Genomic DNA, 135,954 nt, shown 5'->3' on the forward strand with positions numbered 1-135,954 from the left:
ATTTCAGGTTCAGGATTTAGGTTTCACACCCCAGATTGGGGACAGTGGAAACAAAAACACTGTTGGATTTCGGGTCAAAGAGTGAGAAACAAAACTCGTTGGATTTTGGGTCGGGGATGGATTTTACTAAACCCAAACCTTGTGGATGAGTCGGGGTTATAAAATAGGGTAAAGACAGGGTTAGGTTAAAATCCGGTTTATAAATGGGACACCATCTGTACTCTGCAATGGACCGGTTCGGTTGGGAATTGGCGGGACCAAATGTGCTGGTATAAATCGTAACGCTCCAACAGAAGCGGAGTTTAAAACCTAGGGTTCAGCTGAACGCATTCTGCAGAGTCGGCCATGGCGAAATTCAACGTGACTCAAAAACAGAAGCGGGCGTGTATCAGGGAACACAAGCGAGCGACTCATGGCGATCCCGAGACGCGGAAGCTGAAGGTCAAGGAGCAGCCGACGTCTCTTTCCGGAAAGCGGAAGAGGAAGTTGTTCAAGAAATGGTGCAGGGTAAAACATCGAACCTTAGCAACTCTGGCGTTCTTGGTTTGAATGTTAACTGGTCTGTGGATAAATCACATGTAGTGAAAGCTTTCTGATTTAATGTTACTCAGGAACAAAAGGACGCTGTACAAAAGGGTCTTATCAGCATGGAAGATGTTGAGATGGCAGTTGCGGAAGGTTAATAATGCTAGTTCTTACTTGTTATCTTTCGATTTATATTACTGGTATCTTCACTGTAAGAGTCGCCAGTTGTACTGGACTGTTTTTAGGCTTCCAGCTTCCTTTCTTTTGTGTGTAGATTATGTGAAGAAGTGATAGAGTTGTTCCTTGTTTTTATTGATGACTTCCTAATGTTAAAATTTCTCTCGCCTGATTTTAAGTGGTGGAGAATGATATTTCATTTGTTTTAGTGGTGGCAAAAACTTCTCTGATTGGACCATTCGTATTTAGAAAGTGATGTTCATATATTGGACAGGAAGTCATTGTTGCGGTGAATGGTGATTGATTTGACGATTATTTTTGGTAGTTTACCTTCTATGGTCTTCGTTAGGCGCTGTCATAATTCTATTTTTAGTGATTTGCAACTTAAGTAGCATATTTCTTTCTAGTTTATCATCGAGATGTTAGTGGCATCTTTAGGTATGGGCATAAATTTGTGTAAAGCTTTGGATCAGTGTTTTACAGTTATTATAATTGCATAATAGAGTTCCTGCTCTTTTCTTTGTATTTGTTTATATCATGCAGAATAAAAGGTTGATGACCTGCCAATTGTAGTTTTTCACGCAAAGTTTTGACTTCTATCTTTCGTCTTGGTGTGGCCACCACTGCCTCCAACATTGAGATCTTGGAGAATTGTCCTTGGAGGAGATTTTATAAAAAAGTTTGAGTATCGCTATCACCCAATTCATTGAAAAGAAGTATGCCGGCCAAAAATCTTGAGTGTACTAGAGCATAAAGAAATGGCATTGGCTCTATGGTACTTTCATACCCGATGGAACTTCTGCATCAAATTCCAGAAAGAAGTGGGGGTCTTGACAGTACTCTCCTCCAAACTTCTCTCACTTTCTCTTTGGCTAGCAATAGTTAAAGGCAGACATCAGATTTTCCTCCAAGCCCCCATTTATTAGTTCAATCTGGAGCAGTGGTTGATTTTCTTGCTGGATGCTGGATGTGGAAAAAAAACCATTGCCTGAAGCCCATCCTATGCACTCAACTCAGTGTAATCATCCATGTTTACCCAAGTGGCTTTAAAAGTTTGCAACTTTTATTGCCAGCATATGGACAGCAACAAGGCTGGTGGCAAGATTGGAAACATACCGTGTCTATTACACTTGGCCTTGCCGGTTTAGAAAAAGTTGGAAAATTTTCATCTGGAAAAGTTTTCAACTAGAAAGGGAATTCATTAAACCAGCCCAACGATTCCTGATAAAATCATGTAGACCTCCTAAAATTTTGATCATTTGGTGTTTCCCTTGTTTCTCTGAAGAGGTGGGACATTACTTTGTTTGTTAAATCTTCACTGAACCACCACAAGTGCCTTCTTCTGATTCTTTAGTTAAGTAGTTATTCTTTGTCGACAATTCCTTAGCTAGTGCCAATATCTTGTATAAGAAGTTGACATTGGAGTGTTGGAGTAGACAAATCAATGGGTGAAGTGAACTCATAAGAGTGCTACTGTTTCTGCTGCGGGAGTGGTTGGCATTTCTGCTGTCAGATTTAAAACATCAACAAACTGTACATTTTTTAAGGCTATTGCAAAGCCTTGTAGCAATTGTATAAGTTTTGAATTCATATACTGCAGATTGATTGAACTATACTAAATGTACAGATTCATTTTTGGTCCACAGATCCTTAATTTTCTTTTACTTCTCCTAGTAGGTACCTCTCAAGATGCAGGCACGACTTCCCAAGAAACAAGCAAGAAGTCTCCAATGAAATTTCATATGAAAAAGGGTGGAAAGCTTAGGATTAAAAAGTTGAAGCGCAAAGGCAAGTTTATCCCTTGGCTACAGTTTTTTTATATGTTTGAAACATCTAGCTTCTGGTTTAAGTTCAGTTTGTCCCAGAAATACTTATTCTTTGTTCATTTTTGTTTGATCCGGGATATTTCAGCTAACTGCAAGAGAATATCCTCTGAACCAGCACTGGCTGCTCCTGTGGATTCAATGGTAGAATGACAAGAACTTCACTGTCACCTAGTACAACACAACCGTTCATTGCTTGCCTTTAAAATTTTGTTGTTTTGTAGAATAGCTGGGAACTCTTTGTACTTATTTGACTGCAGAAGGCTAAAGAGTTATGAATGAGATTCTTACATTTCAAAAAGAAGAGTTGACTAATGAATGAGGTGAGCGGCAAGATGAGAGGGTGAAGTTCCAGTGTATTTTCCTCAAGAGGATCTCCCCCCCCCCCCCCCAAAAAAAAAAAAAAAAAAAGGTAACTTACTCAGAACTCGAGCCTAACTTGTGGTTCTCCCGATTACACTAGCTACTCGAAACATGACAGGTCTTGTCTCTTGCTTGACATTCACTCTGATTCTCTCTCACAGTAGAATCATGGATTTATTTTATCTTCCCATGTTAGCACCTGCGGGACAAGCCTCACTGGCCCGTCGAAATGCTAATGAACTCCTTTCTGGTACGCGATTTCCCTTTCCTCTCTGAATAAGAAATCAGGTTGGCATTATCTGAAGAAACGACATCCCAAGCAAGAATCAATTTGTTATTGTAGACCAAGTCCATGCTTCATTACACGATACACATTTGTCAAAGTCTTGCAATTGCTCCAGCATAGCGCCATCAATATCAAAGACTAATAAACCCTTATAGAATAATATTTTATGGTTTAACAAAGAATTTAGATCTTCATCTTACACGAAATGTTTGATGTTGATTACTGTTTAAGGGTAGGGTTGACAAAGCCTAGTAGTTTCAGCACTCTCATTGTGTGTGAAGTAACGTTTAAGCAATCATCTGTATGTATTGAAAATTCAAGTGCATCAGACAAAAGAACTTGATTAGGTGACACTTAATTGTTAGTACACTTGGTAGATGGGTTGAAATGACCGGGGAGGATTCAACAGAATTAAATTTTAAATAAAACGAGAATTGGGAATCGTAATATCTGATTTCCTAGGGCGTCAACCTTTTGAGTCGATTAATGGGCAGGATTTGATACCATTAGTCCCGTGCTAACTAAAAAACTTAAATATTAAGAGCAAGTAATTAGGGAAATCCCTGTGAAATTAATCTTAACTTTTTCTTTTTTCCTGACTACAGCTTTCCTGGAGCGAAATAAAAATTAAGGGAGTACACTATCTCGGGAGGACTGCGAACCTTTGATCGATGATTTCCAGTAAAAAGGCAATTACGAAATAAGGAAACCGATGTAAAAAACTCGGGGAAGGCTGTTTCTCTCCCTCATCCCAAAATCCCAAGGGGAAGGAACGATCGAGATCCATCCCCATCAGTTTACATGGTTCCTTAGGCAATCGACCCAGCGGAATTCCTGGAGATAACCTCTCAGATCTGCTGACCCTTTTCACTCTTCCCTTCCCAGCTCGCTCTTTCTATTAAAACACCTCTCTTTGGCCTCTCTCTCCCCTTTGGGTCCTCGCGGACTGTTTAGATTTCGGTCTTTCTTGGAAGATTTCAGCTTGGTCGATCTGGGATTTTCATTTCTTGGCCTGTAGAGCAGCTTCTCTCTTCCAAATCCGAATTTAGGGTCGTTCTCCGTATGTGGGCCCTGGTCATGATTTGAGGACAGCCTAGCTCGAAGTAGGTTGGAGCCATATCCCTCTCGTTGCTGCAATTTTTTCTGTCTGTCCGAAAAGCTGTTTCAAGAACTGAGTTGGAGGAAGATGGAAATGCTGCCGGCGTTTGTGGTGGCCTTGTTCTTGCTTTCGGGTTCGAGAGTTTCAGCAGATGGGTCAGATCACAAATATAAGGAGGGAGATCGCGTTCCCCTGTATGCCAACAAAGTTGGTCCTTTTCACAATCCCAGGTAAATCACGAAGTCTTGAGGAGAAAATTTCCGTCAGTGCTTCTTTGATGCAGATCCACACTTTTTCTGATTTACTTGTGTTAATTATGCTGCTGTTGCGTGTTGTTTGGAGGAAAAGGGCCTGATGCAGGATATCATGCTTATGATTTGAGATTCCCTGTACGATCTTGCTGTGTAGTGTTGGTGTTATATAAGCTTGTCAAAGCACTCTAGAGCTGCAAAGCTCGCATCGAGCGGAAGGCTTAGTAGCTTAGGTGGTAAAACTGGAGATTCGACAAGCAACGAATTTTATATTTGATTTCTTAGTTAGTTTGCCTCTTCCCTTGATTCTGTAATATCTCCGAAAATATGAGTTAAGTTGGTGGCAGTATTAGCAGATCCGAAAGCTAGATTGTTAGATTAGTTTCCCATATAAATTCCGGTAGAATCATGTAATTTCCTCCTGTACTTGTTTTAGATAGCTGTTTCTAGCATTCCTCGTATTCCACTACCTAAAACGTATTAAAAATTCCCACTGCGCACCGTGAATGTTAAAGTTATTCTTTTGTTTGTATTGTTACTTTTATTTATTTTTTGTCATCTTAACAAAAATGTCCTCCATGTATGTGCAGTGAGACGTATCGCTACTATGATCTACCCTTCTGCATGCCAGGTTTGCTTTTTCGCTTATGTCATCTGGTGTGATGAACTGAGAATAAATCTGCCTCTACCCTTATTGCCAAGTTGCATGGTTACATTTTAATCTACATTTATGAATTTCTGCAGAGCATGTGAAGGAGAAAAGAGAGGATCTTGGGGAAGTTCTTAATGGAGATCGTTTAGTTAGCGCACCATACCAATTGAACTTCCGTGTCGACCTGCAATCTGAAACCCCTTGTAAGAAAACACTGTCAAAAGAAGAGGTTGCAAAGCTACGTGATGCAGTCTCAAAGGACTACTACTTTCAAATGTACTATGATGACTTACCCTTTTGGGGGTTTATTGGAAAAGTTGACAAGGAGAACAAATTGGATTCAAACGAGTACAAATACTTGCTCTTTAAGCATATCCATTTTGATATTCTCTACAATAATGACCGGGTTATCGAAATAAATATACAAACTGATCCAAATTTGGCTGCTGACATTACTGAGGACAAGGAAGTTGTAGTGGAGCTCTCTTACTCAGTGAAGTGGAAAGAAACTGATATCCCATTTGAGAGGAGGATGGAAAAGTACTCAAAGTCTTCTTCTATGCCACAGCACCTGGAAATCCACTGGTTCTCAATTATAAATTCATGTGTGACAGTTCTTCTATTGACTGGGTTTCTTGCTACAATTCTCATGCGTGTGCTCAAGAATGATTTCATCAAGTAAGCCACACACCATATATTTTCATTTTACTAAAGCAAAATGTTTCACTTGTCTTATCAACTTTTTTTCCTCTTTTCCCAATGTGTACGACCTTATTAATTGGATTTTTCTATAAAAATTTATTGGAATTTTCTAGGTATTCACATGATGAGGAGTCACTTGATGACCAAGAAGAGACGGGGTGGAAATATATTCATGGAGATGTTTTCCGCTTCCCAAAACACAAGTCCTTGTTTTGTGCTGTTCTTGGATCTGGAACTCAACTGTTGGCTCTGTAAGGATTTTATTCTCTTATCTTTTTATTATAGATCTAATGAATGTTTCTCCGTGAATTCCACTTTTTATATAAATTGCTTATAAGTTAACGTTATTGTGAATAGGGCTATATTCATCTTCCTTCTTGCGCTTGTTGGAGTGTTCTATCCATACAATAGGGGGGCTTTGTTCACAGCTCTCGTTGTTATATATGCTCTTACCTCTGGAATTGCGGGCTATACTGCAACTTCTATGTACTTGCAACTCGAAGGGACTAACTGGGTATGAGTTTGCTTTGTTTACCAAGTTTAAATAATACCCTGCTCAATCTTTATTCTCTTTCTTTCTTACAAAAGAGGAAGTTCAGATATGATGGACCTTATGTTATTTGTTGTTATTTTTTATTATTAATCATCTTAGTACACTCATTTTCAGATGTTTTAGTGTAGTTTGTATTAGCATATATATACAGGGATTTACCTTAGCTCTTATTTCTGACTTGGACATTGCTGATAAGATTTTTTTTTTTCTCTGTTCACTTTTGCCTTCAGTAATATAAAGCTTTATTTATTTCTCAAAAAAAAAAAAAAAAAAAAAAAAAACTATGAAGCTTTGTCTTAGTCAGCCCTGCCATTGTGTTTTGCAGGTTAGGAACTTGTTGCTGACAGGTTTCCTGTTCTGTGGACCTCTCTTCCTGACATTTTGCTTCCTGAACACTGTTGCTATTGCTTATAGTGCAACAGCAGCTTTACCTTTTGGTACTATCTTGGTGATTCTTCTCATTTGTGCCCTTGTAACTTCTCCTTTGCTTGTATTGGGTGGAATTGCGGGTAAGAACAGCAAGGTTGAGTTCCAAGCTCCATGCCGCACAACCAAGTATCCAAGAGAGATACCTCCATTGCCATGGTACAGAGGGACTATTCCCCAAATGGCAATGGCTGGGTTTTTGCCCTTCAGTGCTATCTATATTGAGCTCTACTACATATTTGCAAGTGTTTGGGGTCACAAGATCTATACTATTTACAGCATTCTGTTCATTGTCTTCATCATTCTCATTATCGTCACAGCCTTCATCACAGTAGCTTTGACGTACTTTCAGCTTGCTGTCGAGGACCATGAATGGTGGTGGAGGTAATGCATTGTTGACATGTGCTTGATTTTACATTTGGATGCAGATGATTTTTGTTTATTGTGGTTTTTTAGATCATACTATTCTTGTAAACATTAGTTCATGGAATGGCTGTGTTTTTTTTTTTTTTTTCATTAATTGTGTGGTGCTCAAAATTCATCAAAAAAAAAAAATTGTGTGATGTTCAAAGAATTAGCTTAGAGTTTTTCTTTTAAAGTAGACAGAGCTCAAAGTAGGATTTTGTACTAAAGAAGTTACCCAAGATATGATTTTCTTATTGGTGTATGCAGGACTAGGCAACTGTGACATTTGAATTAGTAATCTTTTTAACATTATGAAAAACCATGTAAAAGAAAATATAGTTTAGACTATTAGAAACATATCAAAGCATTTGATCAAGCCATTTTTCTGAATAATGACGTGCTAAATTGCTGGCCAATGAAAAGAACAAATGCAAAAATCTGAATCTTATGATGTTTATGCAGGTCTGTTTTGTGCGGAGGCTCCACTGGTGTATTTATCTTTGGCTACTGCTTGTATTACTACTATGCAAGATCAGATATGTCAGGTTTCATGCAAACTTCTTTCTTCTTTGGGTACATGGCTTGCATTTGTTATGGATTCTTCCTCATGCTTGGAATAGTTGGATTCCGAGCTTCCTTGCTGTTTGTGCGTCACATATACCGATCGATTAAGTGCGAGTAGGTGGAGCCACAATCAAAGACCGATCGATCAAGTGCAAGTGGGTGGAGTCACTAGCTAAGATGGATCGATTGAATGCGAGTAGTAGGAGCCACAAGCTATTCCTTGCTCTATTATCAAAATCTCAGTTGTAGTATTATATTAGTGCCAGGATTAGCCAGAGCCAATTCTTCTGTCAATTACCTATATTTTCTCTTATTAGCAAAGGAACTGCCTATATTGTCATCTAGGGAAAGAAGTCTCCAGTTAGTCTCTAATCTGTAATCTCCTACTTTTAAGTCTTTTTTGGGTTTTTTCCTTTTCTGGGTTTTGTTTGTTTTTCTTGAACATACAGTTATACATCACTCTTGAGTGGTGCAATCAGAAGCATGCTTTAAAGTAGAGAAATTTGTTATTGACATTGTCCCTGATATTCTTGTCCAAAGTGGTTCTAGCGTAGCATGGACTTTGTCAAATGTTTTACCAAAGTATTTCATATGATTCAAGTTGACCAAGCTGATGCTGATGACTCCACATGGTATTCGTTTCAAACGTAGGTCCCTTGTGCTACAGGTGGGTATTGTTTGCTCTTTCTGATGGTCAAAGGAAAGAACAGCTTGGATTGATTTTTGGAAGTTAATTTTATTATTTTCCGATCTTTTTCCAAGAAATTTCAGGTTTCTTCTTTTTCTGCTCTGCAGTCGGTGTGAAGACGAGGTAGAAATTGGATTATTAACAATATGATACACTTTGGATCTTAACAAGCTGCTCGTTCTGGAATTGAAAGCAAAATCTCTTTGGCATATGACAGTTTTTATTCTAATCAGCGAGCTTTCACATAAAAAAAAACCTAGAAGCACCGGAAGGTTACAAAGTAAGACAAGATTTATATCTTATCAAAAACACGTCTAAAATTTAAAGCAGTAGTTTCAATGTAAAGGTAAGGAGTAGCAGTTGTTTAGATTTTTGTAACTTCAACACTAATGAGGCAACATAACAGCTAACATAAATATATTGATGGATACAGCAAATAGGCTTTGCTATCGCCTGAACTGCCCTGAACCCTGTAATGTTCTGCTATACTCAGCAATGACTGGAGACTTTTTCACCATTTCCCAAATCCGAGCTGAATTCTTCAACCAATCACGTTCTGAGATCGACTTTGTGAAGGAGTGACAGTTCATTGATAATATCTGAGATACCATGAAGAAAAGTCGCTCAATAAGAACAAAGTATGGTGGTTTATGAACTAGGTTTGGAGAACAATCAAGTACTACGATTGCACTTGATTGATTCTTCTAATTTGTTCTCATCTCCTATATGCTCTTTCTAATTTCCTTGGTTGCAACTGGTCTAATTATGGCCATTCAGGTACTTTCTGTTCTTTTCTCCTTTTTCTGGAAACGGCTTGCCTATCCCAGTCGGCCAAAAATATTTGAGTAACTCTCTTAACATATGGTAGATGACATAAATAACCTACAAACTTAACCATGTACTATGATCAATATGAAAACTTTCTCTCCACAAAGTCAAGCACGTAATCCATACAGAAGGCAATAGGTCGGTTCGTCCACAAGGAACAGATTTTAAGAACAGAGGCAAAAGCAAAAGGAATACCTGATCGCAAAGTTGCCCTAACATGGACGTGTAACTTTGGTACTGAGCTCTTTGTGAATCATCCTGAACTTTAAAAGGGAGCAAAAATAGATTCTGACTTATTCCTGTATTATTTGTGTTCAATTGACTATGAGATGACTCCTCTTTTGCTGTACTTCCATATTTGAATCCACAGAATGAAGAAGAACTGAAATACTGTGATAGAGCTGTTTTTAACTGAGTAATCTTCTGAGGATGAAGATCTGACTCCCGCAATCTGTACCCTCCAACAAAATAAAAACATGTTCTCATAAGAATATTCACAAAGTGTTATTTAATGTTTCAAGAACTCTTCAAGAGATGCATTCACACATCCAACAACAAAGAGGCATGGATGAAGGAACTCACTTCGTATGTACAAAAACTGGAGTAGCCAAAAACTCTTCTTTGTTCTCCAAAAAATTATCTTTATTTTCTTTGTCTGGGCCCAGATTTGAACCCTGGTTATGAGGTGATAATAAGGATGGATCAGGTATGCCATGCTTCAGTAAGTCAACCTGCAAAGACCATAAACATGGAGCCAAGCATCAACATGACTACCTTATATTAGACAGCTTTTTAAGTCAAGACTTTCCTTGAGAGAAAAAAAATCCAGATTTACGGGATGGAGAAGTGCAATGAAAAAAGCAAAATATTTGCACATGCAAACACAAGAAAAGCATAAGTTCAAAGCCATGAGCATACTTACAGTACAATAACATCTAACTTGCTCAACAGCATGATATGTGAGGCTTAACCAGCATGTGCATCACTAAATTGATCTCATTAAGTTACAGCAAGCTATACTTCGTATTAGGACTCTAGTTTTCAATTCTAACTTGTATTTATGAAGTTATAAGTGTGTTTGTAATGAAGGGCAGAATTGTCCTTTTATTATAATTTTCACTTAGTTGAAATCATTGAAGGAGAGGGCTCGATTTCTGAGCCCTCATTCAATGCAGACTCAAGTGCTGCTTCTCCCACTCTCGTCTCCTTTTCTCCTATTTTTCTCCTTTAGCCATTCAATATTATTACTTTACACTGTATCAGAGCAATAGAAGTTGATTTTGGAAGGTTCTACACTTTCTTTGGTTCTCTCTACGGTTTTGTGATCCCTGCGGAAGGTTCTTCAAACAATCTCTCTACCGGAAGCGTAAAAGTCAGACTTTTGCATCTTTTTCCCCTGCCATAACTATTTGTTGATGGCTTCTGCCACTATTAAAGCAGTTATTATATCTTACTGTCCCTGAAGGGTCCTCAATTGGATTTTATGCTCCATCCATGCCTGCATCACCTTCATTGTGCTTGCATCACCTATAGACTGCCTGCACCAGCCCTTGTTGTTACTGTTTTGACTGAAATTTGTGATGACTGATAGTAAACTTGGAACTTGTGATTGTTCTTGCTCATTATGACTGTTGTGGTTGTGCTCCAATTTGGAAGCGGAAGCGTGGAGGCCACTTAACATACAAGGTGGAGTTTGTTCTCATTGGCCATTTGGATTAAGTATAACACCTTAGATACATTTGTAGTGTATTTAGAAGGACAAAATGGCTGAATCAATTAAACATGTAGTTGTAATTAAATGCTATCAGAGTTCAGACAGTAAAGACTCTCATTCCATTCAGATTACTTCAGTAAAGTTGAATGGGTCAAATTATGTGAACTGGTCCAGATCTGTTCTCATGTTTTTAAAGGTAAAAAGGAAGACCAAATATATAAGGGATGGTTCTCCAAATCTCATAAGTGAAGATTGGGAGACCAAAGACAATTAAGTAATGACTTAGTTAATAAATAGCATGGAGTCAAGATTTTAGTGATCAGATGTAGAATTGTGGAACTTTCAAAGAAATGTGGACTACACTGGCTTCGATCTTGTCTCGGGAGGGCAATTTAGCTAGAATAAATGAGTTCTATGTGTAAGACAGCTAGCTAGCCAATGCGACCCGAAAAGGTTAACCAATTAAGTGGGACCAAGGACCCACACTTACACACACCCTGCCAAATGCAAAGTCCCCGCACCAAACCAAATGCAAACGAACTCACAAAGATCCGAACGCAGGATGGCGTGCCAAATGCAGAGTACCAAACCATCCGCACCCAACAGGTTAACCGATTAAGCGGGGCCAAGGACCCACACTTACACCCACCCCTCCAAATGCAAACAAACCAAACCAAATACAAACGAACTCACGGGATTCGAACGCGGGATGGCGTGCCAAATGCAGAGTACCAAACCATCCGCACCCAACAAGTTAACCGATTAAGTGGGACCAAGGACCCACACTTACACCCACCCCACCAAACCAAATACAAACGAACTCACGGGGATTCGAACGCGGGATGGCGTGCCAAATGCAGAGTACCAAACCATCCGCCCCCAACAGGTTAACTGATTAAGTGGGACCAAGGACCCACAATTGCACTATGTCCACCATTTTAACATGCAAAGGGCGATAGACCAATCATTGACTATTTTATAGAAATGAGGGGTGTTTTCAAGAAATCAATACTTTCATCCTTTTACTATGAATGCAAATGATATTTATAAGGACATAAACCAAATTCAGGTGGCAAGAATTCTAGATGTATGACGCGATTCAGGTACAGTTGTTAGCTAACGATGATGTGACTGCCCTGGAATATGCATTTAATCATATACTTCAAATAGAAAGAGCAGTGGCAGGTAAAAGTGAGAAGGATACAAGAATCACTTCTGCAATTACTCTCAACCTCATTGTTTAGTAAGTCTAAGATCCAAGGTTGTGGGGGCAGAGGTAGAGGTTGTGGTAGAGAATTCTCTACTTGAGGCCATGAACATAGTGATAGAGGGGAGAGAAACTACATTCATTGTGGCCAAGCAAACAATTTTTCTGATAAATACTAGGAGAAGTTCAGAAAGCCAGTGTGCACAAACTCCACTATAACAAGCAAAGACAATATTTCATATACTAGCCAATAAGAAAAAATTCAGCAACTACTCCAAAGGTTTGGTCAATTGACTTCCACATCATCCACTACTATCACTTAGCTGAATTCTTCTTCCTCAACAAGTGCTACAATGGCGACCACAGGTATGCCAACACTAAATGTGTCCCATTTTCCTTGATCATTGATTCAGAGGCGTCCACACATATGTCAAGTATGGCTTGTTTATTTCAGTGTATCACTCCTCAGTCCTATCATCATATTACTTTATTTGATGGGTCTACCTCCCCGACTCAAGGGGAGGGTATTGTGCACACTAACCTCAGATATCTTTGAATTTTATTTTATTTTTAAAACTTTCCTATCAATCCTTTGGTCATATCACTAAATCTCTAAATTGTTTTGTAACTTTTTCTCCTAATTCTTGTGTTTTTCAAGAATTACAAACGAAGAGGACGATTGGTTCCAAACATGAGAAAGGAGGGCTCTATTTGTTGAATGAGGTATCAATTCCGTAGCCAATGGCATTTACAACTAAAGATTCTTCATACGTTTGGGACATCCATCACCAGCTAAGCTTCCTTAGTCTTTCCATCTTTGCCAATTGATCTTACCTTTGATTGTGAGTCGTGTCAACTCGGGAAACATTGTCAGGTTAATTCCCTACCAATTCTACTCATAGCTTTCAAGTTTTTGAATTAATCTACTCAGACCTAAGGGGCCCATGTCGAGTCCCTAATCCTTTTGGTTTTAAGTATTTTGTTTCTTTTATTGATGATTTTAGCAAAGTTATTTGGGTGTATCTCCTTTGGGAGAAATCTGAAGTCTTTTGATGTGTTTGTGAATCAGTTTAATGCTAATGTTCATATTTTGCGTATTGATAATAGCCTTGAGTTTCTCAATCACAAGTTTATTTCATTTTGTGTTTTACATGGTCTTACTCATCAAACTTTTTGCATATATTCTCCCCAACAAAATGGAGTTATTGAACGCAAAAACATTCATTTTCTTGAAGTTACTCAAACTTTGCTATTCCACATGAATGTTCTCACATCCTTTTGGGGGGATGTAATGTCAACATAATTTTTCTTAATCAATTGTACACCATCAATTTTACAAGGATAAGTCCCTATGCAGGTTTTAGAACCACAGTGTAAACATTTTTATGTTCTTCCTCATATCTTCAGGTCTACATGATTTGTTCATTTGTTCATTAACTCTGCAAATAAATTGTCTCCTCCCTCTGCTAAATATATTTTTTTGGGTTATTCCTGTCATAAAAAATGATATATAAGTATTATGATCATGTTAAGCGTAAGACATATTTCTACTTATCTTACATTTTTTTAGAACACTCCATATTTTGAGTCCTCTACTGATTCTTAATCGTCATCTTATCCTTCTTTGGATAACCCAGTGCCTATTGCTATTATGGATGCACCGATTGCAAGTTCTTCTCTGCCACTTCAAGTGTACAACCAGCATTCTCATCATCTATTACCAGCACCAACAACTCAAGATAGCTCATGAGCCCTCTCCTTAGTCAATCATCTTCCTCTTCGGTTAGAAGTCCAATTTCTAATTTGGATTTGCCCATTGGTCTCCAAAAAGGTAAAAAGTTATGTTCTCTCATCCTATATCCAAATATGTCCCTTGATTTTTTGTCACTCTCCTACAAGTCATCATCTATGTCTCCTATACCTCATTTAGCGCAAGATGCTATGGCTTCACCTGAGTAAAAACAAGACATAGATGAGCTCAAGATATTCTAGCTCATGAGCCCCCTCCTTAGGACCAATCATCTTCCTCTTCGGGTACAAGTCCAATTCCTTCTAATTTGAATTTGCCCATTGGTCTCCAAAAAGGTAAAAAGTCATGTACTTCTCATCTTAGATCCAAATATGTGTCCCTTAATTTTTTTTCACTCTCCTACAAGTCATCATCTATGTCACCTATACCTTATTTAGAGCAAGATGTTATGGCTTCACCTGAGTGAAAACGAGATATGGATGAGGAGATGGATGTTTTGTTGTCTAAGGGGTCGTGGAGTCTTTGTGATCCACCTATGGGGCTATTGTCGCGAGATATCGTTTGGTGTACACAATTAAGTACAAAGCATATGGGACCATTGATCAATACAAGGCTAGATTGGTGACAAAGGGATATACCCAAACCTTTGGTGTTAATGTGTTTGAAACATTCTCTCCAGTTGCTTGACTCACCTGGGTTAGTAACTATGGTGGGTCCAAGATGGATAGGAGATCCATCATTGGGTATTATTGTTCTATTGGGAGTAATTTAGTAAATTGGAAGAGTAAGAAACAAGCTGCAATGGCTATATCTAGCACGTAAGGCGATGGTCACACAGTTAAGTGAGCTTATATGGGTAAAATCAATTCTCGTTGAGGTTGGATTTCACATCCAAAGCCTAAGGTTATGGAGTATGACAATTAAGCTGCAATATTCATAGCCAATAATCCAATATTGCACAAGAGGATAAAACACATAGAGGTCAATTATCATTTCATTAGAGATGTTGTCATTCAAGGGAAGGTTGTTACTCCATATGTGAAGTCCTTTGAACAACTTCGTGATGTGTTTAAAAAACCCCTTTGAAAGTGTGAACATTTGGTGTTTTTGGATAACTTGGGTCTAATTGACATTTACTCTTTGGCTTGAGGAGTGTTATTTTGGTCATTTCACATACTCATATGGATCTTATTAAGTTACAGCAAGCTAGATTTTGTATTAGGACTAGTTTTCAAACTTCATCAAATTGTGACTTGTAGTTATGAAGTTATAAGTGTGTTTGTAATGAAGAGCAGAATTGTCCTTTCCTTGTAATTTTCACTTGAGTGAGATCATTAAATGAGAGGTCTTGATTTTCTGAAACCTCATTCAATGCAGCCTCAAGTGCTGCTTCTCCCACTCTCGGCTCCTTCTTTTCTCCCTTTATTCTCCTTTAATCCATTCAATATTACTGTTTTACATAAATATATGAAAGCTCAAACATGAGTACTATAAACGAAACATAGTATGTTTTTAATTTGGCTAAAACAATTACCACGTTATTTGTATCCAGAAAGCAATCAAATACACCACCTGATTAAATATAATGTTGCCAACAACAACAACATCAAGTTAAAAAATTTCAAAAGGGAAGGCATACCGTTAACATAAAATGCCACATATTTATATCATGGACATCTTCTGATATCACCAGAAGAACGTGACAAATGGATGCCAGGAAAACACCAAGCTAGAATGGTTCCTTGCACCACCAGAAAACAATGAAACCAGATCAGGCATGATAACAAAATTGTCAAATCATCTTTACAATTTCAAATGCATGTGCAAGTGCACGTTTTTGTGTGTGTTCTGATGTGTGGTGATACGGGTGGAAAAGAGGAAAAGTGTACGTAATATGTAATATTGCTTACAATTGATCTGGTAGAGAAAAAGGTGACTTCCATGGGAAACTTTTTCACTAAAAAGCACAACATACTGGATGCAAGATGTTAATATTACCTGAATACCCATCAGTTCATGAGCCAGATCAGCTGAGAGGGATTCACCATTCAGTACAGATATTGCAGAGGAGCCATCAGGCCTCATCATCTCAGCTAAAACAGAAGGACTGAATATTGGCTGCATAGAAACAAAGCAGTAATGGTTGAAAAAGAAAACACGTGAAGATGTACAAAATGCTAACATTGCAATAAATTCTGACTAGAGGTACAGGGAAGCACATTGCTTTCTGCTAGAGCTGAATAGAAAGGAAAAAAAAAAAGAATTAGATAATAATAGCACCAACCTGGGTGTCAAGAAGTATAAGCCGCTCAGTAGAAATTCTTAGTTCAATACCCATGGTACAGTGCCTTGCCATTGCCCTAGTTTCTTCCAACTGTGTTACAAAAGGTGGTAACATTCCTGCCAGCGGAAGTAACCCATAATTATCAATCTCCAGCTTTACTTAAAGGAAAAAGAGAATACAGACTCAAGTTAACGAAACTAAGGGGTTTTAGGGTGAACAGGTGCGCCAATCTTGCATTTTGTGAATGATAGAGTATGCTTTGGCAATGAAAATCTTGACCAGATTACCAATGCTAAAGCCCTTGTCACTCACAAAAAAAAAAAAAAAAAAAAGAAGCTAAAACCCTTGTCTTGTTTACATATCCTATTCTGAGTAGTGTGTAAGATCGAACCAATCAGTTTTTGGAGTTAATCTGACTTTTGTCAGTACTATTAATATGATCCTACCCTTGGTGCCAACTAGTTTTCCTCTCACCATCCTATCTTGGTCTACCCCTTTTAGTTGGTTGTCCCTCTAAGGCTCTTCGGTATCTTTTCCAAGTAAAAGGATAAAAACACTTTTTATAACTTTCTGAACATGAGAATCCCCACAAAACAGCATACTGAATACACCTAAGTGAAAATCTAATCTGTAGACAGACCCAGATGATGAACAAAACAAAATTTACAGAAACACACAAGGAGCGAGAGGAAATAGAAATAAATGATGCTTTAATACTTGAATGGGAATTTCACCAGACAGTAATCAATATTGCACCTCTCTAAATCCTTTTCAGAACTCTCCTTTGAAATAAAACGGTTTAAACAACATCAAGTTAGTGTTGATTTTGGCCACCCTAGTCCATTACGGAATGAAAGCACAAGAAGTTTGATGCAAAATACTATCAAGTGAAGACAGATCATCACATCTCTTACTAATAGACTCAAAAGGCATTATCAGATTGAAGCGTGCATATGTTCATGTCAAACTGAACTTTTATTTAGTGACAATTTTTTTAATATATTCAATGACGTTTTATCTGTCCTTCAATTGAGTAGATCCAAGTGGCTCAACTAAAATCATCAACTAAGGAAATAAAATATCGAAAAACAAACCAACTCTGCACCTGACATGGGACCCAAACATTTGAATGAAATAAGCAAATGGAGTGGAACTCCTGTTATTGACACCTTGTCTAAATACACAGTTTGATATTATATAGTATTTTTTAAATCATTGTCAAAGACAAAATCCACCTTTTTCTGTATATTTATCGTCTGGAACTCTCTCAAGTCACTCATCAAAAATTTTCAAATGCAAAACAAGGCCTTTAATGGTAAAACCCTAGTACCAGTTCAAGACTTCAAGTACTTGCTTAACAGGAAATAAACATTGACAAGAACTAAGCACACGCGTATTGTCAGTCACAAGAAACTGCTAACTATGTCAGGTAGCGAACAACTTACAGATTTTTCATCTGTATATTAAGGCTTAATATTGGCTCTAAGTAGTACGATGGAACAGAATGAGAGTTTCTATACTTCGTCTACAAAACTTCGCAAGCCTACTGGCTTCAGAGACGCAAGATTGCCCTAAAATTTTAGATCATTAAATTAGAAATCGTTTCCCATTTTTTTACAGAAATAAACTAATCCTGTTCAACTACAAAGCACGCGAAGAAATATACAAAGCAACACAAAAATTCCATATGACAGAAAATGAAACGGCAAATGAGAGGATTACCTGGTGAGCTACCATCAAAACCATAAAGCTCATTCAGAATAGTCGACTTGCCCACTCCAGGAGGTCCAATCACACCGATGACGGTGAAGTCGGTATTATCCGTCAAAAACTGTCTCAAAAAACAAAACCCAACCATTCCAGTGAGGTCTACAAGGGACTTTCTGAGATTCTGACTACTCTGAAACAAAGAGGGAAAGTAGAAAGATTGCATTTACCGGAAGAATGCGATCAGTGTGAAAATCCCACGAATCCGAGAGGAGATTGACAGGCGGTAGACGAGATCGAAGAAGAACTGACTCATCTTCACTGCGAGCGAATTTGGCGACGCTTGACCCAGCCGGCACTGACGCGGGCTTCGCTAGCAGGATCTTTGGAGCCGCGGCCGAAGAACCAGAAGCCATCGAAACGAAATTTTAGAGATCAAAGCGCGAACTTAAAAATAGCTGCGCTCTTATTAGCGTCAGTTAATAAAAACACTATACGCTTAATTACCTACATACCCCTGTAATATATCATTAACAGCCCAAAGTACACTTACTTTTTAGATAAATGCCTATATACTCCCCATCAGAAGGGGGTGTTATTGCGTCCCTGACTCAAGTGAAAGTGAATTAGATTACACTCTCATTGACTTGTATACTTTAGGGTGGTTAGTCCAACACGAAGTGAGATAAATTACTCTCACATTATGTAGTTTATTAGATTAAGGGGTTAGTGTAGAATGAATTATACTTCAAGTGAATCATGTCAATTCATTCTCTTAGGCAAGAGTCGGGAAATTTGGATTCATGTTAATTCAAGTGGATGAACATGTTTAGGTTCAATCAATTTTGGATTAAATGAGTGGAGTTGTACAAAAGGAGCTATTTTATTTAAGCCAAATTCCTTCCAACTCGCAGTGAGTCCAGTCATCATACCACAAGTTCTTATTTAACTCGATCTATTCAATTCAAATTTTTGTAAGTCCAAGTTAAAAATTCCTTATTCTTGTTTTTATAAAGGGGGGTTAGTCCAACATGAAGTAGATAAATTACTCCCACATTATGTAGTTCATTAGATTAAGGGGTTAGTGTAGAATGAATTATACTTCAAGTGAATCATGTCAATTCATTCTCTCAGGCAACAATCGGGAAATTTGGATTCATGTTAATTCAAGTGGATGAACATGTTTAGGTTCAATCAATTTTGGATTGAATGAGTTGAGTTGTACAAAAGGAGCTATTTTATTTAAGCCAAATTCCTTCCAACTCGCAGTGAGTCCAATCATCATACCACAAGTTCCTATTTAACTCGATCGATTCAATTCAAATTTTTGTAAGTCCAAGTTAAAAACTCCTTATTCTAGTTTTTATAAAGGTATATAAGCCTTTCAATCGAATTGAGTTGGGTTGGGATCAGGTTCAAAGCATATAAAGCATTTGGATTGAATTTTATTTAACTATGGGAAAACTATCTTCACTCTAAACCAGGTTGGAGGTTACCAAAAAAATTTTACCCTGGTTTTTTTTTTATTTTTTGAGTTGGCTTGGGTCTAAAATTTTTATTGAGCCACTCCTATGCCACCCTGATACCTGCTAGGTGGATGGTAGGCTCGGTCCTAGGTCGGTTCAACTCAACCAGTCCCGATCTTTAACCGAATTTGAGATTAGGATTTCTTCATTTAGTAAAACAAGCCAATCTTGATTGAGCCTTGATTCGGTTCACAAGCTCACGAGCCGGCTTAGTAACTTAAATGTCTTCGACTTCAGGGATGACTAGGAGTCTTTAGAAAAGGTTAGAGCTTATCCACTCTCCTCTAGACTCAAGTCTTCCTCTTCCTCTTTGAGTCTCCCATTCACTTATCCCATATTCTCTAACAAATCGACAGTCGAAAAACTCTTGGACTCTATCATAGGATTCCTTATTTCAATAGCGTCATCACCATGTTCTTCGCCACCATTGAACGTCTTCTCGTTTTTACCCTATTCCTTAGCCTCTTCATCAACTAGTTTTCATCGAGATTTTCTATTGCCGACAGAACAATATAGACATTAAAGGTAATCTTTGTCCATATTTATTTCCACTAAGCCTTGGATGAGGTTGACTGCAAATGAGAATTCCCCTATGATGTCTTGAATGAATTCACTTTATCCTTATCCCACACAATTGTCATTCTCTTTACTGCATTTTGTGTTTCTTTTATACTATAAGTCCTTAAACTTTGACATACACTGGTCTTTCTTATACTAATACGGTTGTTTTCCTTTTTTGCATTTTTATGTACAATTTTTTGTACATTAATTTTATATAAAATTTTAAATATAAGTTGGAACTTGAACCAGACTCGATCTTGATATAAAACTCTAGGTTAAAATTTTTGGACTCATTCAATTCCAATTTTAGGTTTAAGGCTGAAATTGAGTTTGAGCTCAAACTCGAATTTGAAGTAATTTGATCAAGTCCACTTCGTATATGCACAGAGTCTTAAGATTTCCCAACAAAATGGATGTGAACGAAAGTAGATCCCGCCATGCATGTGTTCCATTGAAGGCAACCTATTGGTTCTTTCTTTTTCGTTTTCTCTTTCTTCCTCCATTGAAATGGTGAGCTGGGTTTGAAAATTGAGTCGTCCAAATGAAAGAGACTAGCAGGAACAGGAACCTTCATGATGGTCCCATCCCAGGTCACAGGTTGATTTATAGGAAGGACTAATCTTCATGATGGTCCCATTTCCTCCGCAGGAGAAAGCCAGGGATGAAAATGATTCTCCTACTTTGACATTTGATAAGCAAAGATTTAGCTTCAAAACTCTGCACATGCACGGAGGCTCCAGAGGACCAAAGAAGGATTATGATCCGACGAGGGGATCGTCAGCTTTTTCAACTTTCTTTAAAATTATAATTTCTACGAGTCGAACCCAGCGACAGTAGTCAATGATCAGCAAAAAGGCTTCCTTTCCGGAGGATAATCAGAAAAACTATACCGTAGACGAACCAGGCAGGAAAACGAAGCAGATTGTCTTATTCCTTCCTTTCTATTCTCGCATTGGATCTTCTTTTCCGTTATCTTTCTTCGTGGGTGTGATGATTCCAAGCGTGCCTCCCGGAGGTTCTTTTCCTCCTCCTCTCTTCTTTTTTCTTTATTTACTGAAAGTGATCCACAACTCGTTTCACAGCTGTCAGATTCTCCCCTAAAAAACCCCAACGGGAAAAGTTCTAAAATCTTCCCAGTAAGTTTTTACAGAAAGCGGGGCACAAATACGCAAAAAATGACAAACAAGCATTCTGGATCGACACAGACCACAAAATCGCTCATGGGTTTTGGTTGGCCATCGAAAAGAATCAGTAATTTTATCGCAGCTTAACGTGTTTTCTACAGGAAGCAGAGCACAAAGAAATCACGAATAAGATACAAACCTCGAAATGGCTTCTCAGTTCAGGTTAGTAATTTTCGCAGACCTCGAAAAGAACCAGTAATTTAATCGTAGTTTGAAGTTTTTAAAGTGGTTTCTGACCTTTACACGCCGAAAGCAAATGACATTTTCGTTCTTTTCTGTACGCATCGTCACCCACTACGCATCGTTCGAAAATCCTGTTATGATTGGATGTGGATCACGGGATGGATCACAGTAGCCGACGAATAACCAAATCGCGGCGCTGAAATGGCGACTCCAACAATTGATCACCATCGAACCTTGAAGTGGATAATAGTAACAGCTTCACTCAGACTCCGGGAAGACGATCAGACCAGCGCTCAGACCAGATGAACACGCCGGCCAGTCAGATTATCAAGTTTTTTAATATCCAATTAATTAGCTGAATTCGCTCCGTGCAAGAAAGCCACCATTATTGCCGTTTTTTATCAATATTATCCGTCTCCGGTAATCATGGCGGATTTTGGAGTCATTACAGTGTAAGTTTTCCCATTGACTACAATGACCAGATTTTATTTTGTAATTACCTTTAGGTCCCTGATGGTATTTATCAAATTATACAAATATATTAAAATACTACAAGTTCAAAATCAGGTTTACTAAAACCCACTAAACCTGACCTTGACCCTGACCCTGACCCTGACCCATCACCCTCCTTATAACCAAACCCAATTCAAACCCAACCTATCCCTGCCGTAAATCTAATTTTTATCGATCTCGTTTTATATATTTGTCTCATCTATAAGTTCACGTTAGATTTGAGAAAACCTGCGCCCGACCTTCACCCTATCCCCGACCTATGTGGTGAAATTAGACATCCAAACCCAGGTTTTTCGAGTCGGTGTTAGACCAACTCAATGCCCGCCTTTACCATAATTCATTATTCATAATTAGTTTTTGTAGTTAAAATTTTAAAATTTTATTTATAAATTTATTATTTATTCATACATAATCGAAACCACTTGTATTTAGCTCAAGGGCTATAATTGTAATACGGTAACAGCTCGCCGTCTTGACGACAAAACCTTCAACTCTGGAAGCACATGGGTGGCAGTACGCCAGAGGGATAGATTGGTAATTTTAATTTTTAGTTTTCTCTCATGTGTCCTTCCCTGATTCATTACAGGCTGCTCTCCACTTCGCAATTTGCATGTTTTTTTCCCCTCAGAGTAACAGTTCTGAAGTGCCAATTTTTTACGAGAAATCTGTGAAGTTATTAACTATTGCTTTGTATTCCGATGCTCTCTGAAGTCTGAACAGCTGCGGAGAAGGAATCAAACAGCAGATAATTTCTTGTTGCCAACAAGCAACTTCTCTTTACAAAAGTGCGCACCACTAGTTCTCCCCTCTTCTGGAATAGAAAAAGGAAGGGAAAAAAGAAATGGCATATCCTACCCACTAACTCTCCTTCTTCTCTTTTTAAGTTTCTTTTGTTTGCTCGGGGCGCATATATCTCTTTCTTTCGAAACCCATCTCTCCTTTCTTCTCTTTAGTTCATCTGTTGTCCCCCCCCCCCCCAGCTGCTTTCTCTCTGTGTTCATGGCTTCTCTTCAAGACATTGGAGTCTCTGCATTGATCAACATACTCACTGCTTTCGCGTTCTTACTAGCATTTGCGGCGCTCAGGATTCAACCCGTGAATGACAGAGTTTACTTTCCAAAATGGTATATCAGTGGGTCGAGAAGGAGCCCGAGAAGATCTGGAAACGTTGTTGGGAAGTTTGTAAATCTAAATTTTAAAACTTACTTCACTTTTTTGAATTGGATGCCGGCGGCACTGAGGATGACAGAAAGCGAAATCATTGAGCATGCTGGTCTCGATTCAGCTGTTTATCTTCGAATTTATATACTAGGGTACGGAGTAATATCATTCGCCTTTTTTTAGTTCATCTTGGTTGCCTCATTCTAGCTTACTCGTTACTGTCGGCGGGTTGGTTTTTTAATTTGGAAGGAGCTCCAAAATCGAATTAATGAGGCAATGGGTACTCTTTGAAAGTTGACGGAACTTTCTTATGCGGAAATTTGTTTTTTTAATAGTTTGTTAACTGTTTAATTATGTTTTAAAAAATGGAGTCTAATTTTTTACTTCGGTTCATGTTTTCTGTTTCGGAACTTACGTCCTTCCAAGTATATTTCCCCATACTTTTTAATTTAATTTTGATTTTAGACCTGCCTAGTATTGATTTTTTAGTTTCGAGCAGAAGTATACATGAACATTATTAGAATTATTTTCTGGTTAAGCAACAATGCAGTTGTCTGCAACCAGCTGTTTTGGCCCCTGAATATTTTACTGGTGGAAAGAGGGTTCGGTTTTTAACAGAGGTAGAAGATTTCAATAGTTGTGGTTTTCTCGGTCGTGTTTCTGTTGTTCTAAGAAATGGATTTCTTGCCTGTTGAGAATATAAATGTCAATAGATTCTGGTTTAGGAGTTTGCTCTGGTCAATGAAATGTTGCCAAAGTTGGACTTTCTGAGAATATTAATTCTTGGATAGTAATTTTTGCCACAAATCTTCTGATAGGAATTTTTCATCGCTGCAGACTGATTTTTGCCCCAAACAGGCTTCTGTTACATCTGCTGAAAGGAAGTGGTTTCCTTTCCATGTTTACAATGGTACAAAGTGACCTGTTTTTTAAAAAATATGGAAGAGTTTTGGACTCTTCAAGTATTTATTTAGTTTAGTTATGCTCTCGTCTTTATAGTCTAAATGCTCTTCAGTACTGTTGCTTGTCAACTTCGACTATTTGATGATAACAAAGAACGCATATGGAGAGTGGTATGTCGGTTTTTCAAGTTTTGGTTGTTGAGCATTGAACTTCAGTTTGAAACCAAAAAGTTGATTGGAACAGTTAAGCGACTTCAAACTTCAATTATTGGGTGGATTGCTGACAGAGAATGTCTATATTCAACTAGTTGGATTTTCTCATATGATTAGGAATTCCCAGTGGAACTCAAGAAGCTTGACTGAGACAATAAAACTGACTTCAATTGAGTGCATGTCACCCTTTTAAGAAGATAGCCCATGGCGTGTTGTGGTATTTTTCAAGGATGAGTGCAAGTGGTTTCTTTTTTCAATACAAAGTACCAAAATTAGTGCAAGCGGGATTCAGCCATTGTCAGTGGAAAGCCTTGCAAAGTAGAAAAAAATCCTAATCGAAGACTAATGTTGATCATGATAGTTATGGTTGGTTTCCTGTCTCTAAACGTTTCTTGTTTGCCTTGACAGCTTGAAGATATTTCTGCCGTTAACAATCCTAGCAATCTTGGTCTTGATTCCTGTCAATGCATCTGGTGGAACATTATTCTTCTTGAGAAGAGATGTGATTTCCAATGACATTGATAAGCTTTCGATTTCAAATGTTGGTACCAAATCCAAAAGGTAGCCTCAGCCTCTGTCAGGGAAAATTGTCTTTGGCAAATGAGAACAAGATCTTTGTTCCAAGATATTCTTCAATTTGATAAGCAAATTATAAGTTACTTATCATGATTGTGGGTAACCTTATAGTTCTAGTTATATTTCTTCATTTTTTATGGTCTTCCTATTTTCAGTTATGCTTGGTCTATATGTGAATTTTATTAGATTTTTTTTTTGTCATTTCCACTAACTGCATAAAAATAAAGATGACTTCATCTCTCTCTCTCTCCCCTCTTTTCTCACTTTTGTTGAGTAACTGTTGTTTTTTGAAAAGTATAAATAGAAGCAAAATAATAGTGCAAGGGTCTGCCACTTGTTGTTGTTTAGAAGACACATGCTTTTTGAAAGTTAAGTGGCCTTTTCAAGTCTTTTATTTAGCTCAAAGGAATTCTCTGTGCCCCAGAACCAAGGGGAGATTGTCTTGTGAAACATTTGAAGGATCTTGTTATGATAACAAGTCTTGAAACTCGGAAAATTTCACCCAATAGCTTGTCATGCTCAAAAGAGCTGTGGCATTCATTAGATCCAAGCATCTGAATTTTTTTAAGGCTGTGTTAGATCAAAGATCAATGACAGAAGTTCTGCCTACCACAGATCTTTAGTTTCTAATTAAGAAGGACTACTAGTTCAGAAATTGTCATATGTTTCATATTTTTGTATTTGATACTCCAGTTTCTGGTCTACTGATTCAGTGGACTCGCTGGCATTAAAATCTCTATGTATCTTTTGCATTTTAGGTATTTGATTTAAGATTGTGTTTAAGGTTGTTTATGATCAATTGTACCTTAATATATTTTTCACTTAGTACTAAATGTGACATTTCCTGACTGTATCAGATCTTAACCACTAGCATGAATGCATCGATATGTTACCCTATTTAACTCTGTTTTTCTAGCTATTTTATGGGAGGTCCATAGGCCTTATTTTAATATAAAAATTATCTATGGTGTAATCCAGGTTTTTTGCCCACATATCAATGGCATATCTCTTTACTGCATGGATTTGCTATGTGTTGTACAAGGAGTATGATAGAGTAGCATTTATGCGATTGCATTTTCTGGCGTCACAGAATCGTCGTGTAGATCAATACACAGTAAGCACCGCTTGTTACCTCTGGGTTGATTCATTCATTCTATTTTCTTAAGTATTATAATCTTTTATTTTTTGTCATTTTCTGTAGGTGGTAGTGAGAAATGTGCCTCGTGTGCCTGGCCATTCAATATCAGACACTGTTGATCACTTCTTCCAACGGAACCACCCCAACACCTATCTTAGTCATCAGGTTGTGATTTTGCTTGTAATTTAATCTTGTTTGCTTATGTTGAGGTCTTTTTGATAATGTGTCAGTAAAGCATTTTGCAGTTGAACCCTCTTAATCCTTACAAACTAATGTATATGTTGCTGGTATAGGGGTATGAGTGGGAAGTCAAGCATTCCCATAGAAAAATTCAATAGACCAGCACTAGCTTGTTTGTCAGTTTTAAGAGTAACATTTTGAAAGAACACATGATCAGCATAATTTATGTTTCATCTTTACGTAGATTATTTTCACTCCACATAGCTTTACACAACAAGTTTAGAAATAGGAGTGATTGTTATCTCAAATTGTAATTTGTGACAGGCTGTCTACAATGCAAACAAGTTTGGTAAACTTGTCAAGAAGAGGAACAAGCTCCAAAATTGGTTGGACTATAATCAGCTTAAGTTTGAACGAAATCCACACAAAAAGCCGACTAGAAGGGTAGCTCAACTTGTAATCCTATATTTAGCTTCAATTTGTTCTAGTTTGGTTGGAGTATCAACATTTTGCACTCTTGATGTTTCAGAGTGGCTTTCTAGGCCTTTTCGGTAAGAAGGTGGACTCCATTGAGTTCTATAAACAACAGCTACATGAGCTTGAAAATAGCGTAAGTTCTAAAATTTTGAAAATTATCGTAACGTTGATCATGAGATCAACTCACTGACACTATTTATGCATTTTTTGGTACATCACATTTTGCAGATGGTAGAAGAGCACCAGAAGGTTCTTAAAGATCCTAAAGCTATTTTACCTGTAGCTTTTGTTTCATTTAACTCAAGGTGGGGAGCTGCTGTATGTGCACAGACCCAACAGAGCAGAGATCCGACCCTGTGGCTAACAAACTGGGCCCCTGAACCCCAGGATGTGTACTGGAAGAATCTCTCTATTCCATTTTTATCACTTACGATTCGAAGGCTTATCATATCAGTTACAGTATTTTTGTTAATATTTTTTTACATGATACCCATTGCTTTTGTGCAATCACTGGCAAATCTTGAGGGTCTTGAGAAAGTTGCTCCCTTCCTTGGACCTGTGATTGAAGTGTAAGTATCAAAGAAAGAATCCTTTCTTTGGCTTATTTTACTGCTAGTAACATGCTCAATTAGTTTGTTTTTGTTGATAGAAGTTACTGATTTGAAATCTTTATGCTTACCTAGTTGATCTCATTGTGACATTTTACGCAGGAAAGTAATCAAATCATTCCTTCAGGGTTTCCTTCCTGGCCTGGCCTTGAAGATCTTCCTGTACATTCTTCCTGCTGTACTGATGATTATGTCGAAAGTTGAAGGCTACATCTCACTATCATCTCTTGAAAGAAAGACGGCAACTAAATATTATTACTTCATGCTAGTCAATGTCTTTTTGGGGAGTATTGTGGCTGGAACAGCTTTTGAACAGCTCGATTCTTTTCTTCATCAATCACCAACCCAGTAATTTCCTACAAACTTTTTTTTTTCAAGAGCAAAAAAAACAAAACTTCCTTTCTGAAACTGGGAATGATCTAAGTTAACAGTTTGCATGTTCCTGGAAAAACTTAACCTCAACTTGCATTCAGCACCCAATAGATGTCCATGGCCCAAATTTTGTTTTGGCCAAACAATCATGTGAATTGTTTTAGTCTCAAAAGGGAGAAATGTATACCACTGCAAGTACCACCTCTAATGTAAACCAGTAATAGTTTTGCAAGATTTGCAGAGTGATTCATCCATGAGTAGGCACAATTAGGTGACTAATCTAGCACCCATGTTTGCAGGACTACATTGTCTGAACTACAAAACAATGCTTAATTTTTCCAGTAGGACCATTCCCAGTTTCTAAAAATACACATTGTATTATTAGATCAAGTTGTCGTTTTAACCTTCTCTTCTTGTGTGGAATATTTTATGCAGAATTCCAAGAACCATTGGAGTATCGATACCCATGAAAGCAACCTTTTTCATTACATTTATAATGGTTGATGGGTGGGCTGGCATTGCTAGTGAGATTCTTCGACTGAAGCCCCTAGTAATATTTCATCTGAAAAACATGTTTTTGGTCAAAACAGAAAGAGACAGAGAGAGGGCAATGGACCCCAAGAGTATTGACTTCCCAGAGAACCTCCCGACACTTCAACTCTACTTTCTTTTGGGGATTGTCTATGCTGTGGTTACTCCAATTCTTCTTCCTTTCATACTTGTTTTCTTTGGGTTTGCATATCTTGTTTACCGTCACCAGGTTAGCACAGACTCTGCAATCGATCTTGAATTTTCTATTAGAAGTTCTTGAAAACAGGAGACCTTCGATATTTCAAAGACTAGTCTGTCATTTTGATCTAATCTTATCATGTTCATGTTTTGTTTAGAACTTTGTCTTATGAGCATCTTCTCTTTGTTTCTTCCAGATTATCAATGTGTACAATCAAGAATATGAAAGTGTCGGAGCATTTTGGCCTCATGTGCATGGCCGAATAATTGGGAGCTTATTGATATCTCAATTTCTTCTTCTTGGCTTGCTTAGTACAAAGAAAGCTGCCAATTCCACTCCCCTGCTACTTATTCTGCCCATTCTGACAATATGGTTCTACAAGTACTGCAAGCATCGTTTTGAGCCTGCATTTGAGAAGTATCCTTTAGAGGTAAGTTTCATGAAATGTCCAAATTCAGACACAGTTCACTGGATAAAATGTTTCCATAAATTTGGTTTGCTAGTCTTGATCAAATATGAGGAGCTTCAGTTACTTACATCTGCAATTTCTTTTTTGTTTCAGGAAGCAATGGAAAAGGATGCGATGGAAAGTACATCGGAACCGAATCTCAACCTGAAAGCCTACCTGGCTGATGCATACTTGCATCCAATCTTCAGATCTTTGGAAGACATTGAAACAGGAGAGGTTAGAGTAGACAAGAATGAATCCCATTTTGTGTCACCTCCAATAAGCGAACTGAGCTCACCTTCTCCACCACACACTGTGTACCATTATGAGGTGGAGCCTTGAACCTCAGCTCCTTTCCCTTGAATCTCAACACTAATTCCCATTTAACGTCTCAGCTCCCTCGCCTTGTATCAGTCTTCCTGCTGAATATGTATATTACTGATCAGGGAACTTCAGAGTCCTCGCATGGCCCAGATGAAAAGCCCCAGTTGTAATTTTTTGACTAAAATTTTCTCCTTTAATGAAATATAAGTTAATATCAAAATGAGACGAGAATTTCGATTTGCAATCTCAGTTACCCGGTTATTGAGGATGAGCCATAACAGCAGTAGGATTGTCTTCATCTCTGCTATTTTTTTCTATTTCCACAGGCTGTACGTGTCAGAATTTGTTCTGGAGTTTAATTTTGAACTTTCCTTCAATTCAAAGATTCAATAGTAACATCAACCTTCACTGCGAAGTGCAAACCATGCCACACCGTCTCAGAATCCAGAAGGCAAGGACAGAATAAAAAGGAAAAAATTGCTGAGATATACCCATTGCCCGCAAAGCAAAAACAATGCAAAATCGAAGACATTCCTGCTGCTATTGGTTTTGGGTCATCATCAACTGGGTAAAAAATCGAAATTCTCCTCTCGTTTTGATACAACTAATGTGCATTGTTGATTACAGGAGAAAACTGCTGTAAAAAAATTAAAGTTGAAACTTTCAACCTGGAAGAGCCCCTCCATCGCTACTCGCTCTTCGATCCGTTACTAGTGCTCCGCTAAAAGAGCCCATCCGATCCTCGTCACCGGATGTCTTCGTCCAAATTCCGGTCAGGGCTTCCAGAAAGTGAATTGCAGGCTTGCAGCCTTAACGAAAGGATTAATACAACAAAATTAGAGCAAAACGGGAGACTAGTGACAATTCAGATTATTGTAGTCTTACTTATTTTCTACAATTTTGACACGATATTGGATCTCCCTCTCACCTCTTAGATTCTCAGCTATTAAAAAAAATGTTTTTAGTGTTCGTTTTATAGAGAACTGGACTTGACATTGTTAGAGTGGTTCAGTCCCCTTTGTAGGCGGTAGTTTACCATCTTAACAGATCAATCTTTTGGGTGTATTGGCTAGCTGCTGTCATGGTATCAAAGTTGGGCACGCCACGTTCCGCGTTTAAATCCCGTGAGAGGCGGTAAAGAATGGGCGGGGGTGGGTGTCAGAGTGGTTTCGTCGACTATTGTAGGCGGTAGTTTTCTACACCTAACAGATCGGTCTTTTGGGTATATTAACTAGCCGCTGTTAGACCCAACCTGAAAACTTTGGGATCGAAACCAAATTTTTTATGTGAATAACCAAATAAAAATTTTAATTTTATAACCACATAAAATTATAATAAAAAACCAGTAATATAATTAAAAATAAAAAATATAAAAATATTACTTCTTATAATATTAGACATTTTCAAATAAATCATAATTTATATAAAGATAATTTTTTTAGACATACGTAAGAGAATTAAAAATAATATAAATATTCCTATTTTTCCAATAATTAAATAAAAATAAGTTTTTCTATTTAAATTCTCACACAAATTTTATTTTATAACCATTTAAAAACTAAAAGGATGGTGTTTAATAGTTCAAAGCAATACTAAAAACAAATACTAATTCTTCTATCTTAAGGGGGCATATTCAAAATAACAATCTTCCGGTGGTTCTCTGTAAATACCAGTAAGTAAGCTGTAAGGTCCTGGAAGTACGGAATCCTATCTTCGGACGACGGTTATTTGACGAGGTTCGGCACTTCTATAATTAAGGTACTATTAACATTCACATGGGTCCCACACGCCCTCTGTTCTTCCACTAAAAGGCTTTCTACTTTTCCTTATTCACGAATATTCGTCCCCTTTAGTCTCCAGCCAAATGAGGGTATTTTCGTAAACTCATACCTCCTGAACAGATGGTTCAGCCTCTGGTCGCTTTCCTCGTGACAATATCAGTTAATAGTAGCTAATAATTTGCGAGAGGGGAATGGGGCCCACATAACTGAACGTATTTTTCGTGCAGAGGGTCTGGCGTTTAATGAATTGTAAACGAGTACACATTCTTAAACTATTAAGGAAATAGGATAAAAATAGGGGTTTTTTTGTGATTATTATTTTTCAAATTTGAGTAGTAAAAGATATTAAGTAAATTTATTATGATATTATAGTAAAGTCGATTATTTTATTTTTATAATATTTTTTCTTTTAATTTTTATTATGGTTATAAAAAAGCTTTTGCAAGTGAATAAAAATGTAAAATTGTAAATAATATGTTGTCGATTTCTTTCTTGACATTGAAACTCTGTAATTTAAAGAAAACAAGATCGAATTTGAATAAACTCTTTTTTCCCTTTTATTTGAATGATGCCACATGAGAGTAGTAACTTGTAAATTGAGTCATTTTGTGCTTTCAAATGAGATTTTTATCGCATATTCGTTAATGGTCAGTGACCGACACTATGGTATGTGTAATTGACGTTTGATATGTCTTGGCTTTTAAACGAAAGGTTATATATGACACTTAATATATAATAGTTACGATTTACTCAAAATTCGATTCAAATTTGAGTTGGATTAGGATTCATTGGTGTGGTGATCGGATTAAAAAGGATTAAACCAAAAAAGAAGAGTCAAGTCCATGGTCCAAAACATAGATGTTACAATATTATGTTATATGGGAAACTCCTATCTCCATGTGAGCTTTGTGAAATATAGAGTTTAACTTTTTTACAAATAACTCAACTTTATAACCTTTTTTGAAATTGTTTGAGCTTAAAGCCTCGTTTAGAAAACCTTGAAAGAGTATAAGCCTGACATATTGAACCGACAAACTGATTCGGCTTTCTGTCTCCAATTGCGAGGACAGTTTCGTAAATTCGACGAAATCAATATAAATAGCCAATGCCTCCGTTCGTAGACAACGGAGAAAGACCAATCGACGATCTCCGATTTTCTTCTCTCAGAAGAGGAGAGAGATTTTCGCTCAATTCTCGCCGCGAAATTCCCTCTCTTCTCCCTTTACCGATCTCTCCTTTCGAGCGGCAGCGATTAATCCCGTGCAGAATTATCAGTCTCCCATCCGATCTGAGACGTTATAACCAGATCGGACAGTGGATGTTTGATGGCTCGAAAACGACAGAATTTGCCCAAGCACGGCGAGACTGAGTCGCCGGGATCGCCTACGGTTCGCTTCCAGCCTCATCCGTCGCCGGTGGACGACTCTGATGACGTTTTGCTATCGCCGGAGAAGCCCGTACGTGTTTACGCGGATGGAATTTACGATTTGTTCCACTTTGGCCACGCTCGGTCGCTCGAGCAGGCCAAGAAATCGTAAGTGCGATATGATATTTCCGCAATGTTTGTGTTATACAACATTATTATCCGCCGTTTATTTATTCTTTTGGACAACGCTTGGTCTCTCGAGCAGGCCAAGAAACTGTAAGTGCTATATTACATTTCAGCAATGTTTATGTTATACAGCATTAACCGTTTATTTATTTATTCGTTTGGATATGCGATCTCCTCTACCATGGCCACGCTCGGTCTCTCGAGCTCAGCCATTATGTTAGATATTTTTATAGTGCTGTTATCCTCTGTGACTTAATTTATTTGGTGACTTGCTGGTAATATTTATAATAACGATGGCGGATCCGTTGAATTGGAAGCTGATGAGGTAGTATTCTGTATTGCTCAAATTTTTTTGGTTGTCATCATCTTGTTTCTGTCTATTTCTTATGATTCGTGTCATTGTTATTGAACAACATTGCTTGAATCGTCATCTGTTCTAATTTGGAAGTGGAAGCTGATATGTGAAAATTGAAACAGTCGAGCCAGGGTTACGTGAATTACTACTTTTTCGGCTTACGGCTTGTTTCTGTATAGTAAAATAAAATAAAATAAAATTATGCTGTTATAACTGAACAATGATATCGAACTGTAAGTCAATAAAATAATTGAGATGCATTGAAGAAGTTGAATGAACTAAATGATAAATACCGTGAAACAGAGGTTTTGGCTATGCAGTAACAAAGAAGATGGACGTTATTTATATGCTTTGTTGAATTTTTTGAACTTTATGGAAAAAGCTGAATCTCTGCTCTATGATTCATCTGGTGTAAAAAGCTCAGTTATCTTTTTAAATAAATGGTTTGTGAGGTTGGCATTACTTGTGTTTTTCCATTAATTAATGGTTAATCTAGTATGGTGCATTTCTGAACTCTTCTTTCAAAAAGGTGTACCCGAACTATGTCTTGACTTGGTGTTCATCTAATTTAGGTTCCCCAACACGTATCTTCTGGTTGGCTGCTGCAACGATGAGGAAACACATCTGTACAAGGGGAAAACTGTTATGACAGAAACTGAGCGCTATGAATCCCTTCGCCACTGCAGGTATACATCTGTTTCTACTGTTTAGCAGATATTACTGTTCTTATGGGATCATTTCTATTATTGATTGCTTCCCTCAATGTGCTTGAAGGCATATCATTATGTTTTGCTGGTTTCTATTGAAGGCAAATGATTGAAATGTGGACTCTGAGGGGATGAAGTCATTAGTTCAAGTCATAGCTTTACACATTCAGTAGTAGCAAAGACATCTTTATTTTATTTTTGAGAATTATACATGCTATTGTTACTGTTATTTTTTATTAATATTATTATTGTTATTCTTATCATTATAATTGAAGTATCCATTTTTGAAATTTTTAGTTATACATTATCATTGCCACCATTTTTTATTGCTAATAAGGCAACAATTCTTTTTGTAGCTCCAAAGTAGATTAAAGAGCTCTAAACATCTTTAATACGATGTTGAGAATTAATTTATCCATCAATTAGCAGTTCTATGCTACAAGTACATGCTGCAATTTATTCTAGTTTTCTTATTCTGCTTTTTAATCAAATTCAGCAGTGAAGAAACCTCCCAGCTCTACTAGTTGGCAAGTTGGTTTAGGAGTGTTTTCACGGATTAACCCAGATTTTGTGAATGTTTATCTAAACTTTGAGGCCCAGATATTGACTATGTTGTGTCCCTTGCATTGGGAATTTATAGCATTAATTGTTGACCATAAAAGGCTTCAGAGTCACTAAAGATATAAGTTTGCTATTCCACTGTATGATGGTTCTGAGACCTTTATTTGTCTTTTGTACTTTCCAAATTGTTTGAAATAAAATAAGAGAGACGGAAAGTGACTTTGATTGAAAGCAACTCTGTAATTTATAGTAATGTCAAATTGAGAAAGAATATGCAGTTGTATAGTTAGGTACATTCCCCTAATTTAGTTTTAGACTGGACTACTTCATTGACATTAATGGTTGATATCATATAATTTTTTTAATATCAAGTCCCAATTTGATGTGTTAATGTGCTTTAAACAGTCCCTGCTTCTCTTTCTCTCTCTCTCTCTCTCTCTCTCCTTTTCTTTAAAACCACAAAGTTTTATAGTATTAACTGTTGTTTGTTTGTTGTCATAGGTGGGTGGATGAAGTTATTCCTGATGCTCCATGGGTCATGACACCAGAGTTCATTGAGAAGCACCAAATAGACTTTGTAGCACATGATTCACTTCCGTAAGATCAACACATATGTATTAACTGTTATTTGCTTATCTATTTTTCAAAGTCTATTAGTCTGGTCAAAGAGGACCTGACCTGTATGTTCATGATAATGCTTCTCAAGGTTGGAAGATAACATCTAGAGTTGTTTAAAAGACAAACACTTTCACTAGGTCCAACAGGACCTGGTTTTTGTGATGGAAGTTCTAATCTTTCAACATTTATTTCAATCCTCTGTAGATATGCAGATGCAACTGGAGCTGGCAAAGATGTCTATGAATTTGTTAGTTCTCTTGCTTGGACTGATATTTTGTTTATGCCTCAGATTTGGTTGAGCCCTTGAGGTTAAATACGAACTAACCAGAATAATCTTTTGACGTAGGTCAAAGCCATTGGGAAATTCAAAGAAACAAAGCGCACAGAAGGTATTTCTACATCAGATGTCATTATGCGGATTCTCAAGGATTACAACCGATATGTTATGCGTAACTTGGCTCGTGGTTACTCAAGGAAGGACCTGGGTGTGAGCTATGTAAAGGTACAAACTATTTGCATGTGATGTTTCTTTTATGTCTTTTTAAAATATTTGAAAATTGTGTGCGAAGTGGTATTCATTCTAACTACTCTGTCTCCACAATTTTGGCAAAGCTTATCTCTGACAGCCATTTTTTGTTATCAGGAAAAGCAGTTGAGAGTTAACATGGGTATAACCAAACTGCGGGAGAAGGTAAAGGAGCACCAGGAAAAGGTTGGCCAGAAGGTTTGTTTTTCCAACCCTCCATGTGATGCAGCAACATATGCAATGAAGCTTTCTTTGTCAATATGCTGCCTTTTCTAGGGTGGGAATTAAGGATATGATTTTGTAGTTGGGAAGGGCTGCTTAACAATGCTTTGGATTTTTTAAGCAATGACAGATGGTAAACCAGTTTTTGGCATCCTGTGCAAAATGACGCTGTTCTTGCAAATACTAATAATTAGGTTGCATCAATTGATTTGTGTTTCTTGGACCCGACAAAGCAAATCTACCATGCTTTATGGGCTTCTCCATGCACAGCTTGTTAGTCTCGTTCTTATTCCATTTAAGATGAAACATGGAAAATGTGCATAGATAAAAAGCCACTCTGAAGTTGTAAATCTTTTTCCTGTGATCATCTACTTTTTAAGAGAAAATAGGATTTATTTACACATCATAGATATATTATGTTGTTGGCTTCAATATTTTGTTTTTCCCACACGGAGCATGTACATAGTGACACACATATTGACATTCAATTTGCAGTTACATACTGTAGCAAGAACAGCCGGAATGCACCATGGAGAGTGGGTGGAGAATGCAGATCGTTGGGTGGTAGGCTTTCTTGAGAAGTTTGAGGAAGGCTGCCATATAATGGTGAGTCGAAGTAGCGAATCACGCAAAAGCATGCCGTCACACTCCAAGAAATGGAGAAACATGACCATCCCGTTGCTCATTTCCCTATTTGTGCTGTTTTTGGGCCTTTATTTTGCCTTGAAATGATGATGAAGAAACTTGGTGAGCACCATTTTTTCGGTTCAAGACTTTTATTGCAATGACGGACAAGCTTGCAGAGTTCAATTGCAATTTTTTTCTGCAGTTTGAACCGTTGTTATCGTTTGAGAAGAAACGGCTACTAAAGACAATTCAAGAAGGCCTGAAGAGCAACAACAGTCCCAAGTAATGACTGAGCTTCTTCAGGTTGAGGAAGTGGGATTTCAGAGGTTTTTTTTTTTTTGTCCATCTTTTTCTTTTTAAAATGGAGTTCTCTATGGTTATTTGAAGCTGATTTGCTGCAATAACTAAGGTCTGAGGTTAAAAAATTGTTTGTGCAATTATCTTCCCTCTTATACCCTTTATACGCATTTTCCTACAACACTCACTTCATCAACCAGCAGCACGGGGTGACAGCACCAGATCAGAGGAGAAGTTCTCTCCTCAGTTCTGATATGGTTTTTGTTGTTTAAATGAAGGTGACGCTGTGGTGAATTCTGGTTTTTCATGTTTATTGCATTTGATGATATTAGTTATTTTGAATAGAGGGGTCAGGAAGAGGTGGCTTCTATCCAACCCTCGTGTTTCGTTTGCAAGAGGATGTGGAGGTCCCATCCGCCCTTTGGCATACAAAAGTTCGTCTATTTCCACTTGACAGAACGAAAGGGAGAGGGTCGGGTGGAACCCCCCGACCATTAGGTTTTTGAGGGGCTCTGCTTCTTTTTGCAAGCTAAGGGAGTGATTAACCGCCCTTCGTGTCTACTTGCAAAGAAAGAAAAGACGAGAGACCGGTGTGGTTGGCATTGTTTGTTGGTCAAAGCTGGCCAGGTCATCTAGTTCTCTTCCATCCTTGGTATCCTAAAATTAACAAAAGCTGGACGAGATGTTGAATTGTGGAGTAATTCATTACTGTTGTGGCACCAGTCGTAGACAAATTTTCCAGTTGTCCAAAAAATTTTCAGCAGATAATTTTTCATTTGATTCGAAATGTTAAATAGGATTAGAAAACGAGTTTCTTATTTTCCCGAAATGAAAATGAGTTTCCTATTAATCTATTAGAAAAATAAATCGAGAAAATGATAAAATTGTTTTTTATCACTTCTTATTTTTTATTTTATTTTTATTATTTATAAAAATTAATTTATTTCTAGTATAAATACAAACTCCGAAACTAATTTTCTAGAAAATAGTCAAAAAGGCTTTTTTGAATAGAAGATTTTTAAATGAGAAAATTTATTTTTCCATCGTTTTGTTTTTTATGGTAGCACAAATGGTCCCTAAATAACAAGTGTATGTGTTTAACCGATATGGTTTTTAATATCGTAAACTCGGCCTAAAACCAGTATTACCTCCAAATTTTATTTCATATGTTTAAATAAATCTTATATTTTCTTAACCCAACTCTGGTTGAACTCTCGCTACCTACTGTAGCTCGTAGAAACATTTCGTCTGGTATCGGAAACAGTTAAGCCCAATACCAAATACTTCATAGAAACAAGTTTTGGGCCCAGTTTGCGCGTTGGCCTTTGACAACGAGGTTCGAGCATAATTCCATAACCATAAAAAACAAATTCAACGCTTACCCGATTTCAGAAGCCAACTGACGAGGAGACGGGAGTCTCCCAGTCTCAGCGGCCATGCTTCGAGTTCGTAAAAGCTGCAAAGCAAGATGATTGCTTTCGGCAACTACTCAGGGGTGACGTTCATTTTCAGTTTCCGTCTTCAGCTAGAGAACGAATCTTTGTGCATTTTGTAGTTATCTCTAGAGAGGGCAGTTGGTGTCGTAGAAATTTTCCTCTGTTCTCGTGGAGAATGACGACGCCATTGCAACTCAAAATTGCTTGCTTCTAGGGTTCTCCTCGGATTGAAGGACGCTGATGAAAATTCAGGGAAGAGAATGATGCAGCAGGAAATGTGTACAGAAGTGTTACGAGTGATGATGATGACGAAGCAAATTAAAAAAAAAATGGAAAGCTTCTGCCTGCCCTTTCATTCTTTGGGTGGGAGTATAAGAAATTGAATTGCAACTGGGAGTCTGATTTTATCGAGGAAAAACTCGGCTGCACTGGATAAATAGACCCATGAGAATGGAACAGATAAATGGTTGACACGATTCGAAGTTTCCAGATCTTAATTCGTTGAAATTTTACATCATTTAACTCTTTTGATCCTATCTTACAAATGTCAACAGGATTACAAAGAAATACATAAGAATGCTCTCTGTCGGAGGAGCTAATGTCCAGCAAGAAATAAAAATGGAAACTGGATTGCCAAGAGTAAAGAGACTAAAGCAAGTCTACCCACAAAAAGAGTAAGATCAGGCTTTTGTTGCTTCTACAGGAACTGCAGCTTTGTTTGCATCAATCTGCTCATACAGGTCTCTTATTTTCAACCCAACTATGGTTTGGAAAAGCCCAGTGCCATTGTTGCTACCAGGGAAGTCAGAATGCTTCAACATTTGCTGAGTGACTTCTCCATAGAACTTTGTGGACAGGTTGCTCAGATGACTCTCCACATAAATAAGCTCATCCAGTCTGTCAAACTGTCCATCCATCTCCAGCACAGATACCTGATAATGCAGAAAATTCATTAGAATTTCTGTTTCCAGCTACAAGTTCTTGAATGATTATGCAGACCATTAATGATCTTTAGATAAGAACAGAAGAGGAGAGGAATGTGTAGAAGTTCTGTATCAGGTACCTCATGGGTGAAGTAAGCATCAGGCCCATAGGCGAACTTGATGCCAGGGTACGAGCATGTTAGCTTTCTACCACAAGGAATCCATGAAATGGTTGACCCCTCATCAAACAGGTAAACAGGGCTGAAATACTTGACACCTTCTTTCATCACCAACTTAACCCGAAGAACTTTTCCTTCATTGTCATCAGGTATCAGTTGTGTTGGTAGAACTTCAATAACTGCATCAGCATACTGCTTTTGTGGATCTGCAAAAGAATATTACACAATTGAAACTGAGGAACGGATTCAATACTCTCTGGAAGTAACAGATGATCTTCTTGAGTTTTTAACCAAGAATGCAAAACAGAGCCATTTAATGCAGATGGTTCACCAAATCTGATGTTGTGTAGAGGGTAATTTCCACCTTCTACTACATATCTCTACATCAGCTCACATCCCACTATCAGTTTGAAAAGGGTCTTCAAATTTGCCACCATTGTAGCTCAAAATCCCTTGGTTTTTGCAGATGAACAGTGAGAAGTAAAATCTTACCAATAAAAGCATCAAAGTCCGGCTTCCGGGCCTCAATACTAGCTTTAATGCTTTCAAGGCTGTGCCCACGTTCTGCCATGTCCCTCTGCAATTTTCATATTAATGTCTAACTCGAAGAAGGAGAAAAGCAGAAGAAAGTTTCAAACTTGTAAACTTGCGCACTGACCTGAATTTTCCAGGCAAACTTCACCTCATTGCTGATGTCCAAGTAAATACTGAAGTCCAGGAGTTCTCGTACTCGGGCATCAAACCTAAAAACAATAATAAAAGCCATTGTTAACTGCCATGAACTATAATCAGCAAGACCCTGGGTAATGCAATGTTGTAAAATGATCAAAACTGCATCATGCCTGGATAATGAATAAGGTGGACACAAATTGGATTTAGAAGATACTGTAAACACAGAGCATTTTGATACTAGAAAAAAGTCAAAACTTGGAACATTAAGGAGATTCATGCTGTTTCCAGAAACAAATTATGAAATTTCTGAATCCATGGGTATTGCCAGAGAAGACTGGTGCTGCTGTATATTTATCCCAATAAACAATTTCTTTAAGTGAATGAACATAAGAAGAACAATTTCTATTATCTGGTGATAGGAAGATCGAGCCTACATGACTATCCCAAGAAAGATTTCAGTTCCATAGAAACGAAAAAAGGAAAATCGTTTTGAATCCGACCTCTTAAAAGTAGAAGAAAAGTCAACTTGGAAAGCAAATGAAGTTTTTCTAAGTGAAAATACAAATATTACAGCAATCGAAACTTTCAACCCCTGAAATCAATAGAAAGACGTCCAAGCAGACTCTACTAACAAGCATTTACAACCAGTCACAGCAGTATTTTCCATGGAAAACAAACACTAATGAACCAGAAAATAACGGAACTGAAAGATAAAAGCTGTTAAAATCAAAGAGAATCCAAAACTTACATTGGGTGCAAGCCTTCAATCACAAGAATCTTGGGCGGCTGAATGAGCTCAGGAGGATCCAGCAAGCCAGTAACATGGTTATAAATGGGTTTTTCAACCGCTTTTCCCTCCTTGAGAGCCTTCACTTGCTCATACATGAGATCGAAGTTGTTAGCTCTAGGGTCAAGAGCAGTCACTCCTTTCTCTTTCCTCCCATACCTGTCCAAAGAGTGGTAATCATCCAGGCAAATAACAGTTGTCGTGTCACTGATCAGAGTGTTGGAATCAGGATTACCCCCCTTTGGAGGTTCTGCTGCCCCACCAAAAACACTGGTCAGCCTCCTCATGAAAGTACTCTTCCCACAACCAGAATCAGCTGCCAAGCCAATGACAACAGTGTCAGCAGAGAATGAAATCACAGAAACGTTTCTCCCCCTGCTGCTTCTCCCTCTGCTGCTTTTGTAGAAAACAACCTGTCTCTGATGAGAACCCAACTGGGTCCTCGTAGGGGAAGAGATTGAACAGGTTGAGTTCAAGGATTGGGTGGTGTAGACCGTGCAGGCCGCCATTTTTCTGGGCTCTCAGACGGAGGGGAGATCCGAAATGGGATTTCTTTCTCTTCTTCAGTAGAGGAAGGCTGACATGGGGAGCTCCAGCCACTATTGAAAAAAAATATCAAATGGGCATTTCTGGTTTTTCGTTAAATTCCAGAAAGGGAAAAGCTGATAACAAAGGTGAGGAAGGAGAGAACCGAAGTTGGTTTTTTCAGTTTTATTTTCTTTTTTTATTTTCTTGGGGAAACAAATAAGTAGGATTGATTGGATGAGTACCCAGTAACGTCTGTTCTTTCATGGGAAACCTTCTCTACCTCTTGTTTTAGACGAAGGTTTTGCTGGGGTGGTAAAGAGAGAAAATTCAGTAGGAGTAAACTCATGGCGCTCTCAGTAAGATAAAATATTTTTGTATTTTGCATTTTGGCTTTCTCTGTGCTGACTCTTGCTGACAACAGGAATGAGGGAGAAGAAAGAAGTATGGTGGTGATTGTCTAGAATTCGGATATGGGCATGAAACGTGGCGGTCAGAACGTGGTGGTGTGAAGATGAGGCAATGAAGGGTGTGGAGATGAGGGGATCGAGTTTCAGATCATTTAATAGCTTGGATTTAATTACACAGAAGTACGATCCAAAAAAACTGAAGCATCAAGCAGTAATGGTATTTACTAGTAACTGAGATAAAATTTGGGAGTTATAAGCCTAAATATGAATTTTTATAATATTATAAAATTCATTAAAAATAAAATTAAAAAGAATAAAAAAACTTTTACCATCAATCAAATTTACGAAACAAAAGATTGTCTCGTCTATTCAAAGACTCTTCGATAGAAGAATTACAAACACTTTGCTAAACCAGATCCGATGTTCTTCCATCAAAAGATAGAAATTCTTAAATTTGGGAGTTAAAGATTACTTAGGTTACCAGTTAAGATTATTGGTAGATTTAAGCATTTACTCTTTCTAATTCAGAATAAATCAAGGGTGTTTCATTACCAAACAGTGTCATTACAATCTGGGTCCAATGGATTAACCTCTTGCACGATTTAGTCTTGAATAAGAATGCAAAAATGCTTCTCAACTAGGCCCTGTTTTCTGATTGACCGACTCGATGACCTTACATGCAGAAGCTATCCAGACTCAGCAATGGAAAAGGGGAGGGGACCCCTCTGTTCGATTACCAGTGGCATGGGAGGGGATCCCTCATCAACATCGATTGAGGTCTGGAAAAAAGAGGGGTAGTGGGTATTGGGTAGTTCCCTACCCTAGGGATGGTGATCTCTCCTCCATTGGCGTCATACTCTCGACCTCTCTCTTCCGTATCCATTGCATTTATTTTATGTCTTGGAATATCTCACTCTCATCTCCTTGGCCATGCTTCCCCTTATCTCCGTCTCACTGCTGCAAACAGACAAATTATGTCACTATGCAACGGAGTTCAACTGCCCCTCACTCTTTCGTTATAAGCATGGTTACACAACTCACATGGTTAAGAAGAGGTGGGTCAGACTCACCCCTTAGTATTTTCAATGAGCTTCTCTCTCTCTCTCTCTCTCTCTCTCTCTCTCTCTCTCTCTCTCTCTCTCTCTCTCTCTCTCCTTGTAATTTTTAGACTCAAGAAAACTTATCTAACTCGCATATTTTAGTTTTATTAGAAGGGGTCATTCCTTATACCCAATTAGGTGATGAATCTGATACCACTAAAATGCGGTACTCATATTACTAAGATTGGTATTTCTAGTAGAAATACGTTTTTAGGATCATTAGTGCCTCATGTTTTCTTGAATATTTTTTACTACAAAAATTATATAAATTTTCAGGTAATATTTTCTAGCCAAGATGGGTAGGAAAATCGTATAAATTTTTTTTAATAAGTATTTGACAATTGATATTGTAATACTTTTAAAATAAAACATTTTTTATGGAAATTTTGTATTTGACATTTTATTTATCTAAAAATTTATTGAATAAATATGGTAAGATACGAGATTGATTATTAATTTCTATTTATTTTCTTGGAAAAGGCAATAACAGGTCCATTTAATTTTCTTTAAAAATTTATAAAATTTTCCATATAATTTCCTAATAAGATATTAATAAGATTTCATCTAAAGATTTTTTGAAAATATGTATCCTAAAAAAGATATTATAACTTTTCATAAGATATAAATTTTCAACCAAAAGCACTAATGGGGCACCTAAATGATTTGTTGGTAACCTTATGAGTTCCAAATAAGTTCTATCTTTAGTGACTTTCATTGTCTATTAATGTATATGATAAGAATTTGTCAATTAATTAGCAATTTAAGTATAATAACAACACCATATTCAATGGCTTCTTTTAAATACTTGAGATAAAAAAAACTAGCAAGGAAAAATAGTTCCAGCCTTGGTGGAGATGAATGGACAAAGGGTGGGCTTGTCAAAATGTTTCTCTTTGTTACTAAAGACACAAGTGCATCTATATAATTATTCCAACTTCCCATGTAAAGAAGACTCGAGTGAGCAAAAATTGGCTCAGAGACGAACATCAAATCCACATACTACTAAAGGCTTCTTCAAATGCTCTCCTCCGGCTAAGCTCAACCGTCCAACCTCCTGCTCTTCCACCTCTCTCTGCCTTCAGTTTCTGTGTTTCTTCATCCTCAGGTACATCAGGTCCACCTCCCACAGGAACTGGTTGCATTTGTGGGACCATGCCAGTTGGTCGGGGTTGCGCAAATGCCCCCCCAATCGTGGCAGGTGCATATTGTCCAGCACCACCAACTCCCACTTGAGAACCTGAAGCCTGCAATCCAGGGCTTTGCAGCTGTTAATTATATTCATGATAGATTTCTGAATATAAAGAGTTGTGAGATTTTCTTTGGCGAATAAGCAGAAAAAAAAGACACATTAAAAAACGGGAGGAAAAATTAATGGGTTATAAAGTTGAGTAATAAGCCTCCTAATGGCTAATTATTTTGGGATGGAACAGAGCTCAACCCAAATCCCAACAAGGAGATTTCAGTCATGCCCAATTAAAGAAAATTATATCAAAGTGCCCTATCTGGGATAGCAAAATGATGTTTTACATATGAGAGAGAATTTTCAACTAATATCTCTATGATCAGTCAGTCTAAAAGCACTAGATGTGCTACTGAGTGAAATCTGTACACAGATTAGAAAGCCAGAAACCATTTTCTATTCAAATAATACTAAAAAAAAGAAAACATATACAAAAATAATTTTACTAAGAAATTAACTAGTTCATTTAAAGTAAAAAGAAAGGTGTCTTTGTCTGCTGAGTCTTAGCCACCCAAAATTTTGAAAATAAAAGAATGTAGTAACAAAATGATACTCTTAACTTCAAAACTCAACTTAGAGATAAAAACCTTTAAATTTTTGATATTTTTTAGAGGTGGGGGTGGGGGAAGTGCAAATGCACAAGAACAAGACAGTTGTAGTATTTTCTTGGCCTTTGCTCCTTATCAGTTATCAAATTTTCTCAAACTTGTCTCTTTTTTCAGGTTGCGATACCTCCTAAGAAAAAAATACATTTAAGAATTTTTTAGAAACGTTCAGAAAAGAAAAGTTTGTTCTTTAGTGCTTCTAATTGTTTGAGGATCCTGGGCTCCCAATTTCTTCACCTACATGTCATGCACTGGTAATTGCAAAAACAAGAAAGTTACTCCCTTTGATCAAACAATGAAAGCTATTTGAGGGTGGGGAGAAAAGAGAAAATTTGACATGCGCATATAAGTGGGAGCAGAACACTGATATCAAATTCAGTAAACCCCAACATTGAGATTTTTCACCTGAATTTACTATCAAGCTAGTCAGTTTTAAGGTTGATTTTCATGGACATGGCACAGGATTGATCACTAGGGGCAACAAATACATAATCTAAATCCATAAGAAAAGGTTATGGACTTGTAACTTAGCTTTGTAAATATCAAATGCATTCAGTAGCAGCATAAGAAAAGGCATATATCATGACCAGCCAAAGAAATAAATGAAATTCAAAACTAACAAATAAACCTACCGCATCAGTAGCATCAGCTTGTGCATGATTGCCAACCTTGCTTGCCCTTAGAGCTGCCGCTAGTTCTTCAGCCTGTGAGCATATACAATCAGAACTTAGAAGGTGAACGAGAAAGCACTACAATTTGATAGTAATTTGAAATAAAATACTTATGTTCGCAACAGATTAAATAGCCACAGTGACAATCAAAGAGAGGCCACAAGATGAAACTTCCAGTGCACATAATAAATAAACTCAAACAGAAGGGTCTAGTGACTCAGCACCTTGCGAGCTCGAGCATTAATTATTTGCTCAGCATTTTCCTCTTGGTACTTTGCAATTTTTGCTTCAATTACAGCAACATCTATTCCTTCTATTAAGCTGCATGCTGGAAGAACAAAAGCAATTAAAAAATAACTCATTGAGGGCCTGTCCTTCCCAGGGAAAGTAGTTTGCTCCAGCCTTTTGCTGTGGAAACAAAAACCAACTTCTACCAGCAATTACTTTGTTCATTCACTTAGGAGAAATATGAGCAATTCGGTAGAGTTAATATTCCCAAACAGGAGGAGCAAGGTAATCACTCTGGTAAAATTCTACTATTGGAACTCATTTGCCATGTCCATAACAAATCACAACAGTAAAATAAAACACATTCTAGAATGGAAAATCAAACAGTCTTCAAGTAAAGCATAATTATTAGACTTACTCATATCCTCAACTTCTTCCAAGTAATCATTGTAGTCTTTCAAGGATGGAAAATCCTCATCTCTTTTATTGAATCTGCACTCGACACAAGAATGTAAGCTGAATACAAAGTAGGAGCCACAATATGCTGCTTAAGTAAAGCTTGCCAGAATTTTGGAAGTCCCATAGAATGCTGAACATGGTTAGTTCATGAAACCCCTAAAATGGTCTCACCTAGTATTAACTCAAGAACACCAAAGAAGGAACATAAAAAACACAATCCCTAAATTACAGGCATCTTTCATACATAAAGATGCAAGCTGCAAGAATCAGGAACAAACCTAACAACTTGATCAGGCTGGTTCTTTAAATAAAATTCAAATTAAACTGCAACACTTGACAACTTTGCTTTCAACAGCAATCAATTAGCTGGTTGAAGAGAAAACCTTTTGGCACAGATCTACAGCCAAAATTTCAAATTAAAAAAATAAAAAAAAAACTTCTCGGAATCTGGTACCCAGGCAGGCTCAGTAACTAAAGAATTTTGTGAGAGTCTCTTTTTTCTCCAACTACCTCATTTTCTCCCAGTTCTGAACTGTCTGTTGTTTTGACTTCATTACAATCCCTCCAGTTAATATCTTCTAAGAGTAAGTACCTTCCACCTATCTATTCCTAATCTGAGGTTATACCACTAGCTTAGCGGTCACAGTATGGTTGGACAACAACTTCCTAAAATATTTATGAGATTCACTTGCATAGTTCCAGATAAAGTATTTGAAACGCAAAAAATAAAGGTCATTGTTGTGTTTCAAAAAATATATAAGTGACATTATCAATTGATTAGTCACCCCTCACGTTCAATTATGGGATAGTCCTCACTTTTTCTTCTGATTTATTGTCTATTTTTTAAGGGTGATAGATTTATTGAAAAGAAGCAAAGCGGACTAACAAGGCCGGCAGATCAAAGAAGAAAATAGAAGATAAAAGTGAGGCTTCTGATTCATCAGCAGGAAATAGGTTAAACATAAACCAAGATTCAAACTCATGATATGGATCTGATATGTTTAGAGTTCCATTCAGATGCAACTGCAAAGATACATGAGGTGTATGATCAAGCTGTTAACTAGCTAAAGCAGCTGAGGTGGTCCCAATGCACAGCCAACAGAAGCCCAGGTGTCAGACTTGGGAATTTTAGCATGGTCACCATAAGGGGTCCAGTTATTTCTTTTTCATTTATTGGCATATTATCTGGCCCTATGGTGCGCATATCAGCAATACATAACGTGAATCACCTAATACATCTCAGTTTTCAAATGGGGTGTTAAGGTACAGTAGTACTATATCACTCCCCTAAGTTGTTTCATGCTAAAAAACATAGATGTCAGCAACACAAGGTAGATCGCATATATTATATGCATAATGTCACACATTACAAACATTATGTATCACTTGAAGGACATTACAGGCCCATGGATATAGGCTTGTTATAGGACGTCAGATATCAGATTCACCAACCTAATATCTTATGCAAAAACTAAATGCCCAACCCCGATCTGGCAAGTCATTTAAAGTATTGCTAAATGAAGAAGATCTTAGTCCAAGAGTCACATAACCCTTGGGTTTTATGATGAGCTCTTGTCTCTCACTGCTAGTTTCTTCTTAAGGCTTCAATCTTCTGATTTGAACTCTCTGACAAAGGAGTTATTCTGAGTCTCCATTTACCTTGAACAGAGACCGTACTATATCCTTTCTATCCTGATTCTCACTTTTCTTTCATTAATTTTCTCTTCAATTTGTCAAAAGCAACATCAAGGTGGTAACTACATTATTGGTATTAGATCTCCATGTATCTCTAAACATGGGTTCAGTACCATTCTTTTGTCTGGTCCTCAAAATCTGGATTCTTATGATGTTTAACTGTCACTATTAGTAGTCTTCTCTTAAGTAAATATCAACTCAAAATGACATAGAAGCAGATATGGTCACCTTCTGAGATATTACCTTGGCTCTTAAATCAGACTACTGCTACTCTTATAAGTGAAAGGTTTCTCATAAGAGCGAGGTTACCACATTTTTCAATTTCTTTCATCCAGGACAGGACTTATCCCACTTTACTTGCCACTGAAGAATCAAGGATAACTAGCCCATCCTCCCTTCGGAGCTGTCCCCTTTTATCCCATTTGAGACCACAGTTTAGCATGTGTCAGACGTAAATTTGAGTTAGAGGTAATCCAGCTCAATAGCATATAATTTTTAAATATCTTCCTAAATCCGTTCTTCAAAATTTTGCATTCGCATATAAATAGTTCTTTCATAAATTCCTTTTCCAATCTTCACATTTGCCAGCTCAGAGCAAGGGGGTATTTTTCTTATCATGCTGGGTTTCTCGCTGCCTCCACACAGACTAATTAGTAGCAACCAGAAAAGAGAACGAAACATTCCAAATAGATGATTTTAGAACTGACTTATGCGTGAAAAAGATAAAATAGAATTGGCGCGGTTTTTCAAATAAAATCATCCAAAAAAAAAAAAGAAACTAAAGCAGGTTTGCACCTTTAAGAGAAACCTGGTCACTGATAAAGGTAAATGAAAGCATTGCAGGGATCAAAAAAGTAGAAGATTGAACACATACATGCTACCGATTCTCTTTCTGATGGCCATCTCCTTGGCAAAGGGATTGGTACCTGAAGACACCACCATCGTCTTCTTTCCTTACCTCTGCTGCACATTTCCGCCAGTCAAACGCAAGAGAAACTTATAAAAAATGAAAACGATGCCAGAAGCATCCGAGTGTGCAGTGACATGTCATTAAATCCCGACCCGACCAGACCCGAAAAGAGACCGGGTCCGGTTAAACCCGCTTCAACAAGATTTTTAACATGTTAAAAAACAAAACACAAAAAAGTCTGGGGAGTTTCCTCCCCTGACCTGGGGCACTGAGGAGGGGCATCACCTCCCTCCCCGTCACCGAGGTTCAGCGTTTAATCATGGATCCCAAACCAAACCAGAGGCGGCGAAGGATTGGTGCCGGCAATGGTGGCGGCAGATGCTTCTATTGCGGTGTTCCATCACAGACAAAGAATCGTCAAAACTCGAAAACTGGAAAAAAATTAACTTCTTCACCGCTTTGCTGATCGCCTTGTTCCTCCAATTCGAATATTTGTAGTGGTCGTGAACAAGGAATCAAATGGACGAAAGATGGCTTCTGAGCCAGTGTTTACAGCTTCGAGTGTAAAAAAAAAAAAAAAAGGTAGAAGGGCAAAAGAACTAAACCGAGGGAGGAAAACTGCAAAAACCAATCAAACCGAGGGCATTTCTCTTTTAGCCATCATAAACTTACCGGAATCACAGACACGGAGAAAATGAAAAGTTCTCGAGGACCTTTCCTCTTTTTTGCTACTATTTTGCTTTCGTATAACCGCTGCCTTTAAATACTCGCAAAAGGCACTAGAGTCTGCACCGAACCTGGCCTCCTAACCATCATATTCTTTACCCATATACGCTCCATTTCTCCTCCTCCTTCCCCACTTCTTCTTCTTCGATCCACCACCGTTCACATTGCTGCTAACAATGCAACTACTTCCTCTACCTGAAGCTAGCAGAGATTCTTCTTCACAGGGTCTTCATGTTTCTAAAGTGAGTCCATGCTCAGGTGATCTGATGTGCAAAGAGAAATCCGACTGAGGAAGAGAAGACTTATGGATAAGACGCACCACTCTCATGGTTGATTGAAGATATCCTCCATGAAGAGCTCTTTAGAGATCAGGTCAATTGCACTACGTTCCTAATGGATTTGGTGCGTTTGAGTTTCAGTATAATCTTTCTGGATTTTTGGTTTCTGCGTACTGGTGTTCAAGAATCCTTGAATTGTTTCTTTTTAATCAATGTGAAATGTAAATATCAATACGAAAATATTAGTTTTCCAAACCAGACAAAAAAAATACACTGTTCGAATCGTAGGTTATCACAATCACTACGTCCGATCATCATTATAGCCTCGATTATAATGGCTAAAGGTTCTAATGATTCGAAGATATTACAAGTTCGCTAAAACCTGAATTGCGTCTTTCTTTTTATACCGATCCGAAGACTCTACGATCCCCACACGTATTGTGACCGATCGATCTCACAGGAAGATTAGAGCAGCGAGAACGCTCAGTTTGTGCCGAAAGTGGACACCAAGGTGCTCCTATCGGAGCTTATTCCGTTTGGGAAATATGAAGGGAGTAATTGATGAGATAGAACCCCACTCTTATTTCTCCCTTGCATGCTAAGGAGAAGAGGAGGTATAGTTTTATATGTTAATAACTACAAAAATTTAAAAGGGAATTACCATGTTCTAACGGTTTTAAGTTAATTATTCTATAGAATTAAATCTCAAACTCATATTCAGAATTATATTATCTAGCTTGTCATGTCAGAAATACGATGGCTGTATCTGAAAATTACCCAATTTTAAAACATATGCTTATCGTAATGTGCCCAATTAACTCAATTGATCTAGAGATCTGCGTCTAAAGCTCACTCTTGATAAGCTAAAGGGATTTCACCGACATGATCCGCTTCCCCTGGTTAAGTTTTATCCTGAACCAAGCAGGTATTATCATCTTTAGCCACTAGAAAGAGATAAAGCGCAAATGTTTTTTTAATTATTTGGTAGGAGATCGATTGCCCGTTATATGCCCTTTGTTCCCTCAGATTTTTCTGATTTTTTTGAACATTTTATTAAACACCTATAACATTCTTGGAACATTTTCATAATGCCCACCCTTGGATTGCTCCACTCCACCGCTCAGCAATGGTTCAGCCTTTAAGAAGAAAAAGAGGATGGAACAATGTTCTCCTCCCAATAAAAAAAGAACGAAAGAAAAAGAAAACAACAATATTCAACTCCACTGCCTACGTACAAGAATACGCTATAACTGAAAACCCGTTCCTTTCATTCACCAAGTACCAACTTAATGAAGCCTCACAGAATCTACTGAGTTGCATCCGCATAGGTGTGTATAGTCAAGTCCAGATTTAGCCAAAACATCTTAGCTGATTGAACATCCAACTCAGAAAGTTTCTTGTTATACTGTAATTAGAGCACCGCATAATAATATTTGAGCGGATGAATTAAGCAAATAACATGCCCTTTCCTAGTCTTACTGTAGAAAACCACTAGTTTAAACAATCATTTGTTACTTCGGAATGTTCAGCCTTGGACCAAGTTAACTCCTACGCAGCTCGAATTCAAGGTATCCCAAACTATGGTTTGAATATCAGGCCAAATGGAACTTTATTCTACATGGACAATAAATTATACTACAAACACATAATCCTATTGAAAGCTCTTCTCGTTTTGCATCATCGACTCACTAAACAGTGCACAAAGGATACAAAGAAACAAAACAGATATCAGGAACAATCAAAATTAATAATAAAAAATGATAATAATAAATAAAACAGTGCCAAGGCACCTCAATCAGCAATTAAAAATTAAAAATTTCAGATCAGAAGACTGGCAGCAGCATCAAGCTTTGTTTATATGTTTACCTATTAGTTCTTCGATCCCCTGAAATACATGTATATTTTCTGCAAGGTCCAGAAAATACAAGAAGTTACCAGATGGCACAGCGCTTTTTCTTTTTCCGACAATGAGCAAATTAAAGTGGCCCACAAGGCAAGCAAACGAACTACATACAAATGTTACATCAAAATATGCTACCAAAATGTAGTTAACTCTAAAGCATGGAAGCGTGTGAACCATTCCTCAAACCAACTCGGATTTTGGACACATTTATGTTACATACTCTAACATGGCATTCAATAACATGCAAAGAAGGACAGACATTCTCTAAAGAAAAAAACATTTCACAATTTTAACAAAAATTTAGGAGTTTTTGTGTTTAGAGATAGCATTTCATTTCCACTTCATTTTTAACTTCAAGAACTTACGAAAAAGACATGTAAATTGAACCATCATTTTAAAAAGCTTAGAAAATTACACAACAAAAATAAATAAATACAGAAAAACTAACCTGCAGTACCCAAAAGCTTAGCAACGCCTCCAAACAGAAGAGCCCAAACCCAATCAAGTAGAATATCTGCCAACAGATTACACTTATTATTGAATAACGACAAATATCACCAAAACTATTAAGAATATGAAAAGAGCAGCATTACTCCAGAGGTATAACAAATCAAACCTTTCCTTAAAAAGAAGTTGGAATCAAACCTAATTTACTGTGTGAATAATCTTATTTCTATTTTTTTCCTGAATAGTCCCATAACTTTTATGTTGATAACAGAAGATGCAAAAACAACAGTTCACATAATAAATAATGCTCAATTGACAACAATTACATGCGTGGAGGGCTTGGTGTATTCAGAATTTTATTATAAAACCAAGCATGTTGGAATTCTATTATGGGAACATACATCTTTGGCATAAAGAATTCAAGAATATAAAATTTGAGAATTCAGTATCTTGCTTGTCATAAGAAAGACGGAGAAAATAGAGGTTACCAAAGATCTCCAGCTGCAGTGTTCAAATTTGGTCATTTATTAACAATGAGAGAAAGGAGAGGCAAGGAGAAGAGAAGAGGAATACTCTGGGAAGAAATAACAGTTCCAGTTTTTGTATGATACAGTACTTTCTATACTTCAACAAACATCCAAGCATCCCCAGAGCCACTGAAGCTCAGCCAAATGTTGCATCTTATAGCCAAAATAGATAACTGTATGATGTGCTTTAAAATCATATAAAACTTACCCCAACTAACACATGATCTGAGAAAACATCAATGGCAGCAAGGATACCCCTGAAAATGAAATACCATAAGAATTCCATAGCTGCATATGTAAATAATTTAAATTTTTCAAGAACTAACATCATAGAACTTCCAACAGTTTCTAACCAATAAAGAAGGTATTTCAACAGATTCAGTCACAGTAAATGCACTCCTTCAGAAAATAATGGTCACTGTATTCCAGAAGTTTTTTTTTGAGAAGTACTGTATTCCAGAAGTTAATAACTGATTATGTCCCAAAAAACTATTTCTTAGATAATCAACTTGACAGAAAATGTATAGATCCAGAGGTAGAAAACTTCAGCTGGAAGAACAGTCTATGCATGTTTTCAGGAAAAAATAAGACTTCAAAAAGAACTCACGTTAATGACTTCCCATGAAAAACAATTGGAGGAGCAATTGCGGCAAATATACAAAAGCCGATGTGGATCTGCGCCCAACATATAAAAAAAATAAGAAGAGGTTCCTTAAGAATGCTAAAAATCAGAAGCAATAAGCCAAAACATCACCAGATATAACAGGAAAAACCAGCCAAACTTCAAGGCACTGTTCGTCCTGTAAACCACAACCATTATGATAAGTCAATACCAGACTTTAGGAATGACATGAATGTATAGGAAATATAAAAACCTAAATTAGTACAAGTAAAAGTTCTACCAAAAAAAAAAATTCCAAGTCGAAAAGATTCATGATATACATACACTAGTAGTAGCTAAGAACATATCAACAGGACATGTAACTTCATGGTGGCAAAAGGTGCATATGTCGTGCAGACAAAAAACGAAACACCACATGGTTGCAAGCAATGAACAAAGGCACTGGAATTCTACCTCATGGCACGATAGAGAGGCCTATACCACAGCACATAGGAAAGAGGACACCCAAGTAAAGCATAGATAGTGGCAAGGAAAAAGATTTTAACACCTGCATTTATGGAACTTTTGAAAGTAAGAATGTTTCTAATGAATTGACAGTTAAAGCATCAATTCTGGATCAATATCATAAAACATGAAACCTACCTCCACCTCTAATCCAACAGACTGTGATGGCAACTACATTCCAAACAAGGCAAAGCACTATACCTGTACAGATCCAGAAATTAATGTTTTAATTTTTTCTTTATTTGACAACATTTTTTAAAATTTTAAAGCACAAAAATGCTTTTACACAGAAACCATAACAGCAAACAGGTCAAAATCTACCAATAAAATTATCAATTTTTCAGGACAGAAAATGAACAGCTTGGAAAACAAAGGCCACTGAACAAACCAACTTCAGCTTTGAGGGAACTGGGTTAGGCCAACAAAACCTCAACCAGATATAAACATAACGCTTTTCAGCTGAAAGGCAGGAATGGGCACAAATCCCAAACTCACAGTTAACAAAATAAGTTAATAGCGGAAGCAAATCATCCTTCAAGTGACCACCTGATTATGCTTGAGCTCTATACCATTTGAAAACAATTCAAGCTGAATTGACCACAATGTAAAGACATTCTAGGTTCCTTTCTTCCACGGCATATCAGTGCTCTAATTTACAGAGGAGTGGTTTTAAGGTCTGTTTACTGCCAAATGCAAGTATCCTAGACATCTCAGAACTGCGATCAGTAATAACTCAGGCAGGAAACTGTGAACCCTGCAAGGAAGCAGACAACTGCATTTTCATCTAATCCGTGTCCATACAGATTATAAAACTGCTTTTTTCAGTTATAATCGTAAATCTCTATCGAGAGCCGTCAGACGCACTAATTTCTATACAACTAAAAAAGCCTGTACGAAAAAAGGTAAACCAAGATAGTAACAAGGGTATTGAAGACTGATGGTGACAAGCACATTAAAGACTGACAATAACAAGCATGTTGAAAATTGACATACAGTTCTCATGAGAAAAAACAAAAAGGTCGCATACACCTCAACATATGCTACCAGAACAGAATGTGCTACATAAAATTGCATGCAAGTGAAAACATAGTATAGAAGGGTAGGAAAAAAAGGGAAGATTTTGCAAATGAACATGAGTAAGGACATAAGAAGACTATCAACTGCTCTTCCAACAAAAAATAAATAAAAATAAAAATAAAGAGGACAACTACATACCCAACCAACTTGCAAATGCCAAATACTGCAACCTCTGAGCATGAATTGGAATTTCATTCACTATATCATGATGAATAATTGGAAAGAAAGGAGGCCAATTCTTGTCATCTGCTGGCACACCAGCTGTAATTGCAAGGTATATATTAGTTGTGTTAAACAAGTAATTACCATAAGGACATTAGGGAACCACTGATTTTACCTCTGGTTACAGCTTCTTCCCTTCGTTTTATGTCCTGTAATTAACAATTTGGTAACAAATGTCTCAGATGAAGTTCACTGGCAAGAACTAGAAGCTTTAAAGAATTCAGTCCTACACAACCAGAAGGGGGAAGATGTAGTTCTCCTTGCAGAAAAGGAACTCAAGTTGTTTCCATTCATTTAGCAAGACAAAAAAAAAAAAAAATACTTAATAAATACATAAGCAATCACTTGACCTTTTCTCTTCTTTTCAAGTCAGCTTCCCAAGCTGCAAGTTCCTTCCCTCTTTTCTTCGAATCCTACAAAAATTCAATATCAGCCTTATAGAGTAATCAGCAGCAGGGAAATACTTAGTAAGTGATGTCACATACATTCATAGTATCCAGTGGTATGTCAACAGTTGCATCATGCCTCTGCCCAAAACCCAAAGGTTCAGATCCCACTGGTGGAAGCCTCGACTTTGAAGCAGGACCAGACGAATTCTGCAAAGGAGGATATTGGTGACAAAATAAAATTGGCATAAAAAAATAACACATTTGTGGCTCAGAAAACATCCTTTGGTTTTTGTAACACATGAAAAACCTTTCAGCTAAGAAAATAAAACTTGTCTGCCTAGGCATATTTTTTCTGTCTTAGAGAAGTTGAAAACAAGGGAGAACACTTCAACTCTTCATTCATGAAGCATGTTTGCTGTCATAGGAAGTACTCCTTATCCTATACTCAAATAATTACTAGTCCACGACTTAATCAGCTCAAAGTAGAGCACAATCCATTGCACACCACTGTGTTTTTATGGGGTTTCAAACTAAATCTCACATGTCTTGAACAGATTATAAGTTGAATAATCAATTGATCGAATGATTTGATTAATATCTCAGTCTTGGCAACAAAAAAAATTGATCTCAACAGTGCTTCTTGTGTTTATTGAGCAGTAAGGGGCTTCATGGTCTACACAGCAACCCCAAGACCATATATGAATAACTAATTTACTTCAAAACTTAGGGCACTCAATGAGAATTTTTACAGATTCTTCAGTTTTAGTTATATTCACATGAGATGGCCTTTTAGCATTCCAATTTCTCTCAAAGTTGCAGTGTATCCAAATGATCAAACTGTGATCTAGACCTCAAATTTTGCCAAAGTTCCTCTTTTATCTGTGATCTTCCAAACTTTTTATCTGACATGTCCAAACGCACCAACCTTCAACTAAAAGAACCAAAATGCAATTACAAAATTATTAAAGTCTGATGGATGGTACTAAACATAGAAATTTAGAGAAAAAAGGATAACAAGAAAACATTCCATGTCCTCCATACGTTTCAAAAGATACAAAACCACATAATTCTGTAATGGCAAAGAACCATAACCAACACCATTTTATACATCGTTTATATCTGCTGAAATATGTAGGTATCAGATTAGCATGCAGAATATACAATTATTGTGTAATATGCAAAGGCGAAGCCACAGAAATGGGGGAGAACTAACACATGTTTTCAAGTTTATTATGTAGCAACAAAATCACAATTACATGAACTGCTGCTTGAAGCTACATCCAATTTCTCTCAGCCAATGTTTCCGTGAACATGTTTCCTTTCCTATGAAGAGTTTCAATCACCATTGCTGAGATCATTTCGTTAGCTTCAAACTTAAAATCGTGAACGAACAATCAAATTTTACGGAAGAAGTACCTCTTCGGTATCGTCGGACATATTCCTCCCTTCTGAAAGTAAATTAGTACTTACGAAAAAACAACCACGGAAAGAGGTTGAAAATATCCATGAAGAGAATAGGATACTATAAATGAATTAGAAATAAAAAAGAAAAAACATAGAGGACTTTAATAATTTCATCTCTTGAAAGCAAATACTAGTATATATCCAAACTGATAGCAAAATGAATTCAAATTCTTTCAACTGAGATTAGTGACTTGAACAGGTCAACAAGCTCCGACAATTGTTGAGCTGACACAGACCAAATACCTAGGGTTCTCTACTTTTCCTAACTCAATCACAAACCATAGATCTCTAGTGGATCTCTAGTGGCACTCCCAAAACCCGACCAGAAATTTCAAAATTGTGCAACATATAAAAGAAAACGGCAATTCCGTTTAAATCTGACGCAGAAAGCAAGACGAGTGAAATCAAAGGGGAACAGCTCTAAAATGCAGCAGAGATATTCAAGGACGGTTACCGCAAAAGGATTCACTTCGTCTTCTTCGAACGGATTAGGATCGTTGTGACGATGCATCTCTTTACCCGATTGAGGCAAAGCAACCGAAACAAAAGCCGGGAGGACGCAACAGTTTCGACGCACCGACGGAAAGTGCGAGACTGCAAATGCTGGACGCTGGAGAGAGCTTTTCTCCGCATATATACGACGCGCTCATCGAAGAATCAAAACAAGTTATCGGTTTAAGACATAAAACGCTCGTAATTTACATGAATGCCACTTAAACTGTGTGTACTTTTGGCTGTTCTGTTGGCGTATCCAGCACGTCGCGCCAAACTGTTAAAAAGGGCTTTTCGTCACTTCATATGCAACTTCTTTTCGAGTTTTGAATTAGTTTCGAGATTCGATTTTTCGGCTGTTTTCTGTTTGAAAATTATATGGCGGAAAATGCGGTGCAGCATTACATAGACATGCCAGCTGGAGAAAGTGATTTGTTCTGCCACGCCCGCTGCCACATCATACGTAAATTTTTGTTTGCCAGGGCCAATAGGAGGAACACGCAAATAATTCTTAAAAATTTAAGAAAATAAACTACTAGCTGGGTGGCATCTAGCCAAGTGAGTGACTCTGAGCTCGGCTTCGTTCCTGCTCGGTTCAATTCGATTTATTTGGAGTTCGAGATCCAGATAAGGCTCGTTTGAGTTTACAAGCTGAGCTCGACCAAACCATAATTCGATTCAAAAGCTCGCGAGCCGATTCGTTAACGGGCTCGAGAGTCGGGAGCGGGAACGAGAGTGAGAGCAAGGGGAAGGAAAAATTCTTCCTCCCCTCATCACCGCCAAACCCCTCCCATCCGTTGTTGTGGCCGCCTCTGTCATCGTTGACAGTTGCTCGCCAATCGCTAGACCCCCTTCCCTTCCATTTCTTCCAATTTTAAGTAGAGGTCATGCACAATTTTATATAAAAGGTATGCACAGTTTTATGTAAATTGTATGCATAATTTTATATACAATATTTTACATGTAATTCTTGAAAAGTTTTAAATGTATATCGGAGCTCGAACTCAAGACATGTATTTTTTTTTAAGGTTTAAATGAATATTGAAATTCGAGATCGGTTCAAACTTGGTTAAAATTATCGGGCTTGAGTTTGATAACAATTTTAGGTTTGAGGTTAGGTTTAACTCGAGCTTGAGTTTGAAATATTTAAATCAAACTCGGCTCAAACATAGACAGGTTCGGGTTCAGGTCGGCTCGATGCCACCCCTACCACCCAATACTAGCGATAGCTCCAAATTTATGTTGCTTCGTGTGACACCAAGCATCAACCCGATACACGATTAAGCAAGTTTGGTGTCACATTACCTTAATAGGTTTGATTATTTAAATAATCACAAATAAGCATACACATAACTAGTTTACATATTAGAGCACACTGTGCATATTTTATAATTTATTAAATATTAAAATTTTAACTACCAACGGTTTTTTTTATTTTATAAATTATATTACATTATTATATAAATTATAAAATTATAAATTTTTTATTACATGATTATTACACTATTCCTTTAGAAGTGGCAGTAAAACCTAATCAAATCGAGTTTTTATCATAATAAAATAATTTATTATAGCTAATAACTATATTTTTTGTATTATTAAATTTAATATTTTGTCATGTTCCTTTTTTTCATTTTTAAATGAAATAATAATAAAGCCTGTGATTATTCTAAGGCAAGTCAAACTCATTGAGTAAAAAAACCAAGATTTAAACATCAAGACATGGGACCATTGGGACCATTCCTCACTTGAATACAAAGGGAAAGGCATGGAACTCCCTCTCCTTTCAAGTATGAAATTGATGAAAATGTTCATCTCTAAAGTTATTTAGGGGGGGGGGTGTAACAATTCGATGATCTAGGAATATGAGACCAGGAACAAACTAATTTACAAAAATCTTGAATTTGAAATAAACATGGCCAATGACACCAAGAAGTTTCCTTCTTCCCCGAGTTCGGGTTAATAAAAAATCAACAAACCATGTCTCAATCCATGAAGCTTAGTAGTAAAATAGTAGTTTGAAGCGGCTAGCAAATAAGATAAATATAACACTAAAAGAGTAGTAAAAGACCCCTCAAGCCCTGATTCCCGAGCAAAGAGCCATCAAAGTTAAAATGGTGATCAAGGTATTTGACTTAATTGATTAACCTGCCGGATTGGTGATTAAATGGATTTGTATTACTTTGTTACCTTGTCTTGTCTTATTTTTAATTTTTTAATTTATGTATCATTGAAAGAGTGATTAAGTCCTATAATTGTTTTGTATTTAAGAAATGATAATGAATAATTATCATATTCAAAATGACACGAGTGCCCTTTTCCTCGTTTTGGCCTTTTTTGGATACTGCCATTTTGATAGATAACGAAGGGCAGACGGCCACGCTACATTTTTCTGTGGAAGTATATAATACATATTCCAAGCTCTCCTCTTCCTGTCGTCAGGCCGAGAAACCCATTTCTCACGAGTTCCGACGCATTCGAAGGGTTCGATGAATGGGACGAGAAGTTTTTGGACCAGGCGATTCGCCTGGAAGAAGTAGTCATCGCCACCAGAAATGCCACTCAGGCGTTGGCTTCTGTTCCCCCGTCCACTCGCCAGACTGTCGACTGGAACGTCAGCTTCTCGCCGCCACGAGAGCTTTCTCAAAGACCCAACTCGTCTTCTTTGCCTGAAAGGGAATGGGAAGCTGTCATGACTTGGAATGCTTCTCTGCCGCTGGTTGGATGGTCCGGGAAGGATAATGAGATCGAAAGATTGAAGGTGTGATACTTGTTCTCGGATGATTACTCCAGTTTTTCACTATAGGTGTTCCTATCCAATTAAAATATCTTTATGTTTCAATGGAGTGGTCAGAACATGCGTTTGGACATCTTCCACTACAGTTTATAGTAATCGAAATTACGCTGGTTGAATAAACTGTCATAGAAGGCGTATATTGATTTTGATTAAAAAAAGAAAAGAAAACAAAGAAGGAACATATATCAAGAAGGGAGGCAGCATAGTTTTCATGTGTAAAGAATCTTAATGTTTTGGCGTATCAACATTGTCTTTCATTATCTGAAGGTTATCTTTGATTGCAGAAAAAGTTGAGTCGCGTTTCCAAGCAACTGAATCACCTGGTATGTTTCTGTATAACTTCATAGATTATCCATGCGATTTAATAGCTTTTTTTTTGGGTTGGGCACACTGTACTGAGTGTCTCGGTTATTTTACTGGGCTAATTTTTTTATAAAATTTAAGTTGATACTCATTCCCATTATCTTAGCAGCAGTGGTCTAGATCTCATATGAATAGTATAAACTGAATCAGGGAGAAGGAATTTCATAGAAACACAAATTTTACCAAACTAATACATTGACATCATATGAAGCAAAGCAGTGTAGTAATAATTATCAAGGTGAAGTCGAATACAATTTTTAAATCTCCTTTTTGTAGCTCCGAATTGGTTATGTAGTTGAATCTTGTCCAAACATTGGATTTTGCCTCACCAATTATTATTGTAATCTTTACCTCAGTACTTTTATTATGGATTTGGAACTGAGTAGATGACAATGACTTGATGCATCAATTCAAAACATGATTCCATTAATTATGTCTTCACAGATATAGGAACTCTGGAGTAAAAAGTACAGTAGTACTAACAGCATGGGTCACAATTGTAATTGATACTTTAAATGTTTGTAGATCATTAACCAGTTAATGAGTTCAGTTTTATGAAAATCTTGAATTTTTTTACTTCTATCACTGTTATGTCTAATAAAAATTTTTAACGTCATTTTTATTTTTTCCCCTCTGCTGTTGTTATTCTTATTCTTTTTATAGTTACTGTTAGATTGAGGAGATTATGAGTTTTTTTTTTTTTTTTTTTCAGGTTTTCTGCAGGGTTTAAATCTTAGATTTTTATCACTTTCATGGAGAGCCTCTGAATTGTGCTGAAATAAATTAAATGAAAATAACAAGATTGAGATGAGAAGTTTCTTAACATTTAAAATCTCCCCAACTCTTTCTCTTATTAAGAAACCTTGCTATTACTAGTATGTGAGTATACTCTGGAAAATATAAAAGCAATCGGGCTTTTTCCACTATAAGTTCAATGAACAACCGTGTGTCCATGATGGACATTGGCATGCAAAGTCTGTCCATAAGCGTGAAGCATTGATGCTTTTGTGCCTTTTTCTACCTTCATGCACAGATGCAGGAAGGTTCTCTCACACTAATGACTAGCTATATTGCCTCATTTCTGATAGTATAATAGACAGCTTTTCCCACTAAAATTATGTTTTTTTTTCCTTTTTCACCCAAAGAAAAACGTTTTCTGTAAAAACACCAGAGTTGTAGGACTTAAACTGATAAAATGCCTGTATTGTTGCAGCAACATGAGTGTTTGGTGCTTAAAAAGGAGAGAGACAGGAAAGATGAACAACTTAAGAATGCTTTTTCACAAATAGAGGCAAAAAATGTTGAGATAGATTGTTTGAGGATAGCTCATACGTGAGTAGAACTGTTTTTCGGTACATGGTGCTAAGCCAGCATGCTATTTTCTTTTATAATATGAGCCGCTCTTGAGAAAGAACCTTTTGCCATACAGGGATTATGAAGCTACTATTCAAGATCATGCCAGCTTGCAGCCCCCTGGTACAAGCACTGCTCTTGGTCGGATTGGCACTGGTGATTATAGTTCTCAAGTGGAAGGTGCTTCAAGTATCACCAGTGTCAGAGAAGGCATTCCAAAATATTATAATGCCAAGAACTTGTATGAAGATGGCAATATCAGAAAAGATCTTCAAGATAATGAGGCTCCTGCAGCATCTGAACTAAAGCTCAGAGTCATTGCTGATACTGGTAAATTTATTTTCACTGGTGAAGATTTGATTATTAAAGACAACTCAGCTTTCTAACATATCAATCTCTATCTTTCTTTTGATTTTTCTCAAGCGAAAGATGCTTCTAGTATCCCCAGTGTCAGAGAAGGTGTTCCAAAATATTATAATGCCAAGAACTTGTATGAAGATGGCAATATCAGAAAAGATTTTCAAGATAATGCAACTCCTGTAGCATCTGAACTAAAGCACAGAGTCATTACTGATTCTGGTAAATTTATTTTCACTGGTGAAGTTTTGATTCTTAAAGATATCTCAGCTTTCTACATTCTCTTTCTTATGATTTTTTCTCACTTGTTTATTATTCTTAGTAGCAGTGACAAGCTGCAATGGCCATCCCATTCAGGTAGTTTTACAACCACGAGTGTTTGCATATTTTCATTTCACAAGGTGTTGCATTTTAACTTTGAAAGTTTCTCGGAACAGGTACTGGTCTCACCTGTGACAACTGCACTGTCTAAGTCTACGAAAGCCAGAGGAATCCAAACAGACTTCTTGAAGAATCATGGTTACATCCCTGCAAAGGACGAGTCATCTTTGCCCAACAGTATTTTAAAGAAATTGCATGAAATCTGGAAAGCTCCAAGTGGCAAAAGACCTAGAAAATATCTGCTCTCCAAGATATTTGTAGCTTGTGCATCAGAGTTTTATGAACTTTTAAGGTGCAAGAGTAGCTCCTCCAGAACAAATATGGATTCTCTGAGAGATCAAAGGTTTAATGTGACATTGCATGAAGAAATACTCTCTGTGGAATCAGCTGAAGCTGCAAAACTGACTCGACTCTTCACCCTTCTAACAGAGGTTTAAATAACATAATTAAATACTTTGTCTCAACTAGTCTTTCTCGTTTGTGGTAATCATCTTCAGTTCTTTTATTTCTCTTTATTCAGTTTCTTCACGTTTAGCCTATTATTTCAACCTTTAGGGTATATTTTATGCTGTCAGATTTGAGTTGCATGAGACCAAGGTCGCCCAGTGACATGTAGGTAGCTTACTGGCACTCAACTACCTACTAGCAAGCTTTTAGCAAACTGAACCAGTTGGACTGGCTTGAGCATCTCTATACCCTGCATGTCTGTACTCTTGTGTTAGTCTTTTTATGGCTTTGGTTTTAGTTCTTCCTACTATGTACTCTTTTGTTGATCCTGCATGTGTACGACATTTTATTTTCTATATATTCTTTTGTTGTTTTTAATGGGAAGCAAAACTTAGCTGAAAAAGAGGGAAGAGGATTCAAGAGCTACCTTTTGGTAATCGAACTATGGAAGTATAACCAGCAAGTGAACATTCGTGGCTTTTATGTAAACCTTATTATATGTTTATGGAATTTAGGAGGTTAACCTAGAATATCTGTATCAATATTTTCATAGCTTTATGAGGTTTTCCATGTGATCAATGTGGTGTACTGTCATTGTCTCCCTTGTAAATGATATGTCTTATATATCTGCAGTTAAGTAATGGGATGACGCCACTGGATAATTTGCTTGAAGCACTTCTTAACCTCTGTTTTACTGAAAAAGTGAGTGCTAAAATATCAGTATTTTCGATTTGCTTGACTGAATTAAGAATTATCATAATATACATTTATTCTCTTTAATTAATCTGATATGGTTTATTGGGATGGTCAACTAAGTCTAACAAAAGCAAGAATTATCATAATATACATTTATTCTCTTTAATTAATCTGATATGGTTATACACACTCTCTTAAAAAAAAAAGTCTAACAAAAGCAACGATCACTGTGATAAAATGTTTGGCAGACAATGAAAGGATAAACATGTTTGATGAATATCAAGTAAACTAACACACCCTAGTTTATCTTGCTTGTGACACAGCTGATTTACCTGATTTACCTGATTGTCACTTTTCAGATAACTTACGTATTCCTGTGCCTTCTGAATTGCATATAACATCAACTAAGAACTAGCCTTTTTTGGTTACTAAGTATTGCTAAAATACACATCAAAACTTCTTGCTTTATCCTTCTCAAAAAAAATTTCTTTGGTTCAGAACTGAAAAAACTATGTTCCATTTGTGTTTCTTTTTTTTGGTCCTGCACATTCGTGGCTTAGCTTATGTCAGTTGGTGGCTAAGGAGTAGTTTCCACAAGAGTTTAGAATCGGAAAGATGATTTTATTATTTAATTGATACAACTTCAAGCATTTTAATCACCTCATTGTTTTTTTTAAACCTGATATTTCATCCCAGAAACAAGAAAGAAGAGTGCACAACCAACAGAACCAGACACACCTGAACTAAAGAAATGACCAAAATAAGAAAGAATATTCCTAAGACAGGCTCTAAAAGAGTTCATCTCTCTTTCCAGATCAACAACGCAACCAGACATTGGACTAAGCCAAATAAAGCCTTTAAACTCTCCATCTATAGGCTGCTAAATAATGCAAAGTTGGACATGATATCAGTCATTTGCTTCACAGTATATATCACTTGCAGACAGGCTCTGAAATGTGGACAGCAAGCTAACATGTCGTTGATCCTCCTGCAAACTGTCCATGGAGGCTGACATTTTCCATTGATAGTATTAACAAATAGCTTGGAGTTGTTAATAACCCCCCTGGCCTATCATCCCTGCATGCAGCTCCATTAGCTAATGCAATGCATCATCCCCAGTTTGGTTTCTCTGACTTAGCCTTTTATCTTCTCCTATTTATCCTTACATCTGCCACAAAAGTCCAGCTATCCAGCATTTGCTTCTCCACTTCTCTGGAGGCCAAACATTTGAAATTATCAGGACATGAACTCTCCAGCAAGTGCAAAGATGGATGAGACGGCAGAACTTACTGATGAGAAAGAAGTCAGAATACCCTAGAGTTTCTATGCCTCCCTACTACTCATACCGAGAAACCACATGCTGCTTTCCAGAACTTCTTTAAATATTTCTAAGATGCAACCAGACATTGTGACTTACAGATCGTCTCTCTAAAAGTTGTGCTATCATGTATGCACAATGAAAACACCCCAGCCAGATGAAGTATCGCAAAAACAGTACTTTTGGAAAAACATGATCCAATATTTCACCTTGAGATGAACAAAACACACATAAATGATCATGCAAGAATCCCCATTTTTTCAACCCTAGCTCTGTAAGAATTCTATATTGTCCATATGGCGATAAAACATCCTGATTATTGGCAAGACTGGCCACATCCAGATATTGTTCCACAGCACATCATGAGGCTCCCTCATACACCAGTTGTTCAAAGTCTCATCATTTTTAATCACTTTAACAGCACTGTGGCCAGGGAAATTACCTGAGGGAGAGCATCTCCAAACAATTTTATCTTGTTCTGATCTTGGTAGTTCCATTACTAAAATCTCTTCAGCTATCTGACCATCCCAATAGGTTCTGACCAGTTCCTTGTTTCACCTTCTTGGGTTTTTGAGGACCAAATTAGCTACCACAGTAGTGGTGTCTATCCTATTCACCCTTCTTCCCCTGTTTATGAAAGGAGTCTCATCTAGCAAGTTTCAAGGCAGAGATGATATTTCTAAAGTTTTTTATAGCCTCTGACATTTTTTCTTGTTCAATATGACTAACTTAAGGATTACCTCTCGTGAAGTACCTAGTTTTCATCACTCTCATCCAATCGCTGTTCCTATCTGTTTGGAAGCTCCAGATTGAATTGCGATGTAAAGCTAACTGCATCCATCTGAAGGGTCTAACACTCAAACACTGCTTCCTCCCCCCTGCCTGCACACCTCTCCCACCTGGCTAACTGAACTTTTTACTTACAAATTTATATTAGACCACAAATTTGCTTGACATCTCTCAATCTGGCTCAAAATGCAATAAGAGATCGGGCAGGCAGACATTACTTGACTTGAGAGTAGTTGAATCACTGATTTAATAAATATTAATCTTCCAGCTATGGTAAAAGTGTGAGTGTTCCATCCTTTCAAAACATTCCTTGCTTAACCTCTTGTGGAACATTGACTTACCTAAATATTTTTTAACACCATCCACACACACACCCACACAAAAAAAAAGCCCTTTATTTGTGTCTAACTCTTTAATTTGAACCCTCAATTGCTGCACCTAACTCAGCACAAGAATAAATAAATAAGGGGATAAGAGGGACAAAAGCTCTGTGATTGGCACCTTTTACAATGATGAAACATGGTGGAGACCTATCACAAGCCATTACCAGCTTTACCACTACGCTGCAAAACCATATTTTAATCACCACATGTATATGATTTAATAATTTAACGGTATAGTCTTTGAAATGTGTATTTTCCAGCTTCTCGTCTTATTAAAAGCTCTGTTTGTGCAGTCAGATGTTGTCCAGAGATCTCTTCATATTCTGCATTTGCTATTGCAGCATACACTGAACATTGGCACACAATTGAGCAAAAGGTAGAAACTGCAAACTTTTTTCATCTTTTTTTTTTTTTTTTGGAAGGGGGGTTAGGATAGGGATGAGGGTTGGTTTTATAAAGGATGCTGGTGCCAGCAACCTGGTTTAAAAGCCCTGGTCTGCACTACATCTTGAGCCTGCTTTCACAGTCTCATTGACGGTTTAGTTGGATATCGAAGGAAACACATTCTTCTACCCCTAGTCAATGCTCAGATAAGGATACCCAAACCTTCTGATATTTAACCAAGCAGTGTTGCGCCAAACTTGATGGCAATCTCTTGGGGTTTTTGAGACTAGTTAATCTCCACAGCCATATGATCATACAAGGCAATCTTCATCTGACTAAGCTGGCCTTTAGTCTCATGAGCATGCAGATGACCAGTGATGATGATTTGTTGATTAATAAGCTTCTTCTTCTTCTTCATTGTTGGCTGTGCTTTTTACTTGCTTATGAAGTCAAGTATGATTTTTTTCAGTGTAATTTGGCCAGGGATAATGTTGTGATCACACATCCTTACAAACCAATCTCCTCTGAAGATAAAATCAATAATTCTCTGTTGAACGAAATTAAGCGATTTCGTGATATAGAGAAAGTGATTACTGGGGTCCAATCTGTTGTGAACCAAGACCAGGAGTTATCTCAAAATTTATTTTCATCACGAGCCTTTGACATGGAAAACATAGTGCATGAGGGTTCTAGCTGTGAAGGACTATTTTCACCGGTCTATTTGCTTTCAGTTTTTGAGATGATGCATCGAATCACAACTCGAAATAATGAAGTGAACATAAGGGTAGAAGCAATAATTATTATGAATTTGATACTGATGAGAACAAACCCCAATTCAGAAAGAGAAAGGTGAGTTTTCTTCAACCTCTTCTCTTTTTTTGAACTTCTTTGCTCTTACTTATGGTGCTCATGCACTCCGTCAAAATACAGGTTCGGATCAGTGCCAATATTTGAGAGCCTGACTTGGCTACTGAGGAAGGAAGTTGGCTTCTTGGTGCAGATGCAAGCATTGCGTCTTCTGTTCTTGTTGTTGAATTGTAAGCCCATTTCTCTGCTGTACTTTTTGCCATCTATTCTTGCAGTAATCTTGTTTTAAAGTATTTATACAATTGCTACTTTTTGTGTGTATAACTAGCATGATTAACATTTAAATTTCTGCAATTTTTTGTTTAAAGGCGTTCTTCCTTTAAAGACTTGGTGTGTCACCTCTGCATACTCTTCTTCACATTTCTGTAGTAGTCTTAATTGTTTAAAATGCTGTGCCATTGATTTTGTTCAAGCAATGAACTCTAAAATTTGTGTCTCTGTATTGATATGAAGGCCCAAGGCTATTGATGATGTTCTGTGATGAGCATAAAGATGTTCACCTTGTAGAAGGGTCTGTTGGTGGTAAAAGTTCTGCCGTGTTACAAGGAACAACTGTTCGGATTTTGGAGGGCTTAACAGAGTGCCTAGCTTGCAAAGGAAGTGGCCCACAGGTTAAATGTTGTTTCTTGTGCAATCCCCATCCCAACCCTGTTGAAGTGATATTTTGAGTTTTTTGCAACTAATAAAAGTTCACCCTCACAGGAGATCAAATTACGACGGCATGCGATTACTGTTTTGGCATTTATTGCATCCTCTGGAAAATGTGGCTTTGAGATTCTGCTGAATTTAAGTTCATCAAAAGGTAGAATGAACTTTCTGGAGTTGATTGTGCGAGTCTTGACCTCCGAGATTGGTGCTCAAGCCGTAGAGATGGTGGAAACACAAGAAGCCTCTAGGGAAAGGTAAAAGATAGACAGGCTATTTCCTGCATATTTAATACAAGCTATGAAGAAGAAGAAGAGCTCTTCTAGATTATCTTATTTCTTTCTCATCGTTTATTATGAGCTTGATCTCCATAAAATTACCTAGTTTTCAGTTGTTTCTTTGTCAGAGCTAATTCTTTTCATTCTTTTTCCCCATTATGTTTACATGCAGATTTTTACTGGTGAGGGAAGCACTAATTCTTTTGAACCGATTAGCATCAAATCCTGTTTATTCCACTTCTGTCTTGGGAGTGCTAACTAGCAGCAGATCCATGGCAAATTTGACCATTGATGTTGTGGATAATATATCTAGGAAAAACAGAGGCTTCCTCAAGTATGATGGATCAAAGAAAATGCGGACCAAGGAGTCGGAGCTTGTGGAATTGACTAACTCATTCAGAACTCGGATCCTCACCTTCCTTTGTGATAATATCCCCTGAGCCATTATCAGTGTAGACTTTTATGTACTTTACATTGTTTGGTTGACATGGTTAATCAGCATTGAACCCCCACGATTTCTTGTAAAAGCAAAATGCCATGAGAAGTATCGGTAGGATTTTTGGGTGCTCGATTCATGTGAAACCATAACATCATCTATGAGTCTGAAGTAGCTTTAACCAGTATCAAGTATGTTCTCAAAGGACAGGATGGGGATTGTAACAGAATTTTGAAGCTTGAACAATTTCATGAAGCCCTGTCTGGTTGGAGGCAGCTCAAGTTGAAAAAGAAAAGCACAACTTGTGAAGAAAATTAACACAAATTATCTTATTCTCATTTCCCTCTGTCACTGGGCATTTGAAGATACCAGGCAGAAGATGGCTCTCCCAATGAGAGAATTCTATTCATCCAGAACTTTAGGATGGCTCCCCAGTAGACATAAATAGTGAGGAAGACTGATGACGTTCAAGGTTAGTTAAAATCTTAGGTACACAAGTCTTATTTCGCCAAAAGCAAAGAACTTGTTTGTTTCGCTCATTCATAAATGTAGTCTGAAAATTTTAATTGAAATACAGTAAGCAAGCTTGGTTGCATTATAGAAAGCTCCTCGATCCCTAATTAGTGATGATGGTTCTGAACAAAGCGAAGGCCACAATACTTGCAAATAGCAGGTTTATCCAAGTCAAGGCAGATGAATTCAATTGGATGGCCTAGGGCAGGGTCGGTATCTGCAATTGAAAGTGTGAGGAAAACATTGAGTGCAAACATACATAAATTCAAAAAGTAAACAATGTATGGAGAGCATGGAGCACAGATAAATAACAACTTGATAATTTTACCTCCTTCGCAGGCAGCAATTCTTCCATCAACTTTAATGGGTGGAACTTCATTGATCAGCTCCATTGGAGACTTTTTGGTAATGTCCTGTATGACCATGGAGTTATTTTAGAGATAAAGTGGATGCAATTCAAGGTAAATTGAGCCCAATTGTATATGGATGTAACACCGAAGAAAGTAATTCAACAGTTCATGAATGTAACTGTAACTTTCCACTTATTTTTGGTATTTAACTGTAATGGGCTAGTCCAAATACCAAATCAGAACTGGATACATTCAACAAAATCTGTTTCTCCGATAACTCAAAAAAGCTTTTTAAAAAATGAAGTAGAGAAAAGCAAAGTCATCGAGACAAATAATAGGTAATTATACCCAGCAACCAATCTTGAATTTGCTTCAAGACAGGTAGTACAGATTGTCATCTCATAAAAGCTTTACATCAACTTTGTTGGGCTTGGCAACATAAATACCTCCTTTTATGCTTCTCTACAATTTCCTACTCCAGCAGAAAATCCCTTCCTTGAGTTTTCTCCAATTACTTTCATTTATATCCTTTTTTGTCTTTGATAGCGTTCAGGGGTATTTTAATATATATAGTATGATGTATTGTGTTCCAATGTTCTAGTTAGAAAGATGTCAATTAGACAAAGACTAATGATGTAATTTTTATCTTTTTGTTGTTGTTGTTTTATGGCTGTAAGTGGTATAAGGGTAATATGAACTTTTTGCTTGCAAGACACCCCAACGTGACTGCTCTCCCATGCAGTCTTTTCCCCCTTCATTCTCTTCTTCCTCTCCACTTTCTTACTCTTGCATCTTATGTTTCTCTTAGTTTGCAGTCTTCCTCTATTTTCCATTGGCCCAGATCACTAGCCACAAAATTCTCCTCAGCCCTCACTGGTGCACTATCAAGCCTTTATTAAACAAGCCAAATCATCTAAGACAACTCCTCTTTATATTCCGGTCTACTAGTGCTACCAAGGATTTACCAATAATTCTTTTAACAACCATATAATGTTCTCATCTCCACCCTCATTTTCCAATAGCAGTTACTTCTTTCACTGTCCACTCCTTAAACATGGTGGTTTAATAACTGTCTCATGAAATTCAGCTTCAATCCTAATTTGGTGAGAAACACAACAAAACTGACAAGTTCTCTGATATATAATTCTTAAGCCACAATCTTCCTATAATATTTCACTTGTGATCTGTAATGGGAGGAGATATATCACTCATGTATAGCATGTTTCACATATTAATTAGAAGTCTTCTTAATAATATGACCCAGTAAGAGGGGGCAGAGAGGAATCATGCTCTTGAAAGGATCATCGTGCAATACAATGGTCATAAATTATAACTATCTTATAGATGCATGCATAATTCCTTATCTGGATGTTTAGCCATAACTTAGTATTCTAGCTTAAGGATACTTGATATAGAATTTGATCCTTTTTTTGTGGTCGTGTGGTTGGGGAGAAGGGCAGTTTGCACTACAGATGAAGAGCTTGAAATTATACACTTAAAACGAAAACCACAGTGTTCACAGATCAGATATATATCCTAAAAAGATCTAGATGTCAAAACAAGGCACAAGCCACCAATTCCCTTCCATCCCTATAATGCTAAGTCCACACAAGAAGATAAATTCCAATGATGGCAAAGAGGAGGTTGATAACCAACCAGCATATATACCCTCGATGGTTTATATTCAAATTTCATCATTCCATCTGAAAATTGAAATCATTTCTCAAAAAAATGTACTGACTTCAGAACCTGATAAAAAATAAAATTTGTGATATAAATTCAGTAACCAAACGATTAAGTCTAGGATATCAGACTCTTCTAAGATAATATCCACGCGATATTCATCCATTAATTGGGAGGAAAATCTAAACCAAAAGTTAGAAATAGGGAAAGAAAAACAACTAACTCGGAGACCCTCCAGTGCAGCCGGACTTAATTCACAAAAAAAAAAAAAAAAAAGTCACGTTATAACCCCAAACAGAAACTTTCAAGCGAAAATTAGACTTGCCCATAAAATTCAGTCCGTTATTCTGATAGTGCAGCCTAGCTAAATGAAATCGAATACGAAGAATGAAAATTACAACCATAGTTGAGTGGACAAAAGGAAAAGAAAATGAGTACAACCACACAAGAGTTACAAATTTTGGCAACAAAAGCGAATCATACGGAAAACCCAAAAGAAATTGTTAAAACAACAACAACGGATCTACGCAGTAGAAAAGAAAAAACCTGCATCCATTTGGCAGTGTGCTGGCTGACGAGAGAGAGCTGTCTGCAATTAGAAGGGCGAGCATAGGTACCAACGTTTTTCAGGAGATTCGACAGAAGTTGAATCCCTGGCTTCCCCATAGTTTCTTTCAGATGGAAACTATTCAAGAGCTCTTCTTGTCTGTCGTTGGTTTTAAGTGTCTCTGAGCATAAAGATTTTACGAAATTCGGAAATTTATATTATCCTGGCCTACGGGTCCGCGCTTTTGAGACTACACCGACCCGGCCGGTGAAACAAGACGCCGCCCAACCCTTGGCCCGGAGGGCCAAATAATTAAATGATTTTACAAGTTAAAACTTCTGGCGTATTTCATCACTTCGTTTCCTCTGCACTTGATGATTGCAACAATTGCAGCATGTTCTTGGTTGGATGCGAGGGAAGCACGAAGGGTCCCCGTTAATCAACCACCAATTAACAATGGATGCCTCCAAGGATCCAACAGCACTCAAGGGAGAGAGAGAAAGTCGCTGACATCCAGTGGACATCTGAGCTACTTCCATTCATGCGTTGAATTTTGCAAATTAAACTTCTTTATGAGCGTTCAGACCTTTTAATCATCGTTTTAGAATCTCGTCATTTGACTATTTTAATCTGCAGAAAGCAATGCCAAAACGAGTATATTTTGAATCAGAACAGGGGAGTCGGCAGAAAATGAAGTGGATTTGGATTTCGTGAACGGCGTTAAACTAGGATTCAGATGGGTAGTTGCAGAAAATCAAAGTGGTTGACTTCCGTGAATGGGTTTTTTCATATCCACTGTTCCGTCTTTACTTTAATGGGAATTAGGTGGCTGAATAGACTACAGGGAGATACATATCCAGTTTTTGACATTTGACTGATAAACTCATTAGAAAAATATGGAAGGAGATTAAAAGCCACGAAACGAATGGATGAAAGAGAGTGGTTGTTTGGTCGGTATTATTCTTTCTGTTCACGGCTTCTCTTCACCTTCTTTATCATTTACTGGTTGCTTATATAATATTGGGTTTCAGACAGTCCCAACGGAAACCAATCAAAATAAACTACCTTGTGTTCGTCACTCCGTCGAAGCTAAGAGCCTAGGATAGTATTTTCTGGTTGGAAGAAAGGAAAGGTCAATTTACAGATACCTTTAGTAGCTTTTGTTTGTCAAGAAAATTTGATCCTTTCTGTTCCTGGAGGAGATATGGTGAGTCTGTTCTCAAGATTTTCCGGGAGCAGAACTAGTCATCGACGATCACAAAGTGCCATTGTAAGGAAATTTAGATTCTTTGATTCGCTATTTTAATTAGATTCTTTTAGATTAATTATTGTTGATTGCTGGACGGTTCTATATATGTGGATATAGGGTAATCTGGTTCTTTACATCTCTTGAGTTTTTCTTACTCTGCTAGGGCAAGGTTCTTGGCCTCCTTCCTCGTCATTGATTTGGTATTCTGCGAATTTGCCTTATCTCTTTGTTTCTATTTTGTCATCGTCAAGTTGCTTGCTGTTTTTTCCTAGTGTTTTGGTTGACTTATATAATATTGGGTTTCAGACAGTCCCAACGGAAACCAATCAAAATAAACTACCTTGTGTTCGTCACTCCGTCGAAGCTAAGAGCCTAGGATAGTATTTTCTGGTTGGAAGAAAGGAAAGGTCAATTTACAGATACCTTTAGTAGCTTTTGTTTGTCAAGAAAATTTGATCCTTTCTGTTCCTGGAGGAGATATGGTGAGTCTGTTCTCAAGATTTTCCGGGAGCAGAACTAGTCATCGACGATCACAAAGTGCCATTGTAAGGAAATTTAGATTCTTTGATTCGCTATTTTAATTAGATTCTTTTAGATTAATTATTGTTGATTGCTGGACGGTTCTATATATGTGGATATAGGGTAATCTGGTTCTTTACATCTCTTGAGTTTTTCTTACTCTGCTAGGGCAAGGTTCTTGGCCTCCTTCCTCGTCATTGATTTGGTATTCTGCGAATTTGCCTTATCTCTTTGTTTCTATTTTGTCATCGTCAAGTTGCTTGCTGTTTTTTCCTAGTGTTTTGGTTGACTTTCATCTGTTTTAGTTACTCTTCATTACTAGTTTGGGTTTCATTTTGATTAAATCTGTACCGAGATTGTTGAATCGAAGATATTGATCATTATGGATCACCCCCTTCGGCTATCCTTCTATTGAGATTTTCCTTCAGTTGTGAAAACTCATCTCCGTGTTTGTTTTTAGATGGGTCTTTTCTTCTTGTTTTTAGATGATTCGTTTTACCAGTAAATTTAATATTGAACTTCCACAGAAACTATGATGCGGACTTTGTAAACACAATTTGATATTTTTGCTGAAACTTGGTTCTTCATTTCTTACATTAGACAGCTCCAGAGATCGATTTTTACCTCTGGCATCTATTTTTCCTGAGTCCTGTTCCTACTAGAAAGCATAAGATTCTGTGGCGGTGAGAATTGATTAAAACATTCAAAGTTTCTGATTTCTTTAATCAAATTCAGCTTTCTTTTGCGCATTAGAAGACAGCATTCCTTTTACTTTTCTCTGATTTTCTCAGTTGGTTTTATCTCAGTTACAAATTATTTTTATCCTTTTTCTTTGGAGTGAAATGTTTCTTTGTTGTAGTAGTGCATTCGCTAAATAAAATCTATTACACAGAATGAGAGGGAAGCAGGGGCAGTTCCATCAAATACAGAAGCAGAAGGTTCTGCCAGGATCATTACCGCCCACGGAATTGAAGGTGCGGTAGAATTTAAACCGATAGAACGACCTATGGAGCCTCTTGACAATGATCAGCCAGTGCGATGTCCACTTCCAGATCCTTCTATTTTGAATGTGAGCATGACTTGAAACTCACTCTGTGTTGTGAACTGTTATTTTTCTGCCTTTTTGTTTTGATTTAGTGCTGTAAGTCAGTTTTCTATGCTTTATATTTTATTGTTTGGCTTGATTAGTGATTAGAAGAGATTAATGGTTAGGGATTTGCTCCCTATGTCTTTGTGATTTTTCGCCTTTTTAATGAATTACATCTTTATCCAAAAAAAAAAAAAGAAGAGATTAATGGTTTCTCAGTGAAGCAGTTTCACATCCTAAAAATCTAGACTAGAACAGTTTCAGCAATGCCTTTCAATAAGCGCATGATTTTAAAATCAGAGACTCTATTCTAGCAAAATACCCTTCTGGTGGAAAGCTTGTCTGATCAAGTTTTATAACAAACATTGTGCAATAGTTAAGAATCTTCAACACAAAAGTCCTAATTTATGCAGCCCTTGGCTATGAAAAGTTTTTCAAACATTGTTTGGTCATTTATCCTTTCTCATGCTTGTGATTGATCTCTTTGCAGTTCCCTTGACATTATTATGAGATCTACAGCTCCACACACAAAGAAGTGCCAAAAAATTTCATTGATTGCTTGGTTGAGAAAGAAGTTTCCCTTTATCTTGTTTTGGGGAAGAATTTTATCCTTTTGTCCTCTTCACCTGCTTCTTGTGAGTTGTGTATTCTTCATACTTGATGCAATTGTCTCAGTTCCCAAAAAAAGGAAAAACTTTTGGCACTTTTATAGTCTTCTTATTTAGAATTACTACACTTTAGATGAGAGGTTAAGAGGGTTGGAATAAGAGCAAAGGGAAGAAGAGAGAGGTAAAGTAGAGAAAGAGAGGGAGATAGAGAGTGATCTTGAAGAACAAGAGAGAAGAAGAGAGGAGAAAAATGGGAGAGGTGCTAGGCACGAATTTGAGAGGGGAAAGAGAGATTTGGAAAAGACTTGACTGATTCTTCCTTCAACCAACACCTATTTATATTTTTTCCTACGCATTATTTGGGAAACTCCTCAATCAATTAGGGTTCCCTAATTACATAATTTAAGGAGAGATCCTAGGAGAGTGAGATATTACATCAATCTAAGAGAGATTTTAGGAATTTAAAAGATTATATCAATCAAAGAAAAAACTATTTCTCTTCTAACAAGATTCCATCTTCTTCAAGAGAGACAAATTTGACTCCAGCTTTGACCAGCCCCTTGAGGGGTAAAATTACCTTTTTACCCTTGATCTCCTATTTTTATAGGATGTGGTACCACTTTCTAACTTTTGGATGGTGCCACTTTCTATTTTTCTTCTTCTTCTTTCCTCTTCTTCTTCGTTGGGCGTAATTTTGGGTCTCTATCATTCTACCCTTCTTGAGTATCAACCTTGTCCTCAAGGTTGAAAGTTGAGGAATCATAGAAGGAATTCATCTTCACATGTCTAAAGTAGCGCACCCTAGATTTTCTGGAAAACAAAATCTAATTGCCACTTTTACCCTTAAGGTAGCATCCTTAGACTTTGTAAAAATAAATGTCCCCCAAATTACAATTTTTACCCATCCCCTAGCTGGGGTACATGCGTCTTTTTACATAAATTTGAGTTTTATCAGAGGATGCTCAAAGTTATGTGCTTGAAATCCATGCTTTTTTGTTTCATATCTTCATGACTGTGATTTAGGTGGAACTGCAACTACGCCACTTGCCATGAACTGGCCTCTATATTCTACTCACAAAATTCTCATTATTAGCATTCATCCAACTTGGTACCCAACTAATTTGTTCAATAACTAGTCATCTTGGCCTGAATCTCAAAGTCTTGTAGTGTTGATCCTCCTCACTGCATCAGAGATCTAACTAAGCTTCTGGCTTTCTAATACCTGTCATTACTCTTAGGGGAACATCCCTCTTATCCTTTGCCTGAGATTCATTTCTTGATTTTGTACACTAACAAGTCTAAAAGAGCACAAGAATGTGTCCTTTAGTTTAGAAATTTGTGTGTTGAATGTATACCTGAGTTATTGTGGTTACAAATCAAAGATTTCCACATCTAGTTATTACTATGTTCAAAGTTCAGATGGATAATCCATAAAATTACTGTCGGAATTGAGTTTCTGCCAATCCTAGAAGTTCATAAAATGCGCTGATAAAAGTACAAAAATATTCTAAGCTATAAACCAAATGTCTGAGGACATTTATGCTGACATAGATAAAAGTATAATGTCCCAGATTACCATATGCTGAACTAGATATATGTGTACTGGGATAGAAATTTTCTGGGCTGGATAAAAATTGTTAAAAGTTGAGACATCAAATATAGTTCAGAGTGCTAGTTAAACCTCCCATCAAATGAAAGCTTTAACAGATCAATCAAATGCATATCAGAATTCTAGTTATTTCACAAGCCACACAATTCTGTTAAACTCTTTCTTGGCAACTGAATTTGTTTGGCTCATCCAATAAGAAGCTCAGATACATTTAATTTTTTTCTTAGCATGAGCCTGTGCCTATCCTCTGATGCCAAGGTTTCTTTTGATTCTTGATTTTATATTTTTTTTAAATAAGTAACATGCAAGGTTCAAATACGTACTCGCGACAAGATAGTTGTGTGCGCTGCGTTTACAAATAACTTCGCAGACTGTGTATTGATGAACTTCTTGTGATTCAAAATTCAGGATGGAAGGATATGGAAGGAGCGTCTTTCGGCAAATGTAAGGAGGACAGCTGATTTGCCTGTAGTGAAAGCTGACTCCCACCTTGACTCAGTCAGAAGAAGTAGGGCAAAGCCCAAAAGTAATCGTTTAGTCTTACCGTCATCTGTCAGTGCTCCTGAGCATAATATCTTAGCTCTCCTTGAAGAATGTAATGCATCTGTAAATTAGAGTTTGCGGTACTGAATTTTTGGGCATCAAAAGTTATGCGCTGTTCTTCTTTCCACATGTACGTAATACTCACAAGCTCCCTTTTACCTTTTTATCGATGTCCTCAATGTTTATCATGCATCACCCAATCTAAGAGACATTACTATGCATTCATATCATGTTCTTCTCTCTTGTAATTTGCTTGTTGCCTGTGGAGGCTCAACTCATTCCCTCTTTGCTTAACTTTTGTTACATCAGCTTGCAATGGTTCTTTGCCATGGTAACAGGAGAGTTATGCTTTAGCAAACCAGCTCTTTAACTTACAAAAGATTACCTGTGGCTTGAAATCAAATGAGCTTCATATCTAACAATATTCTATCAGTTGCATCATAATTGCTGTTTCTACTGGAAAAAAAGCTCTGGAACAATGGTTGACACAGAGAATAGTTAACTGCTGACATTCATTACCCTTGTCTTTGATTTAAATTTTTTTTCTAGCAGAGAACAATATGCTCCTCTGTAATAAAATTGAAAGAGCACAAACAGAAAGTCTAAGCACCAAACTCCATTGAACACTTCCATTTATCTCACAGCTTATAAGCAAGAATGAAAGGTATCATTCATTTAATCAACAGATATGAAGTTAATGTTTTCTCTGCTCTGCTCTGTTTAGAATCGAGTCTCTGAAAACTCTTTCCTTACAGTAGTGTCTTACAGTCTTACTCTAGGATCAAATGAAAGAGACGCGGATGGATCAATTGAACCGTTACATTGACTACATCAAATTGCTTCAGAATCACTTCTAGGCCGAAACATGGTCTGTACCTTGACAACAATTCAGAAACCAACATCGACATTCTAAGCCCTAGGTCATCCACACCCACTTAGACCTTCATGTTCCCATCTTCATTTTATCCTCGACCTGGTTCACGATATGCGTCCCTCTTGAACTTCCATGATTCATCCATGGCTTGTTATGCCATACAAAACTACTCTTTGCCGCAACAGACCCACCAGCCGCTACTTCTGCTCCTCTCCCTCTCTGTACCGAAACGAGAAGGACGATGACAGACATAAAAAACAGGACTTTGATCACTCTGAGCTTCTGCATTCTCCCTTGATTCTTTCTTCGTTTCAGATGGGACTTCAGCCCAGTTATAAGAAAGTGAAAGCTTACCATCTGGACTGTTCATGAATTGGTTGAGAGTCGTTTTCTCACCAAATGATGCTAATGCTTCGTCCTCGCGTCGAAATCATTCAGAACAATTGAGACGAGCATGCGGTTGGGTTTGGTTGGTTGTCTGTGGTTGTAATGATTCCGAGCCTTCCCACTGAGAGTTCGACATCGCCACGTTGCGTGTATCTGTTTCAGCGATTATCTCTTTTGCTGACAACAGATAAATGACATGAGATAGTTAATGGCGGCTGAGATATGTTATTTAATGGTCTCCTCGGCTGTCTTTGCTACAGAAAGGAAAGAGACGATTAATCAAAATTAAAAACAGAGCGGGTGATTAGATCTTGCATTATAACCATTGAAGTCCTGCGAAGGGTTCAATGTCACCAGTACTCCGTCTCCAACTTATTTTGTTGGAATTCAAAATTTCTCTATCGCTTGTCAAAGAATGACAATCAATAATAACAAAACCCCCCATACATATGTGAAGAAAATTATAAACTCTACAGTGGTGAGGCAAAAAAAATAAGGGGTGCGGGGAAGAAACGCAATGATTTTCAGCTGTTCACCTGAAGCTTCAATTACCGAATAATGGTGAAAAGAGTGTTGCAGTTCAGCCAGACTGAACACGGTCAGCAGGGTACCTGCTTCCTACTTTTGATGTTGAGCAGCCTCTTGACATTACTGCTATAGAGGAGCAGAGCAACTTGAACACGAAGTGTCATGCTACAGACTGACAAATATCTCAAACAGACCCACCCTCTGCAAATTTTTGCCTTTGCTGATGTTCTGCAACCTTGAAATCCACCACCTCACGGAACATGTTAGCATCAAGAATGCAGTCCTTGGTCCCATAAACAGCAGCCTGAACACTAGCCATCAGTTTTGCTATCTCTCTGCCTGAGAATCCCTCGGTCTTCGCTGCAGCTTCTCTAATAACATCATCCGACAAACCCTTGATTTCAATCTTGTGCTGTTCCTTTTGGAAAATTGGGAGCCAGCCAGATTTGTTCTCACCCACCTGAGCTATATACTTGTTCAAGTAGAGTTTGAGCAGTTTGAACCTTTCATCTTCCCCAGGAAGAGGAAATTCAAGACATTCATCAACACGGTCAATTACTGCAGAATCAAGATCCCCAGGTCGATTGGTGGCAAGGGCTATAACTACATTCTTGGATTGGTCACCTGTACGAGCTAAAAGGGCATTGAGGGCACTTCTTTGGGCTTCACTCATATAGGTTTTATTACGCCTGCGACAAATAGCACAAGGTCAATTTTCAAAAAAGAATCACCAGTGATGTCTCCTTACATAAATGACGTATCAGGTAGCATGAAGGAGAAGGACTACAATCTCAGATAAGTAGAAAAAACTTACTCGCACAGAAAAGCATCTGCTTCGTCAATGAAAAGCAGTAAACCCTTCCGAGACTTCTCAGCCCAAGCAAAAAGCTCATGGATCTTGGTGACAGCCTGAGGCCCCAAAGGAACCACATCTCCCCCAGTCATCAAGGCATAATCCAGCCCCTGTGGAAACTTATTGTTTATGAGTACTGCTGATGGAATAAAAGAGAAACGTTCAAATGATGCAAAGAACAAGACTACTAGACAACAAATACTAAATTAAGCCAAAAGGTGGGCCAATGCATCATAACATCACAATCTTCTTGTTTGCTACCCATTCAATATTATTTTAAAAAAATTAACAGGAAAATGCTGTGACTTACTGACTTCCGTGCAAGCTCCTTAGCAGCCATTGTTTTACCGGTTCCCGGTGGACCATAGAAGAGCATGTTACGAAATTGAGCTCCATGAGATCTTGTATTTGCAGTAGCACCAGCTAGCTGTTGGATTCTCTTCTGGAGAGAAGGATGAAGAACTACTTCCCCAAACATCCCATCATTTTTGCCTGAACCAGCTCCTTCACCACTACTCCGGAATACATTTTTCCCACGAGAAAACAAACCAGACCAAGGGTACTTTCCTCTTGAAGACTCTCTGATAAGGGAAGGTTGTCCCAATTTTCTATTAATATATGCCCAATACACTTTAGCACCTTCCCTGCAAGGAAGTATGAGAAGTCATCAGTCCATGTTCATCACAAACTTCAGAATCATACGGAATATAGATGCCATGAAGAACTTCATGTTTTCCCTGGTAGATAAAAAGGGGGTGATCCCAACAAAAAATTTCCTTTTTTATCCCAATTTCCAAAAACATTTGTTAGGAAGACTGCATGCGACAGGAAGTAAGAGATTATGTGGAATGGAATTTCTTTTCAATGTTCTAAGAGATTTGGTGGCTTGACTAATTACACACAACCTGGTTCAGTGACCTGTTAGACCATTATGAGTATTATAATCAATAATACATAAAGAATTAGGCATATCGGTTAATGTTCCACAATTATCATCAAAACACTTTCATTGGGCTTTTTACATATCCATGGGACTCCCTTCCCTCTGGTCCTTCTCACAAAGGGATTCAGGGGATTGGATACTGGTATTATTTGTATCAACTTTTGTTTACAGGATTCATAAGTGGAATTCTTATTTTTCAAATTTGAAATAAAATTTCAAGAACAAAAAGTACGAGGGATTTGAACTAGGCCAATTTGACTAGACCACTTTATTGGTGGAATAGGCCCCTTTAACCAGCTCAGCAGGTTCATATCAAATGGTAATTCAGTATAAGAATGGTACTTCCACAAGAGAGAGGTTGTAACCCATTAGTTAAAATAAGATTCAAGAAAATAAGTTCAGGTTCTTTCTTGATTAAGTATAAAAATAGATGATTGCCTAATGTAATGATGTGGTAACTTTTTATATCATCTTGGCATTTGCTAAGCTTAAGCCTAGATAGATGTGACACACATCTTCATCAAAGTATCATGGACTCCAGTTTTTCTTCCCAAAATAATAACTAGCAAGAATTGCAGAAAATTTCCAAAACCATAGAAACTGAAGTTTAAGCCTAGATAAATGGAAGACACTTCTTCATCAAAAGATTCAAGTTTCTAAACTTCCAAAATAATAACCAGCAGGCATTGCAGCAAATTTCCAAGTCCACCGAAACTGAATAGTACCTGGTCAAATAAATCCCAGCTGCAAGAGCTGTTACTCCACCAACAGCTATCATCAGCGTATCTGGATTTGTTAGAGCCCGCAAGCCAGCTGCAGAAAGACGATTGAATTCAGTCAAGCTTTGACATAGAGAAAAGAGATATGGCCACCAGCACTGAAAACAAGAAGGTCAATTACTACTTGGACATAAAACAATCCCTTTCTATTGAAATTTGAAATATTATTTTTAAGGCCCACAGTTAAAAGGTCTGCCCAAATTAGACTTGACAACATCTAATGTGCACTACTCGAAATCCATAGGCAATCAAGAAATAGATGACCATTACACAATTCAAATGCTATTCACTCGCTTAAAAAGAAACCTAACATTTCCAACCATTACATCATCAACTTAACATGCTACCCATTATAGGCATATCAATGCTGCCCATTTCATGCCTATCTCATGAGAGCAGAAGCCTTTTATTGTAGCATGCTTTGGCCACTCCAGGTATGACAAGATGTTATCCATAATTGGTGGTGGAATAATTAAGAAAAGACATAAATTGCTATTCTATGGTAATTGAGTATACAGAAGGTATTTAAAAAAAAAAAAGTATACAGAAGGTGTGAACTTTAACAGTGTTGGAAAACATTGATCTACAATTAGAAATGAATACTACAGTTAGAAAACAATGAAGTTCTAGAAGATAGCCAAATGGCTAATGTAGTGTGGTTAACTCATAAAAAAAACACTTTTTTCATGAAAGGAAAACCAAACAGGTTAATCAGTGAGACTTCGATTGTTGAGAAAAAATATTTAAACAAAACTTGTTCAACATAAAGGCTTAAACTCAAATGCTTTATGCTATTAGAATCTATTTTTCACCTCCTATGTGCTCAAAGGTAGTGTTAATAGCTTCAATCAGCTTCTCCTTCTCCCCTTTGAGCCTCTCTGTTAGCATCCGTTTGTTTACATCCTCAGCTAATTTTGCTTCACGGGCCCTCCCTTCTGCTTCTGCAATGATCCTATCTCTGATTGTTTCACGCTCTATCTCTGCTTTTTGCTGCTCTGTTTTTTGACGTTGAGCCTGAATATGTTCTTCTGTGGCACGCTTAGTTTGCTCTAACTGCTTATTTGATTCCTCTTGCAATTGCACAAGCTCCCGATTTCTTCTTCTCTGGTGTTCATGCTCATCCTACATGAGAAACAGAATTAACCATTAACAGGCTACATCCATGAACAGGTCACCGAACAAAGTTTTTACAAGCATACCCGCATCCTATTCCTTGCCAATTCATGATCATAACGACTGAGTTGAGCCTTTGCCTGTACTTGTTGCTGGTTAAACTTTTTCTGCTCTTCATAAATTACCTTTTGTGCTTCCTGAAATCAAAAGATTTTACTTAAAATGCAAGTAAAGTACCAGTCTAACAACAAGGTCCAAGCTCAAGGTGAAGCTGACCAAAAAAACATTATATAACATAGTAATTCACCGAACAGCCCAAAATAAATCAGCTTAAGCTCAAAAGAGAGCTAGTCAGCTAGACAAAAAACACCACAGCATAATTAAACAAGTCTCAGATGTTACTAAAATAGAGGTTCTGACCCTATCTTTGGGCCTGTCAAGAATCATAACAAAGTGATGAATCAATCAATTCTTTATCAATTACAATGTTTAAAACTTGATCAAACAACAATATCTTAGGTTGCTAGTCAATACACTAAAAGCTCCAAAGCTGATGGAACGAAAATGCTAGAACCTTAAACTTATTCGATACTAAGCTGACCCTCCCAGTGTCCATACCCCAAGTTGGGCCCCACATTACCATAACAATGCACCACGCTTCTGTAATGACATCCATGACGGCCCACTCTATGACAGCTCTCACTTCAGATCAGGCAGTGCTTCTTATTTTGTGACGACTCTCACTCTAACACCGGTAGCTCTTTTCTTGAGTTGCCAACTCCAGGATTCGAATGTGTGATGTAATGTCTAACTTCTTAGGAACTTAGCGAATATGTTCTTTTTTTTTAAAAAAAGGTACTTAGTGAATATGCTAAAACTCCAGAAATGATGAAACGCAGAAAGATAAACCCTTAACTTATCTCATACTAGGTTGACCCAATCCAGCACCCATATCCTTGTTGGATCCCACAACACCATAACAATATTGTACATATGGTCAGAATTTTCTCACAAATTAGAAATCAGCTCAGCAAAACATTTTTGAGACTCAAATCATAAAATTTTCTAAAGAACTTGCTGTTTTTCTTTTTTCATAAAATATTTGCAGTGAGACTAATCAATTATACTTGAAAATTTTAAGGAATTACGGACCTTCGAAGCACACATATGACAACACCATTCCTTGACAAATGACAGCCTGAAATCATTTCTTCCAAAAACATAATTGGAAAAAAGGTGAAATAAAGGCAATGCTCTCCATAGGAACATACGTGTCATGGCTCAGAACATGGGAATAGTATTAAAAGCTTCATTGGAAAACACAACCTTAGCAAAGAATAATGTGCTTCATGGCTCATGCAGCAATTTAATTACCTTATAATGGACTATATATTTTCAAGTTTGTACATAAATTTCGTAGTCTAAATAATGATATATGACAAGTAACGAGAAATAAGAAGCTGCATCAGCCTTAAACTTACTGTTTGATGCTGAGCTCCCAATGCCTTGTACTCCTGCAGCCTAGCGGCCATTTCCGCCTGCCTCGTCTTTTCTTGCTCCATCATGATCCGGTAGACCTAGCAAACCACCAGAAGTACAGAACGTAAAAGATCCACGCCAAACTAACTAACTACAACAGATAACTAGGAAAAGTAAAAAACTCCTCACCTTATCAGGATTAGGAGACGCATCGATCTCTTTCAAAAGCTCAACTCCTCTCTCGAGTGCCTCAGGATCAAAACCCGCTGCTGTTGTCCGAGGAAGAGGATTGTCATTCCAGGACTTCCTCTCCTGTTTGGCCCCCGTCTGAGGAGCCTGAGGAGAAGGCTGAGTAGGCTGGTTAGGAAGAGGAAAAGGCTGACCAGGAAGAGGAGAAGTCTTTCCAGGATCCGGAGAAGTAGAACTGGAAGGGGAAGTCGAGGATGGGAAGAATTTGAAAGGACCATCAGCGTAAGCCCGGTCTGCAGCTAAAGTGGCCGAAGCCATCGCAGATACCAGCCCCACGGCACGCAGCTTCCCCATCTCTTAAACTAGCACTAGAAACAAATTTCAGTTCGTTTTCCCTTCGACGAAGAGAAATTTGGGTCACAGTTACAGGCAAAATAAATAAAGTTTCTTAAATATGGAGTATAAATCAATCTCTAACGCTAGAAACAACCAAACAGGAGCAGTAAGGACCTTCCCTCAGGAATTCGCAGAGGGTTAGGGACGGCGGGTCGAATAAAAAGGAGGGGCAGCACTGCAGCAGCCCCGGCGGAGTTTGCCCGGGGTTTTGCTAGGGTTTAAGCCCTCGTGGAAACAAGCTGTTTTAACTTCTACGGTTCGACTTGGTAGGAGTACTCGCATGTTCCCCAAGAAACAATAGCCCACACGAGTTCGGAACTCCTGGACCAACTGGTTCAGGATGACCGTTGACCAGCCAATGAAAAGTGAACACGTGGGTTACCACTGCCCCATCACTTTGGTATAACGAGGGAGACGGAAGTGAGGAGACGACGTTTTCGTCTCCCTCCTCTCTTGTTATATTTTCAAAACAAACAGGAAGAAGAGAAGAAACGAGCAAAACAACCATCTGAGGAAAAATCGATCTTCCGTGAGAAGGATCCATTTCTTTCCCTTCCTCTTGCAGAGAATATCCAACCTTCCATTTCTCCTGCTCGCATAACGAATATCTTTGGTAAGTTTTTTCTCTCTTGTTTTCGTCTCTTCCCGACTCAGTCTTCACTCTTCAGTGCGTTCACCCATAAATTCCTCCGCCTCCCGCCGTTCATAGCTAAACTAGAATTCACAATTTGAAGATGAAACTCACCATAAACACATCTCCAACAACAGAACGCATTCAGGACGTAAAAAAGGAAAAACACAAACACAAACAAAAAATGGGATGGAACCAAGAGTAAAGAGTTACCTCAAAAATAGCACAGAAACTTAGACGAATCATCGATATCTTCTACGAAAAAAAAGGAGGAATTTAGCTAGGAAAACAGTAAGGGCCATTTTCGTTTTTGGTTTTGGGACTTCAGAGAAGAAATGGAAGGAGACGGAAAGGAAACGTCGTCTTCTCACTTCCGTCTCCCTAATTTTACCAATGAGGGAGCGCAGTGATAAATCCACGTGTTCTATCTTTATTCGCTAGTTCAAGGTCACTCTGAACCAGTTGGTTCAGGAGTCCGAACTCAGCCCACTCGGCCGACCCAGTGTATCACTTGCGCTTTCTCTTTGCAGTGGACGAGTTACTTGGTTCGGTTTTGGTGTTCCTTCTCTCTCAACTCTCAAGCCATTACAAGGGTCAAGGATTATAAATCAAGGGCTAGTTGACTCATAAAATAATTAAGAAATAAATTAATATATTAAATAATAAATATGGAACAGTCTTACATGACTCTCATGGAAAAAAGTATCGTGAAATAAAGGTTCGACCAACAAGGAAGTTTTGTGGTTTGGATAATTTATATGGGTGCACATTAACTCTAAAATATACTTTGGTATTTTTTAATATTTAAATTAGGACCTTTTGATTAAATTTAGGAAATATTATGAGATATAATAAAATTAAAATATTAATTCTTAAAATAAATAATATTCATAATATAATAAAAATAAATATTATAAGATTTTACGTACTAAATATTTTAATTTTAAAAAAGATTAATAAACAAAGGAGATACATGGAAGATGAAAAGAATAGACGGTAGATACCGAAAACGTCAATAAGATCCACAACCCAGATTGGGCCTTTCAATGTAGTTGGCTAACGGCCCATGTAAAGAGTCCACATTTTTCAGCCTTGTAGATTTGTAGTCCGAGGTACACTTGTAGTCCGCCAGATCACGTTCACGCCAATCCAGGCAATAAAAATCCGCAACTCGCCGATGTGCGTAACACGCACCAGCCGCACATTAGTCGAAGGTTACAGCAACAAGAAATGTAAATAGAGTGAAGAGTAAACAATAGGAAAAAGGAAAAGAAAAACCTCTGCGCCCCTTAGCTTTATCGGCCATTGAAAGAAAGAGAAGAGAGGGGAGGGAGGCCGGTCTGTCGAACCAGGAGGTGAAGACCAGGAGAGTAAACCCGAGGGTTTTTTGTTGGTTTTTTCGTCAGACGGAGAAGACCTCGTCGAAGGCCGTAGTTTCTCCGAGAATCGAATCCGATCGTTCTTCTTCTCGCCGGCGTCTGTTTTTTTTTCTTCAGTTTCAGTCATGTCGGCTCTGCAGTACCTAGAGGCGCAGCGTAACAAGCAACCGGAGCTCGCGGATTGGTACAATTCGTTCGAGGATTTGTATCAGAGGAAGCTCTGGCACCAGCTCACTCTCAAGCTTGAGCAATTCGTTGCCCTAGCCGTTTTTCAGGTCGGTTGGTTGTTTGTTTGTTTCCAGATGTCGTATAATGTGTTTGTGTTGGATTGAAATCGAGATGTTGGCGGGATTCTTTTATGATGATTTGGGACTTGTCTCATTTGTTTTGTATGCTTGTGTGGTAGTTGAATCTCTTGGGTTCTTATGTCCAAGTTGGCTTCATTGAGTTTGTACTTGGAGATCCTGGGAGATGTTTTGATTTAGCCTTGTGTTGAGTTATTTCCTAGAGTTAGATGCTTTGACTTACGCCGTTGAAGATATTGGCTTAGGGGTATCTGGTCCACTGAAGTTACTCTCCTGCTGCTTTTTCTGTTGGCGGTATCCTCAAACTTCCGAGGTATTTGGATTGGTGTTTGGGGAGTAGGTTTGACTTAATGGTTGAATCAGTTAATGTATTTGAAATGGCTATTGCACCAGGAAGTAGTTTCACAATTTGAATTGACAACGGAAGTGAGAGCGAGAGTGCTTGTTTGTTACTGAATATAACTTTTAGGGACTTTTACATTGTTGGGGAGGAATGTACTTTGTGTTTGACCCAGTTGATTACCCCAAATAATTTTGAAAATGGAAATATAATTATTTGCGAATTGTATTATTTGAAATGACAACGGAAATGTCAGAAAGACATGGTGCTTGTTTGTTTCTAAATAGAACTTTCAGGGACGTCTATAGTGGCTGGGAGGGATCCAGTTCGTGTTTTACCCAGTCGGTTACTCCAAAAAAATTTAAAAGTGAAATATGATAATCTGTGAATTTCATTTGGAGCTTCTATATGATTCAGTTATTTTTTCAGGATAAATGATGTTGTAACGGGGCAGTCCTTGAACTAGCAGTGGATCAGAGGAACAGAGTTTTGTATTTTATCCAGTTGATTACTCCAAAAATATTTGAAAGTGAAATATTATTCTGTGAATTTCATTTGGAGAGCCTCTGCATTCAATTATTTTTTGTGAGGAAAATGATTTTATAAAATGGCAGTCCTTGCAGTTGCAGTGGATCTGAGGATCATAATTCTGTGGGTTTAATTTGGGATTAGTAGTTAGATAACCTGATACCATTTGGTTTAGTTATAAGTTTCTTCTTATAGAAATGTTTTTTGGCCCTCTACTCTGGCATTGGCTTGCTTCTATTATGCTCACTGTTGTTTCTTTCCCTTTTATTTTGCGGGTATAAATTGACATTTGCATGTGTAGAAAATTCAGCGTCGAGTTTTAGCTTTTCTTTTGATTTTGCCTTTTACAACTCTGTCTCAACCCCCTTTATCTCTCAGTACTATGTATGCACTTGTCTCTGTATATGCGGTTATATGTTTCATTGGATCTAATGCTATCTTGATGGGTAAAAAAAGACAAAGTATCTGCTCATGTTGCCACATGTGTGCCACTGCATGGTATCTGCACTGTCAGGATGGTATTTGGTTTGAAAAAAGTTCTTGATGTCTTAAATGAGATGGACCAAAGTTTGGTCTACTCTGTCAGTTATCCTTTTGGCGGAGCGTGTTTGTATTATGCAACTTACTGCTGCATTTACTTACATACTGCATGATGTCCGCACTTCTCTACTGATGATACTGAGAAATATTGTCATATATGATGCTATTACTTCTTGAGGCTTACATTACTAGTGTTGTTTTCAGGCGGGTGATGCTCTCATACAATTATATCATAATTTCATCACCGACTTTGAGACAAAAATCAATCTCCTTAAGCTTGCACATTTTGCTGTAATAGTTTCTCGTCAGTATTCAGAAAAAGATGCTGCTATCAGCTATCTTGAAGGAGTAGTTGAAAAGCTTCGTGCAACTAGGGAGATGCGGATAGAGGAACCGATTCTCTATGTGAAGATGCAAATAGCAGCATTTAACCTTGAGAAAGGAGAGCAGAAAGAGTGCAAGAAACTTTTAGAAGAAGGCAAGACTACATTGGATAGCATGACAGATATTGATCCTTCTGTTTATGCAAGTTATCACTGGGTTTCATCACAGTACCATAAATCTCGTCAAGAATTTGCTGAGTTCTATAAAAGTGCTCTCCTCTATTTGGCATACACAACAGTCGAGTCTCTGTCTGACTCTTTCAAGCTGGTATGATCTTTGCTATCCTCTCCTTTGTACTAGTTGAAGCTGATTCACATTTGATTCTTGTGAAATTGTAAATTTCATGCAACAAAACAGCGAGAAACAATTAAGAAGTTATTTGTGGATAGAGTTCATACTTTCTCTGAGACGAGGTGTCTTTTTTCTTGCATCCGTTTAATGACCCTTCTAGTGTGCCATGTAAATCTTATTTCTTTTTAAGTAGTAATTTATACCTTCCACTTCTGGAGGAAGATTTGGTGATCTTTTGTTATTTTGTTGGGTTTTTCTTGGCATTATACTTTAAATATTTTGAAAATATGTTTGTGTGACAAAAACTTGGGCTGTTCATGGGTCCCATATGGGACTTAAAGTAACTCAGATATTCTCTATGTCCCCTATGCTGAGAGCAGTGATAGAAAATGCTGGAACATTACAAAAACTTATGGTGTGGAGTTGTTTGATAATAACATGTGGCATGTGGTTCTGATTTGCTGTTATGTTTATTTTGTTAGAATTTGTATTTGAAATTTCAGCTGTATGACCTTAGTGAAAGTAAATAATGATCTAGCACTCTGATAAGAGTGAAAAAGTTAATAATTTGAATCATATGATTCCAACTTGCAAATCATATAAAGTAATGTGGCTAATTGAATGTTGATGTAAGAAGTATCAAATACAGTACTGCCTCCAGCAAAACTCATCTGATAACAGTTGTTGTTGACGAGGTTATGGTAGAGTTTTAATTCCTACCAGGTTTATGCCGGACAAATTCAGTTATAGTTTGATATATGTCTAGGCATGATTACTCTCTGCAAAAAACCATCTATCCATCTGGGAGTGATTGTAGATGTGTTTATGGCATGGTTGTAATTCCTACGAGTTTATGCTGGACAAACTTGATTGATTATAGGTTGACACGGTTGTTTCCATTATAAAGTCTGATCAAAGAAGTAAAATAATCAATCAGAACTAGAGTTCTTTGCTATGGTTAAGTTATTTTATGCTATACTTGATTGTCGGAAATGAAATATACTACTGGACTATTAATTTCAGTCAGTTTGTAGGTGCAAATGTAGTTTTTTTAATAATTTTTTTGCTTTACAGATTAGTATACTTATATTGTGCTTGGATTGTTTGTCTTTTTGTCCTATCACCATTAACAAGTTGTTATTGCTTTCAAATCAAGTGCATCCCTAACCTTAAATCAATCTATAAGATTGTGCTTCAAAGTTCTTTTGCATAAAAAGCACTCACTAATATTTATTTTTGTTAAAAAGCTTTCCTTAATTCTATCTACAGGCTCTGTATATACTGATTCAGTTACTGTTTAAAGCGCTTTAAATCTTAATGGTAAAAAGCTAATATTAAGATCATTGTGCTTAGTCAGCTTAATTTATTTGTAATTAAGGTTTTTTTGGTTACTAATTTGCATGCAGGATTTGGCGTTTGATTTGTCCCTTTCTGCATTGCTTGGTGATAACATCTACAACTTTGGTGAACTACTAGCACACCCAATCGTAAGTGATTGCTTATTCTACTTGACAGTACTTAGATTGATTGGTTTTTCTGTCTTCAAGTGTTGTGGTACTTCTGCTTGAAGTGGAAAGTATTGGTTGGAATCAGGATAGTTTTATACTTATTTTGTGCACCTATTGCTGTTCCTTGAAAAATTGTAGACCTGCAAAAGTGATTCTCTTATATTTTATTTGTGTCAGGAAATTTACTTTCCCCTATTCAGAAAGCTTATTGTCCTTGATGGTGATATTTAACTCTCATCATTCTCAAAATAATTTTCCTGGATGGCGATATTCAATTTTCTATCTTATAGTTATATTGTTTATGATGTCATTTACAAATTACAAATTAAATTCTTGATACAGTTTTACATAAGCATGTTTTAGTGTTTAACTACCATAGCATTGAATTATTTGTTTCCCCGTTTGCAAAAGCATATGTCAGTTGCACCCTCTGAGCTGATGCATACAAGTGTTTGCTGAAGTACTTCAAATGCTGTTTTCTGTTCTCTAAAACTTTACTTTTTTTTGAATAATTATTCTCTAAAACTTGGGCTGTGTGTTTCTGTTGTTTGCTAACGTGCTCGGTTTTGAATCTTCCTGATCTATTTGTCAGATAAAAAGCCTATTGGGGACGCCAGTTGAGTGGCTTTATTACATACTTCAAGCATTCAATTCTGGTGATCTTGTTCGTTACCAAGAACTTTGTCATGTTCATCAAGCTGCACTGACTGCACAACCTGCACTGGTGCAAAATGAGAAAAAATTGCTCGAGAAGATCAACATCCTCTGTTTGATGGAGATCATTTTCAGGTGAGAATATATGAAAGTTTGGTTGGTCAAAGTCAAATCTGAATTGAACCAGAATTGGTTGGTTGATGCATTTGTGTACTGTTATTTTCAGCAATAAATCTATTTATTAATTGATTCCTTCGCAGTCGTCCCTCTGAAGATCGAACTATTCCATTGAGCGTCATTGCAGAGCGTACAAAACTTTCTATAGAGGATGTGGAGTATCTGCTCATGAAAAGTTTATCTGTGAGTCTTACTACTATGCATATATTCTGGTCTGGATGCCAAGTTGTATGCAGAGTTCCTTTAGTCATGATTCTCTATAGGGTTGCTGTGTCTTTTTCATAGTAATTGATGTTTATGAATGAAAATCAGATCTTAATACATCATTCATATAGTTCTATGAGTTTGTGCTTCTCTCGTTGGTCCCTCTGGAAGTGGAGGGCACTTTGGGTTAGAGACTATGGTGCTCCAAGCCTACCCCCACTGTCTTCCAGTTCCTGCCAGAAGCAGCATGGCACCCACCAAGTGTGGAACTTATACTTCAAAATGGATATTTAGGAAATAGTTAGATAGTGCTCCTTTATCCTTTATTTTGCCAATAATTCTAATATTTAATGTTTTATATCTAATGGTTTCTATCTAGAATGGGGGTGAAGCCTCCTTCGGTCTTCTCTAAAGTTTGCTGGTTCCTTTACTGGTTAATTTTCAAGTCCATCTCCACCAAGCTTGTATTTCACTCTTCTGCTCTATCTTGGTGGTCTCTTAACGGGCATTGATAAGGACTTTGTCTTGTTCACAAATTAGTGACCTCAGACATGCCAAAATCATCTTAAATGACTATCTATTATTTTTGGACTATTCTTAACAGCCCGGATATCTTTGTTGTGAATACTGTCATTTATATGTAGGATTTTCTAAATGCTAGGTCTTCTCATCTTGTATTTTCCATTGCTATTTGTATGCTTTTTATGATTGTTCAGTTAGTGCTTGTGTTTTGGACTCTCTTCATCTTTCCGAATATAATTGTGGAATGCGTCTTTTTCCATTGCATTATCTAAACATATGAAGTATTTTGATGAAATTATTTTGAGATGGCATGCTTGTAAATGTTTGTTGTTGTCAATTGAAGCATGGTCAATCCTTCCATCTTTTACATGAATTAAAGGATGGAAGAATAGTGAAAATGTGTACACATTGGTAACACAATATATCTGTTTGTAAAAATGTAGTTGGGGAATTTTTTTAATAAGATTGATTGAGAAGAGGGGGATTGTGAACTGCCACCCCAACAACTAGGGGTGCAGATTATATAACATGAAGAAAGAAAATTGGAAGGATCAGGTCTAACAAACAGAACTGTAAATGAATGTCTAAGCTTCGAAGAGCAATCCTTTCTCTTGCAAGGTTCACTAACTTGGCTGAAAGCGTTGTGCGTATATCCAAGTAACAGAGAGCTGGTGAACCAAGTCAAACAGTTCCTCCATTTGCACTGGTAATCAGTAAAGGCACTAGCACAATTCTCACACCAAGAGGAATCCACAGCATAATTGCCTTCGACAAATGAACGGGAGATTGATATGTTCTTTCACAAGTCGAATACCATTTAAAAGAGCATGGGTCTCTACAGCTAAAGCTCATAAATACCAGGTGGGCTGGCATAAAAAGGTAGTTCCGTACCCTCAATAGTCACGAAACATGCCACTTAACCCAGCAGGCCCCAAGTTACCTACGCCCAGCAAGGTTTGGTCTAACCACATCTATAGAGAGGAGGTATCCAAGCTGAAATGATCAGAGGTCTAGTGGGTTCAGAGAGCAGCAGTTGAAGCCCAAATCCCTCTGCTGTATGTGTGCAGAGTTGAGAAAGCATTACATGTAAGAAGCCAAAAATGGTTGTTCCAAATAGTCCCTTCCAAAACCCATGAAGCCGGTTGCTGAAAACATGAATGTATGTTCAGTATCCTACGACTTTTAGGCTCAGTTCCAATGCACCATGTTATCACAGCAAGAGTAGTTTTCCATAGAAAATATAATTGAGCAGAGTGCTAGAAAGTTTATCTGAATAATTAATTTTACAAAATTTACCACTTTAAACAATCTGGACTCTTGAATCTGGGTACAGGTGATTACAAATGGTCAGGGGCTGTTTGTGTAAATATAATTTGTTTGATTAATTGTCTTTGAATATTGTTAGTAGTTTTTTGTAAATACAATTTGTCCGATTAATTGCAGTTGACAACATGATCTAGTGTGAGAGGTACTACTGTTCTTTGTTCTTTGGCTTCTTGTTGGTATTGATGAATTCCAGCACAGTAGCTATAGTGGTGTGTTTACAATGGATTAATAATGATTTTTATAAAGAACAATATTCTACTCATAGGGTTGTTAGCTATTTATTTACCCTTTGCGATTGGTTTCACCAATAGGTTCTGTCAACTATGCGTGGTCTCTTTTGTTGTAATGGTCGAGTGCAATCTTCTGTACTGAGGCACAGCTTTACTGTTTTGTAGACAAAATTATGACTTGTTTCTTTGTAGGTCCATCTCATTGAGGGGATCATTGATCAAGTAGAAGGTACAGTCCATGTATCATGGGTTCAACCAAGAGTTCTGGGGATTCCTCAAATCAAATCCTTGAGAAGTCGGCTGGACAATTGGCTTGACAAGGTGCACACAGCTTTGTTGTCCGTCGAGTCTGAGATCCCAGACCTCGTAACCTCATGATCCATGATTCTTGGCATCCTTCATTAGTCTGTCTCTGTAACAATGTAAGGTGCCATACAAAAGCGGCGGGGAAAGAAGAACATGTATACCCTCCTGGGTCTCGTCCTAATGGTTTCCTTTATTTTTCCTTGAAATTTTGGAAGGGGCAGCTTTTCGTTAGATTTGAGGCCTGTATTTTTTAATTCATCAGTTGTCAGAACCCGGAGGAGGATACTCTCAGCAAACGTTATGCTATGGGGCTTTTAGAACGGCTGTTTCTTTTATTATTCATGGAAAATTCAGCTTTCTTATACTTCCAGTTTAATTGCTGCAAATATTTGTGAGACATCATCCACACTCGAAAACCAACTTCTAGACATCCTTATTTTTTATTCGTTGCCAATCTCGAATGTTACTTGCTTCACAGAACTTTGATATTGGAACTACTGTAAGTGGTGTTTGGTTACAGTAGTAAAGCTTTGTTACGTTCCTGAAGGTCCTTCTACTGGTGGCCAATGAAAAAGTGCTACTTTTGAGCTTTAAAGGGTGAGTCGTCACTAAAAGGTGAAGTGAAGTATAAAATCCAGAATAGAAATCATCATAGAGTGAACAATCTAAGCATTTAATGTTTGAGTAGTTTGTGCTTTAGACCCGAAGCATTTACATCTAAGCAACAAAGCCTGGAGTCGAGATTCAATCACTATCTGCCCAAGGTAGATGTAGAAATACTAGAAATTGTAATTTCATTTGTAAACAACCAATTTTCCTTCTTTTCTTGCCCACTCTTTATCATATTTTATTTTTGTACAAACGACAATTTTCATCCTTAAAGCTTGTGTATTCAGGAACGCCATGTTATGATTATATCCATCGGAAATGACTCCAATGATATCTGAACTACTTGACAAATAGCGGCACACCAGTGCAACCCAGAACCTATCCTTCCTGTCTGACAAATGGGGAAAAGCTCCCTTCGGTGCTGTAAAATGAGTCCTCAACTCCAAAGTAAGGTTTGTCCTTCTCATCATCCCATTTGAGCACTTCACGTATATACTTAAAAGCATCATCGACAGAACTCCGTTCCCTGGCTCGGGCTTGCCACACAAATAGCTTCTGCCCCGTGATGGATGCATACAAATCCTTGAACTTCACTGCTATATAGAAGTAAGCTTGATGAGCCAGTGACTGGTTATTGTGGTGGGGCCTCACAGGGGAGAAGTCACTGAACCATTCACATGCACTTAAAGGGACGTGGTTTATCTTCTCCTCAAAGAGGTCATACTTGTTGAGTATGAGAATAAATGATGTATAGCGGAAGCATGTTTGCCGTATTGTTGTCTCAAATAGCTCCTTGCTGAGCAGCATTTTGTTCTTGAGAGAGTTCCCATTTTCAGAAATGCCCATCTGATCGTAGTCACTGAGACCAGTGCAGAAGATGACAGCACGGACATCTTCAAACATTTGCACCCATTTGCACCCCTCATTCATCCCCTTGGCGCTAACTCGGGTCAATTGGTACCTGGGGGGGGGGAAGAGGATGAGAACTTACAAGAAAATCACAAAACTAAACGATACATCTCTCAGGCAAATAACAACAAAAGTAGAGGGAAATGGACATATTATGGATGTTAGATAAAAACTCTTAAAACATAAATGTGGATTAATAAATGCTGTTTCCCACTAGACTCCATTTTATATTTGCAATCTGACTGAAGAGAAATCTTAATCCATTTGAAAATTTTGAAAAGAGGAAACCAGGTCAAGGTCTAGGTCTAGGTTTTGGATCCTTGATTAGGTGAGTGTTCAACATTCCCTTGTTTTGGTAAAGGAAACATACAATTGGAATCTTAATCCAAACATTCTATCCAGATCTTTCTCAGGATCTGCATCCTCAGACTTGCCTACATGCTGTAATAGGCACAGCTGAGCCAAATGAATAGACATACATGAGGAGGACATGATTTCAAATCAATAGATTTAGCTCATAATGATCATGCACAGCAGAGCAAAACATATACTTTTCACAGTTCATCACATCATGAAATAATTTAATTTTGGAACAGGTGGTTAGCCTGTCCCAGCATAGTATAAAACTCAAGAAACGAAGAAGAGTTCCAGAATATCTACAATCCATTCCGACTTTTTGGTTAACAAATTCGATTCCAACCAATCACCTGGATAAAGATCAATACTAATTGAACATTAAATAAAATGTCACTGTACAGAGAAGAAATAAACATGGGACGAGATCAGAATGTTTACTTTGTAGGAGGTTGTGGTGGAGTAGCAGGATTCTCATTGTAAGGTTCTGACATGGGACTCCGGTCATCAAGAGTGAAGTCAATGCAGGCGACCCCGTTCCCTTGGGTGATTCCTTCTGCATATAATATGTCTCTTTCTGAAGGTTCATACTCATTGCTTGAAACCTCAACTGCCTGTGAGGTAAGAAACAAAGAAGAGTGTAAATTGCAAGAAAAAAATTTACAATTTCTCTGTAACTTGCTCCAAAAGGCTCAGGAGTACCTGATTTAAGAAATATTCAGCAACATCTGGAAGTGAATGAAGCTCATTTCTTCTCTTATATGTTGCCTGTATGGCAGGATGTTTCCACATCTCTTCAACAATTGGAGCATACTCACGTGTTGCAGCAGGGAAAAAAGCATCCAAGTTTCCCATGGCTATGATCTCCAGAAGCCAGTCAGAGAAGTTCTTTAACCTTGGGTTAATGGAGTAGATACACTGATTAGTTGCATCAGCTTCATCCTCACCCATAGCTTCATCTTCGGCTTCACCTGCTCAACCCAACATCAGATGCAAAGGAATTATTCAAATACAACACCTTTCTTGTTTTCCTTACAGGCATGCCACACGTATGTAACAAAATAGGCTGTTTATTAGTAGAAACAAGTAAGAACAATATTGGGTATCAGGAGTCAGAAGATGATAGATACATCAAATAAACATGGTTCTTTCAGCCAAAGAAGGTGGCATCTGTTGAAAATTATCCATGTATATACTCGACAACCCAAAATCAAGAATTTCATCATAGAACATAGAGATTTTGGCTCATTAGCCGTAAATTTAAATAAGACAAACACTTCATATCAAAGAGAATACTACCTACTCCAAGGGATTTGTCATGCGCACCTCTCCTGGACAACATTTCCTCTTCAAGACGCTCTCGTGCCTCCAGTAAGATGCTTAGATATTTGTACATATTGCTTTGGACCATTAACTTAATGTTCTGAAGCTCTTCTAAGGTGAATGGGCTTCCATATGAGAATTTGGCCTGTTCAAAGGGATGAAATTACTATCAAGTATGTGTACGCCCCTTAATAAATAAAGAACAGCAGTAAAAAAGATAAAAAGGATGCAATTATCTACACGATTATGGGAATTGAGAAAGAAACATGACTCCAATCAATGAAAAGACAAAGGCAGAAATAAGAAAACTACCCATTCAGAAGAAATTTAAGGACATTGCAGCACAAAGGTAAGATAAGATTTAATATCAAGTAGAAGAAGCCCAGGCATATCATGGAGAGAGTATGAACCAACCTGCTTAAAAATAGTACTTGTCCCAGAACCACAGTGTCCAAGTAATAGAAGTTTCTGGGTCCTCATGGGTTCAAGATACTCAGGAACAGTTCCAGGAGACCAATGTGTACCCTCATTCTTTTCAGAGTGATGATTATGCATGTTTGCATGGGGAACAGGAAGCGAGAACAAGTGACAAACTATTCGGGTTAATGTCTGTCCAGCAAATGGATCACAAATGTTACGAGGACTGGCTTCACAATGAAATTAAAAAAAAAAAAAGAAGATTATTAGTAGACCACTTGCACCTTTTCCCAGATGTTCCCCTTTATATTCTTCTGACCTTCCTCCTCATAGCGTCCATCATCATAGACCCAAAAGTGTGTACCACGGGGACATTGCACATTTGCTAGCTGAAGAAACATCAAAACACTCAATATTCTTAAAAATCTAAACCAGAGAAGACATAGAGAGTTCAGCTTCCAATTGTACCAATTAAAAACAAAAAGTAAAGCTGAAACATAATTGAAGCACATCTTAATAAGGTTAAACCAAGGATAATACAGCAAGGGTAATGACAACTGGCTCAAGTCCATGAAAACAGTCTACCTTTAGGATTTTCAGTTCAATCCTTGTAATTTCTCTGCCATTTATGTAAACTTCAGTGTTGCCATTACTTGCTTTAGTACTGAGCTTTCCGGAAAATTTCAAGTTTGAACTGATGATTTTATCTGGCTGTTCTCTCTCCTACCAAATATGTGAGAAATAAAATCTTGATCACCAACCACGACCAACAGCAAAGAAGACCAGGAAAAAAAAAACTGGGAACCGCTAAACAAATTGCATTATTGCAAAAAAAATAACAAGCCTTGCAACTGCTCACCTTTCCCCAGAGACCTAATTCCTTGTCATACCAATATCTACCTGGCTTTAACTTCCTTGGAGGCATTGAACAACCATGTAACTCTGCCATTTCTTCTTGATTCAGTTGAAGATTATTCACAATAATTTGCTCTGGCCGAAGCTGATTAGCTGAACATTCCTTCTCTGCCTTCATGATTTGCTGTACTTCCAAAGGACTGAGGAGGTAATTTAACATCCTGGATGGTTTACCCAACTTTGACCTCTTTGACTCATCTATAGGCTTACTTATGCAAGTAACACACTTACGGCCTTCGGGCATGGAGCCCATGGCCCTAAGCACACAGCTACTGCAATACCTCGCATCACAAACTACGCAAGATTCTTTGCTTTCCCACTTCACTTTCCCACACCTATAACATACTTTCCTCTTCTTCTTCTCCTTCATCACCCCAACATATTCTGTGTAAATTGGCTCTTCCACTATGTCTTTGCTTCTGGATGATTTCTCATTCCTGGTACCAAAGGCAACAACAGTAGCTCTCCTCACTTCTGTTGGTGCCGGCTTAGGTGGACTATTGGGTATGCTGAGGGCAGAGTTAGGCGAACCAGAACACGAAAATTCAGCATTTTGCAGGACTGACACAACAGATTCCGAGCTCATGGAGACTCTGGGGCTTTGAGGAGGAGAATCTGTCAAACCAGTAATTTGAGAAATTGGGAGCCGTATTGGCTCAATTACAGGAGTGGTGGAATTCACAGCAGATCTTTGTGAATCAGGTAACGGTTCCACCACTGCAGCAGTTGGAATTTTAGGGTACTTCACATTGACAGGAACAACTCTAGGAAGTTCATAGGATACTGGTGGACCATCATACTCGATTGCGATAGAGTAATCGAGATTGAGTTGGGCAGCAGAAAGAGAAGCCCCTGGAGGAAGCATCTCTCTCAGTGTTTCCGCCCACTCCTTTTCTCGAAGCGCTTCCGCCATCTTAGCTTTCAATTATTGAACAAACTCTCCTCCGAACGAAAGCAGTTTCTGGACGAACTTTATAACGTAGTTTCTCAACCCAAAGAAAATACTACCCACGTCCCGGATACCAGAAGAGCAACAAATTACATTAAAAAAAAAAAAAGTGCAACTTTAAATCCGTATTGACTTGGAACAAGAACCAGAAATCAGCCTTTGCTGCCGCTTCTTTCAACAAGGGAGCTTTCGCAATCAAAACCAGGAAACTTCATTTGAGACTTACCTATAATCCCCATAATCAAATATCAAGCTCTCTGACCATAACTTACTCTTCGAAGGCCAAACGAATTCACAAGACCCAACAAAAACGAAGACTTTCCACGATAACTAGTCACCACCATCCATTTACTAACAAAAAAAGCTCCAGCTACGTTCCCAGAAAGAGTTCAACATATAAAAACGAACTTTACTGTCAAACCCTAGAAAGGAGACAAATTCAATAATATCAAACCAAATAAAGCAGACGTTTACAGTTTACCCCACCTCCGAAGCTTCTTCCACCAATACACCTGCGCAATCTGAAATTCAAAATAACTTGCACGATCGTCTCCTCCACGGTCAAAAGACCTCTACAACGACGACGAATTAAACAAAAAACAATCCAAGCCTCTCCTAACGGCCAATCACTAAAATAATAGTAACAACAAATCAGAGTCAAAGACAACAAGCTGCGACGAGTTCAAACCTGTTACAAGCTTGAACTGGTTGAACAACTTGATATTTATCTCCAATATTAATTCATCAAAAACAGAAATTTCGTCAGAGGAGAAGCGAGGGAGGTAAAACCAGAGAAGAAAGATATAAGTGGGGAAATCCGGACTGTTTGGCGAGTCGCGGGAAGAAGGATATGACGAACAATTTTGTCAGCCGAGGTCGTGATGACTTCAGGTTTGCGTACAGTCGCTTAGTCTTGTGCGGGGCACACGCGCTACGCAACGTCGACGCTGCCTCGTCAGAAAATCTCTAGCTGACTTTGACTTTGACATTCTGAAAATCTAAGAATTCTAAAAAAGCAATTATCTTTAAATCCGTAAAAGTTGGAACATGAAAATAACATAATTTTCCGAAAATACCCCGCCCTGCCACCTCACCCGGTTGTTCGGCTCCCCACCCCGTTTCGCCCCCAAAAAGCTTGTTTGATTTTAACCTCGTTTGAATGTACAAATATAAATTATAATTTAATAAAATATAAATAAATAATTTATATCATTTTATTTTATAAATATTAATAATTTATATGAATTTATAAATATTTAATTATAATTTAATGGTGTATATTAAAAAATCCACAAATGTCAAAAGTCATCCAAATCCTTAATAATTTATTGTCATTCTTAGTTGAGAGACTAAGTGGTCGTTATTAGTACCTTTGGTTGAAAATTTATATAAAAAAATTCCTATGATATATATTTTTAATAAATATTTTAAAAAATTATTAATAATTTACTAGGAAATCACGTGAAATTTTTTAAAATTTATAAGAAAAATTAAATAGACCTATTAGTGCCCTTTTTAAGGATACAAATGATAATTAATAATTAATCTTATCATACTTATTTGATAAATTTTCAGTAAAATAAAATATCAAATACAAAATTGCTTAGTACTGATTACAACACTAATTATCAAATACTTATTCAAAAAATAATTATACAGATTTTCGGCCAATCTTGGCTGAAAAATCTCACCTGAAAAATTATATGACTTTAATGATAAAAAATTTTAACTAGAAAAGTGTTTACATGAAATATGAGGTACTCATGGTTTATAGAAACGTATTTCTACTAGAAATAACTTTTCTGTATTTTCTGTAAAAAAAGGCACTAACAGGGCCTAAGAAATTTTAAGATTTAAAGAGAAATTAATCTAATTATTTTGCAATATATTTATTACATTTATTTTTAATTAATTCTAAAATAAATCATTATTTCGTCTGGTTCCCTATTTTAGGCTTAAACCGTACGCCCTCCTGACTGACCTGGTGGTTAGTAAAGCCGAGGAGCATCCTTCGAGAGTCCCGACTCCCGAGCCCTCTCTCGCTCGACGATCATACAACCTTTGCCGGCTCACAGGTTACCTCTCTCGTTCTCTCTATCTCTAACCTCTCCCGACTTTGTCTTCTGTGGAGTCTCTCTCCATTTCTCTTTTATGCATTCGAAGCTACATTCGTTGGGTGTGAGTTGATTAACGCTCCGTTTGTAACTTTCAATATCAGTGCTAGTTGTTTATTTTTCTTGTACGTTTTTTTTCGAGTTCCACTGTACGTATTACGAAGTTTATAGGCGGAAATGTGAATCTGAATACATGTATGGAGTGGATAGATTGAGTGAAGGGAGAAAAGTGTCGCTGCTTATTTAGATAGGATATCGGAGTTGCCTCAGGAAGGCAAAAGATCATACCTAACAAAATAGTGGTTGTTGTCAAACTAAATCAGGTGGCTCTTTCTAATTTGATGTGAGGCCATGCGCCACTTCCAGTAATTGCGGTCTTCACAATGAGAATTTGACATATCTGGTTTGCTGGCCCTAATGAGGCGAAATATCGAAGCAGCAAGGACTGCAGCTAGGGGAGAGAATGAGAGTTGGACTTGAGTTCAGTTCAATCCTGGCTATTGTCAATTGCAACATTTTGTTTTTGGGTTTCACTCTGCTTCGACATTTTAGAACATGCAAGCTGGGCATTCTTGAGAAAATTCTTAAGATTTCCTTAACGGTGACACTAGTCACGCTCAATTTTCATACCATAAAGGTCTACTTGAATTCTCTGATTTTTGGCTCTTCTAGCCGCCATGTTTGCGTGAAGAAAGAATGAAACTTTTCTTTTCTTTTGATAAAAGATAGAAGATAAAAGATAGAAGGAAACTGTTAACTTCCCATTTTGAGCTTTTTGCTGTTTCTCCTAAATGGGATGTGGTTCTACATGGCTGGGGCGGTGATGAGGGACTGCAATTTTTTTTGTTTCTTTTGGGACATTTACAGTTCTATGTGCTCAATAAATTTTCTGTGGTATTTAAAAAGAAAAAGAAAAATAAAAATCGGCAGTGGTTCATGAAGTATTTAAAAGAAGTAGAAAAGGAATGGAACACACTCCAGTTGTTGTCCCATTTCTTTTTCTTTCCTGTGTATGTTCACAAGTAGCCACAGAGAATTAGTTTTCCAAACTAATAGAGTCATTTTCTATGGCCTACAATTTTTACTTATCCTAATTGTGATTATGACACTGATTTCTGTGTTTGTCAGCTAAAAATCAGTTGTTGGAAGCATTGGTCTAAAGAATGGTTGATTTTCTATTTGAGGATATATTCACTTTGACCAAGCTGGATCCTGATGGGAAGAAATTCGACAAAGGTAACAATAAATCCCTCTGATCTTAAGTAGGGAAAAGTGTAGAGGACTGACTCTCACCAGTTACCACTTGTGTTTCGATCCAATTCAGCCAATCAAAGTACAAATCTGACAGATCCTTCTCCAATATATGATAAAAGTCAATAAGTTTTAGTATTTTGTTCAGGCTTATTGTTCATAACTAATATGCTCCACTAATACTCATCATACCCAGCAGCTAATCAGGTTCTTAGAATTCAGTTAATTAATTTTGGATGTTTCACATAGTTGATATTTCACATTTGTTCTCAGTTCTGGCTTTAATAGGCTGGCAACCTTAATAACCCGAATATGTAAATAAATAAAAAACACTGGTCCCGTGTCTATTATTGCATGGGAAAGGTTAGATGAAATCTATTTGTCCAGAGAAAGTACCTAAAACTTTTTAATGTGAATTAAAAGTTTGCATGGAATCTTCACAGATCACCTTGTTTATGCATAAAATGAGAGAGTTAATTTCCAAGCAAGTGAAATTTACTCCTCTAAATAATGCTTAAGTGAGAGGAAGTTAGATGATGTTATTTTCCATTACAAGCTTAGATTTGAAATAAAAGATTGATTGTCCCCATACTGCACTTTCCGTTGCATATTCTACCATAAACAACTATCCTTTAGAGAAATTGGACCATCCTTTTTTCTTTCCTCAAGTTATCTACTTTCTCTATGTATTAAAATGTAGTTCTGGTGTTCAGACCTTGTAGAATTTGTTCATACTAATAGAATTACTTTATTCTTTACTGTCTGTGCTAGTGGAAACAGGAAAAATTTATTCAGGGTCAAAGATGGTATTTTATAACATTGAGAATGTCTATGCAACACTTATCATGTAATTAATAAACTTGTTTGTGCAATTGTTAGTTGCCTTTTCTTGACTTTTATAATTTAACAAACACGTTTGGGCAATTGTTTTTATCTGTTCTTTATTTTTGCATCTTATTTCTAGTAGTGATAATCCATGTTGAGCCTTTTTTCCTGGATGCTCTTCCGAATAGTTTAATTATCTTTCTCTCCCTGAAGGGACCTTGCTGTCTGTTATTTTAAATTTCTGAGGTAGCATATACTTGTTTCTGATCCAATCTCCCAATTATTACTTTTCCAAATTTCTCCTATGTTTCTTGTTGCTTCAACTTTAGAGATTTCAGTTGATTTTAACCTTTCATAACAAAACCCTGTAGTATCTAAAAATTCTTTACCAAACAAATCTTCACATTCAAGGGGCACTAACTACCCATTACCACAGCTTGACTTGTGACTGTAGCTAGCCTTTTTACTTTGTTATCTCCCTTATATTGTTTCTGTTATTTTTACAAAATCCTGATATACAAAATAATGGCAGAGCTAGATGAAGAATATACACTTATTATTATATTTGTTTGCTTTCCTTTTTTACCCACATTATGAATCCTTTCAATCTGACACTTACTTTGTGTCAAGTTTCTCGAATTGAAGCACGGAGTGAGCAGTTTGATATGTATATGCAACTTGATGTGAACACAGAGATTTATCCTCTTCATCCAGGGGATAAATTCACAATGGTATTAGCTCCCACTTTAAGTTTGGATGGCACTCCAGATAGTGGATACTTCAGTCAGGTATATTTCCTCAGTGCCCTCCTTTATTGATTATCGGGTTGTCCAGATCCATGTGTTGAGCCCCGCATATGGAAGACTAGAACCACAATATGTTTCCAACTGCTAGTTCAATTAATAATTAGATCTGAACTTGTATGTTTACTTCTTCCTTGACAGCATGATATGGTTACTTGACATTTGTGAAAGACTGAATTTTAGTTTTTGGATAAATATATTTTTCTATTCAGGGTGGAAGAAAGTCACTTGCTGACAAATTTGAGTACGTCATGCATGGGAAGTTGTTTAAGATCTCAGAAGAAGGTTCTGGACCCAATGTCAAAGTGTAGGTTATATTTAAGCTCCTTGCTTGTTTTTCTTTCTTTATTCACCTCATTGGATCGCTTTGTACATTTAGTGGGGACAATATTTCAACCAGGATCTATGCAAACTTGCAACGGTAGTGGTTATGCAATTGAAAATTACCAGTGAAAGTAGAGCTCTCTTTGCTGAGATATGTGGATAGTCACAAGTCTATTTGCTAACACTGTGGCCTCTGTGCTCCTTTCCTGCAATGAGAGCATGAACTCTCATTATGTTGAAAGACATTGAGGGAGTGCTGGAGGCCTAAACAACACTCAAATCTTTTCATTCCAGTCTTCACATAGTTTTTTTATTTATTTTTTCTCATGCAATTTTGGCTTTCTTTGCTCTTAACAGGGAAATCTATGTTTCCTTTGGTGGCCTTCTGATGATGCTAAAGGGAGATCCCTCAAATGCAGCCAACTTTGAGTTGGACCAGAGGTTGTTTCTTCTTATGAGGAAAGTCTGAAATGCTTAGGAGTTTTCACTTCAAAACAACCGTTTTCTCACTCTAGGGGGAATGTATAAAAAACATTTATAGTTTTTTTCAACTACATCACTGGAACATGAAAAAGTTGGATGTGATCATTTGCAGTAACTGGAAGTGGGAAGACCTAATTACGAATCTGACTTCTTTCAGCTAAGAAGAAACTTCAATGTAAGCACTAGCTGTTTTATGGAACTAGAGGCTCTTCTTCTTGCCTATTTATTCGTGATAACGAGAAACCAGAATAGCTTTGCCATCAATGGAATGGTGAACTAATGACCAACTTGGTTTATGCATTCTATTAGTGTAGGTCTCTTGAATTTATTGTAAAATCATGACATTGCGACGAATCATAATACCATAATATAGTGAGTGAGCAAGTATCATTTAACGTCTCAAGCTTTTAAGTTAATAGCTCCTTTTCAGTACCCTTAAAATAGACCCCTCTCTACGTAAACGAGTATTATTCCCCGCCTAAGCAAAAATCTCCCGCCCTCCGGCGGAAATTATCTAACGGAGATGACAGATGGTGAAGATAATCCGAGATCTTGCTGCATCTCTCACTCCTCCGAAGCAGCTTCTAAACATACTGGCAGATTCGCTGTAATTGACGCCTTTGCTGGAGCTCGAGTATCTCGAGAATCGCGCGCAAGAATCAAAGACACTGGTTTCAATGAGGCAGAGTTGTTCGATCGCTTTCGTGTGTCTTCTTCTCCGTCAGTTTATGAAGGAGATGAATGTATCAAGTTTTCAGATATTTTGGCGGCAGTGGAGACGTTGAGTTTTAAGACTTCGTCGCGCTCTCGATCGTTGTGATGATCCGGATTTTATCAGATCCCGAGGTGACTGCTCTTTAGTATGTGTCTTCTCGTGTCTACCTAGGTTTGTTAGTTGATTATTCCTATGATGCTGTGAAGGCCACATTTAGTCGTCTTCTTCTTATTCATTATGCCTTTCCGCTATTTTGTTTGCTCGAGTCCTGGTATTGTGGCTGGAGTGCCTGGACAACGCCTTTGCCGTATGGTTTTGGTCAGTTCTCTTCTCATGCTTCTTTTGTTTTTTCATGTTTCCTGTTAAATAATTTTAAAGAGTGGTAAATAAAGAGTTACGTTTATAATAAAGGTTGATATCTATCTGAGTTTGTGTGCTTGTTTATCAGTAAAACTACCGAGGTTCGAGTGGACTGGCTATTTGATTCTTCTTTTCCTCGTGTTCTGTTTCTCTTGTCTTGTTTTGCTTCTACTACTCTCTTCCTTTATTTTTTCCTTTTACTGCCTCTTTTCCTTCGTTTCTCTACTATGATCAGCCTAAGTCATAGTTGGATTTACTTAACTTATCATTGACATTTTCATTCGTATTATCCATCATAACATATTGCTCTGGGAGACTTTACTCCATCTGAGTGTGTTCTCTATATTCCTTTAAGGTTAAATCACATATTGCTCTGGGAGACTTTACTCCATCTGAGTGTGTTCTCCATCTGAATGGTCACGCTTGATGACTTGTCCTAATATAACCTAACACTGGACTCTGCTACTTATCTAGTGACAGCTTTTACTTGCAGGATGTTTCACTTTATGTAATTTATGCTTCTTAATATTCCCAAAAGGAGTGGACTGGGCTTTTGGTTCAATGAACACATGGGCAGGTTTCTAGTTTGAGGCCTTGGGTTCAACTTTTTTGTCACCTTGACAACATATTCTTGTTTGGAGAGTTAAATACTCGTATCCAAAGCTGACACATTCTCAGACATTGAATTGAGCCAGATATAAATCAATTAGGGCAGGTTTTATCTTGAATTTGAGTCACTGGATGTTGGCACAAAATAACCAGCATAGGAGGAATTAGATTTGGCAAGGGCTTTGCATCAGAGAATGGCTGAAAAACTCCTAGAAACAGAACTGAGTTAAGATACAAAACCATCCATACTAAAAACAGCTCTTTCAATAAGAGCTTAATTACACGTATACCCCTACCTTCACTCTAGACCTAAATGTAACTTGAGGTGTCTCATGAGTTGTAATTATAACTTAAAGCATCTTAATACTGTAGGGGTTGGATGGAATAGTTAGCAGTGTGGCGGCATGAATAGACACAGAAGTAAGCAATTTCAGCAGTTAACATTGTTTGCACTAACGGAGGAAGAATGTCTCTACCTCATGAGTTCATCAGTAGCAAAATGAGGACTGAGTTAAGCTGAATTAAAAGATGTTCCACATCTGTTCAAGTCCAGACAGCTAATGTATTGACACCCCTTACTGCTCATTGGAGTGAACATAGAATGCAAGATACACAATACAAAAGCAGGTAATTTTGGAGGCTCTAAATCTCCCTATAGTGGAAGTTGTGTCCGTGAGGAAAGTGAAGACCTCTCATCATAAGTCAAACTAGTAGCTTAGGGTAGAAGGTGAATGCCAGCAATTGTTAGATAGACCAAGCCAATTTCTTTTCTCATTGGTAGTTGATGGCTACATTCCTCATGAGATGAGTACAACTATTACACACTTAAATGCTAGTTTGATTATCTTCTAATTATGGCCATATACATGATGCCTCCGAGATCATGCAAACCAACCTTCCATGGTCACCCATTGATTATCTAACTTACAAACATATCTACTTAAAATAGGCTCAAACTAAGTTATATCTTGCAGAATTTTATTGACCGCTGCTTAATTTGACCATCATTTATCAAATTAATCATTTTAAGAATAGCTGCATCTTTCCTAAATTCCAAAAATGTTTATTAGACCTTTTTTTTTGCTTTCTTGATGTATTATTAGTATGTTCTGAAATGTCCCTTGTGCATTTGCAAAGAGATCTTGAACATATTATAGCAAATATTTTCAATGATTTTTTAAACGACGTTGATACATTTCAGAAATGGGCTAAGTCAAAACAGCTTTGTGGATTTTCTGGTACATTTTCTTGAGGTACCCAAAGTGTTTCATGAACCTTTCTCATAAAGTTCAAAAGAAGTCTTTCAGTTTCTTAATGAGATTCCTACCTGATTGAAGTCTTTCTGGTAGCAATAAACCAGACTACCGTGGTGAATTAACTAGAAGATGACAAATGTTGCTTAACTAGTTCTGCACTAAAGCAGAATTTGAGAAACTGCTATACTGAAGGGAATTAGGAAAATGCTGAAAAAACTGCTGGGTTTCTCTGTAGAAGCAATTCAACCAAGATGGGAAGAGGGAGAAGAAAAGTGTTAAAAATTAAGTTTTGTCAGGTTTTAAAACTTTCAGCAAATCCTTCTTTTTTTTTAATAAGGTCCATTCCCTGATTATTTCTTGTTGATATACTGATTTAGTTTTCTGTTGTTAAGGCGATCATAATGGCATGATCTTTTAATTTGATGACTGAAAGATTTCACTGAAAAATTTCCGATATCCTGATCAGGAATGAGGAATCACTTACTAAATTGCTCTATTAGTTTACAAATACTTTATTATTTTCGTTTCCTAAGCATAGCTTATGTATCAAATATTACTAAAGAATATTTAATGGCTTTTTGCCTTTTTAAATCAACAGGTGTGGGTCACATGATCTTATCTCTATGCTTTGGATTGTAAAAACCGGTGTTGTGTTCCTACGTTTGTTGTGATCTTATCTCCAGTTGTTGATGAGGTTTGCTGAAGAGTTACCTTTTCACACACACACACACACACACGATTTTGTCATCCTGTGTAACTCAAGCTGCCTGGGTTTCTAATCAGTTTCTACTGAGGATGGGGGTGCTTATTCATTTTGCATCTTTCCCCTTTTACAACCTTTAAGTTTTTGTTGGTAACATGACATATTGATCCATATTATTTTTTGTTCCATTAAAATTTGTTTTATTCTTTCAATTGAATAACGCAAATGGTCGGACTCCACTTAAGTAAACTTCATGTTACCTTTGTAAGAAGAGGTAAACTGCCTGTCCAAGCAGAGAACAATATCACCATCAATCCAAATGCTGTATTTAGTTGACCCTTTTTTTTTATTTGGATAACTGACCCATTTAATTCAGCAGTTTATTTATTTTTTGTTACTCATCTATGTAGCACAATGTACATTCCCTTGTTTTTCATTGGTCTATTCTCTTATCTTTAGCAGTGCAAAAAGTAGCCTTTTTAGGACGAGAGAATTGTATTTTCTTCATGGCAATGTTGCTGATAGACAATGACATCTAATCTAGTTGCCTATAGATGATGTGAAAAATTGAAACTGGGATGTTTTGTCTCAGGATACTGTGGGAGTATTATGTTGGGGACCCTATTACTTCGTCTGCTTATATTGATGAGAACATTCAATTGATATCTGATCCTCACGGGCCACCTGAGAGGCGAATAGCCTCCTAAGCCTCCCTCTCTCTCTCAATATATTTCTTTGTATCTGCCCAGGTTGGTCTGCATTTGCAGCTCTTTAGGAAAGATTTACTTGTTTCGAATTGCAACAAATGGCATAGAAGGGAAGAATCAGATGGAGGAGAAATCAATGGTGCAGGGATTTGCAAGAATGGAGCTTACTGGGGACATATTCTCCACACCCGTCATGATTGGTGGCAGGATATTCGTTGGCTGCAGAGATGATTACGTGCATTGTCTCGGGGTGGTTTTCTAGTCACAACCAGACGTGAAGTTTTTGTATAGGGCAGAGGAAGAAGGCAGTGGTAGTTATCTCAGTCAAGAACTTGCCGTCTAAAGATGCTTCACCAGGATACATCCTTGGTAAGGAATGAAAATTACTGATAATCCTTCTTACGTGCTTTTCTGGAGTAGATAAATTCATCGTTGCTGTATGGAAAAATCAAGGGAAAAAGCATCAGATTTTCGTAGGAAAAGTGGCGGTAGGCAGTTTGTGAGAATGAGGAGGGAGCATCTCGATCTAGAATTTTAGTGTAAATAGCCTTAAAAATAAGGGCAGTAACTCATGAATAAGCGTTCAAGGTTCGTGCCGTTAACTCATTTCTTCAAATGCTGTTATGGGTTTACATCAAAAGTAACGTTATTGTTAGAGTCAACTGTATCTTGTAGCTGAAAAGGCGACGCAATTATTATTGCTATATATGTTCTCGTCTTTTCCTAATAATGGATGTGAATCCTAATCATTAACTACTGTATCTAATGTCATAAAAACTTTCTAGCGAGGTCGTTTCGTTTGGTCAAACGTGGGTCAATCAGCTTCGGCCATTGGTTGTCTTAGATAACGACATTTTTATGGCTTTTTAAAAATAAAAAATATAATCTTGCAGAAGATCCGCCATTTGTGTGGAGAGGGCGATTAAAAGATACGTTCTACTGTCCCAGTGAGAATGAGTTTGCCTTCTACACGTGTTCTCTCTCTGGCTTCCTATACATCCAACAGATTATGTTAGATCCTTCTCCACTTCAATTAAAGTAAAAAAGCTCCGCCATAGAATCATAAAGAACTTACGTGTTAACTATTTTCTGATAAGTGGAAATGGCTAGAAATGATCAAGTTTTCTTTCTTCGACGAATTCAATAATCCTATTTTTTTCTTCTCACTTACTTTCGTATCTGCTAGTCTCAAGGAGCAGAAAAGCACTACCTCAGAAACAAACCTAACCATAGATCTGCGGCCTGATTGGTAATCAAGTAAGAACCATAAAAATCTAATTTGGTTCAACAGATCTGGTTCTATTCACCCGAAACAAATATGCCGATCCATACTCAAAACAAGTTGGAAAGAACAGCAAGACGATTTTTGCCAAATGAAGCTGATTCAGACCAAGTTGGAGACATTCAAGTACAAAACTATACTCGATACCCCTTGAACCGAATGGCAAACTTAATAAACCTAAGAAACCAATCTAGATGGGCTCCAACTGCAAAAGAACTCTCAAATTCTGCCCGTGTCCCATAAAAGCCACCCTCAATTGCAAGTTCACAAAATTAATTAGACGATCGAGACGAACTGAAGCAAGACTAGCGTGACGTACTTACCATGCACCAAGTACGGAAAACAGTAGCGGTGTGCTTATCTAGCAATCCAACGCCAAGATTCTTTTTTACTTCTCCGTCTTTTCCTCCCTCTGCTGAGTTAAAACACCAAGATACCAAATAAACAGAACAAAAAAAAGGCACCCACTAAATGACTGGACAGATTTTATTATAAGGTAATATGCATATGAAAATAAATGTAGTGGAAAGCAAGCACACAGAGGCAATCCATATTAGCATTTTTTTGGCTTGAAAATAATATAACTTCAATACAAGATCTCTGAAATTTAAAAAAAAAAAAAAAAAAAAAAAAAAACAGAAAGTACTTGGAACATGTTACTTACCATGATTCCAGAACCAATAAAAATTTGGGCACTCACATTTGTAAAACCAAGATGCCAAAGAAAGGTAGCATGCAAACAGCATGGGAGGCAGTTGTTGAAGCAGCAGAAAAGCATGTGAAGAGATGGTCACCTATAAAAAGCACCAAATCTTGTACATCACTCGGCTTCTGCAAACAAGATTTAGTCATAGTTACACAAGGGCCTTCCTGAACCCTTCAATGGAGACTTACCTAACCCTGATTCTGCTGGTGGGATTCATATTGCCCACAATAGCTGCTGATGAGCCCACAATTAAGGAGGACCTCCTTGTTGCCATCAGGGAGATGCAGACAGCCGATTATTTCACTTTTGTCATGCTGCTTAAAATGAAGCATGAGAACATACCACCCAATGTCACCTTTCTGATGCCGAATGATAAGATGCTGTCGAGTGTCAGTCTTCCAGATAATGCAGTATCTGACTTCTTGTCAAGGCATTCCGTCCCTTCACCACTTCTATTTGATTGTCTGAGTCATTTTCCAACAGGATCCGTCATTCCAACACGTGAATTAAATTTCACTCTGAGAGTGTCCAATGAAGGAAGAAGAAGATTTTACCTTGATAATGTTCGAATTATCAGACCCAATGTCTGCTCAACTGGATCTTCAATCAGATGTCATGGTATAGACGGAGTGCTTATGTTGGCCCCACAACCAAAAAGTGATACTCCTCTGCATCCATGTGCTACCACACCAATTCCGCCTCCCACCCCGCAGGAGCCCAGGTCAGCTCTGACACCTGTACCAGAGTCTATGTCACCACTGCCTATGGTACCTACTCTAAATCTGACTCCTCCCAGCCCCAGTCCTCCACGAGCCAATCCAGATTCTCCACCACAGAAATCTGACTCCATCCATCTGCAAAAAGAAGGATTACTAGACATGATTATTTTCTTCTCGGTATTGTCACTAATGGCAAATCAGATATAACAGTGGCTGCTCGTTCTTACAGAACTATTATACCTAAGTTATCTAGAATACTTTAACCCTTCATTTCAATTCTACATGTTGGATTAAGGTTCTCGGAAAAACATGCTTTCACCAATTTCATCTCCCATTGCTTTCAATAGATTAGAGCACTGAAAAGATATAAGATTTATGAAACCTGTCAAGTTTAGAAAATTGGTAATTCACAATGCTGGCTTCTGTACCTGATGATATTTACCAAAAGGTATAATCTGAGGCACCATCTGGCATGATTGATCTTTCAACTAAAATGTCTGCAATCTTTATCTGAAGCATATTGTTAGATCATAAAAAGAAAAAAACAAAGTACGATTTTATCTCCATAGCCTTGTGACTAATGTACATAACCACACCAAAAATGAAAGACAGTAGCAGAAGTTTAAAAAGTTTTCGAGAAGATTTATATTTGCAAACCCCCACCTAAAGGAGTACATGAAAATATAAGTTTGTATAAACATATAAAAGATTATATTATTCAAATGCAGCAGTCATGAAGCATACTGGTATCATTAGTGTTTAATTGATGTTCTGCTACTCAATGACTGTATACAGGAGCACAAATTGTCATAAATAAAACAGTTTCTACATAAGAGTGCAGAAAACTATTGCACGATTTCTTTTAATAGTACATTCCCTCAAACTGTAATAAACTCATGTAGAGGGGAAAATCAATAGTTATCCCCACTGTATAACAGCGAAGTCTACGATACAGTTCCCATGCTACAATTCAAGATTGAGCACAGATGTGTTAAAAATCAATAGAGATAATATTTATAATCAGAACAAGACAGGTAAGCGTTGACAGAACCGCCTAGAATACTACTCACAACAACTTCTTTGGACAGACTATCTGTCAAACATGAACTAATGGTATGTTAGATTATTGCCATTCAAACATGTATCTGGATCAAGGTGACTGCTAGTGGCCACTCTGGGCATGTTCACTGTGCTCCACTTGCACATCAGCATCTAGGCGACTATGTTGATCATCCTCAACAGACTGTCTGTCAGTCCTCTCAGATTTAGTTGTTTCATGTCCTTTGGGGATTTCCCCATGCCTCTCCTGCAAAATCAGTAATGCTTTCAGAATCCAAATAAGTAACTAAGACATGAGAGAGAGAGAGAGAGAGAGAGAAAGAGGGCCCATCACCTTGAGAGAGGTATTTTGAGCAACAAGATGCTCATATTCATCCCTAAAGCGGGACACTTCTGACTTAAGAGCTTTATTTTCCTCCATCAAAACATCAACTCTCTTAGCCAGCTCTTCACATTCCGCCTGAAAATCGTTATAGAGTATTAGAATTGGATAACAGTAAGAAGAATTTGAGATACAGTGAACTGTGGTTTGACCTGCTTGCGCAACCTAGATCTACGGGCTGACTCTCTGTTAGATTGCTTTCTCCTCTGCCTTTTCAGTTCTCTTTCGTCCTGCAGAGGAATGTGATGCTTATGACCACATTTTGATAAATAAAAAATGAAAGCAAAAGAAGAAAAGCTTTTTGGAAAATAGTTGAGATAGATGCTTATTATAGAGGATTGGCGATTATCATCTCAAGGGCCTCGGGGAGAGAGTCCACCCCCAAGGGAGATTTCTGATGTATTTTGTTGAGATAGAGGGTACACGCTTAGGTCCACCACCAGTGCAGCAGGCACACTAGCAAAAGATGGATCTGTTCAGCAGCAACTCGCCATCAGCAGGTCATTCCCATTATGATAGTCTTGTATAGTTTCATTCTGATCACCTTGTTTCTTCTTTCAGCTCTTGCTTGTAATTTTCATTCTTTATAGGTATCATCTCATGTACTTCCGCTCTTTATACAGCCTTCTTAATGAATTCTATTTCTCATTGCTCTAAAATATTAAAATGAAATAAAATAAAAAGCTGTTTCTGCAAACACAAGCTGCTTGGCTTTTCATGCAGCAAACTACGCAGCTCACCTCACTTAGAATCTGTAAAATGATTGATTAACTCAAAAGTATCAACTATTATGAACTATGGACCAGTTATCCAGGCATGTTTTACTACATGCACATGGTCACTAAATTTAGCCACAATTCCAATAAATACCTTATATCTAACTCACTATTACAGCTGCCAAAGTACAGAAGTTCTTTCAGATAAAGCACAAAAACTATTTCACCCATATCTCTTACAATGGCATGCTAAAAATTGAGTAATAGATTCAGAAAACCAATAAAATTGCAAACAACATAACCATGCATCTGTTAGTCTAGAAATCTGATTGGCTAATATAAAGACAGCTTTTTTTAATGTGATAAAAGGAGAACCTTTTGACTTTTTATGTTTCTAGACGAGGAACACATTATGACATAATAATGCGAGACCATGGAGTTGGAATGTAGACTTATGTGCATGTAATAGGGTAAACATCCATAAAAAAGGATTTATCCACAAGTTCAAACACAGACGAACATGATGTGATTATTAATTTTAAGAATTGTTAGGACACCTCAGCATTCAGTTCAGATTTTTACTGAGTTTGTAATGAGAGAATATGGGTAACTTATATAAATCAAGCACTTATTTTTCAAAGTCTTAAGGGTTCCAGACAAAGAACCTGCAACCAAAGATCAGACTGCTCACGAGGTCCACCAGGAACCAATCCCCTGCCACCGCTTGATGCAGGAACTTTTCCACGCAACATAGGTAGAGATGTAGGAGGTCCACCCCAATAATCCATACCAATGTTTAAATTTGTTGTTGGACCAGCAACACCTCCAGCTGGTGCCATTGGCATCATAGGCATAGTTTGATTTAGAGCCATGTGTGGTGGAGTTCGAGACATTCCATTTTGAGGACCGTGTTCATCATTTCCATCATGACCAACTTCACCAGTAGTTCATAAGCAACTTATCATGTTAGTTGTGTTAGTGATATTTTTCCTGTAAGGATACAAAATAAGCGATTTCCAAAAGCCTACCTTCCAAAGAATCTTGCCCATAGTTTGACTTCTGCTGCGAGTCCTGTACAAAGTGGTTAAAAATACCTCTTCTTTACTTTCTTTAATTTCATGATAAAGAATCAAAAGTTTCATAATGGATACACAGAAACACTATAATTTTTCTTAATGTCTCTAGGACCATGCTGAATAAATAACTTGTCATCAAATAAAAAATAGAATTGAAAAGAAACTGCCAGACTCATATAAAAGCTCAAAATAATGTTATTGACTGGCATTAGAAACAAATTCTATGAAATGTAATGATACCAATGTTTGTGCTGCTTCACATAATGTACAAGTGCAGTTGGGACGTTGGACTAAAAGAAAATAATCATTGAACTACTGATAGCAGCAGAAATCATGAGTTGGCACTCAATGTTAATGCCTCCACTGCATGAGCACCAAAAGTATAGAAAATTTGCACATAACTTACATTCTGAGAGTTGGCATCACTTCCTTCACTTGAACCTTCACTTGCACTCTCACCACTGCATGTCTCATGTTTTTTATCCAATTACCAGAAAGACCGTTGGATATAATAGAAAATAGCATGGGATGATTGATGCATAATCAACCATACCTGTGAGAGAGTCCCCCATTTGCAGATGGACCTGATGTCTTCCCAACCTCATTATTCTTGCCCATGATCATATTCAAACTGCCTAAACTTCCTCTCGGTCTCTTTAAGGAACTTCTTTCCTTACCTTCAGATGACTTGCCATCTGCTTCCACTCCACCACCCATGGCTCCCTGAAAGATGAAGCCTCTGTTATACTCCATGCACGGTTTTGCAAATTTTAATCTAACAAAAAGGAGTAAATAAGCAGAGGATAGTGGAGTACTCACAGAAGCCTCTCCATTTCCATTTGGTGTTGAGAGGGCATAAGGACTGAATGGATGAGACCCCTAACAAAGTTCATGAGGTCTTATCAATGCTTGACAACAAATGTCATTAGACAAAGCAACCAGAAAATTCAAAATTCGTAATGAGAAAGATGGACGAAAACGTACAGGTGGCATGGATGGATGGGCATATAAACCACCATGAGGATACATTGCAACATATGGAGGTGGGGTACCATAAGGAGCCATAAGAGGCTACATAAGAAACATATTGCAAAACACTGATTAGTTTTTTTTGGTAAATGTTGGAGAAAATGAACCTGGATAATTGATTCATCTTTTAAAAGAGAGTAAGTGAAAGAGGTTTCAAACATAAACCACAGAAAGATAATGACAAACATAACAATAATAGTAAGAATAAGAATAAGAATGACAACGACAGAGGGAAGACATACCTGGGGCCCCCACATGTAAGGATGAGGAGGTGGAGGACTTGATGCCACTGGAGAATGAAAGAAGCCATGTGGTGGCATAGGAGAATATGCCTATTATAGATATAACAATACAGTTGAAAGGAATATGTAATAGTAAAAATAATCTACACATTCTGCAAGTGAGAGGGGGGATAAGAATTAAGTAAAAAAGCCACCTGACATCCAGTCCAGTCTGGAAAAACTGAACCACTGCTAGTTGTAGGAGGCTGATCCTAGAAAGGATCGACGGTACCAAAAAAGGAGAGTGATACGTGAGATCTGAACAGAAATAGTTTAGAGACAACTAGATCTAAAAATCCATTAGCAAACCTGTGCTGTCGATGTCTTGGATGTCTTGGCAGGTGAATCCATGTCACCATTTCCCATGATTCAAATAAATCTCAGTAGTCCCTCAAACCATGCTGCACTTCACTCGGATCTAGTTAATTAGACGTTTCACACAATTTGAATAACAGTTTATGCGATACACCAAATTTCACTGAAATTTTGAAAACAAAAGTTGACAATTATAGCCCCGAACAGGAAACTTCTAGCTTTCAAAGAATCAGCATCTTCGGCATCAGCGGATAGAATGAATAACTTCAACGAGAATATCAAAGTATGAGAACAGAAAATAAAGGTATCAGAAAACGAAAACCAAAGTAAGAAGACATGCACAAAATCAACTCCACTACAACACGAGTACTAGCAGTAAACAGAAACAAAGAAATGCATAACTAACGCAAGAACACAGACCTAGTCAAGCAACTCCTTAAAACTCAAAACACTAGAAAGAAGTCGCACGGTACCAAATCGAATAATACATCGCCAAAAAAACTCAAATTCTCTAAAATTCGCCTACCATACAGCATCCGCACCTCACTATAATACAAATAAAAACACATAAAAAACCGAATCAGCGCAGAGTTGGCATAACGAACAAGGCGAAGTGCATCATACAGAACTACAAAAGAAAAAAAATCTAGCAATGAGAACATTTACCTCACCTTCGGTAACGAAACACTTCAGAATTGGCTGCAAACTGATGAATCGGAGATCCTGGCAGTAGTAAGCCTAGGGTGACGAACCGAACGCTACTTGCAACGATTTAAAGAAAAATAAAGAGACGACAGAGATTCTACAAGAAAAACACAGATCGCTCGTGCTTGAATTTTGCCGCGAAGAAATTCTGTCACCGAGGAAAAACCAGAAAGGAGGAGGAGAAGGACGACAAGTCACAAAAGTGACGAACGCCTCCCCCTGTTCCTTATAAACTGCACACGGGTTTCCCAAGTCCCCAGTCGGCTAGTCGCCGCACAACGGAGAAATATACACTTACAAGTGTATACTTACAAGATGCGTATCTTATAGTAAAAATAAATTCGTTCACTTTTTGGAAAAAAAGGTGAATAGAATATAAGTGTGTGTTAGTGCCCATAGGAAAGTGTAGGAATTTCTTTTCCATTTACCTATTTTTTTTAGTATTTGTATAATTTTTCTCTTAATTCTTTTTATTCCTCTTTCTTTTAAAAATATTAAAAATAGAAAAATTCTCTAATAGAAAACTATAGGAGAAATAAGTAATAAAGTGGTTTTTATCACTTATCTCTTACTTTTACCCTTTATTTTTAATTTTTTTAATTTTTTATTTATAATATGATACACATACCATAACTAATTTTTTTTATTGCGGGACAAACATTAGAAAATCGAGTAAAATGAATTATTTCCAATAAAAAAATTCAATAAAATTTTTAATTAAAAAATAAATTTTCTATTATTTTATTACATGTACCATGTACTTAAGAGTGAGGATAGGTGTATCGGATTTTGGTTCACTGATATGTGGTGTATTCGACCGATACATTGGTATTGATACATTTAAAAAAATATGATACACATATAAGAGAATAGAAGGGAATGTATATAATGAAATTTAAGAATAAACGTAAAGATAATTTATTAATATATCTATAAGTGACCATAATTACCCTTTATTGCATTATGTATCGACTAACAACAAATCAAATCTTTAGTTGCTAATTTTTTATAAATATGCCAAAAAATAATTTATTTAAATTATTTCTACTTTAATTTGCTATCTTATAAGCAAGAATTAATAATGCATTTTCTCATTTATTGGCTAATTTTATGTGTCTATTGTCAGAGTTAGGAAGTTCCAGTTCACCTAGGTTAGGTTCTGTCCACCCCTGGTTTACTTAGGTTAAGTACTTGACTTTTTGCCCTTAACAGACCGGAACCTATATTTCTTAATACTTTATGAATCAAATGTATTTCACATGATTCAACAGATGCACTCATTAATCACTATTATAAGCATCTTTATCATAGTGCTTACTAAAATCCCCGACAAGATGTCGATTGTTTAACACTATTTTGTCTCGTGACGTGTTTGTGTAGAAAAAAATGGCATAGGCAATTTTTTTTGTTGACCAAAAATTTATAGCGTTTGTGTTATTTTTTCGAATCGAAATTTTTTTTCACTTGATTTTAGTCATTTGAATAGATGAAGAAAATTCACCTGAATCAATTTTATTCTTAAAAAGAAATTTTCATCTAGTTATTTCCATACATTATTAAGTTTTAGATCATGATTTTAAAATAAAATAATTGATTTTTATATTTTTATATAAATAAAAAATTTAGAAATGTATTTTTAAACACAAGCATATTTATAAAGATATCTATGTAATTGAAGTTTCATGAATATGTATGATTATAGTGTTAAGTAAATAGAAAAATAAAATAACTAAACTACCCTTATAGTATCTAGTGCAGTAATGAAAATTTTAAACAAGAGTTAAATAACTCAGGCTCTTGGGCTCTATCCAGTGAAAAACCAAGGGCCACAGCCCACAGGCCTACATGTCTCATGCATTCATGGTTCGGGTCTCATTTCTAGTCAATAGCTCACCTTCGGTGATTCGGGTAGTGGTGAACGGCGGCAGCGTGGCTCAGGATTTAATTCATTGCCTACCCTGATCAGTCATAAGCCACCTCAGTCACAAAAAGGCGAAGGCCCTCTCCCGCGCTCTTCTGCCCTCGTCCGGCCATGGAATCCGACGACAAGGCCACCGCACTGCGCTTCAAGTCACTGGCCGTGCAGAAATACAACCAGTCAAACCTCAAATCCGCCCTCAAGTACGCTCGGCGCGCCAACCGTCTCCAGCCGGACCTCGATGACGTCCCTGAGATGGTCACCGCCTTCAAAATCCTCCGGCTCGCCTCAGAACCCTCCTCCTTCGGATCACCCAACTACTACAAAATCCTAGACGTGGAGCCGTTCTCTCATATCAACTCCATCAAAAAGCGCTACAAGATGCTGGCCCTTTTACTCCATCCTGACAAAAACAGCTGTCTTGGTGCGGAGGAGGCCTTCAAGCACGTCGGAGAGGCGTTTCGTGTTTTAAGCGATAGGGTGCAGAGGAAAGAGTATGATGTTAAGCTACGAGTTGCTTTGCAGTCTGAGCGGTCTGCTGCGCCTGTGCGTCCGGAAGATACTTTCTGGACGGCGTGTACGACTTGCCGGCTTCTGCATCAGTTTGAGAGGAGGTATGTTGGGCACCGTTTGATTTGTCCTAGTTGTAAAAAAAGCTTTTTAGCTGTCGAGGTAGACGATAAGGATTCGGATGGTGAAACGCAGAATGGTGATGGTGTGGGGGAGGAGGCTAGTAGGACGAGGGTTAGGTCGATCTCCAAGCTTAGGGTTTCCACGGAGAGGAAAAGAGACTTATATCAAGAAGTATCGAGAAAGAGGAGAACGACGTTTGCTGTTCCTTCTTCTCGTTTTTCCAGGGCGATGTCGACTATCCGAGAAGCAAAACGAACGAAGCACGAGATGACATTGGCTGAAATGCAAAAGGAAGCTATGAGAAAAGCTGGTCTTGCCAAGGGCAAGTTGAAGAAAAAGCCAGTGGAAGAGAAGGGGAAAAGAAAGGAGAAGGAAGCAGAGGAGAAAGCTGTGGTGGTTCAGAATGGGGACTCCATATGTATGCTGGTGGAAGATTCTGATTTCTATGAATTTGACATGGACAGGACTGAGCGATGTTTCAAGAAAGGTCAAGTTTGGGCTATTTACGATGATGATGATGGGATGCCTCGGCATTATGGATTGATTGATGAAGTAATTTCAATTCATCGTTTTATGGTTAGGATGAAATGGTTAGACGTGCAGAGCAATGGGGACCAGAATTTACTCGGTTGGGAGAAATTGGGATTTCATATCTCCTGCGGAAGGTTTAAAGTTGGACGTGAGCTTGATGTTGAATCTGTAAATATGTTTTCTCATGTAATGGATTGTGACCGAGTAGCAAGGGAGATCTATAGGATTTATCCATTAAAGGGTTCGGTTTGGGCGATCTATCGCAGTGAAAGGCCACTGGATGATAATAGCCTCGATTCATCTGAGAGGGAAGGAAGGTCTTATGATATAGTTATCTTTTTGACCAGTTACAGTGAATTGCATGGCTTGAGCATGGCGTATCTTGAAAAGGTTGGGGGATTTAAAACTATTTTTAAGAGGAAGGAAATTGGTGCTCATTCTATTACATGGTTCGAGAAGGATGATGTTAGGTTGTTCTCACATCAGATTCCAGCACGAAAACTTTCAGGAGATGAGGCACCTGACTTGCCAAAAGAATGTTGGGAGCTTGATCCAGCCTCACTTCCTGCAGATTTGCTTAGAATCACTGATGGAAGCTAACAGTTCAAAATGCACTAATTTCTTGGTTGAAGTTACAAAAAACAATTACAGGTCTTTAGCTTTTTTTGTACCACTCCACAACAAGCTAAACTTAACACCGTTGTGAAGCTGCTCTGTATTCATAAATTCAACTTTTTTGGGTACTATAACTTTTGGGTCTGGTTCTTTTGATACCGACGTAGCATTCCTAAACTCTGAAGATGGTTTGAGGCTGATGATAGCAGCAAATTTTTTTCAATAGGTGTGCCTGTTCTTACTAGTTGTACATGCAAGAGATGGGACCTGAAAGATCATGGTTGTGGCAGGTTGGAATTAGTAGGATTGCTTTAAAATCTTTTGAACATCTGTAGGATTGCTTATGGTCATTATATGTTATGAACCTGTCACTTTATCTCTGGAAATATTTTGATTTTCTCCTCTTACTGCCTATGCATTTCACTTTCTTATCTAAAACCTGAAATAGTTAAAACTTAAAGACTGTTAAGATGTGTCAGATGAAGTGGCTCTGTAGTTCTTATTAGCTCTAATGAGATAACAATATCAATTTATTGCTTCTTCTTTGTTGATATATCCTTGGGTTCCATGTTGTCTTACTTCCTAGAAGATTACAGGATACAACCAGAGTTGTAGAAGGGATAAATTAGTGTTTCTAGGAGACTAATAAAAGTATGACAGGCTCTTTTCAGACGGCTTTATGTCTTTATTTGCTTATTTATGTTCATGAGATTCCAGTTTTTCCTAGAAAAGAAAAGATGTTGCCTACTTCTTGAAGGCCTTGGATGGTTTGCAAACGAATTTTGCTAGGCTCTGACCTTTGGATGGATTGCAAACTGTGGCCTTGTGATGGACTGCAAACAGAACGGGCCAGCCTACTGTATTTGTTAAATATCTGGCTGACGTTTTAGAACTTACTCTCCATATGCATTTATTTTATACGGTGTTTGGGATTCCAGTTTGTAAAGATTTGGCCTTTAATCTTTTATTTTATTTTATGAATTTTTTGCTTTCTTTTTTCAGTTCATGGGTTCAATTTTAATTTGACACAAGATAGTTCCAGTTCTGGTGCAAATTTTGTTTGTTTGGCCTCAGAAGGGCTGTGTGCTCCTTACTGAAGGTTCTTTGTATACTTTTGTTTGTTTGTTTGTTTGTTTTTCTCTCTAGTTGGATTTTGGACAGTTTACATGATCATGGCTAGCAGAACCTCCTTGCATGCTTTTTTTCTGTTTTTCCCTTTAGTCAGCACTCTGTCCAGGTTATATTAAAATTTGAATTACTTATATGCTCAGTAATACCTCATTGCTTTCACAAGGACAGGCTTTCTGAAGAAGCAGGACTCTGTTCATGGGTTCTACATGAAAAAAATGGCTCTGATTTTATTTCATGTTGACACATGACACATGAAATCTCTGGGGCTTTATCTGTGCCCATGGGCACTCATCTTCACAATTCTCTTAAAGCCATTTTGAGAATTTGCCATCGTAAACTTTGAAGTGCAAACATCTTCACCAAAAGTATTAGGATCTATACTGTTACAATTAGGAATATACTCTAGCAGTGATAAGCCTAGCTGTCAACTTCTCACGAATAAAGAACAGATTAACCTCTAGATTTTTAATATGCTCATAAAATACTGGATTAGTTGCAATATGAATGACTACTTTGACTGTTATAGTGAAATTGCAAAGTGCAAAGTGTGTTTTCTTCGTCGAATTACCACTCTTTAATTTTCACTGCGTAAGTGACAAGTTGTAGCGACAAAGGTACAATGAAAACGAGAACTACCACACTCTTTAATTTTCACTACATAAATGACAAGTTGTAGCGACAAAGGTACAATGAAAACGAACACTAGAGAGGGGCCGATTGCTGAGAGGAGAGAATGAGAACGTGGGAAAGAGGATTAGGGTTGTGAAAGTATACTTAATCCTCCCCCTTAACTCATATTTATAAGTGTAAAAGTGTTACAATTACATAAATACCGTTTAGCCTAAGAAGGAATGAAAAAAGGACAAGAAAGAAAGAACTTTTACATCAATGTCACTGTAGACAATGATCCTCTCCTAAAGCTTAGTTCCTATCAAATAGCAAGATAAGGGTTCTCCCCCTTTCCCCTTTCTTTGACAAAGACATGGACCTTCCATTGATGAAAGTGTTTACAGTTGTGTGATAACAAATTAAACAAAACATAACGTATAACATCAATTATTTTCCGGTTCGTCTCAATGCCAAAATTGCTATCAAGAAGGATAACAAGGCCCCTCACCCATCCTCCTCCTTGGTGGGTGAGGAGATCGACATGTGTGGGTGTGGGTGAGATAACTTCATGAAGTCGAAAAGAAAAGAAAATTAATAATTCTATTTTTTTTAATAATTAAAGCTATACAACCCTAAGAACATTATCGATAGAATTTTATTTTCTCTCTAATTTTTTTATTATTTATAAAATTTTCCCTCTAATTTATTTTTCTTTTGGTTTCTCTCCAAATTCTATTTTATTTAAAGACAGTCCATTAACTAAGAGAGAAAGTAATTTAATCGATTTAGTTAATGGTTCTGCTTTCAACCAATAATTCTATAAGATGGTCCATAACTACTAATTAAGCACCCAAGTTTATATCCCCTTTATTCCCTTAGCTTTTTAAAATCTTGGATTAAATTAAACTTATTTATGTGCTCTAAACTTGATTTTCACTCATAATTGCTTCCCATTTCAAATTAACATTAAAGCTTTCAGGTATTTGAAATTTCTTTATGATTGTTTTCATAGTCCAAAGATGAGGTTAATTTCATCACTTATAACATTATATTAGATATTAGGTATTTGCCCACTAAATTTTTATTATGAGGCAAAATTTGAAAATATCTCATCCAATCAACTGTATTAAAAATGAATGTGGCATCGATCAAAAAAAAAATTGAAGGTAGAAAATTGAAAACTGAAGAATTTTTTTTCGATTTTATAAAAATGTACTAGAAATATTTTAGAAATTACTTTGAAACTTCTAAGAAACTTCCATGGAACAGGTTTCAATCATCTAGACCCTATCAAATTTTAAAATACTAATTATTATATTCATATAATCATATGTTAAATATATTTATTTTTTAAAACCCTTCCTTCACCTCCTCTATCTCACAAGTGGGTCAAATGATCAATCAAATTAAAATTAACACATTGAACAAGAGTTTTAATTAACTCGAATCTGACCCATTGATTCTATGTAGGAAACAAGTTAGAACATTTGTCATTCTCTCCTCTTTTGTTACCACATTTGCCAGAGAGGATCCCCACCCTCCATTGATTCTATGTAAGAAACAAGTTAGAACATTCGCCATTCTCTCCTCTTTTGTTACCACATTTGCCAGAGAGGATCCCCACCCTCGTTATTGTCGATAGGGACGGTGAAGCCTCAAATCCTTAATTTCACATCCGACTTCTATTTAAGAAGTGACCTAAGTCCAGGTACCAAAGGTTAGGTGCACCTGATTTTCATTTCATTTATTTATTATCCTAGTCCTATTTTTTGAGATTTTTTATTAATTTTTAATTAATAACTTCCTTGTTGCAAAAATAATAAATAAAAATAATTCTAGTAAATAAAGCAATTTTTTTAAATAAATAATCAATAATAAATAATCTTGGTTGGATTTATTCCAGTATCGTTTGCCTCCAATTTTATTGGAATGATGGAGTTTCCAAGCGTTACATGGTTGGCATGAAAGCACGAGTCTCTTAGAGGTGCAGCCGCGTGGAAGTCTGCTGGACTTTTGGGCGAAGATGGTGACGGACGGGTTCCTGCCCCAAACGAGAACCTGCACACGAGCCCTCCCTCGAGCGGTGGGCACCGGTCGGGTTTCATGGGAATCCGACCCGACCCGAGCTGAAAATCTTAGATTCAGATTTCGAATTTCACCCTCTGGATTAGGGATGGGGCGAAGAAAAAAATCTATTAGATTCTGGGTAAAAATTACGTGGATATAAATTAGGTAAGAGATGGATGGGTTGGAGATAGATCAGGTTTTCAATGATGGCACCGAAATGGGTGGGGTTTACGGGGACAGGGCGGAGATAGGTTGGGTTTACAGGGATAAGGTGGGCAGGGGGCGGTTTCTATTAGGTTTCCGATAATGGAGCATAGATAGGGTTGCAAGGACGGTGATTAGGTCGGGGTCGGGCTATTGACGCCTACCTCCAGCACAAGTTTTGCTTCAAATTACGAGTTATTGAAGAAAATGAAATTATGGCACGTGGCTTTCATTAATGGACCCGTGGCATTAATTTAACTAACTTGGATGTCAAAAATAAATGTTGGAAGTAGCAATTCCATGAAGCATTTGTGAAATGAGGGAAGGAAAGCTGTAAATGAAGTAGTGATTTTTCATGTCAAAGGTTTTGAAGTATTAAAGCGCCTCTTTATTTGTTAGTAGATGGAAAGTAGTACCAACCTCAAAGTCGGCCGGATAACTCCTCTATTTAGACCAATAAATTAGATTTAGGTCTTATCCATACTTCGATACTTCGCTAGAGGAGATAGAATTTGGATTTGAAAGTGCCCCTGGTTGGAAATTTATATCTTACGAAAATTTAGAAATATTTTTCCTATGATACATATGGCCAAAAAACCTCTACATAAAATCCTATTAGTATCTTACTAGGAAATTATATAGAAATTTTCAAGAAAAAATAAATGGACATATAATAATCTCTCTCATACATTAGTATACTTATTCAATAAATCCTGGATAAAATTACAATGAAAAATTACCTTGTGTTGAAAGTATTACGACACCAATTGTCAAACATTTTTTCAAAAATATTTTATCTGGTTTTCTTGCCCATCTAGGCAGGAAATATATAATTTTTTTGGTAAAAATTTTAGCTAAAAAAATGTTTTAAGGAAACATGAGACACTAATAGTATTTGAAAATGTATTTCTACTAGAAATATTTTTCCAACGTTTCCTAGAAAAGGCACTAAGTGTTTTGTGCACATTGTAGAAGATTAAATTTTTTTTCATAACAAGTCCTCTTGTCCCACAAATAGTTAAATTAGATAATTTTAACTCCGATCGTTAAGTTGGTTTTGGACCTAAGGGTGTAAACGGTATATGAATGAAATGGAATAGGTTGTTTCATTATAATATTTTGATTACTATTCTGGTATTCTATATCCATTCCGTCTAATTATTTTTATAAGGCTTTCAAGTTTGTTTATTTGCCTAGTTAACAACCAGGTAAATCGGTAAACAGACGAAAAATAGTAAAAATTAATTAAGAATTTAAAATAATATAAAATTCTTACAAAATTAGAAAAACATAACATCATGTGTATAATATATGAAGATAGTACACAATCATATAACAACATACGTAACAAGGCCCCCTCTACATAGGTATATAAAGAAATTATAATAATACCCTTACATAATCGGTAAATGAATAAATGAGTATGAAATAGGTGTCATTTGTTTTTTATTTAATAAACTATGAAAAAAAATTAAGTGATCAGATAAAATTTACACCCATACTTTGACAAGCACAAAAAATAAAAATAAAAATATTTATTAAAAGAACAACATTTTTTTATTAAAGTGGGACAAGCACAAAAAATAATTTAAAAAAAAAAATTAAAAAATATTTATTTTTTATTTTTGCCATAAAAAATTAGAGTTCAATTAAACATGAATAATCAATGCGTTTATAATAATGGCTTGTGATTTGTCCCTAAATGGGAGCAATTTGTGTAGGGTAAGGTGTCTTTAGGGTTTAGGGTTTAGCCACCTAAAAAGAATCTGTCCTAGATAAAGACTTTGTTAGGTGCCCCCGTCCTACTCAGGGCACGTTATTTGACTTTTGATTCTATCCCAAATGAATAGCTACAACGATTTTTATAAATCAAGGTTTTCCAACTAAGGTGTCTTATTAAAGCTGTGACATAAGAAAAATCCTCTACGTTCGTATAACGAGAAAGTCAGAATCATGTCATCGTTTTTATCAGGAATTTTGATGATTCTGAGATGAAGATTTCTTTCTGGTCCTGTTTCAAGAATTCTTGCCTGGTAATTTTTTGGGAAGATCATGGAAGAAAAGACGGCAGGGATGAAAGAATTTCAAGGAGAGGTGGAAGAAAGTACAGAGGAATGAAAATGAAAATTACGAACGGTAGGTGAGTAATGAGGGGGAGGAAAAATGGGGCCGAGTTTTCTTGAAGGTGAGACGAGCGTGCCTCGTCCTCCGCCTCGTCTTCCCAGCTACCCCTTCCTGCTTCAGAACTCCTACCTAACCCCTTCTCTCTTCCCACGGTATTTATTGCTCTCCTCCCTCTTTTTTGCTTCCCGTCTTCCTAGATTTTCTTTTCTGAAGTCGTTTCTCGCTTTCTCGTATGCGAGAATTGGTTATTTTCTGAGAGCTCGGTTTCAATTCTCCGCCCTCGATGATTTGAAGTCGGGGTGAATTGATTCTCTGGGTTTGGAATCGGGGAGTTCTTCGTTTTGTCTCTGTGATTCGGTACTGAATTTTCGTTGAGGTGAATCGGTGTTGGTCTGTTTCTGTTTTCTGCTGTTTTTCTCTCTTTGCTTTCGGCCTTCGTGTTTCGATTTGAGAAACGACAGCTGGGTCAGCTTTCTTTTTCAGTTTCAGTAAGGAATTGAGCTCTGGTTCTGCAAAGTCTGCTTTCCCCTGTTTTGGTTTGTGATTGTTCTCTGTTTTCTGCACCGTGAGAATGATTTCGATAGCTTCTCACGAAACCCAACCAAAGATTTCTTCTCCGTCTACGTCAGTGGGAGATTCGCCTCCAGAAACATTCATTTTCCGATCAAAACTCCCGGACCTTCCCATCTCGAACCACCTCCCACTTCACACCTACTGCTTCGAGAACGTCTCCGAATTCTCAGACCGACCTTGTTTAATTTCCTGCTCCAATGACAAGATATACACCTTCGCGGAGACCCAAAAACTTTGCCAGAAGACCGCGGCGGGTTTATCCAAACTCGGCATCAAGCAGGGCCAAGTGATAATGCTCCTCCTCCAAAACTGCACCGACTTCGTCTTCTCTTTCATGGGTGCCTCCATGCTCGGAGCTGTAACCACCGCCGCCAATCCGTTCTGCACTCCTTCTGAGCTTTTCAAACAGTTCAAAGCTTCGGGTGCCAAAATGATCATAACCCAATCCCAGTACGTTGACAAGCTTCGCGACGAGAATTTCCCCAAAATCGGACGAGATTTAACCGTCATCACCGTCGACGATCCTCCCACCGACTGTCTCCCCTTCTCTGCAATTTCCTCCGCGGACGAGCGTGACCTCCCGACCGTCTCCATTAATCCCGACGACGCAGTCGCGCTTCCCTTCTCCTCTGGCACCACTGGGTTACCCAAGGGCGCGATTCTGACCCACAAGAGCTTGATCACCAGCATTGCTCAGCAAGTCGATGGGGAGAATCCCAACCTGTATTTGACAAACGACGACATCGTTCTCTGCGTTCTTCCATTATTCCACATCTACTCTCTGAACTCTGTTCTGCTCTGTTCGCTGAGAGCAGGAGCTGGGGTTCTGATAATGCCGAAATTTGAGATTCGGTCACTCCTAGAGTTGATTCAGAGACACCGGGTGTCAGTGGCGGCGGTTGTTCCACCATTAGTGCTTGCGTTGGCGAAGAACCCGATAGTCGAGAAGTTCGATTTGAGCTCGATACGGATCGTCTTGTCTGGAGCTGCGCCACTGGGGAAGGAGCTCGAAGAAGCGTTAAGAAGTCGAGTTCCACAGGCAGTTTTTGGACAGGTAAATCGTTTTAGATTGTAGTTTCATACTTTCGTTGTCTTCATTTTCTCAGCTTCAGCTTTATTTTATCACTGTTTTCTTCCATTGATCAGTCTGTGATTGTCAGCCGAGGAAGACAGAAAAAAAATTCTCCAATAACTCAGGAAAACAATCTAGAAAAACAAAATTAAAGAACAATTATTTACAGTAATATCTCGTTGGATGATTTATTATCTTCTTGATTATTTTGATTAAGCAAAATATTAAACAAAATATTAAACAAAATATTTATCAGTTAGAGTTACATGCAATAAAAAAATTAAAATTATCTAATAATATTATTAATTAATAGGATTATAATAAGATTAGGACCGGCCGGTTCACCCCAATTGAACCAAAGTTCTTCCGTACCCAAATCCTATTTTTTAGAGTGAACTAGTTTTCAATTAGTTGTGGATGCAGCTGAATAAGACTTGCTTGGCTTAACTAGGAGAAATTTGGTTGTGGCGTTATAATCCAACCGTTAACCGAAACCGGTTTAACAAAAACCTGCCCAGCCATAATTTTATAAGCAGCCCAATTTAGTGAATATTCCTTTTCGATGGCTATGTGTTATTATTGTAGAAAATAATATTCGATTTATTTTTTTTACAGGGCTATGGAATGACGGAAGCCGGTCCGGTTCTATCAATGTGCTTGGGTTTCGCAAAGCAGCCGTTCCCGACGAAGTCTGGTTCGTGCGGTACCGTCGTCCGGAACGCCGAGCTCAAGGTCATTGACCCAGAAACCGGCTTTTGCCTCCGCCACAACCAGCCGGGAGAGATCTGCATTCGCGGTCCACAGATAATGAAAGGTCGATTTTCCTCTTCTTTGTTTTCTCGTTTACTGTTCTTTTTGCTTGGTTTGATGAACACCAGCTGAAAATTCGAGAAACAGGGTATCTGAATGATGCGGAAGCCACTGCGTCGACGATTGATGTCGACGGTTGGCTGCACACCGGGGACATCGGTTATGTTGACGATGACGAGGAGGTCTTCATTGTTGATAGAGTGAAGGAGCTCATTAAATTCAAAGGGTTTCAGGTAAATTTCTTCTTTTTAGTTTTAGTTTTTGTTTTTTTTTTTTTTTCTGTTGCTGATGATAAGGGAGGATACGATAAATATGCAGGTTCCCCCAGCTGAGCTCGAGGCTCTCCTCGTAAGCCATCTGTCCATTGCAGATGCTGCCGTTGTTCCGTGAGTATAATCGACTTTGATAATTCTGCTTGGAATTAATCATTGTCATTTTACTGGAGCAAAATGAAATTCTCAGCGTATTTTAATCTGTGCAACTTGGTTGCTGCAGACAAAAAGATGAAGCCGCGGGGGAAGTTCCGGTAGCTTTTGTCGTCCGTGCCAATAACTTCGATCTATCGGAGGAAACTGTTAAAGAATTCATTGCCAAACAGGTGAGCAGATTGACAATAACTACATATGATATTAACTACGAAAAGTAAATTTAGTAAAAAAAGAAGCAGGGAAATGAATCGCATTCACATACTGAGTTATCGTTTCCGATTCGTTAAAAAAAGGAGCTCAGAGAGTGAAGACGGCTGCATTTTTCTGGGTTGTCGATTGTTTTGAATCTAAGACGGAAACCGACGCCCTTGTCTATTTTCATGAGGTCTACTGGTACCCATTTGCAATTTATCCATTATTTACCTTCTCAGCTGATCCAACTAGAATTCGAGTTGGATCTGCTTAATCCCAATCCATCTTTCATTGAAGAGTAAACGATTACACAGAAAAAAAAAAAAGCAGAAGAGGGGAAAAACAAAATGGAGACAAGAAAGCTCCGTCGTCCCAAACTAAAAGGAGTCTTGCAGAAATCAAGTGGATAAAATGGCGAAAAATGACAGTATTCATTTCTTAAATGCTCATTAATCTGTTCTGGGTGGCAGGTGGTGTTCTATAAAAGGCTGCACAGGGTCTATTTCGTGCATGCAATCCCCAAATCTCCCTCAGGAAAGATTCTCAGAAAAGACTTGAGAGCAAAACTAGCTCAAGCTTCTGCTACCTGAATATAACTTTGGATCTATTGCTGTTTCTTTCTCTGGGAATTCATCAAGTCAAAAGCCATGGCCGGGACGAAAGATTGAGATTATTTTGATTTCTTTACGTGTGCATTGTCAGCTTCCTTTAGTTCTATATTCGCAGTTCTTTTTTGTCAGTCTTTTTACCTCTATGCGGCTCAGGTTGGTTTTTCAAATGGAAAAATCTTAATTTTAAATATATGGACGTTTTAATTAGAGAAACCAATTTGTCTTAAGCATGGAGTGATCACAAACTCTTTTTACCTGTTTTTTCGTTCTTGTTTTCTACTAGGCAGAGGGTTTCATTACTGTGATAGAGTTTCAGCTTTGTGTGTATAATCTACAAATGGTTTCTGGGTTGATTAAGAGGGGGTTAGTCAACTTGAAGGACGAGATGATCTTCAACCACATAACGCCCTTCAACACTTGAAGTCGTTAGTGAAGCGCAGATGAAGCTTCATCTCGATGCAGGGGATGAAGGGGTCTTCAACTCCGCGATTTAATTTCAATCATGTGGAAAAAGACCCTTTTTTATCGTCTTCTAATTGAAGGACGGGCGAGCTCAAATTTTTCCCTCTCTGTCCTCGCACCCCCCCATTGCGCATCGTCATTTTTCTTTTTTCTTCCTCTCTCCCGCACTCCCTACTCCCCCGACGTTGATCTCGTCCTTCGTCTCCCTGCGCCCCCGACGTTGATCTCGTCCTTCGTCTTCGGCCACCATCTCAGTTCCCTTTTGTCTCCAGCCACAGAAAGCTGACGGACCAACAAGGCCGTACCCTAGCGGGTTTGTAAGCTCTCTTTTCTGCTCGAAAACTACTGGGAAGTGGAAACTATTGCTCTGTCTTGGGCTCTGCAGCTCGTGAATCGATTCCGATTTGGTGACAGGAAGGAAGAAAACCCGCAAATTCCAAAACATGACGGGTAACGTATTCTTTGTTTTGGTTCTGTGGGTGTAGAATTCAAAGCTAAGTTGATCAGAACACGCTGAATCACGAACGCCGTGGACTGATTGTGGTCAGCTCTTGCTGAAGAGAGTGAAGGCGTATTATACGAGATGAGAATGTTAAGGTGGATAATATTCAAGCAATGCTTCATTGTTTGGGGATTTATAAAGATCATTTCAACATGCCTTTGTTTGTTGAAGGAGATTCTAAATTGGTTCTTTGTTTGTTGAAGGAGATTCTAAATTGGTTATAGGCTGGATGAAGGAGACACTAAATCCATTTTGGAGACCATAGGATACGTTTCTAGTTGCTTTGGAGTTGGATGCATTGCCCTTGTTTTCCATTTGTTTGTTTCATCAACAAAATTCACTGTTAAAAACAACGTATTTTAAGATGGATATCAGACAAAAACTGGGAAGGCAAAATCAGAAATAAATGTGGTAGAGAGTGTTTAAGAGAAGAGATAATAAGGACACTTAAGAGAGTCATCTTAAGATGGTGGGAAGGACATGTTGACAGAGAGGGATATATTTATGATTTTTAAGACAATATATATTTATAAACTTTACCTGTAAAAAGGATTTTCTTTTTCCTGAAGTGGGGTGAGTAGGTCAGCTAATCTAATAAAGGAATGATATATCAAAATGGATGAGATGGCTCAAATAGCTGAACTTGGCATAATTGGGACAATGCATTGATGATGATGGTTTTTGTATTTGCCATTAACAGTGCAACACTTGTTTGTTTCCAATTCTTACAATACTTTCCTTAACAAATCGTAAAGGCTTGATCATTTCTTTAAGAAAATCATTGAAGCATCATTCTTTAACATATTGTGTTTGGCAAGATTCAACTTTTAATTTGACATACACACTTTTGACAAAAAATGTCATTGCAGTTCAGCTCGCTCTGATTTTCTCACACACAGAAAACTATCCAGATGAGGGACCACTTCTCCATGTGAAAAGGTCACTTTAACAGATGTTGCTAGTGGAACCTAACTCTGAGAATTCCATTTGTGTAACTGTTGGTTTACATTCATTTATTAAAACTTAAAATCGATCTATGCAGTATACGACGAATAAAACCAGAAGATCTACAAATTTTGAAAGAAAAGCTTGAGCAGGAGGTAGTTTGATATGCTTTATTTGTTCATAATTCTCTGGCTTGATTCTATTTTGGTCCTGTATGTATTTTCTGTTCTTACAGAGGAGATAATTAGACCTAGCCACCAAGCCAATTGCAATGGCACATAGATAAAAAGAATTCCTTAGGAAACCATTTCTGAAGGTCTTTTTTCCATTCAGTGACCAAAAGACTGGCCTACATCTATGAAGTAATCAAGGTGTTAGGTGATCTCAAAAATCTCCCTGCTCGTCCTACATGAAAACCAATTAGGAGTTAACTTCTTTCAAAAAGGTTATGAAATTCTTGAAAGAGAGGCATACCTAAAAGCTGACTCTGAATATTGATCTTCCTACCTTCAATCTGAGATACAGTTAGGAGTAAACAAAGACCACGCATGTGTATTCGCTAGAGAGAACATCAGATAATTATCTTCTTGAATTGCCATAAGTAATGAGTTATGTGCAAGAACTCATTCCATACCTCTCGAATAGATAAAGTCTTATTACAGTACATGCTTTCAAAAGACTTCTGGAGTTAGATATAGACCACTGAAGGTAAAGACGACTCCCCATAGGTACCAAACAGAATCAAGTGAAGAATGCAACTATGAGGGTTCTTCACTGAACAGAAGACATTCATCTTTATGGAATATTATTGAGCGAACTTTTGGTGTTTTAAAAGCTCGATTTCAAATATTAAAAGGCACTCCTCCATTTTCTTTTAAGATCCAGGTGAAAATTGTACATGCTTGTTGCATATTGCATAATTATATATGTGCAGAAGATTATGATGATATATTTGAAGATGAAGATGATGATTCGGGTGGCGAGCTCGGTGGAGGAGGTGATGCGGTCCAATTAGGTGCAATGGATGATACAGACAGTGACGATTGCGATGATCTTGAGGATGTGGGTAGTCAAGTAACAAGCATTCGGAGGCAGAGTGCATTAGAATCCACAAGAGCCGCACAATTTCGAGATGCCATATCGACATCCATGTGGAACGATAAATGATGGTTTACTCTTATTACTTTTAAATATGCGTAATTTATATGTACTAAACTTGTAACTCGTTGATTGTAATATTAAAGGCACGAACTCGTTATTTGAATAATTTTTTTTAGGTTATTTTAAAAGTTGTATATGTATTTATTTATTATTTTATTTTATTTTATTACTATATTAAACTTCATATTTAAGTCTATGGTAAATAAAATATAATTAAAGTATGCATTTGATTAATATATCATCATTAATTATGTCAAAATATATTATTAATTAAACAATGCAAATCTATCTTATGTTATTAATATAATATTTTTTATTCATTAATCAGAATTTTTTTATTTACTCTATTGTATTAGTGATTTAATAGTGGTAATTAAAATATTGTTAACTCAAATACTTTGGTTTAATTAGTTCATTTTTATAATTATTAAAATCAATGATTTTAAATTTCTAAGATGAAGATGAAGATGAAGTTGTGCACACTAACACCCTATTTCAAAGATTTCGAAGATGAAGTTGTCCACACTAACACCCATTTCCAAGATGAAGATCATGTAGATACATAAAGGGGGGGTTAGTGCCCCAAAGTGGATTCTTGAAGATCAAGTCATGTCCAACATGAAGATCATGTCATGTCATGTACATGAAGATCAGGTAAGAATTTGTGTTAGTGTTGACGCCTTCATGTACAGGAAAACAGTTTCCAGTGAATAGTGCCCACTAATTAGAAAAACATAAAAAATAAGAGAATCCCTAAACCTGTACAGTACACTTATAATTACAACATAATCCTCGAACCCCAAATTGGGTAAAACCATCATTATTACTACACGAGTAACTTATTTAATGTATAATTAAAATATATTAATATATTTATTAATTAAATTAGATATGTTATTGTGCATTAATACAGTAATTACGTGAAGCAATGAAATACGCACATGATTAATTATAATATAGCCTAAAATGGAATGTTTTAAGAGGAAAAAATGATTTAATCATAACTTTAATACACTATATATTTGTACGTAATATTACCACTATTAAATCACTAATATAATACAATACATAAAAAATAAATATAATGAGTAAATAAAGAATTATTTTATTAAAAACGAAATATGCGTAGTATTAATTGATAATATATTTCCAAAAAATTAAAATTAATCAATTGATCAAATACATATTGTAATTATATTTTATTTATCAGACTTAAATATCTAGTTTAATATAGTAATAAAATTTAATAAATATAATATATAAATAAATATACAACTTTATTACTAATGTAATAGAGTTTTATTGTAATAAGCAATTCGTGATTAGCATTAAAATCATCAAATTACAAGTTTAGTACATAAGAACAACACATGTTCAAATACAATAAAAGATACACTCATCAGTTATCATTCCACATGCAAGTCGCTATGTCATCTCAAAATTGTGCGGCTCTTGTGGATTCTAATGCACGCTGCCTCCGAAAGCTTGTTACTTGGGTATCCTCTTCCACAAGACCATCGCTATCATCGCTGTCTGTATCGTCCGTTGCACGTAATTGAACCCCA

At 37.4% G+C, this 135,954-nt stretch overlaps 19 protein-coding genes and 1 long non-coding RNA gene across 34 annotated transcripts; 12 read left to right on the forward strand and 8 right to left on the reverse strand.

The window, feature by feature from the left end:
* Window positions 1-291: 291 nt before the first annotated feature.
* Window positions 292-2,886, forward strand: LOC137934637 (uncharacterized). 2 transcript variants are annotated; one of them, XM_068779088.1, is made up of 4 exons: window positions 292-507; window positions 612-678; window positions 2,380-2,490; window positions 2,614-2,886. In XM_068779088.1, exons 1-4 carry the CDS (start codon window positions 346-348, stop codon window positions 2,676-2,678), a joined length of 405 nt encoding a protein of 134 aa, XP_068635189.1. In that variant the 5' UTR covers window positions 292-345; the 3' UTR covers window positions 2,679-2,886. The 2 variants fall into 2 exon arrangements, with proteins under 2 accessions (XP_068635189.1, XP_068635188.1); XM_068779087.1 differs by having other exon boundaries at window positions 293-507; window positions 2,377-2,490; window positions 2,614-2,885.
* Window positions 2,887-3,895: 1,009 nt separating this feature from the next.
* LOC137933886 (transmembrane 9 superfamily member 3-like) lies at window positions 3,896-8,341 on the forward strand. The gene is made up of 7 exons (XM_068777973.1): window positions 3,896-4,503; window positions 5,115-5,155; window positions 5,269-5,854; window positions 5,992-6,129; window positions 6,236-6,392; window positions 6,757-7,241; window positions 7,725-8,341. The coding sequence occupies exons 1-7, from the start codon at window positions 4,361-4,363 to the stop codon at window positions 7,942-7,944; spliced, it is 1,770 nt and encodes a 589-aa protein (XP_068634074.1). The 5' UTR covers window positions 3,896-4,360; the 3' UTR covers window positions 7,945-8,341.
* A 381-nt stretch (window positions 8,342-8,722) lies between these two features.
* Window positions 8,723-18,432, reverse strand: LOC137935019 (uncharacterized). The gene is made up of 8 exons (XM_068779641.1): window positions 18,235-18,432; window positions 18,020-18,128; window positions 16,298-16,413; window positions 16,012-16,131; window positions 15,653-15,742; window positions 9,925-10,073; window positions 9,538-9,793; window positions 8,723-9,113 (listed from the first exon to the last, which is right to left on the reverse strand). The coding sequence occupies exons 1-8, from the start codon at window positions 18,418-18,420 to the stop codon at window positions 8,961-8,963; spliced, it is 1,179 nt and encodes a 392-aa protein (XP_068635742.1). The 5' UTR covers window positions 18,421-18,432; the 3' UTR covers window positions 8,723-8,960.
* Window positions 18,433-22,607: 4,175 nt separating this feature from the next.
* LOC137933970 (CSC1-like protein At1g32090) lies at window positions 22,608-29,661 on the forward strand. The gene is made up of 11 exons (XM_068778127.1): window positions 22,608-23,284; window positions 24,656-24,808; window positions 25,802-25,937; window positions 26,025-26,126; window positions 26,466-26,585; window positions 26,671-26,751; window positions 26,847-27,187; window positions 27,329-27,574; window positions 28,034-28,358; window positions 28,525-28,758; window positions 28,891-29,661. Exons 1-11 carry the CDS (start codon window positions 22,971-22,973, stop codon window positions 29,116-29,118), a joined length of 2,280 nt encoding a protein of 759 aa, XP_068634228.1. The 5' UTR covers window positions 22,608-22,970; the 3' UTR covers window positions 29,119-29,661.
* Window positions 29,662-32,020: 2,359 nt separating this feature from the next.
* Window positions 32,021-36,305, forward strand: LOC137933953 (choline-phosphate cytidylyltransferase 2-like). Its single transcript, XM_068778095.1, has 7 exons — window positions 32,021-32,415; window positions 33,361-33,474; window positions 34,558-34,653; window positions 34,879-34,921; window positions 35,021-35,176; window positions 35,318-35,398; window positions 35,918-36,305. The coding sequence occupies exons 1-7, from the start codon at window positions 32,207-32,209 to the stop codon at window positions 36,152-36,154; spliced, it is 936 nt and encodes a 311-aa protein (XP_068634196.1). The 5' UTR covers window positions 32,021-32,206; the 3' UTR covers window positions 36,155-36,305.
* A 1,944-nt stretch (window positions 36,306-38,249) lies between these two features.
* LOC137933952 (phosphoribulokinase, chloroplastic-like) lies at window positions 38,250-41,145 on the reverse strand. The gene is made up of 5 exons (XM_068778094.1): window positions 40,305-41,145; window positions 39,543-39,627; window positions 39,377-39,461; window positions 38,846-39,090; window positions 38,250-38,714 (listed from the first exon to the last, which is right to left on the reverse strand). The coding sequence occupies exons 1-5, from the start codon at window positions 40,850-40,852 to the stop codon at window positions 38,463-38,465; spliced, it is 1,215 nt and encodes a 404-aa protein (XP_068634195.1). The 5' UTR covers window positions 40,853-41,145; the 3' UTR covers window positions 38,250-38,462.
* Window positions 41,146-43,155: 2,010 nt separating this feature from the next.
* LOC137967225 (uncharacterized) lies at window positions 43,156-49,153 on the reverse strand. 3 transcript variants are annotated; one of them, XM_068813740.1, is made up of 6 exons: window positions 48,859-49,153; window positions 48,151-48,236; window positions 45,541-45,614; window positions 45,119-45,222; window positions 44,856-44,927; window positions 43,156-43,622 (listed from the first exon to the last, which is right to left on the reverse strand). In XM_068813740.1, the coding sequence occupies exons 2-6, from the start codon at window positions 48,216-48,218 to the stop codon at window positions 43,365-43,367; spliced, it is 576 nt and encodes a 191-aa protein (XP_068669841.1). In that variant the 5' UTR covers window positions 48,219-48,236; window positions 48,859-49,153; the 3' UTR covers window positions 43,156-43,364. The 3 variants fall into 3 exon arrangements, with proteins under 3 accessions (XP_068669841.1, XP_068669840.1, XP_068669842.1); XM_068813739.1 differs by having other exon boundaries at window positions 48,151-48,239; XM_068813741.1 differs by lacking the exon at window positions 48,859-49,153 and adding an exon at window positions 48,634-48,821.
* A 1,422-nt stretch (window positions 49,154-50,575) lies between these two features.
* On the reverse strand, window positions 50,576-56,934 carry LOC137967224 (secretory carrier-associated membrane protein 4-like). Its single transcript, XM_068813738.1, has 13 exons — window positions 56,800-56,934; window positions 54,978-55,088; window positions 54,843-54,905; window positions 54,608-54,641; window positions 54,409-54,531; window positions 53,332-53,394; window positions 53,143-53,236; window positions 52,822-52,867; window positions 52,675-52,742; window positions 52,276-52,324; window positions 51,542-51,607; window positions 51,057-51,095; window positions 50,576-50,878 (listed from the first exon to the last, which is right to left on the reverse strand). The coding sequence occupies exons 1-12, from the start codon at window positions 56,854-56,856 to the stop codon at window positions 51,060-51,062; spliced, it is 810 nt and encodes a 269-aa protein (XP_068669839.1). The 5' UTR covers window positions 56,857-56,934; the 3' UTR covers window positions 50,576-50,878; window positions 51,057-51,059.
* Window positions 56,935-58,951: 2,017 nt separating this feature from the next.
* LOC137934215 (protein SENSITIVE TO UV 2-like) lies at window positions 58,952-68,597 on the forward strand. Its single transcript, XM_068778489.1, has 13 exons — window positions 58,952-58,963; window positions 59,197-59,598; window positions 59,919-59,957; window positions 61,211-61,329; window positions 61,427-61,591; window positions 62,321-62,519; window positions 63,169-63,237; window positions 65,982-66,097; window positions 66,589-66,954; window positions 67,036-67,142; window positions 67,426-67,583; window positions 67,675-67,874; window positions 68,068-68,597. Exons 1-13 carry the CDS (start codon window positions 58,952-58,954, stop codon window positions 68,333-68,335), a joined length of 2,220 nt encoding a protein of 739 aa, XP_068634590.1. The 3' UTR covers window positions 68,336-68,597.
* LOC137934600 (uncharacterized) lies at window positions 61,799-62,319 on the forward strand. Its single transcript, XR_011109193.1, has 3 exons — window positions 61,799-61,929; window positions 62,030-62,064; window positions 62,145-62,319. It is a non-coding gene; the product is annotated as an uncharacterized lncRNA (long non-coding RNA).
* A 36-nt stretch (window positions 68,598-68,633) lies between the features above and the next one.
* Window positions 68,634-71,598, reverse strand: LOC137934598 (NADH dehydrogenase [ubiquinone] iron-sulfur protein 6, mitochondrial). Its single transcript, XM_068779035.1, has 3 exons — window positions 71,424-71,598; window positions 69,173-69,257; window positions 68,634-69,061 (listed from the first exon to the last, which is right to left on the reverse strand). Exons 1-3 carry the CDS (start codon window positions 71,541-71,543, stop codon window positions 68,952-68,954), a joined length of 315 nt encoding a protein of 104 aa, XP_068635136.1. The 5' UTR covers window positions 71,544-71,598; the 3' UTR covers window positions 68,634-68,951.
* Window positions 71,599-71,811: 213 nt separating this feature from the next.
* LOC137934984 (uncharacterized) lies at window positions 71,812-77,143 on the forward strand. 2 transcript variants are annotated; one of them, XM_068779590.1, is made up of 4 exons: window positions 71,812-72,694; window positions 72,980-73,218; window positions 74,085-74,261; window positions 76,905-77,143. In XM_068779590.1, the coding sequence occupies exons 2-4, from the start codon at window positions 73,153-73,155 to the stop codon at window positions 77,109-77,111; spliced, it is 450 nt and encodes a 149-aa protein (XP_068635691.1). In that variant the 5' UTR covers window positions 71,812-72,694; window positions 72,980-73,152; the 3' UTR covers window positions 77,112-77,143. The 2 variants fall into 2 exon arrangements, with proteins under 2 accessions (XP_068635691.1, XP_068635692.1); XM_068779591.1 differs by lacking the exon at window positions 71,812-72,694 and adding an exon at window positions 72,845-72,873.
* A 541-nt stretch (window positions 77,144-77,684) lies between these two features.
* On the reverse strand, window positions 77,685-84,837 carry LOC137934487 (uncharacterized). The gene is made up of 8 exons (XM_068778857.1): window positions 84,185-84,837; window positions 83,998-84,093; window positions 82,603-82,713; window positions 82,216-82,525; window positions 81,350-81,437; window positions 79,992-80,325; window positions 79,643-79,791; window positions 77,685-79,517 (listed from the first exon to the last, which is right to left on the reverse strand). Exons 1-8 carry the CDS (start codon window positions 84,536-84,538, stop codon window positions 79,013-79,015), a joined length of 1,947 nt encoding a protein of 648 aa, XP_068634958.1. The 5' UTR covers window positions 84,539-84,837; the 3' UTR covers window positions 77,685-79,012.
* Window positions 84,838-86,399: 1,562 nt separating this feature from the next.
* On the forward strand, window positions 86,400-94,269 carry LOC137934723 (26S proteasome non-ATPase regulatory subunit 13 homolog B-like). The gene is made up of 6 exons (XM_068779227.1): window positions 86,400-86,865; window positions 88,508-88,954; window positions 90,385-90,465; window positions 91,079-91,275; window positions 91,401-91,500; window positions 93,792-94,269. Exons 1-6 carry the CDS (start codon window positions 86,716-86,718, stop codon window positions 93,975-93,977), a joined length of 1,161 nt encoding a protein of 386 aa, XP_068635328.1. The 5' UTR covers window positions 86,400-86,715; the 3' UTR covers window positions 93,978-94,269.
* A 276-nt stretch (window positions 94,270-94,545) lies between these two features.
* LOC137934026 (extra-large guanine nucleotide-binding protein 3-like) lies at window positions 94,546-100,205 on the reverse strand. Of its 2 annotated transcripts, none has more exons than XM_068778211.1 (9): window positions 100,070-100,205; window positions 98,377-99,953; window positions 98,103-98,240; window positions 97,802-97,906; window positions 97,515-97,709; window positions 97,104-97,245; window positions 96,480-96,748; window positions 96,219-96,391; window positions 94,546-95,475 (listed from the first exon to the last, which is right to left on the reverse strand). In XM_068778211.1, the coding sequence occupies exons 2-9, from the start codon at window positions 99,343-99,345 to the stop codon at window positions 94,893-94,895; spliced, it is 2,574 nt and encodes an 857-aa protein (XP_068634312.1). In that variant the 5' UTR covers window positions 99,346-99,953; window positions 100,070-100,205; the 3' UTR covers window positions 94,546-94,892. The 2 variants fall into 2 exon arrangements, with proteins under 2 accessions (XP_068634312.1, XP_068634311.1); XM_068778210.1 differs by having other exon boundaries at window positions 97,077-97,245.
* A 1,168-nt stretch (window positions 100,206-101,373) lies between these two features.
* On the forward strand, window positions 101,374-105,445 carry LOC137934896 (DNA-directed RNA polymerases II, IV and V subunit 8B-like). Of its 3 annotated transcripts, none has more exons than XM_068779469.1 (5): window positions 101,374-101,456; window positions 102,624-102,731; window positions 104,202-104,359; window positions 104,587-104,681; window positions 105,056-105,445. In XM_068779469.1, exons 2-5 carry the CDS (start codon window positions 102,659-102,661, stop codon window positions 105,165-105,167), a joined length of 438 nt encoding a protein of 145 aa, XP_068635570.1. In that variant the 5' UTR covers window positions 101,374-101,456; window positions 102,624-102,658; the 3' UTR covers window positions 105,168-105,445. The 3 variants fall into 3 exon arrangements, with proteins under 3 accessions (XP_068635570.1, XP_068635572.1, XP_068635571.1); XM_068779471.1 differs by having other exon boundaries at window positions 104,286-104,359; XM_068779470.1 differs by lacking the exon at window positions 101,374-101,456 and adding an exon at window positions 101,538-101,559.
* Window positions 105,446-110,866: 5,421 nt separating this feature from the next.
* LOC137934469 (bZIP transcription factor 1-B-like) lies at window positions 110,867-118,040 on the reverse strand. Of its 8 annotated transcripts, none has more exons than XM_068778816.1 (16): window positions 117,768-118,040; window positions 117,091-117,182; window positions 116,937-116,993; window positions 116,743-116,832; window positions 116,456-116,542; window positions 116,291-116,350; window positions 116,025-116,194; window positions 115,878-115,932; window positions 115,424-115,466; window positions 115,061-115,329; window positions 113,832-113,909; window positions 113,632-113,757; window positions 112,667-113,544; window positions 112,074-112,373; window positions 111,514-111,983; window positions 110,867-111,225 (listed from the first exon to the last, which is right to left on the reverse strand). In XM_068778816.1, exons 2-13 carry the CDS (start codon window positions 117,145-117,147, stop codon window positions 113,401-113,403), a joined length of 1,236 nt encoding a protein of 411 aa, XP_068634917.1. In that variant the 5' UTR covers window positions 117,148-117,182; window positions 117,768-118,040; the 3' UTR covers window positions 110,867-111,225; window positions 111,514-111,983; window positions 112,074-112,373; window positions 112,667-113,400. The 8 variants fall into 8 exon arrangements, with proteins under 8 accessions (XP_068634917.1, XP_068634919.1, XP_068634920.1 ...); XM_068778818.1 differs by having other exon boundaries at window positions 110,867-111,228; XM_068778819.1 differs by lacking the exon at window positions 110,867-111,225 and having other exon boundaries at window positions 111,325-111,607; window positions 111,708-111,983.
* LOC137934216 (FAS1 domain-containing protein SELMODRAFT_448915-like) lies at window positions 111,696-112,445 on the forward strand. The gene has a single exon (XM_068778490.1). It carries the CDS (start codon window positions 111,696-111,698, stop codon window positions 112,443-112,445), a length of 750 nt encoding a protein of 249 aa, XP_068634591.1.
* Window positions 118,041-119,786: 1,746 nt separating the features above from the next.
* On the forward strand, window positions 119,787-121,892 carry LOC137967095 (uncharacterized). Its single transcript, XM_068813529.1, has one exon. The coding sequence runs from the start codon at window positions 119,834-119,836 to the stop codon at window positions 121,481-121,483; it is 1,650 nt and encodes a 549-aa protein (XP_068669630.1). The 5' UTR covers window positions 119,787-119,833; the 3' UTR covers window positions 121,484-121,892.
* Window positions 121,893-127,758: 5,866 nt separating this feature from the next.
* LOC137967094 (4-coumarate--CoA ligase 2-like) lies at window positions 127,759-131,390 on the forward strand. Its single transcript, XM_068813528.1, has 6 exons — window positions 127,759-129,260; window positions 129,894-130,092; window positions 130,176-130,321; window positions 130,407-130,474; window positions 130,584-130,686; window positions 131,179-131,390. The coding sequence occupies exons 1-6, from the start codon at window positions 128,205-128,207 to the stop codon at window positions 131,296-131,298; spliced, it is 1,692 nt and encodes a 563-aa protein (XP_068669629.1). The 5' UTR covers window positions 127,759-128,204; the 3' UTR covers window positions 131,299-131,390.
* Window positions 131,391-135,954: the final 4,564 nt, after the last annotated feature.

The sequence above is a fragment of the Aristolochia californica genome, unplaced genomic scaffold, assembly GCF_029961685.1.
Source record: "Aristolochia californica isolate CCGP_79_NKW_82.1479 unplaced genomic scaffold, dmAriCali1.0.hap1 SCAF_6, whole genome shotgun sequence".
Lineage (NCBI taxonomy): Eukaryota > Viridiplantae > Streptophyta > Magnoliopsida > Piperales > Aristolochiaceae > Aristolochia > Aristolochia californica.

Coding starts and splice junctions, on each gene's coding strand:
- LOC137934637 (XM_068779087.1), top strand. CDS start 346: ATGGCGAAATTCAACGTGACTCAAAAACAGAAGCGGGCGTGTATCAGG. Junction 508..611: donor TGTTCAAGAAATGGTGCAGG/GTAAAACATCGA, acceptor AATGTTACTCAG/GAACAAAAGGACGCTGTACA. Junction 2,491..2,613: donor TAAAAAGTTGAAGCGCAAAG/GCAAGTTTATCC, acceptor GGGATATTTCAG/CTAACTGCAAGAGAATATCC.
- LOC137933886 (XM_068777973.1), top strand. CDS start 4,361: ATGGAAATGCTGCCGGCGTTTGTGGTGGCCTTGTTCTTGCTTTCGGGT. Junction 6,393..6,756: donor AACTCGAAGGGACTAACTGG/GTATGAGTTTGC, acceptor TGTGTTTTGCAG/GTTAGGAACTTGTTGCTGAC. Junction 7,242..7,724: donor GACCATGAATGGTGGTGGAG/GTAATGCATTGT, acceptor ATGTTTATGCAG/GTCTGTTTTGTGCGGAGGCT.
- LOC137935019 (XM_068779641.1), bottom strand. CDS start 18,420: ATGGCTTCTGGTTCTTCGGCCGCGGCTCCAAAGATCCTGCTAGCGAAG. Junction 16,132..16,297: donor TTATACTTCTTGACACCCAG/GTTGGTGCTATT, acceptor GTTTCTATGCAG/CCAATATTCAGTCCTTCTGT. Junction 9,114..9,537: donor TAGGGCAACTTTGCGATCAG/GTATTCCTTTTG, acceptor ATGGTATCTCAG/ATATTATCAATGAACTGTCA.
- LOC137933970 (XM_068778127.1), top strand. CDS start 22,971: ATGGCTTCTCTTCAAGACATTGGAGTCTCTGCATTGATCAACATACTC. Junction 25,938..26,024: donor GTCGTGTAGATCAATACACA/GTAAGCACCGCT, acceptor CATTTTCTGTAG/GTGGTAGTGAGAAATGTGCC. Junction 28,759..28,890: donor TTGAGAAGTATCCTTTAGAG/GTAAGTTTCATG, acceptor TTTTTGTTTCAG/GAAGCAATGGAAAAGGATGC.
- LOC137933953 (XM_068778095.1), top strand. CDS start 32,207: ATGGCTCGAAAACGACAGAATTTGCCCAAGCACGGCGAGACTGAGTCG. Junction 32,416..33,360: donor CTCGAGCAGGCCAAGAAATC/GTAAGTGCGATA, acceptor CATCTAATTTAG/GTTCCCCAACACGTATCTTC. Junction 34,654..34,878: donor GTAGCACATGATTCACTTCC/GTAAGATCAACA, acceptor AATCCTCTGTAG/ATATGCAGATGCAACTGGAG.
- LOC137933952 (XM_068778094.1), bottom strand. CDS start 40,852: ATGGCGGCCTGCACGGTCTACACCACCCAATCCTTGAACTCAACCTGT. Junction 39,462..39,542: donor AGTTTGCCTGGAAAATTCAG/GTCAGTGCGCAA, acceptor TGAAAATTGCAG/AGGGACATGGCAGAACGTGG. Junction 38,715..38,845: donor ATGCTTACTTCACCCATGAG/GTACCTGATACA, acceptor CTGCATTATCAG/GTATCTGTGCTGGAGATGGA.
- LOC137967225 (XM_068813740.1), bottom strand. CDS start 48,218: ATGGTGGTGTCTTCAGGTACCAATCCCTTTGCCAAGGAGATGGCCATC. Junction 44,928..45,118: donor TTAATGCTCGAGCTCGCAAG/GTGCTGAGTCAC, acceptor ATATGCTCACAG/GCTGAAGAACTAGCGGCAGC. Junction 43,623..44,855: donor AAGCTGATGCTACTGATGCG/GTAGGTTTATTT, acceptor CCTGGATTGCAG/GCTTCAGGTTCTCAAGTGGG.
- LOC137967224 (XM_068813738.1), bottom strand. CDS start 56,856: ATGCATCGTCACAACGATCCTAATCCGTTCGAAGAAGACGAAGTGAAT. Junction 54,532..54,607: donor GGAAGAAGCTGTAACCAGAG/GTAAAATCAGTG, acceptor TTGCAATTACAG/CTGGTGTGCCAGCAGATGAC. Junction 52,325..52,674: donor TTTCATGGGAAGTCATTAAC/GTGAGTTCTTTT, acceptor TTTCATTTTCAG/GGGTATCCTTGCTGCCATTG.
- LOC137934215 (XM_068778489.1), top strand. Junction 67,584..67,674: donor GCAAAGGAAGTGGCCCACAG/GTTAAATGTTGT, acceptor TCACCCTCACAG/GAGATCAAATTACGACGGCA. Junction 67,875..68,067: donor CAAGAAGCCTCTAGGGAAAG/GTAAAAGATAGA, acceptor GTTTACATGCAG/ATTTTTACTGGTGAGGGAAG.
- LOC137934598 (XM_068779035.1), bottom strand. CDS start 71,543: ATGGGGAAGCCAGGGATTCAACTTCTGTCGAATCTCCTGAAAAACGTT. Junction 69,258..71,423: donor ACACTGCCAAATGGATGCAG/GTTTTTTCTTTT, acceptor ATGGTCATACAG/GACATTACCAAAAAGTCTCC. Junction 69,062..69,172: donor AATTGCTGCCTGCGAAGGAG/GTAAAATTATCA, acceptor TTTCAATTGCAG/ATACCGACCCTGCCCTAGGC.
- LOC137934984 (XM_068779590.1), top strand. CDS start 73,153: ATGGTGAGTCTGTTCTCAAGATTTTCCGGGAGCAGAACTAGTCATCGA. Junction 73,219..74,084: donor GACGATCACAAAGTGCCATT/GTAAGGAAATTT, acceptor TCTATTACACAG/AATGAGAGGGAAGCAGGGGC. Junction 74,262..76,904: donor CAGATCCTTCTATTTTGAAT/GTGAGCATGACT, acceptor TTCAAAATTCAG/GATGGAAGGATATGGAAGGA.
- LOC137934487 (XM_068778857.1), bottom strand. CDS start 84,538: ATGGGGAAGCTGCGTGCCGTGGGGCTGGTATCTGCGATGGCTTCGGCC. Junction 84,094..84,184: donor CGTCTCCTAATCCTGATAAG/GTGAGGAGTTTT, acceptor GTGGTTTGCTAG/GTCTACCGGATCATGATGGA. Junction 81,438..82,215: donor TACCTTTGAGCACATAGGAG/GTGAAAAATAGA, acceptor GTCTTTCTGCAG/CTGGCTTGCGGGCTCTAACA.
- LOC137934723 (XM_068779227.1), top strand. CDS start 86,716: ATGTCGGCTCTGCAGTACCTAGAGGCGCAGCGTAACAAGCAACCGGAG. Junction 88,955..90,384: donor TGTCTGACTCTTTCAAGCTG/GTATGATCTTTG, acceptor ATTTGCATGCAG/GATTTGGCGTTTGATTTGTC. Junction 90,466..91,078: donor AACTACTAGCACACCCAATC/GTAAGTGATTGC, acceptor TCTATTTGTCAG/ATAAAAAGCCTATTGGGGAC.
- LOC137934026 (XM_068778210.1), bottom strand. CDS start 99,345: ATGGCGGAAGCGCTTCGAGAAAAGGAGTGGGCGGAAACACTGAGAGAG. Junction 96,749..97,076: donor TGACAAATCCCTTGGAGTAG/GTAGTATTCTCT, acceptor TGGGTTGAGCAG/GTGAAGCCGAAGATGAAGCT. Junction 96,392..96,479: donor CTGAATATTTCTTAAATCAG/GTACTCCTGAGC, acceptor CTTACCTCACAG/GCAGTTGAGGTTTCAAGCAA.
- LOC137934896 (XM_068779469.1), top strand. CDS start 102,659: ATGGTTGATTTTCTATTTGAGGATATATTCACTTTGACCAAGCTGGAT. Junction 102,732..104,201: donor TGGGAAGAAATTCGACAAAG/GTAACAATAAAT, acceptor CTTTGTGTCAAG/TTTCTCGAATTGAAGCACGG. Junction 104,360..104,586: donor ATAGTGGATACTTCAGTCAG/GTATATTTCCTC, acceptor TTTTCTATTCAG/GGTGGAAGAAAGTCACTTGC.
- LOC137934216 (XM_068778490.1), top strand. CDS start 111,696: ATGGAGACTTACCTAACCCTGATTCTGCTGGTGGGATTCATATTGCCC.
- LOC137934469 (XM_068778816.1), bottom strand. CDS start 117,147: ATGGGAAATGGTGACATGGATTCACCTGCCAAGACATCCAAGACATCG. Junction 115,933..116,024: donor AATGGGGGACTCTCTCACAG/GTATGGTTGATT, acceptor TGAGACATGCAG/TGGTGAGAGTGCAAGTGAAG. Junction 113,545..113,631: donor CTCAAAATACCTCTCTCAAG/GTGATGGGCCCT, acceptor CTGATTTTGCAG/GAGAGGCATGGGGAAATCCC.
- LOC137967095 (XM_068813529.1), top strand. CDS start 119,834: ATGGAATCCGACGACAAGGCCACCGCACTGCGCTTCAAGTCACTGGCC.
- LOC137967094 (XM_068813528.1), top strand. CDS start 128,205: ATGATTTCGATAGCTTCTCACGAAACCCAACCAAAGATTTCTTCTCCG. Junction 129,261..129,893: donor CACAGGCAGTTTTTGGACAG/GTAAATCGTTTT, acceptor TTTTTTTTACAG/GGCTATGGAATGACGGAAGC. Junction 130,322..130,406: donor TTAAATTCAAAGGGTTTCAG/GTAAATTTCTTC, acceptor ATAAATATGCAG/GTTCCCCCAGCTGAGCTCGA.